Source organism: Nycticebus coucang, chromosome 4, assembly GCF_027406575.1.
Source record: "Nycticebus coucang isolate mNycCou1 chromosome 4, mNycCou1.pri, whole genome shotgun sequence".
In the NCBI taxonomy this organism is placed as follows: Eukaryota; Metazoa; Chordata; class Mammalia; order Primates; family Lorisidae; genus Nycticebus; species Nycticebus coucang.
The window spans coordinates 79832917-79977095 of NC_069783.1; the positions used below are offsets into that span (position 1 = coordinate 79832917).

At 34.9% G+C, this 144179-nt stretch overlaps 1 protein-coding gene across 1 annotated transcript; it reads left to right on the forward strand.

Moving 5' to 3' along the window:
- Positions 1-120493: 120493 nt before the first annotated feature.
- Positions 120494-122499, forward strand: LOC128584602 (importin subunit alpha-1-like). The gene has a single exon (XM_053589641.1). It carries the CDS (start codon positions 120629-120631, stop codon positions 122216-122218), a length of 1590 nt encoding a protein of 529 aa, XP_053445616.1. The 5' UTR covers positions 120494-120628; the 3' UTR covers positions 122219-122499.
- Positions 122500-144179: the final 21680 nt, after the last annotated feature.

Here is a 144179-nt window from a genome sequence, read left to right on the forward strand (position 1 = left end):
ATTTGTTTTGTCTTGCCCAAGTAAAGGATGAAATAAGGCAAATTTTACATTGACCCAAGTGTGTGGTTTATGTGCATGGAAATCAATGGAGTTGTAAGTGGACAAGGGGATTGAGGTTGCTTCTAAATTTGAATTTAAAATTATAGACTAATGATCTATACTTAATAAACAAAGATACCAAGAAAGAAGGGTTTCTATGCTGAAAGCAAAGGAAAGAAATTTAGGCACTGTATGAAAAGTAATAAGTGGGTTAGAATAAAGGAAGTAAGAGGGCTTCAATGTAAAGACTAGTCAGAACACAGGATTTTTGTGGAAAACAAGGAATGACTGAGCTTGAGCTTAAAAGACTACTGTCAAAAGTGTGATATGAAAATTACATACTGCAGAAGATTAGTGATTTCAGGTAATAACAAGATCCAGGGTATTTTTTGTTTATAGAATGAAGTAACAAGAGTTGAGAATGTTAAAAAAACTGATAGACTATAATCTTGAATAGGTAACCTCGAAGAGTATTGAAATAATTATGGGAATAGGGCAGGAGTAGACATTAAAAAAAAAAAAAACTAAACTAAACTGTGTGATGTCACTGAATTCAATGACTATATGGGAGTGACCAACTGGGTTGGTAGATGATAATGAGAAGTCACAGTCGGTGATATAGGTGGAAAAACATTAACTTTCAGGATACCTCCCACCCTCAGGATTTTGAAAGTAGAAATTGCTGACTCATGTTCTGAACAAGTGGTATAGGGGGAATGGGCAGTATTCTATTAAAATGATGGCTTACTAGAGACATCAGTCACTAGATCATCTCAAAACAAAGAGTTTTAGGTGAAAAAAAAAATCATGGCTCATGTATAATTGTGAGGGAAAAATGCCAGAACTAAATTGAGATTCCAAAGGAAGAATCTGTGAAGCAGAAGAAGAAGGAGCCAGATATTAGTGGTGACCACACCCTGAGAAACTTGGAGTCCTGTGGTGAGGTAAGAGGGGGTTTAATTTCTCCAACTCCGGTAACCAATAGGCTCCTAAGACACTGGAGAACTTCTTTACCCTCGTGAACCCCAAAGTTAGTGCTGCCATGAGCCAAAAGCTTCTTGAAAATAAATCCCCAGGCTGCTAGCCCCCTCAGCGTGCTTCCACACCACAGACCCAAGCCAAGATGGCAGGCGCCACACGGTGTCTCCACCATTGTGTGTCTTTCTCCTCCCCAGTGAACTTCAGCCCTTCCGTTTTTGTGTCAGTTGTTCCCACAAAAACATTTCCTAATTCTGGCCCAGACTGTAGGGATCACAGGGGTCAATGGGTCTTAGAGATTCTGGGTGATTTGAGACCTTGGATGCTCTGGTTGGGCTGTCTTCCAGGGAGAGGTAAAAAGATAACCAGAGTGTTAACTCTCCTCTATTCGGACATCTTTCTTCCACCTCTCTTCCCCAACTCAGTGCTACCAAGCATCATGGGTTTCCCAAGGAACAATTGAACCAAGACAGTCAGAAACATCTTCTTCCTCTCTATTGGTGGGCTTCCACAAAAGGTATGGCTCACATCTTTCCTCTTAAAAGACCTACAGTAGGGGCGGCGCCTGTGGCTCAGTAGGTAAGGCGACGGCCCCATATACCGAGGGTGGTGGGTTCAAACACGGCCCGGCCAAACTGCAACCAAAAAAATAGCCAGGCGTTGTGGCGGGCGCCTGTAGTCCCAGCTGCTCGGGAGGCTGAGGCAAGAGAATCGCTTAAGCCCAGGAGTTGGAGGTGGCTGTGAGCTGTGTGATGCCACGCACTCTACCCAGGGCCATAAAGTGAGACTCTGTCTCTACAAAAAAAAAAAAAAAAAAAAAAAAGACCTACAGTAGCCAAGGGGTGCTTGGACTGGGAAATCCCTCTCCACTATCCCTCCCCAGTGCTGCTTGTCTGGCTACTGTAGCAAAGCACGGAATACACTGAAGTGGAGGGACATTAAACTTATTTGAGCACTCCATGTGCAACTTAGGACCAGCATGCTTCTTTCTGGCATGCTTACCATGGGATTAAATTTGGTGGACCCAGGGACAGGCCTGCAAGCCAAATCCCATACCATTAGGATGTGATTATCCTTGGAGGCACAGAGGGGAGATATGTGAAGTAACTTCAGAAAATAAGGCACTCATGCCAGAACTGACAGGGTGCAGTGGGACTGAGCTGCAGTGTACTTGCAGAGCACACCTCTTCCTAATAGGAAAGTCAGGCTATTGGCCCAATTCTGGATAAAAAAGCCTTCAGCTGACAATGACCTTGCTGGTGAGCTAAGCTAGTGTGAGCTCCTGCATGTGACCAAACACAGGAATGAGAACCTTGGAACAGGGTGGAAGAGAGAAGAGCAAAACCTGCTCCTGAAAGCTAGATTGTGAATCCTTGATGGCACCTCTACTGTGAGCAGAGTTTCTGGCTTGGCAGGGCCACTTTACCCATCCCTGTTTTCTTTAGCTTGGAAGCAGACCCTTCATCCCTGCTAGCATAGCTCTTGTGTCTGGCTTTGTGAAGACTAAAGACAGGCTCAGCTGTCCCAACCGCACTCCTCTGCCTAACTCTTCTGGGAGAATAAGGTGTCCCCTGAGAGCTCCAGGGCCCTGCCAAATACCTGGGGACTTTGAATGTTCCTCTTGAGGAACTAGAGTTGGTCACAGTTCAAAAAAAAAAAAAAAAACACTACAATTGGCCCTTTATGGTAAGTACCACTTACTGTTAGAGAGGACAACTTGTACAGTCAATTATAGCATTTACTGCCTAAATCATCCAAAAAGTTGGATCTTTTAAAAGATGAATGAAATTGATAGACCACTTGCTTGAATAACCAGTAGTAAAAGTGAAAGGACCCAAATAAGCCCTATCAGAAGTGAAAAAGGAGATATTACAACTGACACTATAGAAATACAAAATATTATCTAGGAAAATATTAATCTATGAAAATTAATTTTCATTAATATGAAAATATTATCTGTGGAAATCTCTAAGCACATAAAATAGAAAATAGAGGAAATGGGCAAATTCCTGGAAAAACACCACTTCCCAAGACTCAGGAAGAAATAGAACTTCTGAAAAGACCAATAATAAGCATCCAGAAAGAGGAGTGACAACCTCCACTGACCCCCCCAAAAGTTGTAGAACAGATGGAGTCATAGCAGAATTCTACTAGACCTGCAAGGGAGAAGCCATGACCTGTAATGCCTAAATTATTCTGCAATATCAAGAAGGGATAAATCCTCCCCAACTTATTCTATGGAGCCAGTATTATCTTAATACCAAAGCCAGGAAATGATACAACAAAAAAGGAAAACTACAGACCATTATCTACTATGAATATAGCTGCAAAAATTCTCAATAAAATATTATCAAAACAAATTCACCAGTGCATCAAAAGAAGAATCCACACAATAACCAAATGGGCTTTATCCTGCGTGGTTCATCATACATAAACCAATAAACGTGATTCACCACAGAAAAGCAAAGATCATCTGATCATCTCAATAGATGCAGAAGAAGCATTAAGCAAAATCCAGCACCCTTTCATGATAAAAACTAGTAATAAGCTAGGCACTCCAGAAACATTTCTCAGAATTGTAAAGGCCACATATAACAAAATGACGCCAACATCACACTAAATGGGGATAAGTAGAAAGCATTCTCCCTATAAATTGGACCAAGAGAAGGGTGCCTAGTGTCATCACTTCTATTTAACATAGTGTTGGAAATAATAGAGCAGACATAGTGCTGGAAATAATAGAGCAATCAGCATTTATTTCAGAGAAAGAAATAAAGGTATCCAAATTGGGAAAGAGCAGGTGAGAATGTTACTTTTCACTGATGATATGTTCTTGTACTTAGAAAATCCCAAAGACTTCATTAAGAGATTCCTATAATTGAGAAATAAATTTAGCAAAGTCTTGGGTTACAAAATCAATGTACACATAACAATCAAGCAGAGAGTCAAACCAAAGACTATATACTAATAACAATCAAGCAGATAATCAAACCAAAGACTCAATACCCTTCACAATAGCTACAAAGAAAATAAAATACTTGGGACTATATAAATATACACATGTGTGTGTGTATCTAAAGAGGTTAAATATCTCAATCAAGAGAACTATGGAACACTGATGAAAGAAATCACACATGACACAAACAAATGGAAAAATATATCATGCTCATCAAGTGGTGGAGTCAACATTTTTAAAAAAATACCATACTACCCAAAGTGATTTACATACTGATTCATTACAATTCTCATAACAATACCAATATCGTATCTTACAGATCTAGAAAAAAATAATTATGTGCTTCATATGGAATCAACAAGGAGCGTCAATCACCAAAGCAATCTTAAGTAAAAGGAACAAATCTGGAGACAATACATTACCAGACTTCAAACTATTCTACAAGTCTATTATAACCCAAACAGCATGGTATTGATACAAAAATAGAGACATAGACCAAAGGAACAGGGCAGAGATCCCAAATAAAATGGCAAAACACATTAACTGAAAGATTTTGAAAGAAGATAGGCAAATAGCTAACAAACATATGAAAAAAAATGCTCATCACTGATCATCAGAAAAATGCAAATTAAAACCACAATGAGATATGTCCTTACCCCTGTCAGAATTTTAAAGAACAATAGATGCTATTATAGAATGAAAGGAACAGATATACACTGTTGGTCGGACTGCAAATAAATACAGCTTCTATGGAAAACACTGTGGAGCTTCCTCAAAGAACGGAAAGTAGACCTACCATTTGACCCAACAATCCCACTACCGAGCATCTACCCAAAGGAAAAGAAGTCAAATGTTTATTGCAGCACAGTTCACAATAGCAGTGATGTGGAATTAACCTATGTACCCCTCAATTCATAAGTAGAAACAAAATGTAACACACACCATGAAGCGCTACTCAAGCCTCAAAATAAATGAATTCATGTCTTTTGTAGCAATTTGGATAGAACTAGAGACAATTATCCCAAGTGAAGTATCTCAAGAATGGAAAACCAAATACAACATCTACTCTGTAATGATTTGGAACAATTGATGAGCCCACGTGTACAGGCAGAAGTAAAAATTATTGAGCATCATCAGGGAGGGGGTTAAAAATCTATGTAACAAATACAATGAACACTATTCATAGACATGTGATGCCCTGACTTAAGCATTATAAAGGATATCCATGTAACAAAAACATTTGTAGTCCCTTTATATTTTTAAATAAAAATAAGTAAGATGACTGTGTAAAGCTAATTTTCAGTTAAGAAAAAATTGTAAAGGGAAAAAAAATCTATAAAACAGTTTTAAAGTTTATGAAGATTCTTGTGTTATAGGACAGAGGTCCTAAGAGCAAGGGTGGCAAAAGACAGTTAGGACATGGGGAAAGGAAGTACTGAAGGGTCTGTAGATGAAGATATGGCAGAAGACATAATGATAGTGTTTTGAATTTGATGGAAAAATGGAAGCTTTCTGATAAACATTTATCTTCCAAACTCTGAATAAAACCCTTGTATATTTACTCAGTGTTGTCAAAATTTAAGGTCTTTGTAAGATCAAGATTATGGTGATAGTAACCTCTACTAAATATCTACACATTAGCTGAATTAAATTTTTTATATTTATAAAATGACAACACCTTGTCCTCTGTCAACTTTACTATTCAACATAGTGCTGGAAGTTCTAGCCAATACGATTACGCAAGACAAGGAAATAAAGGTAATCCAAATGGGAGCAGAGGAGGTCAAACTCTCCCTCCTTGCTGACGACATGATCTTATACTTAGAGAACCCCAAAGACTCAACCACAAGACTCCTAGAAGTCATCAAAAAATACAGTAATGTTTCAGGGTATAAAATCAATGTCCACAAGTCAGTAGCCAATAACAGTCAAGATGAGAAGCTAATTAAGGACACAACTCCCTTCACCATAGTTTCAAAGAAAATGAAATACCTAGGAATATACCTAATGAAGGAGGTGAAGGACCTCTATAAAGAAAACTATGAAATCCTCAGAAAGGAAATAGCAGAGGACATTAACAAATGGAAGAACATACCATGCTCATGGATGGGAAGAATCAACATTGTTAAAATGTCTATACTTCCCAAAGCAATCTACCTATTCAATGCCATTCCTATCAAAATACCAACCTCGTACTTTCAAGATTTGGAGAAAATGATTCTGCGTTTTGTATGGAACCGGAAAAAACCCCGTATAGCTAAGGCAGTTCTTAGTAATAAAAATAAAGCTGGGGGCATCAGCATACCAGATTTTAGTCTGTACTACAAAGCCATAGTGCTCAAGACAGCACGGTACTGGCACAAAAACAGAGACATAGACACTTGGAATCAAATTGAAAACTAAGAAATGAAACTAACATCTTACAACCACCTAATCTTTGATAAACCAAACAAGAACATACCTTGGGGGAAAGTCTCCCTATTCAATAAATGGTGTTGGGAGAACTGGATGTCTACATGTAAAAGACTGAAACTGGACCCACACCTTTCCCCACTCACAAAAATTGATTCAAGATGGATAAAGGACTTAAACTTAAGGCATGAAACAATAAAAATCCTCCAAGAAAGCATAGGAAAAACACTGGAAGATATTGGCCTGGGGAAAGACTTCATGAAGAAGACTGCCATGGCAATTGCAACAACAACAAAAATAAACAAATGGGACTTCATTAAACTGAAAAGCTTCTGTACAGCTAAGGAGACAATAACCAAAGCAAAGAGACAACCTACACAATGGGAAAGGATATTTGCATATTTTCAATCACACAAAAGCTTGATAACTAGGATCTATAGAGAACTCAAATTAATCCACATGAAAAAGCCAACAATCCCATATATCAATGGGCAAGAGACATGAATAAGTAGAATGTAAATGTTTTGGCACAGTAACTGAGATAACGCCGGAAAGGCTATGTTAACCACTGTGATAAAAATGTGTCAGATGGTTTATGAAGCGAGTGTATGATGCCCCATGATCATATCAATGTATACAGTTATGATTTAATAAAAAAAATAAATAAATAAAAAATAAAAAAATAAAACCTTCTCTAAAGATGACAGACGAATGGCTAACAAACACATGAAAAAATGTTCATCATCTCTTTATATTAGAGAAATGCAAATCAAAACAACCCTGAGATATCACCTAACCCCAGTGAGAATAGCTCACATCACAAAATCTCAAAACTGCAGATGCTGGCGTGGATGTGGAGAGAAGGGAACACTTTTACACTGCTGGTGGGACTGCAAACTAGTACAACCTTTCTGGAAGGAAGTATGGAGAAACCTCAAAGCACTCAAGCTAGACCTCCCATTTGATCCTGTAATCCCATTACTGGGCATCTACCCAGAAGGAAAAAAATCCTTTTATCATAAGGACACTTATACTAGACTGTTTATTGCAGCTCAATTTACAATCGCCAAAATGTGGAAACAGCCTAAATGCCCACCAACCCAGGAATGGATTAACAAGCTGTGGTACATGTACACCATGGGATATTATTCAGCTATTAAAAAAAATGGAGACTTCACATCCTTCGTATTAACCTGGATGGAAGTGGAAGACATTTTTCTTAGTAAAGCATCACAAGAATGGAGAAGCATGAATCCTATGTACTCAATTTTGATATGAGGACAATTAATGACAATTAAGGTTATAGGGGGGGCTTGGTGTGTGTCACACTTTATGGGGGCAAGACATGATTGCAAGAGGGACTTTACCTAACAATTGCAATCAGTGTAACCTGGCTTATTGTACCCTCACTGAATCCCCAACAATAAAAAAAAAAAAAAAGAAACAAAAAATGCAACACCTTAATCTAATACTTAGAATGCTTTCTATTAAGCTAAACAGAGCTAAAAACAGGTAACACTTTAGCCATTTGCTATATTTCTCTATCATCTATTTATATGCAGTTACCTATCTAGGTGATTCTGTTTTGCCAGATGTAATTAATAATACATTCAATTTAAAAGTACACTACTTTGTTACTTTTTAAAAAGTTTGTCCTTACATTTTATATTTAAAATGTTTTTTCTAGACATTTTTGTAAGTTATTCATTTATTGTTCATTAGCCTTTTCAATTAATTAATTATTCGTATGTTCTCTTTTTTATTTTAGTGTTTGTTTACCCTGGGAATTACAAAATGCATATTTTATTTATTTAAGGCTAATATAAATTTGTTCTTTATTCATTTTTTTCAAAAATAAGAATTAGGTTTCTTATTTCCTACCTGCCCTGTGTTTCACGATTGCCAGGTATTTTAATTCTCTAATTACTTTTTGGTTTTATACTTTCAATATCATATCAGATGTAGTCACATGTATACCTCTACCCTGTACCTCTAATTTTATTATCTTAAGTCATCTCTAAGTTTATTACCTGAAGTCAACTTTCACTTAGAGTACATTTTTGGTATGAGGCATGTGTGTGTGTGTCTGTAGACTCAGCACTAAAATTTCCTATTTGTTCAACTGAAAAGACTTTTTAAGAAACCTTCATTTTGAAGGTTTGCTTTTTTTGTCTCAAAATAAAGATTGATTTTGTTTTCCACATTTGTGCTGAAATTTTGGTAGTGAAGCTTTTTCTTATTATTTTAGAGATCAGACTTTTCTTTCCTTTGGCTGTTCAGAATATATTGTGATTTTTTTACATTTATCTTATTTCAGCACATTGTACTTCTTAAATCTGTGCCTTTATGTATTTCCTTGGTTTGAAAAATTCTCTTTCCCTTTCTATTCTATTATCAACCTTACTCTTGGTATCATATTTATCCATTCCAATTATATGTATGTTAGACTTTTCACTTTATCTCTACTTTTGTATTTTCTTTTTATTTTCTATTGTTTCTAATTGGCAGTCTTCAGTCAACATATTGTCTCTATCATTCAGTCCACTAATTTTCTTCAACTATGTTTAATATGTTGGGGCTCTCATTTACTGAGTTAATTTCAACCATCTTTTCTTTTTTCTTTTTTTTCATGAAATCATAGCTGTGTACATTGATATAATCATGGGGCATCATTCACTAGCTTCACAGACTGTTTACCAAGTTTCACATATACCCTTGTAAGATGCACCGCTGGTGTGGTGGGTAAAGGGAAGGGGATTGGTGGGATTCAACCATCTTTTCTTTTTTAAAGTATTATAAATGGGCTTCTTTCTGTTTTAATTTACCAGGGATCTTCTTTCCTAGAAAGTCCTGTACTCCTGTGATGGTCCTCAAGTTCCATAAATCTAAGGAGAGTCCCACTTCATTTCTGTAATTATCAGTGCTAGCTTTCCCCTCTCTTAAGTTTCTTCACATTTCAACCACTTTTAAATGGCTCCAGAGAAAATAAGCATTAGCAGGTGGCTTCGTTTCTCTGAATTGTTTACTTTTTTCAGGTCTTGACGCTGCAAGTCCTTTTTTCTTTAATGATTTAGTGATGCATTCAAATATTAGATTTTCTAGTTTTCACCAGGAAAGTTGGTTCAAAATAAGATAGTCGTCACTGGTAGAGGCAGAGTTTCCTTCCTCTGCAATATTTTTTGCAATAAATGACACTACATTGAACCTGTTACTATAAAATAGAAAAATTAAGAATTATGTTTATATTTATTTCACTCTCTTCTTTATTTCTCTAATATATTAATTAATCCTATAAGGTGATCTCCTGGATATGCTTCAACTCTATACCTTCCTCTCTCAACATCCCCAAGACCATTGGCTAACACTCTGAATTCCTCAGCTAGATAAAAAACAAACAAACAACAACCCTTCTCAATGATTTCCCTGTCTTATTTTTTGCTTTTTTTATTTTATTTTCACCCTGCCATTCAGAATGTTTGTATTAAATTCATTTCTCGTGATGTGGCTCTTCTACTTACATTTCTTTAAATTATCCTCATAAAATTCAAGAAGAAAAACAAGTATTTAGCATAACATACAGTGTTCTCCATGAACTGAAAGGTGTTGCACTGAGCCACATCACTCTGTATGTTTCTTCCACACTCAACTATTTTAATTTCCTGAAAACAGGAATTTCCAATCCAAAATCAGGTACTACATTTAGTTTTTATGGTATGATAATGTCATCTAATTTGGAACAGTTTCTCAGGATTTTCTTATCTTTAATAACTTTGCCTTTTTTAAGAATACAGGATCTAGGTATATTTGTGTTTATGTGGGTATGTCTATAATTATCTCATCATGATTATATTCAAGTTATACATTTTTTTAAAAAAATGTCACATTCTGGCAAGTGGAATTTTATACACATTTTGAAGGATGGAAAACAGAAGGAGTGTGGCACAGAGGACCCTTAGAAATAGGAATTGAGATGAAGATTTTTAATCTTAATTTAAGTCTTTTACCACTCACTATGAATGTTATGAATGGCTTATTTATGACCTTATTTTTTTTGTATGAATGTGAAATTATTAGCAATATGATATAGCTAAATGGAATATTGGAATCATGCTTCCAGAAAATAGATGTATATGTTATAGCTAGAACTGGTTCTCTAAAGAAAATTTTCAGCAGTAGTGCTTGGTTAACTATGGATATAGGGAACCTCTAGTTTCCCAGAAATTTGGTTTTCATCTTTACAGTATTTTTTCTTGTTGATAGAGAAAAATGAAGAACATTTGTCTTTGGAGTAAAAAGACTACGAGCTAATCATCAATACCTAAAAATGTGAGTGTTTTAAATGTGATAGTCATAATACCTTTCATTACTGGATAATGTAGAATAAAAGGAGCATAAAATGGTCGCATTCTTGTAGACCATCCCTTTATCTCATAGGAAAAATAAATCCAGAGAGAGGGTGATTTTTCCAAATTCATAGAGCTAAGAAGTGGTGGAGTTTAATCTCTTGTCCAGGATTCTCAATTTATTGTCCATCTGACAGGTTCCTAAAGGCCTCCAAGAAAATGAATGTGGAAATCATCTTCCTGTGTACCCCCTTAATGCAACTTCCATGCTGGTAGAGCGAGCCTTTCACAGTTAGGGCCCAGCCTTCGAATGGTAGTTTGGCAGCACAATGGCACACACCAGGAAAGATGTGCAACTGCTTTATTGAACTCACTGTAGCCTCATTTGTCCTGACCTCTAAGCATTTACTTATCATAAAGTTTCCTTTCATATCAGTGCCAATTTTCAAGGGCCATAGACTGCAGAGAAATCATTTTTTCATGTGATTCCCCAAATATGAACTCAACAATACTTTTATCAACCATGTTTCTAATCCATTAGCAATATCGACTTTGCCATGAAATGAGAGTAATTCAATTTCAGATTATGCTATAAAGCTGAAATTATTATAGCTTTCCCTGCTGGTTTTACAGTAGTTAAAGCTATGTCAGGGTTTTCATGGTGAAGCTTTATATTTCTAAGTTTCATAATCAAACATAAAAAGAAAAAGGAAGAAAAGAACCATTGAATGGCTTTTGCATTGGCCCTTTGAGAAATCCATGTCAGGCCTTTTCTTCAAAGAGATCCTCAGTGATGGGCAAGTCCTTCTGCTTAATAACTTTCGTTATTATATTGGCTTTGGATACCATTGACAACATTTTTCTCATGCCAGAGAAGGGCCCATTCTTGGCTTTGCTGTCTTAGCTCAGGTATAGAGCAGTGTGTATTGCTGTATGCAGAGGCCTGGTGCAAGTCACCCTCTCTTATTAGCTGTCTGACTAATAAGGGCACTTAACCTTATTAGGGCTTCACATTATCTGACTTAAAAAAATGAGAGAAAATGTATTGCAGCTGCCCCAAATTAGGGGACTGGACCTTTGGAAATCCTTTCTAATACTAATATCTGAGTTTAAGATAATATGAACAGACAGTTAATGTAAGGGATCATTAGGAGTAGGAAAGAGTTTGCTCCTTCTACTTGAAACAAATCAGACACAGACCATTTTCCCAAAATATCCGATAGTAGGGGTCAAACGGTCTATAAAACCAGTGTATGGTGCCCCATGATCACATTAATGTACACAGCTATGATTTAATAATAAAAAAATAAAAAATAAATAAAATATATTTATTTAAATTCTCTAACAAATTGGAAATGAAAATGGTTGGCTAGTAATCACATGACATGTGCATTTGAAAGGCAGATGTTTATTAAATATATTTGATTGTCTACATATAGGCAGCAGTCATAAATGAAATTAATGGTCATTGATAGAAGCTCTCTGAAGTCAGAGAGAATAGTGAACAGAGAAAGAAGTAGAAGGCAGATTTGAATAAATTAGGAATTTCTGTATAATTCTGCTCAGGTTTGCTAGTCTTTATTCATTTCTATTAAGTTCAATCTCACATAAATTTAAGCCTCTTCTGAGGCAAGGAAATGTTTTGACATTATGCTGGGTTTAAATAAATAAGATGTCTTTTGTGCATTCTGGAAACTTACAACTTGATATGGAGGAAGCTGAGTAAGTTCTTCATAAAAGTAATAGTTTCTGTGTCTTCTATTTACTAGGTGCCTGACGTGAAGTTACGTAATTTATATTCAACCACTAAATAATCACAAAAATCCCACGAGGGAGTTATCGTATTCATTTCACAGACAATAAAATGGAAGTTAGTAGAGGAGAAAGCCTCATCAAGGTCACCTGTGAGTGACAAAATTTGGTTTTAGGATCCAGCTTTAGAAAAGCCTGTAGTCACAAACTCTATTTTATGTAATCTCTGAAAATGTATGGCAGAAAGAGAAATCATTTAAGCAACGTCTTTCCTACAAAGATAGACTGAAAAATTAATCTATTGGTGAAGAAGAGAAAAGCATTCTAGAAGAGGACCCTCTAAAACTCAGCATTTCATGAGACTAAAGGGTAACATCCAATTGGTCTCTAGGCCCTGCAGTTTCTATTTCAAACATCTCTCATCTACTCATTTCTCTCTATCTTCAGAAACCCTACATTTCTCTAAGTCACTCTCATGTTTCTTATGAATTGCTGGGTCAGGATCATAGAAACCTTTCATACTCCATCCCATCTTCAGGAAGTCCAGGTTCAGAAACTGATACTGAGTTGTTCAGTCGCAAAAAACTAATTAGAAGTCTTCACAACACCATGGCTGGCTGATTCCTATTCTCAATTAACTGAGAATATTAGATGAAAGGTGTACCCACTTAAAAGAGATGAACCCTCGGGGAAGTTCTCAGTTAAATTATCACTGACAGTACTGGCCACTTTCCACTCTTCTAACTTCAGCCAGGATGCTTTCCTTGAATTCCTCAGACAGGTAATGTTTCTTCCTGCTTTAGGACTGTGAAACAGGCTTTTTTCTCTTTTCATTTTCCTTGTATATTTGGTCCCTGTATGTAGCTAGTTCCTACTCTTTCTTCAGATTTCTGCTTAATAGTATTTTCTTTGGTAAGTCTTTCCTGATGTAGGCATAGCAAACTTGTGCTATTAGATAATCACAGAGTATTTTGTACTTCTGCTTGGTAACAATCATCACATAATCATTATTGATTCCTTTATTCAATCACAAAATACTTTGAATATTTATTATGACATGAACTATTCTTGATGTTAGATAATTTGCCTAATCTATGAAAAAAGACAAAAATATGTATTCATATATACATGTGTATACATCTGTATACTAGTATTTTATGCATGTATCTGAATAATGATAAGTGTATGGAAAATAAAAAGAACTTCAAAAGGTTTTATATCAATAGTGGAGAATCAAGGAAAGTGGCTTAAACCCAGGTTGCAGTGTTAAATAAACCTATGTGACTAGAATGGAGTGAACCATGAAAAATATAATGTTGATTTATAACATAAATTAAGTAGGGCCCTCCAGTACTTCTATATTTATTACGTGGAAAGAGGGGCCATTGGTAGGGTTTCAAAAGAGTAGCATGTTATAATATCAATACTTGTGCTTAAATAGGTCTATTTTGTAGCCATTGAAGTGGACCCCAGAAAGTCCAGAGCAGGTGCAAGGTGTGTTATAAAGCTGTGACGGCATCCAGATGAGAGGGGATGGTGTCCAACACTACACGGGCTGTACTGGGTAGGGAGGGGAATGAACAGGTAGTGTAACTGTAATACTATATCGAGGACACACAGAGAACTGATTTATTTTTGACAGATCAAATATAGGATGTAAATAAAGGGAAGTAGTAAAGAACAACTCCAGGCTTTATTGATTTGAGCAAATTGGGGAACAAATTTGGGAAGACTGTGGAAGCAAGACAGGAAGAGGATTCTTGCAAAGTCTATTACTCAGTGGCCTCTATAGTGGGAAGCAGCTGTGTGGTTTTTAAATACACACAAATGTGGTCTACATGGCTTTAATATAGGCTTTAATTATACCTTTTAGGAAATGCCACTAAATATATTCTTTACAACAACCCCACAGTTATTTGTGATTCAACCATTTTATACTCACTGTTCATGCAAAGGGTGCTATGAAATATGGTAGGAATTTAAAATATTTGATCAATAGGTGAATTGATGAGGCAGATAAGGAGAGAGGTAGTATATTTCATTATGTGTATGCACCATTATAAACATAATAAAGAGTAATCAAGATATAATTTATGGGGATATAGTTTAATGGTAAAATTTATGATATCAGAATAGATACACTATCAGCATACATTTCCTTCATGTATAATTAAGATCAGCAGGAAGCTTCTGGAGTGAGAGTCGTGGAATAACATCCTCATTATAAGCCAGGCACACTGCACATACTTTTTTGTTTTGTTTTGGTTACTTTGCCTTTGGATATGTTTTAGATCATCTCTTTATATCCTTTATCCTCCTTCATAGTAAATACCTTTTTTTTTTTTTAATTTTCTGATTGGGAATCTGTGAAACAAGGAAATTAAGTAAATTCCCATTTTACAAAACTACAAAGTGATAGAACTATAATTTGTATGTAAAGTTGATCCTTTGATCGTGGCCACCTGGAAACAGTACAGAGCAGTGGCTCTCAACCTGTGGGTCATGACCCCTTTTTAACAATGAAAATACACTGAGCCATTAGGAAGGTTGAGAACCACTCTCCTATGCTTAGAGCCACCAAAGCATAAGGAGAACTTTGCAACTTAACAGCTTTGGGTAAGCTATTCCATTGTAATCATACCCCATTCACTTGTGTTGAGAAATATCTCTCTTTAGTTTAGCTATCTCCTTTCCTTCTCTGGACACCTAAATTTTGGCCAACTATAGTCCCACTCTCTGAATAAAGCTTGTCTAACTTTCAGTACTTTTCTTCCCAGGCCTCCAATAACATCTTGAGAAGTAAACCATTCAGCTCTAGATTACCTACATTTGCATTATTTCTTTTACACACTAGCACAATTTGGAGCTTGATTTGTTGATTATGGATTCACTAATTCACCTCTGCATACCACTTAGTTGAAAGGGAAGCCTTTGGATTCATAATTTAAGTCAAAGAGAATTATACGGGTATAGGATTTGGATCTAATATTCCATGCTAGCAAGCAGTCATATGCAATGTCTATGAGATTACTTTATAGGCCTTTATAATATTTGAGTTTACATTATCTCAAACTCAGAAAATTATAGAACACTAGAAATCTTGACATATTGTAATATCTTATTAAATTTAGTTTTAAAATTTTAATGTTTCCAAATTAAGCAGCTAGAATGAGTAATCTTTATCAGGAAGAAAATCTGGAATGATTATTTGGGGATGAAGCTGAATGTTTTATTTCACTTCCAAAGAAATATATGAGGACTTGGACCTAAGAATAAGAATAGGAAACTAGAGGTTTGGGGATGAGGGAAGAAAAACTACCTATTAGGAGCAATGTACACTAATCATTGATGAATATACTAAAAACCTAGTCCTTGCCACAGTGCAGTTCATCCATGTAACCAAAAACTGCTCTAGCACCTAAATCTGTCAAAATAAATGTGTGTGTATATATATAAAACTTAAAAATATTATTACTCGAGGGCCTTCGTTTTTAGCTTCTACTTATGTCCTCTCCTGTGGAAAAATGATGCATTCTATAATAAATATGCATAAGAGCTGAATTTTCACACATAAGTGATTTTTCTATTTCATCAAAGTGTTTTCTCAAGCACCAAAAAATTCCTAACATTTTAATAAATTCGTATGGAATGTATTATATATTTATTTGTGTATAAGAGGAAGAGAACATAATAAAATATATACTTTTCAGTTTAAAACCAAAGTAAATGCTCCAAGTTCACGTACAGAGAGCAGTTGGCCAGCGTGAGTTGTCATGTCCTCAGCCATAGAATTCATGGTGAATTTCAGGCAGCTTCTTTGAACCATGAAAACCCTTTTCTTTGGTTTGAAGACCAAGGTAGGGAAAAAAAAATAGCAAGAGTTGTAACAGATAGGGGTCTCATTATCTGAAAAATGCTTTGAAGATTTCCAGTTATCTAGTTACCTAACTCACAGAGTGAAATTCTGAGATCATGAAACATAGGAGAGAAAGACTTGATCTTAGCATGAGACAAGAAAGTGATAGGAAGATGTCTGTTCATGACTGGATATGCGCAGCCTGGACTTGAGAGATGGAGCCATTGAGACAAAGGATTTCTGGAGATCACTACAAGCAAGAAGGTTGGGGAACCTGAAAGAAGGCATTGAAAGTCATGAGATACAAACTTCCTTTACAGTTACCCAGTTACCCAAAGTGCAAAGCCTATACTTTGGCACTTGTGTTCAAACTCAGTGACTGAGCTTTGTTTACCATTTTGTGAGAACTCCAGAAATAACTGTGTAAACTGTAGTCTTGCCCAAACCACAAAGTGGCGGTTCCAATTCATAGCAGCAACGTACAGATGCCCGTACCATATGCTACCATTCTGAATATCTTTCAAATATAAGCAGGGATGCCATTTCTCAGGGAAGAGAGGGGGTAAATTATTAGGTAAATTGATTGGAATTAATATCTACCTGATTAAGTCAGAACCTAATCTACTTTTGACATTCTCATTTTTGGTTCTTTTCAAAAGCCAATTAACTTATACAAATGATTAGCGTTTGCTAGTCTCTCATTTTAGAGCCTGCAATTTTTTTCTCACCACTGCCTTCTCTTTCATTTTCATGACTGTAATCCAAATATTACAAAGAGATTAGCCAGTTTAGAGTCTGAAAATTGCATGTACTAGCTGTCATTAATTACATGTTCAGAAGTCAAAACGGCATCCTTAAGACAGGCAAGTGGGAGGGACCAAAAGCAAAAGCAGCTGCTGACCCCGGCAGCATAAGGTGCTGCTTACTGCCTCTGCACACTTCCCACTGGATTTCCCAGTAATAAGCAAATAAACAAGCAACATGGCAGTAAAATTATGCTTCTTCGTGAAAAGACCCAAGAAAGTAGGGCTTCCCATGTACTAGGAAATGGACTTGATTTTTTCTGAAAGCCTTGAAAAAGACTTCATCATCTTTTTGTCTCTCACTTCCACACCGGCGCCAAGCCCACCATATCCACACAATAAATGAAAGAACAAATAGCAATGTTGTGTACTTCCTATAAAGCTACTATGGGAGCATGAGATTCTTAAAATTTCTCACAGAACAGTTTCCTGTTCGAAGTTAAATCCATAGCCTGCAATTTATTTTTCTACTAGGATGTCAGATTGGAGACCCAGAGCAAAACTGCCAGTTGAAAAAGCTAGACTACCAGAAGCAGAAACTCCCAGGTATGGTGTATTTAGTAACTCTCAGAAGAAAGTAAAGGACAAAGTCAGCTCTCAGACTGTGGTTTTATTTTTAGGTTTCTTTATTTACTTTTTTAATTTTTATTAAATCATAACTGTATATATTTATGGGGTAGAATATGATGGCTTGATATACAATGTGGAATGCTTAAATCAAACTGATTAACATAGCAATCACCTCACTTATTTGTTATGGTAAGACATAATATACTCTTAGTTGTTTTGAAATGAACCCTTGTTTTGCACACATTAGGTGAAATTTTGCCAATACCTTCCCTCCACCACCACCACCACCTTCCCTGTCTCTCCTCTCCCCTCCTTTCTGGACTGTATTTGTGTTTTATCATTCATATAAATATGTAAGTGATTATATACTGGTTTCATAACAGTATTGAGTACATTGGATATCTCCCCTTCCCCCACCCCCCCACAATTCTTGAGATACTTTACTAGGAAGGATAACTTCTAGCTCCATCCAGGTAAACATAAAAGATGTAAAGTCTCCATCTTTTTATGGCTGAATAGTATTCCACAGTGTTATATATATTACAATTTGTTAATCCTTTCATGGGTTGATGGGCATTTGGGCTGCTTCCATGATTTGGCAATTATGAATTGGGCTACAATAAACATTCTGGTGCACATGTCTTTGTTTTTTTTTCATCTGGGTAGATACCTAGTAATAGAATTACAGGATCAAATGGTAGGTCAACTTTTAGTTCCTTGAGAATTCTCCACACTTCTTTCCACAAGGGCTATATTAGTTTTTCAGTCCCACCAACAGTGGAGAAGTGTTCCCTTCTCTCTACATCCACACCAACATCTGCAGTTCAGGGATTTTGTGATGTAAGCTAATCTTACTGGAGTTAGGTGATATCTCAAAGAGGTTTTGATTTGCATTTCTCTGATGATTAAAGATAATGAGCATTTTTTTCTTGTGTTTGTTGACCATTCACCTGTTATCTTCAGAGAGTTTCTGTTAAAGTCTCTTGCCCCAAAAGAAATGGGGTTGTTTGTTCTTTTCTCATTGATTAGAGCTCTCTGTAGATATTAGTTTACCGTGATCCCCAAACCAGGAAAGGACCCAGCAAAGAAAGAAAACTATAGACCAATATCATTAATGAATATCGATGCAGAAATATTCAAGAAGATCCTAGCAAGCAGAATTCAACAGCACATCAAAAAAGTATTTTTTTTTAATTTATTCTTTCTCAAGTGCATGAGGCATGAGGTACAAAAGATAAATTTCCAAATTTGCCAAGGTAAAAATTCTAGAAGACTTTGGGAAAACAACAAAAAAAACCCCTAAGAAACCAAAGAATGTATCCCTTGACCTTTGCACACAGTGGAAGAGAAAAACAACCTCTCCTGAGAATTCCTTCAGGAAGCCTGTATCCATATGTTTTCAGTCTGAATTCTTGCTACACTGTTGTTTAAGAAACCTTGGTTATTTTGAGACTTTTGCCCTGACACAAAGTACAAACTTATAGGACTGAAGTAGAAAAATAGCAGTTTATGTACATAGTGTCACAAAACTATGAGAGATGTGCCCTGAACCGGTTTTTCAATTTATCCATTCTGTTCTGTATATACAGCTCACATAGCCCCTGAACGCTGGATGACTGACCACGTAGAAGCTCATCATTGGTTGGACCAAGAATGGACATCTGACTTCAGGTGAGTGAAAAATATTTCTTCTAGTGGGAATTTGTGTTTAGACTATGAAGATTCTGGTTGGTTTTTACAGGCATTGGAACTAGAAGATCACACAGGACTAGAACTAAAGATACTTCATAGAAGCATATCTGAAATGTAGAGAAATGCACAGGGAAAATGCATATGTAAGAAATAAAAAAACCCAGAGGAGATGTAACTAAATGTTCATGTCCTACACTTAGTCCCTCTTGACAACCTTATATCCTTCAAGTAAATTCCTCTTTATTAATAAAGCAAGTTTGGGTGGGTTTCTAAATCTTGAAACTAAATAATCCCAACTGCATCTGCACTTTAATATTAATTAAGGTCAGGACTTTTAATTTACAAAGGGAAACTGTGAGCCAAATGGATAAAGGTCTTCCGAGGCAAAATGTATATTCTGTCTCCACTCTCTGATACTACTTCTTGGCTCTGGTTACTTAGCAGATTGAGATGAAGTTGTGGATTCATTCTTCCTCTACCTCTGGTAAAGCTATCGAGAGCTCGTTTTCTGATGAAAATTAAATAAACTACTTGTTTATATGATCAGCAAAGATTGCCTGAGAAATGTATTTTCTATAGCAGATTTGTGAAGAAAGCAAAAGCAGAATGTTGAAAACTTAAAATACACGGACTAACCAGAAGTATGTTCCTAGTCATTGACTGATAACTCTGTTACCATTTATGGTTACCAGGCTGCACCTCAGTGAACCCATAACAACTCATCTCACCTATCCTTACTTGGATAACGTGAATGGATAGTTCTGACAACAAGGAACAAAATACAGTCTGTTGGCTGTATTGTTTCTGTGTCAGGATCCAGGCAAAAATTTTTGACCTCAGCAGACACAGTGCCATAAAAAAGGTAATGATCACTCCTTCAGACAAAGAAGTACCAACCTCAGGCAGCTCAATTGTACATACTTACATATTTTAGCCATATAATCACCTTAATTCATTTGATTATTACATAATATATTTCTGTTCTGAATTGATCAAGTATGTACTGAAGCGATCTTTTTTTTTATTTTGTACATACACACATACAAAATCTAGTGAATAATATGCATGTTCCTGTCATGAGAGTATGCTTTCCTTGGTAGATTTTTGGAATTTAGATTTGAGAGAATCTAAAAGCCAAGAATCTATAAGGCTTCAATAGAAAATGAAATTATAACATTTTTTACCATGATTAACACCACCACTGATAGTAATAGAGGAATTATTCTCAGGAAGACTTGGATGACACATTTATTCCATTACTCAACAAACATTAAGTGTTACCTTTTCCCTAAACCCAAACTGGAAAGAAAATCTTTACATGTGTTTTTCATTTCAATACACATTAATTGAGCACATATCCTGCACCAGACAATGTTTGAGATGCTCAGGAAATATCAGTAAAGAAAAGAGAAAGGAGGCCCTTACTCTCAGGGAACTTAAAGAGCGCAGTTTATGTCATCCATCTGTTGAATTCCTTCTTTGGCTTCCCATCAGATTTATGATGAAGTCTAAACATCATCTAAGGTCTAAATGTGCATGTTTTTTTTTTATTATTAAACTCAATGCTCTGTCCTTGTCATTCCTAGGTGAGCTGAACCTGTGTCATTGTCTTTGCACTTCACTTCCCTTGGAACATCCCTTGCTTACGTCTTTTGTGTTTAAGTTATATATTTTCATTGATATATAACAGTTGTACATATTATAGGTTACATGTGATATATTGGCACATGTATCCAGTGTGTAATGATCAAGACAGGGTAATTGGGATATCTCTCACATTTATTTTTTCTTTTTGTTAGGAACATACCACTTCTTCTCTTTTAGCTATTTTGAAATATCCATGCAGTAAAATATGAAGTTTAGTCTCCCTGCAGTGGTATCAATGCCAGAACTCATTCCTTCTATCTAGCTCTATTTTTGTACTCACTACCCTACTTCTCATCACTCCCTTCTCTCTAAGCCAGTGGTTCTCAACCTTCCTAATGCCATGATGTATTTTCATTTTTACAAAGGGGTCGTGGCCCACAGTTTGAGAACTGCTGCCCTAAGCCTTCCCAACCTCTAGTAATGACCATTCTACAATCTACCTCCACGAGCTCCACTTTTTTAGCCCCACATCTATCACATGTGAGCATTCTCACCAACAGCAGGCGAGCATCCCCCTTTCTTCTCATCCTCACCAGGATCCATTGCTTTGTCTTTTTGGTAATGGCCTTTTTAAATGGGGAGAGATGGTCCCTCACTGTGGTTTGGTTTGCATTTCCCTGATAATTAGCAATGTTAAGCATGTTTTCGTACATCTATTAGACATTGTCTTCTTTGAGAAATGTTTGTTCAGGTCTTGTGCTCATTTTTTAAATCATTTTTTAATTTATTGAGTTGAGCTTCTTATATATTCTGGTTATTAATCCCTTATTCAGTGGGTAGTTTAACAATATTATATTTCATTCTATCGGTTGTCTATTTATTGTTTCTTTTGCTGTACAAAAATGTTTTAGCTTGATGTCATTCTATTTTTCTATTTTTGGTTTTGTTGCCTGTGCTTTTGAATTCTTACTCAAAAAATCTGTGTCCAGGCCAATATCCTGTAGTGCTTTGCCATTGTTTTCTTTTGGTATTTTTGTAGTTTCATGTCTTATATTTAAGCCTTTTGCCAACATCAAGTCAATTTTTGTATATGGTGAAAAATAGGAATCTAGTTTTTTCACATGGATATCTGGTATTGCCAGCCACATTTTCTAAAGAGACTGTTTTTTCCTCAAGGCATGTTCTTGGTACCTTCATCAGAATGAGCTGGCATAAATCCATGCACTTATTTATAGCTTCTCTATTCTTTTTTATTGGTTTATGATCTGTTCTGATGCCAGTACTATGCTGTTTTATAATTGCTTTGTAGTGTAATTTGAAGTCAGGTAATACAATGCACTCTGTGAGTTAGGTAACTGGGTAACTGGAATCTTCAAAGTATTCTTTAGACAACGACTCCTACCTATTACAGATGGTACAATGTTCTCAGCTTTGTTCTTTTAGCTTAAAATTTTGCAGTTTTTGGCCGGGGCCAGCTTTGAACCCACCACCTCCAGAATATGGGGCTGGCACCCTACTCTTTGAGCCACAGGCGCTGCTCGGATTTCATTTTTTTATCTTGCCCAATTGCTAAGGATAAAGCTTCCAGAACGATGTTGAATAAAAGTGTTGGAAGTGGACATCCCTGTCGTGTTCCTGATCTTATGAGAAAGGCTTTCAGTTTTCCCCCATTCAGTGTGATACTGTGTGTGAGTTTGTCATACATGGACTTTTGAGGTGTGTTCCTTCTGTACCCAGTTTGTTGAGTTTTTAGTTACGAATCTATACCCAATTTGTTGAGTTTTTAATTATGAAGGAATGTTGAATTTTACCAAATGTTTTTCAGCATCTATATGGTTTTGTCTTTGGCTCTGATATGATGATGTATCATGTTTATTGATTTGCATTTGTTGAACCATATTTTCATCCCTGGTGTAAATCCTACTGGAACATGGTCAATTACCTCCTCAATGTGTTGTTGAATTCAGTTTGCTAGTATTTTGTTCGGGATTTTACAGATGGGTTCATCAAGAATTTTAGCATATATATATATATATATGCTAAATATATATATAAATAGCATATATATGCTAAATATATATTTATCCTTATATGGATTTTTATATGCTAAATAGATATATAAATAGCATATATATGCTAAAATATATATATATATATAAATATATATATATTAATCCTTATATGGATTTACTATCAGAATAATGCTGGCCTTATAAGAATGAGTTTGGAAATATTCACTCCTCTTCTATTTATTGGAGTAGTTTGAATATAATTGGTATTTATTTTCTTTAAATGTGTGGTAGAAATTTAACAGTGAATTTATTAAATCCTAGGATTTTCTTTGATAGGAGATTTCTTATTGCTGTTTTACTCTTATTACTCATTATTGATTTTTTCAGGTTTTCTATTTAATTATCATTCAGTCTTGGAAGGTTGTATAGGTCCAGGAATTTATCCATTTCATCTAGGATGTCCAAGTTGTTGGTATATAAGTTGTTCATTCATAATATTCTCTAGTGATATTTTCATATTTCTTGGTATCAGTTAAAATGTTTTCTATTTGTAATGTCTGATTTCATTTATTTACATCATCTCACCTCTTCTTAATTAGTCTAGCTAAAGATTTGTGTTTTTTATATTTAAAAAAATAATTATGTTAATCTTTTATGGGTTTTAAATTTTAATTTACTTTATGTCTGTTCTGATATTTATTATTTCTTTCCTCTACTAATTTTAAATTTGGTTTGTTCTTGCTTTTGTAGTTCCTTGAGATACCTTTTAAAAGTTTACTGGAAATCTTTCTATTCTTTTGATGTGATCATTTATTGTCGTAAACTTCCTCTTAATACTTTTTTGACTGTATGTCATAGGTTTGGGTATGTTTTAATACTATTTTCATTTGTTTCAATAAAGTTTTAAATTTTCTTCTAAATGTATTTGTTGCTTTTTTTCTTTTCTTTTTTTTTTTTTTTTGAGACGGAGTCTCACTATGTCACTCTGGGTAGAGTGCGTGGCATCACAGCTCTCAGCAACCTCAAAATCCTGGGACTGCAGGTTCCTGTCAGAATGCCCAGCTATTTTTTTTGTTGCAGTTGTCATTGTAGTTTTAGCTGGCCTAGGCCACGTTTTAAGCCGCCAGCCTTGGTGTATGTGGCTGGCAGCCTACCCACTGAGGTACAGGCACCACCTCTTTTAAATTTCTTTATTGATACATTGGTCATTATGAATTATATGGTTTAATTTATGTGTATTTGTGTAGTTTCCAAAGTACCTCTTGTTACTGATTTTCATTATTTATTTATTTATTTATTTATTTTTTGAACCCGCCACCTCCGGCATATGGGGCTGGAACCATACTCCTTTGAGCCACAGGAGCTGCCCAATTTTAATTTTTATTAGCTGCCCTGATTTTTATTTTTATTTTAATATGGTCAAAAGATACTTAGTATAATTTTTTAATTTATTGAGACTTGTTTTATGTCGTAACATATGATCTACCCTGAAGAATGTTCCACGTGCTGATAAGAAGAATGTGTTTATTCAGTAACAGTTGGGTGAAATATTTTATAAATATCTATTGGATTAATTTAATATAAAATCTAGTTTAAGTCTGGTCTTCATTTTTTTTTCTGCCTGGAAGATCTGTTCATTGTTGAAAATGGAGTGTTAAAGTCTCCTAATTTATTATATTATAGGCTATTTCTCCCCTAGATGTACTAATAATTGCTTTATTTATTTGGGTGCTGCAGGGCTGGGTGCATATATGTATACTATTATTTTGTTGTCAGTGGTGGTGATTTTTGCTTTTTATTTCAATATCTTTAGAATACACAAGCAGTTTTTGGTTATATGGATGTGTTATACACTGGTGAAGTCTAGGCTTTTAGTGTGTACATCACAAAAATAGTATACGCTGTACCAATGAAGTAATATTTCACCCTTCATCCCTCTCTCACCTTTCCCCTTCTGAGTGTCCAGTGTCTTTATGTCCCTGTGTATGACCATCCACATCCATAGCTCAGATTCCACTTATTTGTGAGATCATGCAGTATTTGGTTTTCTTTTCTGAATTGCTTCACCTATGACAATGGTCTCCAGTTCAATGCAAGTTAATCCAATTTTCTGTAAAAGACATGATTTCATTTATTTTTATAGATGAGTAGTGTTCCATATGTCTGTGTGTATGTAGGCACACACACACACACAGGGATTGAGTCTACAGCTTTATAACTGAATTGTGCTGTAATAAATATGCAGGTGCAGTTGTCTTTTTGTATAATTACTTCTGTTCTTCTGTAGATGCCCAGTAGTGAGATTGCTAGATAAAATGATAGATCTACTTTTACTTCATTAAAAGCTCCATAATGTTTAATGTGTATAAGTATCCTCTTTTCACCACATATATGGCAATAACTATTTTTTGACTTTTTAATAATGGCCTTCTGACTAAGGTCAAGTGGTATTTAATTTGCATTTCCCTGAAGATTAGTAATTTTGAGCATTTTAAAAAGTGTTTCTTCATAGCTCTTCTTTTGAAAAATGTTTGTTAATTTCTCTGGCTTATGTTTTGAGGGGATTATTTGCTTTTTTTTTTTTTTTTGCTTATTTGTTTTTAATTCCTCATGCATTCTAGATATTAGCCTTTTGTCAGATGTCTAGTTTGGAAATACTTTCTCACAGTCTGTAGGTGGTCTATTTATTCTGTTGATTATTTCTTTTGCTGTACAAATAGTATATAGTTTGTCTCATTTATTTTTTGTATTGCATTTGCTTTTGGGGGTCTCAGTCATAAATTCTTTGCCTAGGCCAATGTCAAGAATAGTTTTTCCTAGAATTTTTATGGTGTGGGCTTTTGCATTTATCTTTAATCTTTAATCTTTAATCCATCTTGAGTTAACTTTTATTTATGTCATGTCTTCTTGCTGAATTGACCCCATTATTATATAATAACTTTCCTTATCTCTTTAAGTTTCTAACTTAAAGCATATTTTATCTGAGTATAGTTACTCCTTTTTGAGATTTTCTTTTTCACAGAATAAGTTTTTGCATCCCTTCTCTTTCAGTCTGTTTCTTTGTAGATGAAGAGAGTTTCTTGTAGGCAGGATATAGTTGTTTTATCCATTCAGCCACTCTATGTCTTTTAATTAGAGCATTTATTCTATTTACATTCAATGCTATTATTGGTAGACGATGACTTTCTGTTGCTTTTTTTTTTTTTTTTTAGTTGTTTTGTAATTCCTTGCTTTCTCTGCCTTCCTCTGTGGTTGAGTTATGTTCTGTGGAATTATGTTACTTTTTATTTTTAATGTATTATAGATTTTTGTTCTTTGGTTTTTATAAGGCTTACAAAACATTAAATAAATAACAAAAAACTGTTTACAATAAATTCTTTCTTCCCCTACATCTTAAATTTTGATGTCACAATTACATTTTTATTCTGCTATTTCTTAACACATTTTTGTAGTTATTATTTTAACGATTTAATCTTTCAGACTTCTTACTAATGATACAAGTAAGTGGTTTACACATCACAATTTCAGTATGAACATACCACTCATGTTAATGTCCTATTCTTTCCATTGAATAATTCCCTCTAACAATTTTCCTATGGCTTTTGTTTGTACTGAAAACCCTTTGTTTTTCCTTTGTTCTGAGTTAGAGCTTTTCTAGATATAGTATTGCCTGTGGTAGTTAATTCTGCAAGCATTCTTGGGATAATCCTGTGCATATGAGTTTGGAATAAAGATTTGGGCATTGATAATGGTGGTAAAGTGAGATGAATCTAAAATTTTTCTTTGAAAAGGAATCATAGTATTTTCACATTATCAAACAGTTATGAAATAAGAAAGACAAAACTGAAAGAAGGCTATATCTTATATTGAAGTCTTACAAATAAAACAATATCACATATGTACATGAAGTATAAAATTATTTTTTTCCCTAGCTACTTATTAAGGTAGTTTGTCAGGTTTTATAATCTTTCAAAAATATGACAGCTTAGCTTTCAGAGTGATAAGTAAAATAGCAAAACTTCTAAAGTTCTTTGTATTCAGTCTCTCAAGAGAGTTCTTTCTTCTGCTTTAACAATGAACTGACCAATTGGCATGTGCTGATGTAGCCATCAACAATGGTAGAGACCAAAACACTTAAACTGCTCTCAGGATTGCCTCTGGTATGGGAAGTATGACCATTAGACTTTAACACCCTTAAATGCACAGAGGGCAAAAGCAGTGTACCCAACAGAAGGTACAAAACAGAATTCAAAGTAAATCCAAGTAAAGAGGAAAAGAATGGTAAAGAATTTGAGTAAAAAGGAAAAGAATGAACACTCAGAACATACAGCTCCCAGAAAAAAAATAAAACTTCTGGAGGAGAAAGATGGCATATGAATAAATGACAATAATAATGAAGATGGTGACAATGATATTGCAATAACAATAACAACAATCAGATCCCTTCTTTCCAGCTGATGAAATTAAAAAAAAAATTAAAAAAACTCAATGAAATAATATTTTTTAAAATCTTCCAATATATTTAACAAAACAGTGATAAATGACTGAGCCAATACCTGGGAGAGACCTAATCTCAGAACTATGCCAAGTCATGGAGATACTTTTCCTTAAGGTCATTTGATAATCTAGGAAATAAAGCTGAGAGTCTGCTTTGCACTTTTGGTAGGCAAATGGGACTTGTGGGTTAAAAGTCAGAGTACATGTCCCTACAAGTGTGAGAATCTGGAAAAATATTCAGTCCATAAAGGACCACTAAAAAATTTAAAGGAACTGAAAGAAAACTAGCCCCAACATGACTTCATGTCATGAGTTTCATGTCATTTATATAACCAGGAAAAACCTCAAGAACTAAAATAAAACTGAAATAACCTTTCATTATGTGTGCCCTTGGGCACCTAGAAAAAACAAGGGCAAGTAAAATTATCTAATATTTGAAATATTTTCTCAGATTATCTTTTATACTTACCAGCTAATACACAACAAAACATAATCAAATACATGTATAAAGATGAAGACAATATGAATAAGTACCAACAGAAATAAGAAGACAACAGACTCATGGATACAAGAACTATTTGAATTATCAAACACATATATCAAAATCAGACAAGCTATATTTACTGTAAATATTCATAAAGATATAAGCAGATAGTCAAAATTGTTTTGGAAAACTTGCTTATGTGATTTTAAAAATACAAATAAAAGTTAAAGAATAAATTGTTCATAAATAAAAACTCTATGAATTAGTTTAATAGCATATTAGACACTGAAGGGTGAAAACACAAGACTTTAGCAAACTCTTAAATAATTTTAAAATTAGTGTGAGTTTTATGATAATTATTATGATACATTCCCTTTAAGTTAGGGGAATAGATAGCAATGGAAACATAGCATAGAAATAAAGAACACGACAAATAAATTTAAAGAACAAAAATAAAATTGTTAAGATTAAAAGAGAAGAGAATAATGCTGTCATTATTTAAAGATGATATACTCAATTATATAGAAAATCCAATTGAATCCACAGATAAACTAAAATAATTCAATGGAGTCTTCAGCACAAAATCAATCTATGAAACTAAGTGCTCTTCTGTGCCGGCTATAATCAAAGAGAAAGAATAATGGAAAAGAAATATGTTCACATGTAAAGTAAAACCTCTTAGAATACAATGTTGACTGGATTAAAATAGGATTATAGTAGTAGATTTTAATATATTTTATTTTCAAAATAAGCTCTAGAAAAAAGTGCTTCCAATATTAAAATAATATAAATAATTTGAAAAATTAGTAGTAATATACAGAACATCTAATACTCAAAATAGATAACACACATTTTAGAAAATATATCCATAGAACATGAACAAAAATACAATAAAATTTTTAAAAAAGACTAATGAGATTCTCCCTACTCCCAAGATCACAGAGTAGGAGGTTTCCAGCAAACCTCAATCATTTGGAAACAGAAAAATAGTATGTAGAGATTTCACACTGTGACCTTTTCTCCAAGAAGGAACATGGAAATTCAATATTAAAGCAAAAGAAAACTTTTGATATTGGGAACAAGGTGGGCATCAGGCTTTAGTGTGGGGTTTTGGAAAACTGTGAGTGTATCACATTAGAAGAGGAGTAAGTGTCTCCATGGTAAATATTTATCCCCAGCGGGGAACTGGTTAGTTCAGCCCACAGTGAAGTTCCCTGACCCTACCAAGCCCTGGATCTGAGTTGGGGAATGGTTGGGAGACTGTGAGAAGGAATGGCACTGGGAAGTGTCTCACATTTGCTCCTAGACCTGGGTTCCAATAGGAGGAGGAAATTTTTGATTTTTGTTTATAGAGGGCTGCACAGGAGCCTATTAGCTAGCAGGGTTCACAGTTACCAGTTTGTAAAATCTCAGGCTGGGGAATCGTGATCTGGTCTATGTTGAGGGAGGGGTCACCACCCAAAACTGAGAGATGAGTGTGACATAGACCCCAGTTACAGGGAATGGAGTCAGGAAACATCCCTTTGAGGGATCAGAGCAGGAGGCGACTTACCAGATGGCTGTGGTTCAGGACCAAGCAGTGAGTTTCATAGCCTGGTGCAGTTTTGCAGACAGAGTCTACTACGTTTGACCTGACTCCTAATTTGCTGCCAAGATAAGCCAGCAGAGGGAGCCCCTATAGGGTCTGAAGCCTGAAAGCAAAGTGAGTCCCATAACACCTGCTAGTCTATGGAGCCAGAGCTACCCTTCTCACCTGTGTTGGGTCTTTGTCATGGCAGCAGCTGCTCCGCTCCTCAATGGAGCAATTCTCTGGGGGGTCTGATGATTGCTCTCCTGACCCCTGCTGAGGCCAGTGGTTATACCTATCTTTGGGGTTCCCAAATGTGGCATTACCCAGCCTGGCCATCCCTACCCTCAAAGGTAGATCATGGGATGTGTGCCACTAAGTATTCTATGACCCAGCCCACTGCCTGGTACACACAAGTGGTTCTACTGGTAACAAAAGACAAGCATAAACCCTACTGCTTAGGGTTATATAGCTGGCTGTGACCTGTAAGAGCCACCTACTGGCATAGAGGTGGACCTGCACAGTCCTTTATAGTATCTGCAGGTGCATAAGACTATATACAAAGAAACCAAATTTATGATTCATTGGTATTTCTAAGAAGAAAATCTAAATGTTTGGAAAACCTATTTAAGGAAATAATGAAAACGTTCCTACCCTTGCAAGACAACTAGGCATTCATATCTAAGAGGCCCAGTGAACAATAGGAAAATACATTGTACAATGGGATTCACCACAATATATATTTATCAGATGGTAATGCCAATGTGAAAGAAAAATTCCTAAAACAGCAAGAGAAAAGCTGTACCCATAAAGGAAACTCCATTAGACTGGCAGTGGAGTTTCCAGTAGAAACCTTACAAGCATGAAGAGATTGGGACCCTAGTTTAAGAGTTTTTAAAGAAAAATTATGTTGATTCAGAACTTTGTATTCCATGAGAATAAGCATCACAAATGAAGCAGAAATAGTCTTTCCTAGACGAGCAAATACTGAGGAAATTTGTTACCACTAGACCTGTACTACAAGAAAGATCAAAGATTTCTAAGCATGAAACAAAAATGAAACTATCATAAAAGTATACAAAAATCACAGATCATAGAGGGTAATTAAACCAAGAGGAAGAGAAAAATAATCAAAATCAATATGACAGAAATTTATCAAGCTGTTTGTCAGTTATAAAAAAATAACTAGATAACAACATTATGACAGAAACAAAACCTCAGATATCAGTATTAACTTTGAATGTAAATGGATTAAATGTTCTACTTAAAAAGTGTAAATGGGCAAAGTAGATTTTTAAACATGAACCAACTATGTGTTGTTTACAAGAAAATCACCTTACTTGTAAAGACAGTTATATGCTGAAGGTAAAAGGGTGGAAAAAGATATTCCATGTAAATGGAAACAAAATCAAGAAGAAATAGCTATACTTATATCAGTCAAAAGAGACTTCAAATTAAAAACAGTAAAAAAGGAAGACAAAGAACATGATTATATAATCATATAGGTATCAATTAAACAAGAGGATATAACAATCCTAAATATAGATGCAGTCAACATCAGAGCACCCAGTTTCATAAGACAAATTTACTTGACCTGAAGAAAGGAATAGATAGCAATAGTAGCAGGGGCATTCAATACCCCACTCACAGCACTAGACAGATAATCAAGGCACACAAGACTCAAATTGGCTTAACACACACTTATAGATTGCTTCATGCAACAACTGTAAAATATAAATTATTCTCATTAGTACATGGAGCATTCTGCAAGATAGGCCACATGTTATTTCCTAAAACAAGTCTCAACAAATTTTTTTTTAAACTGAACTCATATCAAGTATGATTTTACACCATAGCAAAATAAAACTAAAGATAAATACCAAGAGAAACTGTTGAAACTATACAAACACAAGAAAATTAAACAACATGTTCCTGAATGATCTTTGGGACAATGAAAATTAAGACTTTTGAAACAGATGAAAATGGAAACGCAGCATACAAAAAACCTCTAGGACAGATGAAAAATATTTCCAAAAGGGAAATTTATAGCATTAAATGCCTACATCATAAAGAATGTATGAAAATGTGTCAAACGGTTTATGAAGCTAGTGTGTGATGCCCCATGATCCTATCAATGTACAGAGCTATGATTTAATAAAAAAAAAAAGAGAAAAAAAGAATGTATAGTAAAAATTCTTATATCTTTATCACCTCCAGTTTCTAGAGGTCTCAGTGGACACTGCTCTGGGACGGACATTGACAGTAAATAATATCACATGGTAATAAATGGTAAGACAGAGATTGAAATACAGTTAGGTTCCTGAGTCTATGATCTTAGTCAATGTACAATACTTCCAATTTTTAAAACCACACATCACGGGGCAGTGCCTGTGGCTCAGTGAGTAGGGCGCCAGCCCCATATACCAGAGGTGGCGGGTTCAAACCCGGCCCCAGCCAAAAAACAACTGCAAAAAAACAAACAACAACAAAAAAACACATCATGGCTCTTTCAGGTAATTCTAGGTACAACTTAATTTGAATTTGGATATATGAAATATTTGCATTTAGATATATGAAATATTTGTGGAGAAGTAAAGGGATCATGGAAGAAATACAGCTAGATTTTGAATAGTGGCTAGAATCCAGATGGACAAAGGAAAATGCAAATGTATCTTTCTACAGCCTGTGAATCAATAAGAGATGGAAAAATAAGTTGAGTCATTAGAGTGACTCTCAAGGTAAAAGTCAGCCTTTACTTTCTGGTTGAGTATGTTAGGTACTCACTAGAATGCACTGAATGAAGCACTCAAAAGTTTCAAACTATTTCAAGCTTTGCATATATACACACACAAACATACACACACACACACGCATGCAAGAGAATTAGAGAGAGCAAAGTGGGTAGATAAAAGAGGAATAGACAAAAGAGAGGGAGAGAGAAACATTGGGTGTATAAGAAGAGATTGAATCATAGAAAAGATACTACCCCAGGATGCTCAAATCTTCAAATTGAATCTGATGAGGTAAATCTTAGTTTCCTAATTTCACATTTGAGAAAATTAAATTGGAAAATATCAAATGATTTGTATAAGACTTCAAAACTGAAAAGCAATAGAACTCAATGCAAATCTAAGAACCAGTGAGTCTGAATCATTTTCTATATTCTGCTGAAGTGAGAAGGGTGTGGAATAGATATAAGCTTTATTTTAATCTGAAAAATATAGCAATGCATGCAAATTACACCCTACACAATTATAGATCAATAATACTGACGAAAATTATTTTTGTTAATTATTAAATACATTTTAGAAAATGTATATTGTCATGATGACAGAAAGATACAAAATAGAAAGGATATTAGAGATGATACCTTAGTATGAGGAAGATATGAGTCTATAAAAATTATCATGAAGGGTGAAGTTCTGGAAAGATGATGGAGTAGAAAACACCAGGAATTTGTTTCCCCACCTAGATAAAAATGGTAGACTATTTTCGAACTGTGGAGTCTATTGAAGGCTTACAAAGACCAGGGAATGGCTTGGAAGGAAAGCTGCAGATAATTTTGATCAATTTCAGCTTTTAGAACAGTCACAGCTACATATCCCTCACTGCCATGGCAAACAGCTGTGCATGTGTACACATAGCTACCAGGAGCCAGAGCGAGCTAAAAGGGCCCTGGCCTAAAAATATTAAAGGTCTGTGTTGTGATCCCAGTTGCTCCTTCTGAACAAAGAGATGAAAAGACGTAATAGACATTGTTTTATTTCCCTTATTGCAAACCTCTCCCACTCAAGCTATAGTGACACCGTAGACATAAATTTTAAAAGCTAGTACCACTTTCCACAATCCCTCATTTTTCTTTTATTTCACTTTCTTCATATTTCTCCTGTTGGTAGACAAACAGTAAAGACTAGAATATTCAAGAAACTGTGTGTATGGGAAAAACTAGAAAGTGGTCTTGCCTATGCAGGGAAAGACAGAGGCTCAAGAAAAGACCTAAAAAACCCTTAACTTTATATCTCAGGGGTAAGCTTGGCTCTAGCACAGTGTACAAAAGTAAAAAAATAAACAATAAACAAACATTTAAAGCAACAAACTGAAATAATAGCAAAGACCAATAAATATTGTGGAAGCATAGCAAATTTGAATTCCACTAATCACATTATTAGATTTGAATGTCTGATTTTAAACAAACAAACAAAAAAACCCCACAATATACGTAAACAAAAAGGAAAATATGGCCTATTCAAATGGAAAAAATACCAATAAATTGACAGAAAATGTCCAAAAAAGAACTGATAGCAAATCTATCAGATGATGACTTTAAAGCATTTGCCTTAAAGATGCTCAAAAAACTAAAATGAGATGTGGAGAAATGTAGAAAACAAAGTAAATGAGGCATCAATAATAGAAAAAATATTTAAAATTAAAAATTCTGAAGCTGAATAGTATAATAACTAAAATAAAAAAATTATCTAGAACAATTCAAATGTTTATTTGAGCAGATTGAAAAAGAATTAGGAAACTTGAAGATAGGATGATGGAAATTATTGAATCTGAGAAATATGAAAAAAAAGGATTGACGGTAAAGGAATATAGCTTAAGTGATCTGTGGGATAGCACCAAGTTGTGCAATACATATATTTTTTTGTTCCATGAGGAGAAAAGAGAGAAAAGAAGCAGAGAGAATATTTGAAAAAAAAAAAAATGGCTGAAAATCCTCATTTGATGAAAAATAAGATTACACTCAAGAATCTCAATGAACCCCAAGAGGGACTTAAAGAGATACTCACCAAGACATTATAATCAGACTTTCCAAAGTCAAAGGCAAATAGAAAATCAAGAGAAAGGAAAAAATAAGGAAATAAAGGATATATACAGAACACTCTATGAAATAAAAGCAGCTTACACATTCATCTCTAGTTCACATGGGATGTTTTACAGGATAGACCATATGTTAGGCCACAAATTAGTTCTCAATAGATTTAAAAGGTAAATATAATGTAAGGTATCTTTCTTTTTTATTATTATTAAATCATAGCTTAATATAATAAATTGCATAGCATAAATTAATGCAATCATGGGGTACCATACACTGGTTTTATAAACAGTTTGACACATTTTCATCACACTGGTTAACATAGTCTTCCTGGCATTTTCTTAGTTATTGCATTAAGACATTTATTTTCTACATTTACTAAGTTTCACATGTACCCTTGTAAGATGCACCACATGTGTAATCCCATCAATTACCCTCCCTCCACTCATCCTCCCCCTCCTTCCCCTCCCTCTCGCCCTTCCCCATATTCTTAAGTTACAACTGGGTTATAGCTTTCATATGAAAGCCATAAATTAGTTTCATAGTAGGGCTGAGTACATTGGATACTTTTTCTTCCATTCTTGAGATACTTTACTAAGAAGAATATGTTCCAGCTCCATCCATGTAAACATGAAAGAGGTAAAGTCTCCATCTTTCTTTAAGGCTGCATAATATTCCATGGTGTACATATACCACAATTTATTAATCCATTCATGGATCGATGGGCACTTGGGCTTTTTCCATGACTTAGCAATTATGAATTGGGCTGCAATAAACATTCTGGTACAGATGTCTTTGTTATATTGTGATTTTTGGTCTTCTGGGTATATACCTAGTAGAGGAATTATAGGATTAAATGGCAGATCTATTTTTAGATCTCTAAGTGTTCTCCATACATCTTTCCAAAAGGAATGTATTAATTTGCATTCCCACCAGCAGTGTAGAAGTGTTCCCTTTTTTGCACATCCATGCCAACAACTGTAAATAAAGCAAGAAGACACCCCTCAGAATGGGAGAACATATTTGCAGGTTATGTCTCTGACAAAAGTTTAATAACCAGAATCCACAGAGAACTCAAATGTATAAGCAAGAAAAGAACAAGTGATCCCATTGCAGGCTGGGCAAGGGACTTGAAGAGAAACTTCTCTGAAGAAGATAGGCGCACGGCCTACAGACATATGAAAAAATGCTCATCATCTTTAATCATTAGAGAAATGCAAATCAAAACTACCTTGAGATACTATCTAACTCCAGTAAGATTAGCCCTAATCACAAAATCCCTAATAACAAAATCCCAAGACCAGAGATGTTGGCGTAAGGTATCTTTCTGATCACAACAGGATGAGATTAGATATCAATAATAGCAGTAAACCAGGCACTGTGGCTCACGCCTATAATCCTAGCATTCTGGGAAGCATAGGCTGGTGGGATTGCCTGTGCTCACAGGTTCAAGACCAGCCTGAGCAAGTGTGAGACTGCTGTCTCTAAAAAATAGCCTGGCATTGTGGTGCATGCCTGTAGTCCCAGCTACTTGGGATGCTGAGACAAAAGAATTGCTTGAGCCCAAGAGTTTGAGGTTGCTGTCTAACACTGTGGCACACAGTGAGACTCTGTTTCTAACAAAAACAAAAAACAGAAAAAAAAAGAAGAAGAAAGAAAAGAAAATATAAGTAAACTAGAAAGTTCACAAATCTTTGGAAATGAAACAAAATATTCTTAACCAAACAGTGCATCAAAGCGGAAAACAAAAGAACTTAGAAAATGCATAGGGAAATACAAAAACATATACTGTAAAAGCTAAGGGAAAAGTTTTTATGTATAAATGCTTACATTCAAATGTAAATCCTAATTTTACAATTGAAGGAAGTAGGAACAAAAAAACCCTAAATTTAAGGCTATCAGAAAGAAGGAAAAAAAATAAAGATTAGAACAGAAATCAATGAATAGATAATAAAAAACAAATCAATGACAATAAAAGCTACTTATATGAAAAGAACTACAAAACTAAAACTTTTAGCTAAAAGGACTAAGACAAAGAGAAAATTCACATTGGTATAACAATAAAAGTGATGACATCATTACAGATTCTATAGAAAAAGTATTGAGAGTAATAACAACTGAATGCCAAGAAGTTAGATAACGTAGATGACCTGAACCAATTTCCATAAACACCACATACCAACACTAAATAATAAAGAAATAGAAAATGTGAATAGATATTAACTAGTAGAGAGATTGAGTCAGTAATAAAAAATGTCTCAACAAAGAAAGACAGATGGCTACACCTGATGGCTACTCTTAAATTCTAGCAAACATTTAATGAAGTTTTAGTACCAATTATTCTTAAAATTTGCCCCCCCAAAATGAAGAGCATGAAATGCCTTCTAACTCATTCAGTGAGGCCCAAATTATCCTGGTATAAAAGCCAGACAAAAACACTCTAAGAAAAGGAAACTGCAGACCAATATTTCTTATAATCATGGGCAAAACTAGCAAACCAAATCTGGCAGCACATTAAAAGGTTATACACTATGACCAAGTGGGATTTATTCCTAGAATACAAAGATGTTACAATGCATTAAAATCAATCAATGTAATAAACTGCATTTAACACAAGGAAGAAAAAACATGATCAACTCAATTGACCTAGAAAAAAAGTATTTGACAACCTATTTTGATAAAATTGCTCAACAAACTAAGAATAGATATAATAAAAATCATATATAAAAAGCTTACAGCAAACATCATAGTCAGTTGTGAAAATCAGGAAGTTTTTCCTATGAAATCAGGAATAAAGTAGGAATACCCATTCTCCCCACTTCTGTTGAATGTAGTACTGAAAATTCTAACCAGAGAATTTAGAAAAACAAATAAATAAAATCATCCCAAATGGAAATGAAGTCTGCTAATGACCTGTTAGCCATTGTATAATCTATGATTTTATATGTAGAAAGCATTAGAGATTCCATAAAAATTTTCAGAACTAGTTAATGAATTTAGCAAAGAAATTGGATACAAAGTCAAAATACACAAATCTGTTGAATTTCTTTCTCTTCTCTCTCTCTCTCTCTCTCTCTCTCTCTCTCTCTCTCTCTCTCTCTCTCTCTCTCTCTCTCTCTCTCTCTCTCTCTCTCTCCTCCCTCCCTCCCCTTTCTTGGCAGTCTTTCTCTGTTGCCCTGGGTTGAGTGCCATGCAGCATCATGGCTCACAGCAACATCAAATTTTTGTACTCAAGAGAATCTCTGGTCTCAGCTTCCTGAACAGCAGGGACTATGGTGTCCACCACAACCCTCACCCAGCTATTTTGTCTATTTTAGTAGACACGGTCTTCCTCTTGCTCAGGCTTGTCTTGAACTCCTGATCTTAAGTAATCCATGTGCCTCAGTTTTTCAGAGTGCTAGGATTACAGGCCTGAGTTACCACACCTGGCCAGAAATCTGTTGAATTTCTATACACTAAAAATGAACAACATGGAAAGGGTATCACAAAAAAATTCCATTTATAATAGTATAAAAAAGAATAAAATACTTTAAAATACTTGACTTAACCAAGGAGATGAGAGACATGTACAATGAAAATTGTAAGTCAAAGACGAAAAAAACTAAATGGGAAAAAATTCTATGCTCATGCTGAAAGACTTAATAGAGAGGTGACAAAAAAAAAATGTATACTCTTTTTAAGAAAGGAACAACTATTTAAATTGTAATACTCAATTGACACTAATATTTGTTATCTTGTATCTCTTGTAATTGCAGAAGTCAAATGTGACTATTACAATTTTAATAGTTTTTTTCTTTTCATAAAATGTGTATACATTTTTGAGGGCACCATCTCGTATTGTTAAAATATAAGTAGTACCCAAATGATCTACAGATTCAGTGTAATTCCTATCAAAATCCTTTTGACACTTTTTTCAGAAATAGAAAAATATCCTAAAAGTTAAATGGAAACTCAAGGGACTCCACTATTGCCAAAATAATCTTTTTTTTTCTTTTATTGTTAAATCATAGCTGTGTACATTAGTGCAATCAAGGGGTACAATGTGCTGGTTTCATATACAATCTGAAATATTCTCATCAAACTGTTCAATGTAGCCTTCATGGCATTTTCTTAGTTACTGTATGTAGGCATTTGTATTCTGCATTTAGTAAGTTTCGCCTGTACCCATTCTAAGATGCACCGTAGATGAGGCCACCCATTACCCTCCCTCCACCATAACCTCCCCCCTCCCTTCCCCTTCCTTGGCTCTTTCCTCATAGTCTTGTGCTATAGTTGGGTTATAGCTGTCATGTGAAAGCTATAATTTAATTTAGTAGGGCTGAGTACATTGGATACTTTTTCTTCCATTCCTGAGATACTTTACTAAGAAGAATATGTTCCAGCTCCATCCATGTAAACATGAAAGAGGTAAAGTCTCCATCTTTCTTTAAGGCTGCATAATATTCCATGGTATACATGTACCACTATTTGCTAGTCCATTCGTGAGTTGATGGGCACTTGGGCTTCTTCCAAGACATAGCAATTACGAATTGGGCTGCAATAAACATTCTGGTACAGATGTCTTTGTCATATTATGATTTTTGGTCTTCTGGGTATAAACCTAGTAAAGGAATTATAGGATCGAATGGCAGGTCTATTTTTAGGTCTCTAAGTATTCTCCAAACATCCTTCCAGAAGGAACATAATAGTGTGCATTCCCACCAGCAGTGTAGAAGTGTGCCCTGTTCTCCACATCCATGCCAGCATCTCTGGTTTTGGGATTTTGTTATGTGGGCTACTCTTAATGGGGTTAGGTGATATCTCAAAGTAGTTTTGATTTGCATTTCTCTGATGATTAAGGATGATGAGCTTTTTTTCATGTGTTTGTAGATTGTGCATCTGTCTTCTTTGGAGAAGTTTCTCTTCAAGTCCCTGGCCCACCCTGAGATGGGGATCACGTGTTCTTTTCTTGCTAATATGTTTGAGTTCTCTGTGGATTCTGGTTATTAGACCTTTATCGGAGGTATAACCTGCAAATATTTTCTCCCATTCTGAGGGTTGTCTGCTTGCTTTACTTACTATGTCCTTGGCTGTGCAGAAGCTTTTTAGTTTGACCAGGTCCTAGTAGTGTATTTTTGATACTGCTTCTATTGCCTAGGGAGTCCTCCTCATAAAATATTCACCCAGGCTGATTCCTTCAGGAGTTTTCCCTGCACTTTCTTCAAGTATTTTTATAGTTTCATGTCTTACATTTAAATATTAAATCTTTTATCCAGTGAGAGTCTATCTTAGTTAATGGTGAAAGGTATGGGTCCAGTATCAGTCTTCTACAGGTTGCCAGCCAGTTTACCCAGCACCATTTCTTAAATAGGGAATCTTTTCCCCACTGAATGTTTTTAATTGGCTTGTCAAAGATCAAATAATGGTAAGGAGCTGGATTCATCTCTTGGTTCTCTATTCTGTTCTAGACATCTATTTCTCTGTTTTTGTGCCACTAGCTGCTGTTTTGATCACTATCAATTTATAGTACAGTCTCAGGTCTGGAAGCGTGATTCCTCCTGCGGTGTTTTTATTGCTGAGTAATGTTTTAGCTATTTGAGGTTTTTCTGATTCCATAAAAATGAAGTATTATTTTTTCAAGATCTTTAAAATATGACAATGGAACTTTAATAGGAATTGCATTAAAATTATATATTGCTTTCGGTAGTATAGACATTTTAACAATGTTGATTCTTCCCAGCCATGAGCATGGTATGTTTTTCCATTTGTTAACATTTTCATCTATTTCTTTTCTTAGAGTTTCATAGTTCTCTTTATAGAGATCTTTCATGTCCTTTGTTAGATAAATTCCCAAATATTTCATCTTCTTTGGCACTACTGTGAATGGAATAGAGTCCTTGACTGTTTTTTCAGCTTGACAATTGTTGGTATATATAAAGGCTACTGATTTATGGATGTATTTTGTAACCTGAGATGCTGTTTTATTCCTTGATCACTTCTAAAAGTTTTGTAGTAGAATCCCTAGTGTTTTCAAGATATACAATCATATCATCTGCAAAGAGTCAAAGTTTGATCTCTTCTGACCCTATGTGGATACCCTTGATTGCCTTTTCTTCCCTAATTGCAATGGCTAAAACTTCCATTACAATGTTAAAGAGCAATGGAGACAATGGGCAACCTTGCCTGGTTCCTGATCTAAGTGGAAATCATTTCAATTTAACTCCACTCAATACGATATTGGCTGTGGGTTTGCTGTAGATGGCCTCTATTAGTTTAAGAAATGTCCCTTCTATACCAATTTTCTTAAGTGTTCTGATCATGAAGGTATGCTGGATATTATCAGAAGCTTTTTCTGCATCAATTGAAAGAATCATATGGTCCCTTTTTTTTAGTTTGTTTATGTGCTGAATTACATTTATAGATTTACGTATATTGAACCAGCCTTGAGACCCTGGGATAAATCCCACTTGGTCGTGGTGTATAATTTTTTTGATGTGTTGTTGGATTCTGTTTGTTAGGATCTTATTGAGTATTTTAGCATCAATATTCATTAGTGATATTGGTCTATAATTTTCTTTTCTTGTTGGGTCTTTCCCTGGTTTGGGGATCAAGGTGATGTTTGCTTCATAGAATGTGTTGGGTAATGTTGCTTCTTTTTCTATATTTTGGAAGAGGTTTAGTAGTATAGGTACTAGTTCTTCTTTAAAGATTTGGTAGAATTCTGACATAAAGCCATCTGATCCTGGACTTTTCTTTTTAGGGAGATTTTCTATAGTTGATGCTATTTCAGAACTTGATATAGGCTTGTTGAACATTTCCACTTCATTCTGGCTAAGTCTTGGTAGGTGGTATACTTCTAGGTATTGGTTGATTTCTTTCAGATTTTCATATTTCTGAGAGTAAAGTTTCTTATAGTATTCGTTAATGATTACTTGAATTTCTGAGGGGTCTGTTGTTAGTTCATTGTTACCATTTCTGATTGATGAAATTAGAGATTTTACTCTTTTTTTCCCGGTTAGGTTGGCCAAAGGTTTATCTATTTTGCTGATCTTTTCAAAAAACCAACTTTGGGATTTATTTATCTGTTGTATAATTCTTTTGTTTTCAATTTCATTTAATTCTGCTCTGATTTGGGTTATTTCTTTTCTTCTGCTGGGTTTGGGGTTGGAGTGTTCTTCCTTCTCCAGTTGCTTGAGATGTCCCATTAAGTTATTGACTTCCTTTCTTTCCGTTTTCTTCAGGAAGGTGTGCAGTGCTATAAATTTCCCTCTTAGGACTGCCTTTGCAGTACCCAGAGGTTCTGGTAATTCATGTTTTGATTGTTGTTTTGTTCCAAAAATTTGGTGATTTCCTTCTTAATCTCATCTATAACCCATCTATCCTTCAACATAAGGTTGTTTAGCTTCCATTTTTTTGTATGGGTATGCAGGTTCCTGTACTTTAATGAGATTCACATGTTGAAGAAATTTTCCATAATTAAACCAGCTCTCCAGGATATTCTCAGACCTATCCTCCTTAAAGACCAGCATAATCCTCCACCAAAAACGTAAACCCACCCAGAAAATTTTGATCAAATTCCAACTTCCAAAGTTTCAGAAGGATTAAAAATGTCCACTGGACTCTCAAAAGGTTTATCAATATTCTCAATTAATGTGAATGGTTTAAATTGTCCTCTAAGGAGGCATAGGTTGGCTGACTGGATACAAAAACTCAAGCCAGATATTTGCTGCATACAAGAATCACATCTTACATTAAAAGACAAATTTAGACTCAAGGTAAGGGATGGTCATCTATACTCCAGGCAAATGGAAAGCAGAAAAAAACAGGCATTGCAATCCTATTCGCAGATGCAATAGGCTTTAAACCAACTGAAATAAGGAAGGATAAGGATGGACACTTCATATTTGTTAAAGGTAATACTCAATATGATGAAATTTCAATCATTAATATTCATGAACCCAACCAGAATGCACCTCAATTTATAAGAGAATCTCTAACAGACTTGAGCAACTTGATTTCTTCCAGTTCCATAGTAGTTGGAGATTTTAACACCCCTTTAGCAGTGCTGGATAGATCCACCAAAAAGAAGCTAAGCAAAGAAATTTTAGATTTAAACTTAACCATTCAACATCTGGACTTAACAGACATCTACAGAACATTTCATCCCAACAAAACTGAATACACATTCTTCTCATCAGCCCACAGAACATACTCCAAAATTGACCACATCCTAGGCCACAAATCTAACCTCAGCAAATTTAAAAAAATAGAAACTATTCCTTGCATCTTCTCAGGCCAAAATAATCTTGAGAAAAAAACAAACAAACCTGGAGGACTCAGACTTTCACAAGGTCAGATAAAAAGTCCAGGAACTCATCCCAGAAAAAGTGCTCCATACCTTATTGCTGAATATCACTATGGTCATCTTCAAGGAATTCTGGGAAACTATGCTCCAACACCAGTGCCCAGTCCACCCTTCAAAGCAATTTTGTAACTTTTTCTGGGTGGTGGTAAGAACTCTCATCATATGATGTCTGATAATAAAATTTACAAACTTATCCTAGAAAATGTGCTATATACCTATATACCATGAGTCCAATTTATCTATTTTTACTGAATATCACTACAGTCCTTTTCAAAGTAATTTCCCTGGCTATCTGGTGAACATAGCGATATTTAACAATGAGGTATGTAGCATGTTTTCTAGGGCAAGTTTACACACTGAAGCGTCACTATATATGACCACAGCTCTGATGGTTCTTTCAAAAAAAGTATTCCAAAACTGTTTTGAAAGGTGTACTAGGCTCTGGCTTCAGTGCAGAGCTTCCCAAGGTGATTGGAGTGATATTCAGCAATTAGGTATGTAGCGCTTGTTAATTATCTGACCTTATATATTACAAATCAAGGGTAGTCAAAACATGGTGACACTGGAATAAAGACAGACATATAGACCAATAGAACATAATTGATAGCCTTGAAATAAACCCTTGCAAATATGGTCAAATGATTTTTTTCATAGTGTGCCAAAATCATTTGAAGGGAAAAATATAGTATTTTCAAAAATTATGTTGGAAAAACTAGATTTTCACATATAAAAGGATGAAGTAGCACAATATACAAAAACTTACATAACACAATATACACAAATTAAGTAAAAAATGAATCAAAGCCCTAATTATATGGCCTAAAACTATAAAACTCATTAGAAATTGTAGGGGGAAAGTTTCATGGCATCAGATTTAATAATGATTTCTTAGATAAAACACCAAAGACAGGCAAAAGAAAAAATAGATAAATTGGACTCATGGAAATTTAAAAATTTGTGCTTTGAAAGACAGTATTAGGAGGGTAATAAGGATTGAAAGAAAATATTTGCAACCACATATCTGATAAAAAGTTAACGCTGATAAAAAGTTAATGTCCAGAATATATTGATATCTCCTGAAGGTCAACAACAAAAACCCAAACAACCTGATTCAAAAATGGGTAAAAATGTCTGGAATAGACATTTCTCCAAAGGAGGTATACAAAGGAAAAATATGAAAAGATGTTCAATATCACAAGTCAAAACTATAATAATATACCACTCCAATTAGGACAATTACTATTAAATAAAAAATAAAAGACCATGTTTCTTCAAGGATGTGAAGAAACTGGAACCCTTGTACACTGGTAGTGGGAATATAAAATGATATAGTTGCTATGGAGACTAGCATGGAGGATCCTTGAAAATATATATAATTACTATATATTATCCAAAAATTTACTTCTAGGTATATAACCAAAAGAATTGAGGGCAAGGACTTGAAAAGATACAGTATTAGTACATCCACATTCATAGCAGCATTATTCACAGTAGTGAAAATGTGGAAGCAATTCAAATGTTGATTAACAGACAAATGGGTTAAATAGGGTATGTGCATACCAGAGGATGTTATTCATTCTCAGAAAGGAAAGATATTCTGACATATGCTACATGGATGGACCTTAAAGACATTATGTTAAGTGAAACAAGCCAACACCAGAAGACAAGCACAGCAGACCCTCGAGCAATGCAAAGGTTAGTTAGGGGTGCTGATCTCCACCCTGTTGAAAATCCAGGTATAACTTTTGACTCCCTCAAAATTTAAATACTAATAGCTTCTTATTGACTGGCAGCTTTACTGACAGCATGAACAGTAGTTTAATGCATACTTTGAATAATACAGATATTATAATATATACTGTATGCTGTAGTAAAGTAAGCTAAAGAAAGGAACAATTTATTAAGAAAATCATAAGGAAGAGATCATAAACACTATTCATTACGTGGAAGCGGTTCATTATAAAGTCCTTCATTCTCATTGTCTTCATGCTGGCTGCAGAGGAGGAAGAGACAGGATTGGTCTTGCTGTCTCAGGCGTGGCAGTGGCTGAACAAAACTATCTTATATGTGAATTCACACAGTTTAAACCTGTGTTGTGTAAGGGCCCACTGTACTGGAGGATTCCACTTATATGACACATCTGAAATAGTCAGATTTATAGAAACTGAGTATAATAGTGGCTAAGGGCAAAAATTAGGGAAAAATCAGTTGCTGTTCCATAATAGCATAAATCAGTGTCTGTTTTCAGGATTAATAAGCTCTGTGATCTGCTGCACAAGATTTTGACTTTAACTAACAATACTGGATTTTGCTTTTAAACAATTGTTAAGAGGAGCTCATTTTTCTTATAATGATAAAAAGAAATAAATCAGATAGATTGTCTTTTGCTAACTGTACTGAATCTCTTTAAAGAGGATGATGTGCAGGAACAAGAAGACCTAATGCATATGTGATGGTTGCAGTTTAAGGTCCTCCAAGGTTGCTACTCGCAAGGCTGCCTCCTCTGAGTTCCTGTGGTGCTTATATGTGTGTGGCCCATTTTGAAACTCTGCTAATCTCACCTTCTAAGTAAAGGTAAAGAGTTCTTTAAAGTGAATGCAGCTCCTTAATAAAAATAGAAATCTGACTATGTGTGAAACAGGATAAGGAGAGCTTACAATAACTTATGATCACAGGGTGAACCTTATGGCCAAGGTGCAGAGTTTCAAAGAGTAAATTTACATACTTTGCAACTTTGAATGGTATGCATAGATACTGATATAAGTTTAATAGTGATGAATGATTCAAATCATTATTTATTCTGGATATCTAAGGGTTTTGTTTTTTTTTTTTTACTTTTTCTTGCTTACCTTTTATAAAATTAATAATGACCATTATTTTTATAAAATAACCTTAAAATGTGAATGAATACTGATAGATTTAGTTATAGAGATATTATAATACAGTTTACGTATGTGTGTGTATTTATGAATATATAAAATAAGAAAATCACTTTCTAATAATTCAGAAAACAAACTACTGAAATATATAGGAGGTTTTACTGGGAACAAAGTTCTACATTCAGCAATTTAAAATGAGTGAAAAAATGTTTGACTCAGAGGAAGCAAATTATCTTAATGTAATGACATTAAACCATTAAAATAGATTACATTGTATAAACTAGATTAAAATTTAAATCTAACATAAAACAACAAAAAAATTAAGTTGTAAAAGGGGATATAGTAAAATCAATATTGCTCTTTTAGAGTGGAAGTAAACCATTACGGTACCAGGACAAAAACTTCAACTAAAATTCCTTCAAAATGCTAGTGTTTAATTACTGATGAATTGCAAGAGTATGATACTCTTAGTTCTTGGATTTTCCCAGCCAATTTGTGAAGTGGATCAATGAGAAAAATATCTCTATGTCAATGACTAGTCAATATACATAAATGTAAATCAAATTATCAAGACAAAAAATATGTAGCTAAACTATTCCAATCTGGAAAGAAGTGTAGCTGGTTAGATAGCCTACTGTCTTCCACTGGAAACTTGATTCTTACTCTGGATAGGCCCCAACTTCATTTTAGCCTGGTGTTTGTAAAAACAAATTATTTATTGATTTATTTATTGAACGATTGGTATTTTCCTCAAGTTAAGGTATTTGTTTATTTATTTATTTAATTTTAATAGATTTGGGGCATACAAGTTGAATTCTGTTGCATATATATAGTACAGTAGTGAAGTCTAGGCTTTTAGAATATCCCTCACCAGAGTAGTAAACATTTTACCTCACAGGTAATATTTTATCCCTTACTCCCCTCCCCTGAATCCCCTTATGAGTCTCCATTGTCTATTATACCACTCTCTGTGTTGTATATATATATTATGGAATATTAATCAGTCATAAAAAATGGAGACTTTACCTCTTTTTTATTAACCTGGATGGAGTTGAAGAATACTCTTCTTAGTAAAGTATCACAAGAATGGAAAAGCAAGTATCCCATGTACTCAATACTAATATGGAACCAACAAACAACTACTCCCCCACATGAGAGAAAAATACAAATTCTAATGGGGGAGGGAGAGAAGGGGAAGAGGGACAGAGGGAGAGACATTGGTAAACTCTCAACTAATGGGCAAAAGGTAAGGGTACACCCAGCACCACCACCCCTGGGTGAAGGGCTCAGTTATGACTAGAACTTTCTCTAACAAATGCAAACAATGTAGCCTAATAATTTGTATCATTATATTAATCTGAAAGAAGTTACAAAAAAAAGAAAATTAAAATCACAATGAGATACCTTGTTACTCCAATTAGAATGACCATTACTAAAAAGTCAAAAACAACAAATATTGGCATGGTTGCAGTGGAAAGAAAACACTTATACATTGTTGGTGGGAATATAAGTTACTGAAAACTCTGTAGGGGATCAAAGACATTTCTCAAAGGTGTAAATGTATCAATAGATTTACTGTTTGATCCTACAATCCTACTACTAGGAAATGAAATTATATCAAAAAGACACCTGTATCACATGTTTATCACAGTATAATTCACAATCACAAAAGGATATAATCACCCTAAACGCCCATCAACTGATGAGTGGATAAAGAAAATGTGGTGTGTACACATAGCGATAAGGAAGAATGAAATGATGTCCTTTGCAGCAACATGGATGGAATGGGAGGCCATCATCCTAAGTGAAGTAACTCAGGAACAGAAAAAGGAATGCCATATGCTTCCACTTATAAGTGAGAAGATAAACTATGGCTATATGAAGCAAATGATTTACACTTTAAAAAGTGAATGGCTCAATTTGAGAACGTTTTTTAAAAGTGGAAGTTGAGTTTTCTGAATCTATAAACTGAGATTCAGGGGACTTCAAACTTAGGAACATTAGATGTCCATGATATCTTCCTGATATGTTCTCTCATCCACCATGAGTAAGAATATAACTTAAATGTTCATTTCTTTGGTATAGTTGTTACTCTCCGTGTCCACTTCTAACTGAGCTAGAACATAGATTTGTAGCCAGATAAAATTATCAGGTTAACTATAAGTGTTTGGTCATTATTTGTTTATATATAGAAAGGATAAATGCAATGGTTAAAGTTTAGATGGGTGGCTATTATGAATTAGCACTGTGCCATGGGGATGGGAGTTTTGTGTTCAAGTCCTGTCCTTACAGATCAACAGCTAGGCAACTCTAGACTAGCCAACCTTCCCTATACTTCACTGTTCTTCCTGGAAATGGGGGAAGATGCTGATAATCATAGCACTAACAATTGTAATAGCTCTGCTATCAAGCTTACCATGAAGTTTATGAAATAATATTTGTTGGACAGGAGCAATGTAGAACACTTATAATCCCAGAATTTCAAGAGGCCAAGACAATAGGATTGCTAAAATCCAGGAATTTGAGACCACCCTGGGCAATAGAGTGAGACCTTGTCTCTAAAAAAGAAACCCAACCAAACAACCAAACAAACCAAAACTGCTTATCACAGTGATAAAATGAACAAAATAAACTTAGCACCTAGCTATTTCACCAGCTCATGTCAAGTATTAAAATGTGTATGTAGCTTAATAAACTACTCTTTGTTGTAGGCTGCTTCAAATAAAAACGATTTGCCCATATAATAAGACATACTAACCACATCTTTAGTAACTCAGGGTATCACTCAATGAGAAATTTAGGATGTCCAAATACTTGAAAATAAGTCTGTAAACATCTTGTAAATTTAATCTGTTAATACTAAAATGACTTTTCATGGCATGATAATAAACCATTCAATTTATTTCTGAGCAGTGATAACTGAAAATTTGGTTGCAAATGATAAGCAGCATCAAGTGACAGAGACATTCTAATGAGTTCTGCCAGGCAATGTACAATTCAGGAGGGGCATTTGAGTCTCATACCCTGGTCATTTTTGAGCCTGACTTACAGTTACTATTTGCCATGGGGGACCTTAGATTCATTTGATTCAGGCCCATGACCAATTTGTATAAGATAATTGGCATTGACCTCTGGCCACTGTTTCAATGATGTTTTGTTCAATTCCCTACGAAAAAGAAATCTGCCTTTGAATTTTCACTTCTTAGAATCATAAAATTGCTTCCAAAAAAAGAAAGAAAGAATCAGCAGTCTCAAAGACCTGAGACAGACCTTATGCATAAACAACCAGATAAACCTCTACATGGCACATTTTCAAAGATTTCATAATCAGATCTTCTCAATTATTCCTGCCATGTGTTTTAGTAAAGAAAAAGGCTGGGGCCAAAAAAGAAAGAACACGTAAGACTTTGGTTCTGCTACAACTGCACTGATATAGTTCATACACTGTACACAAATGGATTAAAGTGAAGCTATTCCATTCAGGAATAGCCTGAGCCTTGGCTACTTAGCCTCAAGACCACAATAGTAGTGAGCCCTAAGGCACCACCACCACAAAACTGTTTTCCTAATCAACTTATGTTACTGGGCTAAACCAAAAAATCTCTGATTCTCTTTTATTCTAACATTTGATGATTTTAGTATTTTTTGAGTGGAAAAGAATATTAAGGTCATCTAAATCTATTTTAAAGACATGTATTTTAAATATAAAGATGGAGATTATTAATTGATTTTGAACTAAGTGGTCATTATAGTCCCTTAGAAGCTTTAAAAATAAACTGATACCATAAACAATACCTCAGGAAGTTTTGATTCAGTGAGTCTGGTTTAACCAGAATGTTTTAAAACTTACCAAAAGAGTCTAAAAATCTGCAAAATTTGAAAACAAACAAAAAAAAGTGAGAATTATTTCTTCCATTTTGAGCATTAAAAGATACTAAAGTATAAAATGATTATCTGCTTGACTAATGAAAAGGTTGGAGAAGAGAAACTTTTTGAGAAAGTTTTATTAAAACTCAGGTGGGCAAATAAATGACTAAATAAATAAATAATAAATATTTGCTAGTAGAAAGGAAAGGAAAATATAAAATCTTCACAAAAACTGGAATGAATTCCACTCCTTGTTTTTTAAAAAAGCTCAGTTGTAGCAATGGGTTAGAGTGATGAAGTCTAAAAGCCTCTGGTGACTATTTTCATAAGGGATGGGATTTTGCACCAGAATAGCCACAGGAAAATGTTGGCAGCACTATTCATTCATTCATTTATGTATTCATAATTTAAAAAATAATGTCCAACCGTTAGTCTATATGAATTTTATTTCTAAGTTGGGAACCAAAAGAGACTCTCAGGAAAAATGCTATGTAAAATGGTGAGCAGGTATTTCATCTTAATTCATAAATTAGGCCTGAAATAATATATTTAGCCTAAGAAATACTTTACATTTTGTCTAATTTTTGTTGTCACACAGTACATAGGAAAGCTGCCATTTGGAAAAGGTCAATGAGTTATCAAGTCAAAAAACTAATTAATGATGAGTTAGAATTTGAAACTTGGTCTCCATGTTTCCCAAGTTCAGGCTTTTAATCTGTTATATTTCATAATTTAGTAGTGTTTTCAAGAATATGTAAGAAATGAATTTTCCCTCCAATTTGTTATAATTTGCATACACTATGGTATGTAAACAAATAAAATGTTACAAGCCCAAGAACCACTCAAAAGGTCTTCATAGATACATTCACCTCACTATAGTACCAGCTCTGCCCATAGAAATATGAAACACTGGGAAGAGGGAAAATTCATGCCATTTTATATTTTAATGCCTGATACTTTGATTTCAGATACTTTTTACTTTGATATGTTGTTTTATGTGACAATAGTGACTGACACTCATTCCTGGTATAGATTTGCAAGTTTTGTAAAACTACTGATTGTAGTTTGTTTGGGGGGCCCTATTTTTAGCTCTCATTGATCCCTGTGTATAGTATGGATGTTACCTGCACACAATACTGCTGTGTGTCCTGTTAACAGATGATGAATTGTATTACATGAGTTTTTAGAATCTTTCAATTTTGTCTACAAGGAATACTATTAATGGATTGACAAAAATTTCAGGCTTTTTTAATTTTTCATTTTTTGTTTACGTTTACTTTGCATTAACTTTTCTTTTCAGGAAAAAAACTGTAAAAAGCCTATACTGATACATCATTTAGGCCCTAAATTTTAAAAAGTCTCTTCTAGAGTTAAGTGTAGCTGGTCTCCTGGTATTGGGTCTGAGTCTACAAGTTTAAATATGAAAATTATTCTAAATATTCTACAAAGAGTAGAGAGGGAAAATAATACATCACTGCTATTTCTAGAACAAAATACCCCTATCACCTAATGGAATGAAATTTTGGAAGAATAAACCAACCATTTATCATTTATTTCCTTATTTAGTCATTTAAAAATTTATATTGAGAATTATGATTTAAGTTCAATTTTGAGAACTCATGAATTCCCATATCACATGGGACAGATATATATATATATATATTATTTAAATAAATACACAAAGCTGGACATGGTGGCTCATGCATGTAGTCTCAGCTGAGAAGACTAAGACAGGAGAATCTCTTGAGCCCAAGAGCTTGAGGCTTCAGTGAACTATGATTATACCACTCTACTCTAGTCTGGGGAACAGAATGAGACCTCATTTCTAAGAAAAGAAAAGTAAAAACACACACAGAGCGATGTAAATGATAATGTTCTCCAAAAACAAGTAGGAAAGAGTAGCGTAGTACAACAACTTCAAGTACAACAAATAATAAGGAATTTAACATAGTTGAGAATTCTTCCCAAGCTTTTTCTATTATCTACAAAGTATAAAAAGTGTGAGCAGAGTTTTGGAAAAGAGATGTCAATCATTCTTCCTTCCTTTTCATTTTTCTTCCTCCCTTTCACCTTCTCTCTCTCATCCTCTTTCTTCCTTTTCTTGGAAATATATAAGAGTTCAGGAAAAGGAATCTCACTGCATTTCAACATGTGCTGTATTTCCAAACCAACACTCAAAGTGAAATTTATATCCATAAATACATTTAGTATTAAATAAGAAACAAACAAGTACATGAATGTCAGAAAAAATATTAAAGGAAAAATGCAGATCCAAGAGAATTTGAAACATAGTAGTATGAAACCAAGATAGAATCTTATGAAAATAAAAAAGTAATGCAATTGAGAAATGAATGATTATTTCTGCTTTCTGCAGGGTGGGGGACAGATTTTCCCAAAATATGATATTAAAAATACATCTACTTGAATAAATCAAAATAAGGTAGGGGGGATCTCTTAGGGTCCAAAATGTAAGAAGCAGCTGAAATTAGACTGGTTACTTGATTCGTAAAACTAAGTTATGCTGGAGCATCTGCTATTATGTATAGTACCAGATATTACAGAACCCATAGGAAAAGCCAAACAAAAGACTTTGACCCCTACAAAGTGGGGAAGGTAGAATTGAGTTTCATTCCATAAAGCTGGTATTTTGAAGACATGTTAACTAAAGAAAGAGCTCAAAAGTATATACATGCTAATAAATCATATTAACAGGGAAAATGTCTGACTCCATGATAAATCTGGGAGAAAAAAATCTGTATTTTCAGAAATTACAATCATATAGCTACTATAATTTAAATTTGTGATTTAGTTTTATGCCCACTTCATAATAGATATCTGCCAAATTTACTAACACCTAGAAATTCCTAGAAGAATTAAATCCAAAACTTATTTCAGAAGAAATTCTCCTCAAATTAGGGGCCCCAGGATTTCTGTGATCAAGATCAGACAAATCAAAAACTATAAAATATATGAAGAAAAAAGCAGCTGAAACAAGGCATATTAGAAGAAATCCCTCAAGGAGTCACATATTGAAATTATGTCATAGAAAAGAATTAAAAATAGTGATGAAAATATTAGATAGCCACATGCAGAAGAATTAAACAGGACCCCTATCTATCACCATTACAAAAATTAATTCAAGATTATCAGAAGACTTAAATGTAAAGCCCAAAGCCATAAGAATTCTAAATGAAAATGTAGGAAAAGCTATTCCAGATATTGGTCAAGGCAAAGATTTATGGCTAAGACCCCTGAGGCAATTACAGCAACAACAAAAAATTAATAAATGAGATTTGAGCAAATTAAAAGTCTTCTGCACAATAAAGGAAATCAACTGAGGAAACAGACAACTTACAGAATAGGAGAAAATATTTGCAAACTACACATCTAATAAAGTTCTAATGTCCATAATGTACAAGGAACTCAAACAAATCAGCAAGAGAAAAAAAAAAAACTGTTAAAAAAGTGGACATAAGGCATGAACAGAAGCTTTCCAAAAGAAGAAAGACAAATGTCCAACAAACATGAAAAAAAATACACGGTGTCATTAATCATGAAGAAAATACAAATTAAAAGCACAATTAAATGTCATTTTACCCCTGTCAGAATAACTCTTATTAAAAAGTCCAAAAACAATAGATGCTGGTGTGGATGCAGAGAGAAAGGAATGCTTACATGCCATTGGCAGGACTACAAATGAGTACAATCTCTATGGAAAACAGTATGGAGATTTCTCAGAGAACTAAAAGTAGACCTACCATTCAATCCAACAATCCCACTTCTGGGTATCTACCAAAAGGAAAAGTCATTTTGTCAAAAAAAACCCACCTACATTTGAATGTTTGTTGCAGCACAATTCATAATTGCAAAAATGTGGAATCAACCCAAGTGCCCATCAATTTTTGAGTGGATTAAGCAATAAAAAAGAATGAGTTAATGTTGTACCAATTTGGATACAACTGGAGACTATTATCCTAAGTGAATTATCTCGAGAATAGAATAACAAATACCTTATATACTCTGTAATAGATGGGTACACACGTGCATAAAAAGAAGTAAAAATTGTCAAAAATCACAGGAGGGGGACAAGAAAGGAGGTGTCACTATTCTAGGAGCACTATTCTAGGTGCTGAATGAACAAGATTCAGGTGCTGGGTACAATTATAACCCTGAGAAAGCATTATTAAAACTATCCACATAACAAAACTATTTGTACCCCCTTAATATTTTGAAATTTAAAAGAATTAATTTTTTTAAAGAGTTAACATACCAGGCTTGAGAATGCCATCTTTATTTCTTTTTTATTATTTTTTTAATTTTTTTTATTAAATCATAGCTGTGTACGTTAATGCGATCATGGGGCACCATACACTGGTTTTATAGACCATTTGACACATTTTCATCACACTGGTTAACATAGCCTTCCTGGCATTTCCTTAGTTATTGTGTTAGGACATTTACATTCTACATTTACTAAGTTTCACATATACCCTTGTAAGATGCACCGCAGGTGTAATCCCACCAATCACCCTCCCTCCGCCCACCTCCCCTCTCCCTCCCCTCTCTTTCCCTATTCCCCCTATTCTTAGGTTATAACTGGAGCTGGAACATATTCTTCTTAGTAAAGTGTCTCAAGAATGGAAGAAAAAGTATCCAATGTACTCAGCCCTACTATGAAACTAATTTATGGCTTTCACATGAGAATGCCATCTTTACAAAGACATGCTTGCAAGGTGGATCCTTTGCTGGATGCCTACTTTGATTTCAGAAGGGTTCCCACAACTCCCTAATAATAATGGCTCACTGGGCCTAAATTGTTTGCTGATAAGAATGTAGAGATTTTAATTACTATGGGGAAAATTTTTTGGCACTGTCTCTTCATGTTAAAAATTCACAAGTCCTATGAGAGACATGTCCACTTTACTTTCAGCAAATCGTTTCAGGTGTTTAACTTTGCAAAGTTCTTATACATGTCCAGAAGGAGATATATTTAAGACTGTGTATGGCATCGTTGCTTGTGTTAGTTAATAATTGGAAAGTACCTAAAAATTCACTCAGAGAATATTGGGCAATATAATATAGTCATATAATGAAAATATATATGTATGCCAAAAATATCAAAGAGATACAATTGAGTGGAAAAATGTATAATCATACGTATTTTATACTACTTTAATATATAGATTAACCAAACACAAAAAAAATTCATTTTTTTTTTTTAGAAAATCAAGGAAAGTTCAGGCACAGAGAAAGACAAGAAACATTTATTCTCAAAGTTCTGAATTTTTGTTACTTCTGCTGGGAAGTAGGGCAAAGAATACCATTTATGTGAACAATTTAGGGATTAACAGACATACTCAATTTCACTGGTAATGTTTTTTTTTTCCTTAATGTTTATAGTGGTTAAATAGTTCTTTTTTCTTTTATTAAAGCAATTTTTTTGTCTATCCTAAATAATGGAATTAACACAAACAACTAAAAGTAGACCTACCATTTGATCCAGGATTTCCATTACTGGGTATTTATTGAAAGGGAAAAAAGGCATTTTTTATTTATTTATTTTTTTGATCTCATTGAATTTTATGACTAAAAGTTGTAAATACGTCATATTATTACCATTCTACATTTTAACAAATTTAGCACTTTGATATGAAATCCATAATATGAAAATTACAAGATGAAAAGATTTTTAGGCCAGGCATGGTGGCTCACGCCAGCAATCCCAGCACTCTGGGAGGCCAAGGCAGGTGGACTGCTTGAGCTCAGGAGTTTGAGAACAGCCCGAGCAAGAGAGAGACCCCCTCTCCGCCAAAAACAGAAAAACTGGCTGGGTGTCCTGTTGGGCACCTGTAGTCCCAGGTACTCAGGTGGCTGAGGCAAGAAGATCTCTCGAACTCAAGAGTTTGAGGTTGCTGTGAGCCATGATGACACCGCAGCACTCTACCAGGGTAACAGAGTGAGACTCTGTCTCAAAAAAAAAAAAGAAAGAAAGAAACAGATGAAAGGCTTTTCATTTATTTGGGGGTTATTCTGTGCCTCGAGCTGTTCCACACACCCTCCAGGTCGCACCTGTGTCTCTATTTCCTCCCCTCGTCTACATTCTAGTTCCTGGTGTCCATGTATCTTACAAGGGCATATGTGAAACTTGGTAAATGCGGAATATCAGTGTCTTGGCACAGTAACTGAGAGAATGCCAGGAAGGCTATGTTAACCAGTGTGATGAAAGTGTGTCAAACGGTCTGTGAAGCTAGCGAATGATACCCCATGATCATATCAACGTACACAGATATGATTTAATAAAAAAAAGTCAAAAAAAGTCATTTTATAAAAAAGACATTTTCACTCAAATGTTTTTAGCAGCACAATTCACAGTCACAAAGATGTGGAGACAACCTAAATGCTTATTAATGCATTAATCAATTCATAAAATGTGGTATATGTGTACTATGGAGTTACTAGTCAGCCATTAAAAAGGTGCATTAATACCCTTTGTAACAACCTGAATGGGAACTGGAGACCATTCTTCTAAGTGAAGAATCAAAAGAGAAGAAAAACAAACGCCTCTTGTGCTCACTATTAAATTGTAACTAATTGGTAAACACTAATGTGCATTTATAGTAGTAACAAATGAATGCAAACCAAGCCAGTGTGTGTGGGGGGAAAGATGGGTAAATTCACTCTTAAAAGATAAAAACACACTATCTTAGTGATAGGCACACATAACTTTGACTCAAATGGTACAAAAGCAATTCATGTAACCAAAGCATTGTACTCCTGTAACACTGAGACATTTTTAAACATTTCTTATAACAAGTGGTTAAGAAAATAATTGCATTTGTGACTAGAACTCAACAGTCAATGTGGATTCTTATCGAAGTTGAAGAAAATTAGAGAAGGATAATAGAAGGATACTTGCTGAGATTTAATAATTAGTGGATTTTTAGATAATACTATTAAAATATTGTTTATAAAAATACATTACATTTTATAGTAATCTTGTATCTATGTATATTTATATACAAAATATAAAGGTAAATATAACATAAATATGCAAATATGTGTAACTTTGTATACATATATACTTTTACATATATTTATATATGCCTTTCTTAGAAAAATATACATCATAGAATTTCAACAATTTTATAAGTACCTCTAAATAAATCTTAAAAAAAACATTGTTGTGACATTTTTGGATGAAATCATTAGGTTTTATGCAAAGACATTTTTAGGAAAACTTAAGTACATGGAGTGATATAAACATCTCATTGGTATGAAACATGATTTTAAAGATTTAATGCTCTTCAATGTGTAAATTGAATGCAAGCTTTTATGAATCTTGACAAATTGATTGGAAAATTAATATGCATATAGGAACACAAGGCCAAAAAAGCCAAAGTACTATTGATGAAGAACAATATGGCTATCCTTGCCTTGATAAACATAAAGTATAGTAATATTTACATGGGATTTATGCTCTGGTTTGGGTCTTTCTCCTTCTGGGGATCTCTCACTGAGAGGAGTTCCACTTTAAATGTCCAGCTCTTTACTCTCCTGAGGTACAAGTCTCACACCAGAAGCCAGGAAAGCTGTAAGTTTTGGTCTCCATTCCTGTGGAAAGCCTCAGACTTATAATTCTTACCTGTTGCATTTGCAAGGTTTTGTATGATTGTACAATAACCCCTTCTTTAAGTTTTGCCTGTGCTTTTCATTGCTTTTCAATGATCTATGTTTGTGTGTGTATATACATATATATGTGTGTGTGTGTGTATAGGTGTATATTTCACACTTCTAAAGTATGCATATGTATGTGTGTTTATATATTATATATATGTATATTGACTGTCATATATTTAGTCTTTGTTTAAAAACAAAAGATAATTTCTTTAGGGCTCAGGACTAAATGTGGAAGAACTCCAGTTTTAGCCTCTCATTTTCCAAGGAATTACTTAAATTCTAATAACTTGGTAATTACTGCATTAAAATTTCCATGTACAAACAAACACACATGCATTCCAGATATTAAGTAGCTCTGGGAAATACTATACTTTTTCCCAAATTTTATCTTAGTTTTTAATTATTTCAGATATATGTAAAAAAGCACAAAATATAATAAATATTTGCATAGCTTAAACATTGTCAATGGAGTAGCAACTCCCCAGTACCCCACCCTAATTACATTCTTTTCCTTTAACCCCAAGGAAAAGATACTCACTAACCTGGACTTGATGTTTGTGAGTGTCATGCATCTCTTTAGACCTCTACACATGTGTATATATTCTAGTATCTTGCTTCAATTAACTTTTTTCTTTTTGTCCAACATGATACAGATAATATTATTGCATTCTGATACATAAACCTATCATTTATTTTCCACAGTATATAGTATTCTATAAACTATACCACATGTACCTTGATTTATTATTCCATTTTCCTTGGATGTATATTCATATTTTTCACACTTATAAACAGTCCTGCTATGTACATTCTTGAATGTGTTTTCTTATTCACTTATGTAACAATATTCCTAGGTAATTACCTACCAGAGAAGTTGTATTTTCAACCTCAATAGATATTTCTGAGTGTCCCAAAATGGTCATAACTGTGTAGATTCCAATAAGTATGGTATAGTGTTCTGTTTCTCTACATCCTTGCCAACATTTTTCAGTGTGAAGCTGTTTTATTTTTGTAGCCTGAAAGAAAAGTGATTTTGATTTCAGTTGCATTTTCATGATTACCACAAAAGCTGAGACAATTTTTGTATGTCAAATTACTTCATTTTTCTTCTTCTGTGAATGCCTCTTCATGCTTCCATATATTACTTCATCTTTTTTCTTCTAAAAGAAATTTTTTTATTGTGCTGAAACAGATAACATATTTACTCCAGTAACAAATTTATAAGTGTATAGTATTATGTAAGCATGTGAAGTATTGTGTATATAATTGTACACAGTATTCAGTATATAAATACCATTGCATATAAAAAACAATATTTACAACAATCTCTAGACCTTAATAATCTTGCATAACTAGCACTTGATATTAATTGAATATCAGGCCTCATGTTTAAGTCTCTAATACATTTTGAAGTGAATTTATTGCACGATATAAGATAAACATTAATTTTCATTTCATTCTTTTGCATGTGGATATTGAGTATTCCCATCCCCATTTTTTGAAGACGGTGTCCTTTCTCACTGTGAATTCTTGGCATCTTTATTGTAGATTAGTTGACCTCACATGTATGGGATTAGACGTAGCATTTGAGCAATCTTTTCTGTTTCTTTGGTCTGTATACTCTTTTCATGTCAATTCTATACTGTTTTACTCTTTTCATGTCAATTCTATACTGTTTTGGTTACTATAGCTTTATAATATTTTAAAATCATGAATTGTGATGCCTTTATCTTGTTCTTTCACAAGATTATTATTTATCCTTGGGGTTCTTTGCTATTCCATATAAACTTTAGGATTGCTTTTTCTTTTTCTGTAACAAAAGTCATTGAGATTTAGATAAAGATTACATTGAGACATTGAGTCTGTCTATTGCTTTAATCAGTATGGACTTTTGAAAATTATTAAGCCTTCTAATCCATGACCATGAAATGTCTTTCTGTTAACTCATGTCCTTACTTTCTTTCATCAATAATTTGTAGTTTTCGGTGTAAAAGCATTTCCCCCACTACATTAAATGTATTCCTAATCATTCTATTATTTTTGATGGTATTGTAAATGAAAGTGTTTTCTTAATTTTCTTTTTAGATAGTTTGTTGATAGTGTATTTGAACACTACTGACTTTTCTGTATGTTACTTTTTTATCCTGCAACTTTACTAAGTTAATTGAATAATTCTACAGTTTTTCTATGGATTCTTTAGGGATTTTGACATATAAGATCAGGTTATCTACAGGGGAAATTTAACTCCTTTCTTTTATATTTGGATGTTTTTCATTGTTTTTCTTGCCTAATTGCTCTGGCTAGGATGTCTAGTGCTATGTTGAACTAAAGTGACATATGTGGGCATCCTTGTATTGTTCCTGATCTTAGGGATACAATTTCAAATTTTCACATTAAGTATAATATCAACTTGATGTGAGCTTGTCATGTATGGCCTTTATTATGTTGAAGTTCATTTCTTTTATACCTAATTTGGTGAGAGTTTTTCCAGGAAAGAATGTTGGATTTTGTCAAATCTGTGTTGTTTTATTTGTATCTTTGAGATGATTGTATAGTTTTACCCTTTCTTTCTGTTAATATGGTATATCACATTTATTGATTTGCATATGTTGAGACATCTTCACATCTGAGGGATAAATCCTATTTGATCCTGAGGAACAGTTCTTTCAATGTGTTATTGAATTCAGTTTTCTTGAATATTTTTAAAATACTAATTGTTCATGGTTATTAATTTATTCAAAAGTATTTGCAATTTCTGTGTTTACCATCACTACATTCTGGTTAATTCTTTTTCTGCTAAGGTATTCACTTCTGTTGTTCTTTTAGGAAGAATTAACTTAAACAGAATTCCTCTCCAAGTATCTCTTAGCCATCCTACTTTACATTTTTAAGGGTTTTTTTTTTTTTTTTTTGTATTTTCTGGCTAGGGCTGGGTTTGAACTCGCCACCTCTGGCATATGGGACTGGTGCCCTACCCCTTTGAGCCACAGGCGCTGCCCCTACTTTACATTTTTATATTACCTTCTGAGTTTTTGAAATTGTTTCATTGATTGTAAGATATTCTTTTACTTTTTCACATTTTAACATTTTTTACATTAAGATGAGTTTTATAATTGACGAAAAATTAGCATTAGGTCATAACTTATTAGGCAATTATCTCAGAGGTAAGTTAAAATAACTTAGCTATGGAGGTTGCATGGGGTGCGACGGGCTTGCATTAGCTGTATATCTGATTTATAATGAGTTAGCATTTGAGGACTTTCTCTGTATCAGGCATTATTTTTAAAGTTTGACCCATATATCTTTGTACTAGCTCAAAGTTCAAATGTGTGGCAAGTAAGCAATGTTTGCGATTCAAAAACAAACTAACTCCATAGCCTAATAATTTTAAGAACCATATGATAATTTGAGTTTGTGAGTCTACTTCCAAACTTGTAGAATCCCTATTCCTTAGTTTTCCAAACTCCTTTATTATAAGCATCATCTAGAATGCTTAATATGAATTCTAACCCAAGCCCTTGACTAAGCATCACTGAGAAAGAATCTTCAGAAAAAGGAATGTGTATGCTGGGCTTAACAAATATTCCTAGGTAATCTATGTCTTAAAAACAGAGATAAGAAAATACTGCCTTGCCCCAAGTATTTTGGGATAGGTCCTTTAACAACTACTCATCACCAAAGATAGTCTCAATATCCAAGCTACATTGGCCTATTGCTCCTTGTGTTGGGATGTGACAGGAGTTTTTAATATGTATTAGTCAATTGTCTCCCTGAGTTCTAAGTCTAAGCCTACTTTGTAAGCTTGTCTTTTACCACTAGTGAGAGATATTTTCAGTTCCACATTTGAGGGTGCATCAGAACCCAAAGTAACTAATTTGTCACTCAGATCACTGATAAAGAATGATGACCGCCAGGATGGAACAAAGAATACTACTTCTTAAGCTGCTTAGGTTCTCTGTTTCTGAATTTAGAGGTATCTATATGTCATTTTTCTCTCTCTCTCTCTCTCTGTGTGTGTGTGTGTGTGTGTGTGTGTACATATGTGCATTTCAGGAGCCTGTGGCTCAAGACACAAAGTCAATTTTATATTTTAGAAGTTAGTATCTAATGGACAATAATAATGGAGGAAAGACCCACAGCTCATTGAATTTTATTCTGTACAAGGGAATCATTTTTATTTTAGTGCATTTATTAAATGAATGTGTGATAGTTTCTACATTGATAGTCCCATGCAGTACCTAGGGCTAAATGTCATTAATCTGAAAGTCTCTACCAGGTGGACCTCAGCTAAACTTTTAGGTTAAAATCAAATCAGTGTGGATGAAATCAAGTTAAGAGTTTGATCTGAACTTGATGTCAAGCAAGATTCTCTCAATTTGGCAGAAAAATTGTGCCTTCAAGAGCCAAATTTATTTTCAAGCTTTTTTTTTTCTTTTCCCTTTTAACTCTATTTTCCTAAAGTCAAAATGAATCAAATTTAGAAGTATATTATTTTCATCTGATAATTTCAACTGACAGATTGTGTTTTCAAAATCCGATTCTAATTTATTAGATCTGAAAAGTTAAAGAGCTTGTAGGGAAAAAAAAATGATTAAATGGAAAAGATTATTATTTGTTGAGAAGAATAAAGAACAATTTGGGGAGAGTGCTGTAGTTTTCAGTATGTCTGGGGAATAAGAAAAAAAAAGAAAAAATGGCTTATTAATTGAGTCAAGGGCACCAAACTGCTCTGATATTTCAAGGTCTCAGCTAACCTATATACAAAATTAAGTTTAAGTTGATAGACAATATGATCTCCTTTTTACTAATGTTTAGAAACAAATTAGAAAAATGGATATATAAAATATAAAAGTAGATTAAAATATGTGTCCTTTCCTTTATATAAAGAACACAATTGTTTATCACATGAGGATAAATAAACTCTAAGTTCGTGAGAAAATTTAAGGTTGTGAATTTGAGTTCTCTATCAAGAAAGCTTATGATCTGAATTAAGGTAATTGAAGAAAGATTCATCACTATTGTATCTTTAATTTGTTTATATAATTTCTCTTACTTTAATTACATTATATTTTTATATATGTCTCTACTAAAATAACCAATAGTTAATTTCCTTATATTTTTCTTAACTTTTCTTTCTTAAAATATACCAAATTACTTAGGTTACCTTTTTGACTAACCCTATTATGTTAATTATTAATAAATGTCAAATATACCAATAATTCTTATTTTGTTCTTTTGATTCGATACTGTTTCACTTAGCTCCAATAATGACAACTTTAAGACATACAGGGATAAGTTTTGGTTTTAAATAGTGCATGACACGAGGGGGAGAAGAGCAAGATGGCGGCCGAGTAATAGCTTCCTTGCATCTGGGCACTGTGAGTTTGGGGAGATAGGACTCCAGGCATTTCTCGCTGGTGGGATCTGCCTATCATCACCCCTGTGAGGATACAGGGAGTCAGCGAGAGACTTCTGGACCCCAAGAGGAGGACTAAAACAGTGGAAAACCAGCAAGTGGTCTCGTGCATTCAATCAGTCTAAACCCGCCCGCAACTGTAAGTTCAGTAGCAGCGAGACTACAAACCGGAAAGGCCTTACCTGTGAACTGTTTTGGTGTCTTTGGACATGGCACTCAGTTGAACTGCCTTGGGGAGAGCCTGAGGGGGAGTGTGGAGAACTTTGGCCCTTTGGCCGTTGTCTAGGGCCCCAGTCTGAGCCGCTGAGCCAGACGGAGCTAATAGTGTTTGGCTGTTGGCCACAGGGAGCCATTGTGAGTGATCTGCCCCAGAAAGCTCTGCCCTCAGGGTCACAGAGCTAGAATCAGGTGGGAGCTGGTAACCTGGCGACTGAGTAGCCTAAGGGTGGGGTCTGAGCCACCTTGCAGCCCTAACCCTCAGGGGCAGAGTGAGACCGGTTTTGGCACACTGGGTAAGTGGTAGCAAGAAGACAATGGTTATCTACCTTTAATCTACTTAAACAGAACAATTTCCAGCCCAGAATTCTGTACCCTGCTAAGCTAAGCTTCAAAATTGACAGAGAAATCAAATCATTTTCGAATATACAAACATTGAGGAAATTCGCCACAACAAGACCAGCTCTACAGGAAATACTTCAACCTGTTCTGCACTCTGACCACCACAATGGATCAGCAGCAATGTAAGAACTCAGAAATTAAAGGACAGAACCTAACCTCCACACTGATGCAAAAGATAAAACTAAGCAATGGACTTTTACAAAATAAGATGAATAGAATACTACCACACTTATCAATTATGTCAATAAGTGTTAATGGCTTAAATTCCCCACTGAAGAGACATAATTGGCTGACTAGATTAAAAACACAAGCCATCCATTTGCTGTCTGCAAGAAACACACCTGGCTTCAAAAGACAAATTAAAGCTCCAAGTTAAGGGTTGGAAGACAATTTTTCAGGCAAATGGAATTCAGAAGAATAGAGGAGTTGCAATCTGACTTTCAGATACATGTGGATTTAAAGCAACTAAAGTCAAAAAAGACAAAGATGGTCAAGGGAAAAATACAACAAGATGTTTCAATTCTAAATATTTATGCACCCAATTTAAATGCTCCCAGATTCTTGAAACAGACCTTACTCAGTCTGAGCAATATGATATCTGATAATACCATAATAATGGGACTTTAACACTCCTCTTACAGAGCTGGACAGATCCTCTAAACAGAAATTAAACAAAGACATAAGAGATTTAAAGGAAACCCTAGAACAACTGTGCTTGATAGACGCATATAGAACACTCCATCCCAAAGATAAAGAATATACATTCTTCTCATCACCCTGTGGAACATTCTCCAAAATTGATCATATCCTGGGACATAAAACAAATATCAACAGAATCAAAAGAATTGACATTTTACCTTGTATCTTCTCAGACCATAAGGCACTAAAGGTGGAACTCAACTCTAACAAAAATGCTCGACCCCACACAAAGGCATGGAAATTAAACAATCTTCTGTTGAATAACAGATGGGTGAAGGAAGAAATAAAACAGGAAATCATTAACTTCCTTGAGCATAACAACAATGAAGACACAAGCTACCAAAACCTGTGGGATACTGCAAAAGCAGTTTAGAGAGGAAAATCATCGCTTTAGATCATTACATTCGAAAAACAGAAAGAGAGCGCATCAACAATCTCACAAGAGATCTTATGGAATTGGAAAAAGAAGAACAATCTAAGCCTAAACTCAGTAGAAGAAAAGAAATCTCCAAAATCAAATCAGAGATCAATGAAATTGAAAACAAAAGAATCATTCAGAAAATTAATGAAACAAGGAGTTGGTTTTTTGAAAAAATAAATTAAATAGATAAACCATTGGCCAGACTAATGAGAAATAGAAAAGTAAAATCTCTAGTAACCTCAATCAGAAATGATAAAGGGGCAATAACAACTGATCCCACAGAGATACAAGAGATCATCTCTGAATACTACCAGAAACTCTATGCCCAGAAATTTGACAATGTGAAGGAAATGGATCAATATTTGGAATCATACCCTCTCCCTAGACTTAGCCAGGAAGAAATAGACCTCCTGAACAGACCAATTTCAAGCACTGAGATCAAAGCAACAATAAAAAATCTTCCAACCAAAAAGTGCCCTGGTCCAGATGGCTTCACACCAGAATTCTATCAAACCTTCAAGGAAGAGCTTATTCCTGTACTGCAGAAATTATTCCAAAAAATTGAGGAAGAAGGAATCTTCCTCAACACATTCTATGAAACAAACATCACCCTGATACCAAAACCAGGAAAAGATCCAAACAAAAAGGAGAATTTCAGACCAATCTCACTCATGAATATAGATGCAAAAATTCTCAACAAAATCCTAGCCAATAGATTACAGCTTATCATCAAAAAAGTCATTCATCACGGTCAAGTAGGCTTCATCCCAGGGATGCAAGGCTGGTTTAACATACACAAGTCCATAAACGTTATCCACCATATTAACAGAGGCAAAAATAAAGATCACATGATCCTCTCAATAGATGCAGAAAAAGCATTTGATAAAATCCAGCATCCTTTTCTAATTAGAACACTGAAGAGTATAGGCATAGGTGGCACATTTCTAAAACTGATGGAAGCTGTCTATGACAAACCCACAGCTAATATTTTACTGAATGGAGTAAAACTGGAAGCTTTTCCTCTTAGAACTGGAACCAGACAAGGTTGTCCTCTGTCACCTTTACTATTCAACGTAGTGCTGGAAGTTCTATCCAATACAATTAGGCAAGACAAGGAAATAAAGGGAATCCAAATGGGAGCAGAGGAGGTCAAACTCTCCCTCTTTGCTGACGACATGATCTTATACTTAGAGAACCCCAAAGACTGAACCACAAGACTCCTAGAAGTCATGAAAAAATACAGTAATGTTTCAGGATATAAAATCAATGTCCACAAGTCAGTAGCCTTTGTATACACCAATAACAGTCAAGATGAGAAGCTAATTAAGGACACAACTCCCTTCACCATAGTTTCAAAGAAAATGAAATACCTAGGAATATACCTAATGAAGGAGGTGAAGGACCTCTATAAAGAAAATTATGAAATCCTCAGAAAGGAAATAGCAGAGGATATTAACAAATGGAAGAACATACCATGCTCATGGAAGGGAAGAATCAACATTGTTAAAATGTCTATACTTCCCAAAGCAATCTACCTATTCAATGCCATTCCTATCGAAATACCAACCTCGTACTTTCAAGATTTGGAGAAAATGATTCTGCGTTTTGTATGGAACCGGAAAAAACCCTATATAGCTAAGGCAGTTCTTAGTAATAAAAATAAAGCTGGGGGCATCAGCATACCAGATTTTAGTCTGTACTACAAAGCCATAGTGCTCAAGACAGCATGGTACTGGCACAAAATCAGAGACATGGACACTTGGAATCGAATTGAAAACTAAGAAATGAAACTAGCAACTTACAACCACCTAATCTTCAATAAACCAAACAAGAACATACCTTGAGGGAAAGACTCCCTATTCAATAAATGGTGTTGGGAGAACTGGATGTCTACATGTAAAAGACTGAAACTGGACCCACACCTTTCCCCACTCACAGAAATTGAGTCAAGATGGATAAAGGACTTAAATTTAAGGCAAGAAACAATAAAAGTCCTCCAAGAAAGCATAGGAAAAACACTGGAAGATATTGGCCTGGGGAACGACTTCATGAAGAAGACTGCCATGGCAATTGCAACAACAACAAAAATAAACAAATGGGACTTCATTAAACTGAAAAGCTTCTGTACAGCTAAAGAGACAATAACCAAAGCAAACAGACAACCTACACAATGGGAAAGGATATTTGCATATTTTCAATCAGACAAAAGCTTGATAACTAGGCTCTATAGAGAACTCAAATTAATCCACATGAAAAAAGCCAACAATCCCATATATCAATGGGCAAGAGACATGAATAGAACCTTCTCTAAAGATGACAGACGAATGGCTGACAAACACATGAAAAAATGTTCATCATCTCTATATATTAGAGAAATGCAAATCAAAACAACCCTGAGATATCATCTAACCCCAGTGAGAATGGCCCACATCACAAAATCTCAAAACTACAGATGCTGGCATGGATGTGGAGAGAAGGGAACACTTTTACACTGGTGGTGGGATTGCAAAGTAGTACAACCTTTCTGGAAGGAAGTATGGAGAAACCTCAAAGCACTCAAGCTAGACCTCCCATTTGATCCTGCAATCCCATTATTGGGCATCTACCCAGAAGGAAAAAAATCCTTTTATCATAAGGACACTTGTACTAAACTGTTTATTGCAGCTCAATTTACAATCGCCAAAATGTGGAAACAGCCTAAATGCCCACCAACCCAGGAATGGATTAACAAGCTGTGGTGTATGTATACCATGGAATACTATTCAGCTATTAAAAAAAATGGAGACTTTACATCCTTCGTTTTAACCTGGATGGAAGTGGAAGACATTATTCTTAGTAAAGCATCACGAGAATGGAGAAGCATGAATCCTATGTACTCAATTTTGATCTGAGGACAATTAATGACAATTAAGGTTATGGGGGGGGATGCAGAAAGAGGGATGGAGGGGGGGTGCGGCCTTGGTGTGTGTCAAACTTTATGGGGGCAAGACATGATTGCAAGAGGGACTTTACCTAACAATTCAATCAGTGTAACCTGGTTTATTGTACCCTCAATGCATCACCAAGAATAAAAAAAAAAAGAAAAGAATATAGTGCATGACACAAACAGCCTCTAGCCAAGGCAGTAAAACTAATCATATGTGATTTGTATATTATACTTCTGACTTGGCCCAGGACATTCTCCTGAATTGAATGCTGTGACTATGCTGCACAGACTATCAACCCCCAGTGATTATTAGCCATCCTATTCTGTGTTCACCACCAAATAATGACTAAGTATTATTTCTAGTGATATCCACTAACATTCTTTCCAGTAAAAGTGGTAATGCTTTTGTGAGCACAACTGTGGCAATTTTTTATGCATTCCTTTATTATACTTGGTAGAAGATATATGTGTATTTTCTTAGATAGTCATAGCTTGTTTCCTTCTTTTAAATAAATTTTTCCAACTAACTTCAAAACATTCTTTAATGGTACATTCATATTAGGTTAAGCAAACTATAAAGTTAGAGAGCACATGTCCCAAATCACTCTCTCTCTCTCTCTCTGATTTTGAGAGGAGGGGAACAAATTGGGTCCAGTCACTCTCAGGTTTCATAATTTGCTATAATAACTCATAGAACTCATTGTGTACTATTATACTCACAGTTATGGTTTATCATATGTAAAAGACATAGATTAAAATCAGCTAAGGAAAAAAGAGTTTAGGCAAAGCCCAGGAGAACAACTGAAATCAGAATGCTACCATACTCTTCTTGTGGGATGAAGCTATGTTACTCTTCCAACATTTATCTATGACAATATGCATGAGGAATCACCAACCAGGGAAACGCACCTGAGCCTTGGTATTCAGAGATTTTGTTGGAATTCCATTATGTAGTTAGTTAGGATTGATTGCTTAAATGGTTGAGCTCAGCCTTTGTTGGGATTTTTGCAGGGAATCCCATCCTGGTTTGGAAGCCAGTTGGGAAAAACAACCATGAAAATACATGAGTTTAACACAAAGTTGAAAGTGCCTAGAGAAAGCTTACATAAAGTTAGGCTGAATAAACTAAGAAAATGGAGCCTCTCTCTAGTCTCTTCCAAAGCCTTTTATTGATTTCTTTTTTTTAAAATTATTATTAAATCATAGCTGTGTACATTAATGCAATCATGGGGCACCATACACTGGTTTCATATACCATTTGACATATTTTCATTACCCTGGTTAACATAGCCTTCCTGGCATTTTCTTAGTTATTGTGTTAAGACAGTTATATTCTACATTTACTAAGTTTCACATGTACTCTTGTAAGATGCACAGTAGGTGTGATCCCACCAATCGCCCTCCCTCTGCCCATACTCCCCACTCCCCTCCCCTCCCTATCCCTTTTCCCCATATTCTTAGGTTATAACTGCGTTATAGCTTTCATATGAAAGCCATAAATTAGTTTCATAGTAAGGCTGAGTACATTGGACACTTTTTCTTCCATTCTTGAGGTACTTTACTGAGAAGAATATGTTCCAGCTCCATCCATGTAAACATGAAAGAGGTAAAGTCTCCATTTTCTTTAAGGCTGCATAATATTCCATGGTGTACATATACTAATGATTTCTAACAAAGGTGCATATGCAAAAGATAGGGTTGAAGGAATCTGAAGTTCTCAGGAAGACTGGATAGAAAAAAAGACTGGGTAAATGGTAGGGTTGGCGTATTTAAATGAAGGGGAGGGAGAAGCTAGTTCTATTCACACAGAGGAAGTAAAATCAGGTTTCCTAATCTTTCCTGGAAGGAGCATCCCTGATCAAAAAGTCCAAAATCCAAATTGCTCTAATTTAAAACTTTTGAGCACTGATGAGATATCGCCACTTTTTCCTTACGTTTCGATGTTCACAAACTTTTGTTTAATATACAAAATTGTTAAAAATACTGTATAAAAGTATCTTTAGGCTATGTGTATAGGGTGAATATGAACCATAAATAAATTTTATGTTTAGAGTTCAGTTTCTTCCCCAAGATATCTCATTATGTACATGAAAATATTCCAAAATTGTAAGAAAATAAAATCTGAAATCCAAAATACTTCTGTTCCCAAACATTTTGCATAAGAGCTACTAAACCTATAATTATATCAGCAACCTCTTCCCAACCTCATTCCAACTCCGCATCGTTGATCCCCCAGAAAAGTGGAGGAATATATGTCCTGGGGAGCCTCCCTTAGCCACCTCTCATGTTGACTGCTGGCTCATACCCATGAAGATGATTAAGCTAATCGTTCCTGCTTTAAAATCCTGTAATTTTAGAAAACAATTGTTCTTATTGCCCATTCCAGTTTTCTTAAAACGTTGCTCTGAAAATAAAACATGTGCCTTACTCTGAGGAAATGTGACTTATCTGTCCAAATTAGTAAATGTATTCTTTTCTGGTCCTTTTATAGTACTCTGAATAGTACTATAGCATTTGCATATACCACTTTATTTTCTAGAAAAATTATTACTAGTAGATTTAGCAGATTTGATATTTATATATAAAAGGACATTTCTGGCAGTCTGGAAAGCATAATTCTCAGGCATATGCTTTCTTATACTTAGGGCAACAAGTACAGACTCTTTTATTATTCATGCTTTGGTTTTCATTGCATTTAAACATTTTTATGTGCCGTTCTCACTTTGAGCCTGTGAAGATAACAGAGAATGAATCATTACATATACTCATAAATAGGAAAATAATGCTTAAAGAAGTTAGTTGATGCCTTTAAATTAATCCAGCCAGTCAATAAAGGTGAATCTTTAAAACTTAAGTTCATTGTTATTTTTTTCCATTCATAACATGGCCATATCTGAGGCAAGAATTGCCTGAAAAGAGATTCCAGAGCTTTCCTGAATGTTCATTCTGACTATATTTTACTGTAGTACAATTCTTGCTGATTAACAGTGTGCTACTTGGGATGGAGACAAGGGACCAGAGAGAAAATTTCAACATGAACCCTTGTGAATCCTGGCACGATTAAATGATTAAAGTAATTATCAGATAATTCACTTAAGAACAAGTCCCCATCTTAGAGCTTAATTATAAGAATAATACAAGCGCATATGAGTGTTTTCTGATGGGGGGTCTGAGTGTACATTGGGGGTCTGAGTGTGAAATGACACATTAAAGAATGCCAGAATAATATCTATTGTCTGTTTCATATTATAAAAATAGGACGAGCTGCAAAGATAGTGTAAGGAAAATAAATCTTGTATTTAAAGACAGTTCTAAATGTAATAAGCCTCAAGAAATGACAAAGAAGAATAAACAATTGAACAAAAAATCATCTATCATTGTCATTATCACCAAATATTTATTAAGCATTTCTTGCTTTACTAGCTTAGTATTGATATGTTTGGATATCTTGAAGAGTTTCAAGAGTCAACTTTATTTAAAATGAACACTTTAGTAAAGTATGATTAAAATCAAAAAGATATATATATTTAATGTATATAATTTTATAATTTTGGAGAGTGATCTGTGGAATGCATATCTGTGGAACCATCACCAGTCTATACCATAAACATATCTATCATCTCCTCCCCCTTTTTTTTTCTTTTTGCTCCTAAAGAACCATTTCTAAGGATCTGGCAATGCACTTTGTTCTTTGGGTTACATAAAAATATTTAGGTGTAAATTATGAGGTATTAGTTTTGCAGGTAGAAGGCAGAGTGCAGCAGAGGAATAGAATTCACATACCTGAAATACAAGGTACACATATTTATATAACCTATATATAACATACCAAAGAATGTATACACATTCAAGAAAGAAAAAAACTGCATTAAAATGGTAATGCTCAATATATACTGATAACATTTGTTATCTTGGTTATTGTATCTCTTGTAATTATGGAAGTCAAATGTGACTTGAGTATTACAATTTTAATACAGTTTTATTCCTTTCTTAAAATGTGTATACATTTTTTTGCACACTCTTTATACATAATTTTACCTGTGCTCTGAGGCATATAGTGTATTACCTAATGGATATGTTTTCTGCAGCAGATGAGAACAGAGAATATGACCTATTTTCAGAATAGAGTTCATAAATCTGGGCTTAGCAGATATGCATCATAGCATATTTAACTGCATGGTGTTTTAACACTTCATAATTGGTTGCCCTCACTTAACTATAAAATTATTTTATTTCAAAATCCAACTCTCTAGATTTTAGAGTATCCTCATTTAATTATGACAATGTAAAGTACTAGATTGGCACCTTTATCATAAATATTTGCAAGCTATAAAAGACAAAGTCAAATATAAATTAAAATTTACAAGACAATGAAGCTAAAAATATTCCTCATTGTCAGAAATAAAACGGTCCATAGAAAGTGACCCTGAAATAATAGGAGGGTATAATTAGCATAGAATAACATTAACACAGATGTTATACACTTTATCAAATACTTCTAAAACTTTTTTGGGCATACTTTTAGATATTTCTCAAATTTACTTTTTATATCAAAATATAAAGGGAGTAAAAAAATGTGTTTGGTTAAATGGAGCACTTTTGTAATGCTTGAATCATGGCTATCGGTGTGCCCATCACCCCAATAGTATTTGCTGTACCTAATATGTAGATTTTTCTCCCTCCCGCCTCCCCATACTCACCTGCTTGATTTCCATTGAGTTTTATTTTCCTCTGTGCATGTGTTCTCATCAGTAGTTCCAGGTTAATATTAAATACATGTCATGTTTCTTTTTCATTCTTGAGGTACTTCACTTAGGAAAATGTTTCTAGTTCCATCCAAATTGATGAAAAAGGAATGAATTTATCCAATTATGGCTAAATAGTACTCCATGCTGTAGATACACCACATGTTATAAATCCACTGTAAATTGATGGGCACTTGGATTGATGCCACATTTGTGCAACTGTGATTGTTGCTGCAATAAAAATTCAAGGCCAGTTGTCGTTTTGATAAAAATGACTTACTTTCCTTTGGTAGATACTCAATAGTGGGACTGTTGGATTGAATGATAGGTCCACTTTGAGTTCTTTTGAGATTCTCCATCCTGGTTTCATAGAAGTTGTACTGATTAGCAGTCCCGCCACAGGGTATATACTCTTCTTACTCTCTGCTTCCATGCCAGCATCTATTGTTTTGGGACATTTTTTAATAAAAGCCATTCTAATAGTGGTAAAGTAATATCTCACTGTGGTTTTAATTTTCATTTCCCAGCTAAGTAGTAACATTGAGCATTTTTCATATGTTTATTGACCATTTGTCTAACTTCTGTTGAAAAACTGTTTACGTCTTTTGCCCACTTATTCTTTTTCCTTGCTCATTTACTTGAGTTCTTATAGATTCTGGTTATTAGTTCTTTATTGGATGTATGTGTGTATATATATATATATATGTAAACTATATATAGTATTAGAAGTCCTAGTCAATGAAATATGGCATGAATATCATCAATGAATTATAAATGTAGTGGCTTGATGAAAAATACACAATATCATTTAAATGGTATTTCTGCCAGAAATTATCACACACAAGTTGGAAATTATCACACACAAGTTGATGATCATTCTCCAAAATAAATGACCTGCCATGAAACTATAAAAATACTAAAAGAAAGTGTAGGGAAAACCCTTGAATAAATAAGTCTGGGTGAGTATTTTATGAGGAGGACCCCCCGGACAATTGAAGCAGCTTCAAAAATACACTAGTGGGACCTGATCAAACTAAAAAGCTTCTGCACAGCCAAGAACACAGGAAGTAAAGCAAGTAGACAGCCCTCAGAATGGGAGAAGGTATTTGCAGGTTATGTCTCTGACAAAGGTTTAATAAACAGAATCCACAGAGAACTCAAGAAAAGAACAAGTGATCCCATCGCAAGCTGGGCAAGGGACTTGAAGAGAAACTTCTCTGAAGACAGGTACAGGGCCTACAGACATATGAAAAAATGCTCATCATCTTTAATCATCAGAGAAATGCAAATCAAAACTACTTTGAGATATCATCTAACTCCAGTAAGATTAGTTCATATCACAAAATCCCAAGACCAGAGATGTTGGTGTGGATGTGGAGAAAAGAGAACACTTCTACACTGCTGGTGGGAATGCAAATTAATACATTTCTTTTGGAAAGGTGTTTGGAGAACACTTAAGGATCTAAAAATAGACCTGCCATTCAATCCTATAATTCCTGTACTAGGTGTATACCCAGAAGACCAAAAATCACATTGTAACAAAGATATTTGTACCAGAATGTTTATTGCAGCCCAATTCATAATTGCTAAGTCATGGAAGAAGCCCAAGTGCCCATCGATCCACGAATGGATTAATAAATTGTGGTATATGTACACCATGGAATATTATGCAGCCTTAAAGAAAGATGGAGACTTTACCTCTTTCATGTTTACATGGATGGAGCTGGAACATATTCTTCTTAGTAAAGTATCTCAAGAATGGAAGAAAAAGTATCCAGTGTACTCAGCCCTACTATGAAACTAATTTTTGGCTTTTACATGAAAGCTATAACCCAGTTATAACCTAAGAATAGGGGGAAGGGGGAGAGGGTGGGGAGGGAGGGGAGAGGATGGGCAGAGGGAGGGTGATTGGTGGGATTACACCTGTGGTGCATCTTTCAAGAGCACATGTGAAACTTAGTAAATGTAGAATATAAATGTCTTAATACAATAACTAAGAAAATGCCAGGACGGCTATGTTAAGCAGTGTGACAAAAATGTATTAAACAGTCTATAAAACCAGTGTATGGTGCCCCATGATTGCATTAATGTACACAGCTATGATTTAATAATAAAAAAAATAAAAAAATAAATGTCCTGCCTTATTAAAAAATGTAAAAGTCAAGAAAAATATAATAAATTCTTATGAATATTTCTGGATTATGGGCATATAAATAATTTAAATGTCATGACTAATGCTGATTGGACTTTAAAGGAAAAATAAAGGACACAATTGTCATTATTTATGAAATTGGAATATGGATTTTGAACTTGATGACAGTAGTAGAACAGTGTTAAATTTCCTTATTTTGATACTATTCTAGGGTTTGTATATTATGATAATATTGTTTTTAGGAAATAACATAGTGGAAAGGAAAATAGTATGTATAAGTTATTTTTAAATAAATAAAAAATATTATCCATATATTTTCTGTTATATATGCATAAGATATGTAATACTATCAAAATTATACATAAAATAAAAATATATAAAAGATAAATTAATAAAGAAAGTTAGGCAAAATATAAACAACTGATGGATTTAGTTAATAGTTAATGGGCTTTCCTTTATCTCCTCTTGCAAATTTTTTTATATATTTAAAATTATATCAAACCAATTTTATTAAGTAAAAAATATATAATCAAAATGTATTCATAGATGACCACTGTTCCCATACGGTAATAGTTATCTTGTTTCTAGTAGCAACACATCCTTTTATATGGACAAAAGCTATAACATCATCACCTGACATCTTTCTAAAACCTTCAACTTGGTGTTAGTATTAAGTATATCTGACCTACTTTACACTTTCGATTTACCAGCCTTATACCAGAAGGCAGAGAGTTTGCAATAGATCTATTATTCTAAAGATTTCTATAGGATAAAATCCACAACATTCTGGTAAACATTTACCAGTGGCTCTGTGTGGGGTAAAAAGCTGACATTTGTAGAATTTGCTAATGTCCATCGTGTACATACTCCTTCTGTAACCACCATTAAGCTACCAAAGTGACATCACAAAACATAATGTTTGGAAAAGGTGCACAAATCAGATCTTGTGAGCTGGTATTAATCAGTTCCAGCATATCACCAGATGGAATTGTTAAATTAGTACTGATTTCTCAACAATCATCTAGGCTTACAGTAAGAGTAAGGGAGCCAGAGGGATTACATTTTCAGCACTTGGCAGAGGAATAAGTAAAACTTTGCTGGAAGAATTTGCAAGAAATGCTCTTGGTATATACATACATTCTCAGGAAAAGAGTCTCTAACAGCAATTTTATGGGAATTGAGACTATAGGCCTTCCAATTTGAAGCATACTTTGCCAATCAGTTGAAATCTTAAATTATTTTTCTAGCTTGCCATTTCAATATACTATTGTCTAATGTACGTTTCCTCTTATGCTTTGTTTTTTATAAAATTGATCTAATTCCTCTTAAACCATATGTAGGGTTTGAGATTATCTGTTTTGTGTTTATTAATTGTCTCCAGTCTTTAAAAAAACAAGGAATTACAGGCTAAGGCTCATCTGTTTGATGGTAGTTCTTAGTTGAAGGTGCTTAAAGAAACACAGAAGCTTGAGATAATTTTGTCATTTAATGTGAACATAAAAACATTTCCCCCCACCTTCTGAAGTTAATGAACCATTATCTAAAATACAATAAAATAAGCTTGCTTGAAAATATGATGGAATTCAGCAAAGACCTTGAGAATAATTGCTACACTGATGCAAATTTGCAATTGTAGTTGCATTTTTTATCATGTCTAGCTTCTATGGGTTCAGCTTCTAAACCAGATTAACTCTCTCACTGTTATTTATTGTGATATCTGAGTACACTGTGCTTGGTAAATTATTTAGTTCCTTTTCTCAGCCAAAACTATTTCCTTTTGTCTCATAAATTTTTGTTACAGACTTCTGTCTCAAAGTTTGTCACTTTCTATTATTACAGGGTTAAATAGTTCCATAATTTTGTCACAGATTATAAATGGTCTACCCTGTTAGTTGGGTAACAAATTAGCCTTCCACAATTTCTTGGATGCTAACAGAACACGTGAGGCTTGTGAGTCAGCACAAAGAGGCTTTATACTCACAGCACACAATGCATCTTGGCTTCATGTTTACCATGGTACCTTCTGCCCATAAGCCCCATGGGAGTGAAACAGTGTGAGACAGTCTAAAACTTCACCTGTAGTGGCTCTGCCTCGCAGCTGGAGAGTCCAGAAAGTAGGGAGCCTCAATCTTTTATACTGGGCTTGAAACAATCCTTCCTAAACTTTGCTCCTTACAAAGCTGTCCATTGTAGTAAAACCATCCTTGAAAAGAAGCCCAGAAAGTTGTCTCAGTGTCTCAGCTAACAAGAAATGCAGAAATGAGAGCTCCATAGTGTGTTTTCTCCCAGCACCTTATGGTACAAAATTTCTAATCAGACTATTATTATAGGAATGAAAAAGACATGATTGATTAATAATTTAAGGTATTTTACCCTAGTAAGTGTAAAATTTACCCCAAAGAATTTAATGCATTTGTCAATTATTGGTCATTCACACTTTGATGTGTGAACATTTACTATATATAATTCAAAGTTAAAGTATAATAATTAATGGCTTTGATATGAAGGAATAACAAATCTTACCCATAATAAACACCAATAATTGATGAGTACCGGCCCCTAGAAAATGGCTAGACTTACTCTTTGTTAGAATGGAGGAAAGGGATGATTAGAAGTCAAATTACATATGGGTTCCAGACAAGCTTGCCACACACTGTTACCATTTTGATTTCAAACCACATCATTCCTACTTTGACATGAGTCTATGCATTAAAGGCATTAAGAGTGACAACACTTATCTTACATCCTAATGCAAATAGATCAATTCATTTTCTTTCTGATTGACCTTTATCTGATTTTTAAACAATTTTTGCTCTTAATGTCTCTCCATTATCAAAAAGTATTTCTATTTTCTTTATTATTCATTTCCAGGTCAATTTCTCATTTACTATCTCCTCTGTTCTTTCCCCCCACTGATCTAAGGTAAAATTTTACCAGTGTATATTGAGGTGTGCATCTCTTCCATTTCCTTGCTGTGTTGTATAACAAATTACTAGAACAAAATTAATCCCTTAAAACAACACTTGTTACTTCACAGTTCTGTGGGTCAGAAGTCTGGACATGGCAAAGCTAGATTGATGGGTTGTCTGCTCATTTTCTGCTGATGCTGAAATTGAGGTGTGGACTGAGCAGAGTTCTCATCTGTATGCTTTGGAGGAATTCTCTTCCAAGTTCGTCAGATTCTTGGCAGAATTCAGTTTTTTATGGATTGTGGGGATGAGGTCCCCACTTACTTTCTGGCTGCCAGTCAGAGATCCATCACAGCTTTAGGAGGCCAATCCCAATCAGGAGATTCTGATGTTGAATCTTCTTCACTAGGAAAAGTACTCACCCTTCACTAGATTTCTATGGCTGTTTAATGAATTATAAAACACATTCCCACTTAAAATAAGATCCAATTATTAGCCCAAAGTTCTATGTGTCAGCAGTCAGGCAGGCACGGATAAGTCCTCTGCTCGGGGCATCCTCAGGGTGAAATCAAGATAGTGGCCTGAATGAATTCTCATCTCAGGAACCCCTCCCCTCCGTGGGGAACATGTTCCCGAGCTGACACTTGTTTTTGACTAAAGTCTGTTCCTTTTGGTTACTGGACTGAACTGCTCATTCTTTGCTTATTGTACTCCTGGGTCACACTCAGTTTGCAGAAGCTGCTCTCAGGTCCGTGGCAATTTCTATCATCAATGTTTACTCCAGGCTTGCTGGAGAGCATCTCTTTGACTTTCTCTTTTGCGGCCAACCCAAGAAAACACACTACTTTTAAATAGCTTGGCTAATTAGGTCAATTCCACTCAGAACATATCCTTTTTGCCATATAATCTAACATAATCATGAATGGAACGCAATTGTATTTAATCTTTTTTTTTTTTTTTTTTTTTTTGTGGTTTTCGGCCAGGGCTATATTTAATCTTATTCACAAGTTTTACCCATACTCAGAGGGGAGAAAGTTGTCATAGAGTAAGGGTTACTTTAAAATTCTACCTACCACCAGGATAATCTGGTTAGTCCAGTCACACTTAGGATAATCTCCTTTTAAAAAGTCAATTTTGCCAAGTTATGTAAGACAATCATGGGTATGGTATACCACTATATTCATGTGCTTCTATACTCACTTGGAGGGATGGTGGAAGCATATTGCTTATTGGGATTCATCTTAGAATTCTGCTGTTATATGCTTGTTGTATAAGGAATTTGTAAACTTTTATCTCAATCAATATTTAACATGAGACATCTGGAATTTTACTTCTAAACCTAAAGATCAAAAGAAAGTCGTTATTTTAATATTATGTTATCAAGTTATTTTACATCTTCAGTAGCCAAGATTGTCTCCTATTTTACATGGAACAGTGACTCAAAGAGGAATCCTTATTATACAGGTTGTCTATACAGTTTATACACGTTAGACAGGTGTCTAACAGCAAACAGTTTCGTTCCTAGTTTGTTGCCAATTACCAAGTAGAAAATATATTACTACTCTTAAAAATTTAGGGGGGTGGGGCCTTGGTGTGTGTCACACTTTATGGGGGCAAGACATGATTGCAAGAGGGACTTTACCTAACAATTGCAATCAGTGTAACCTGGCTTATTGTACCCTCAATGAATCCCCAACGATAAAAAAAAAAAAGAAAAAAAATTTATATTATTTTACAGAAAAGAAAAATGAATAGACCAGAATTAAATATTGGTATGAGAAAGTTTAATGACTCAATAGAGGACATTTGGTGTATTATTAACTAGAAATTTAATTGAACTGACAACATTTTCTGTAGGAAGCCTATTAGTTATGTATCGCTGAATAACAATGTTACCACAATCTCAGAAGATTAAAACAATGTGAGTTTAAAAGTCTGCAGATTAGAAGTTTGGTCAATACTCAACTGAGTCCTCTGGTTAGGGTCTCAGAGCTCTGTTATCAGAGAGTTCCTGAGATATATTCTCAAGTGGAGGCTCAGTTTGGAAAGGATCCACTTCTAAGCTCACTCATGTTACTGGCAGAATTCATTTTTTTTTTTTTTTATGAAGGTGAAACTAGGGGCCACAGCTTATTGCTGACTATTAGCTAAGTAATATTTTTATCTCTGTTGACTTTCTACGACATGGACACTTACTATGACTAGCCAGTAAGGTGCCTCTAACACAAGTGTATCCTAGCAAAATGGCATCTTACCTAAAGTAATGGAATCACGAGAGACAGGGCATCATCTTTGCCATATTCTGTTAGAAGTAAATTACAGGTCCTCCCCACACCTCAGGGCCTTACAATATACAAAGGCATTAATATCAGGATCCTGGGGAGCCGTGGGCTCTTTAGAGTGTGTCTGTTACTGGAGGACAAAGACTGGAGAGGTCACAATATTTTGATTTCTGGGATGAAAAGAATTATTATGGGCCTTGAATAATAGGTAAAGACTGGAAAGCTGGATTTGGAGGAACTGTTATTATTTTAAGCCCTGCTGTACAAGGTGATGCCATTGATACTAGCTGTAGAATATAGTACCGTAGCAACTACTTCAAATAAATGACCCAGTTCTGCGATGATAGGAAATTCAAGATCAGATTAGTTATGTGCGTGAGCTGGTGCCCTAAAAGTCTGTCCAGTAAATGACTCATACTTCTTCTTGTCCAAAATATCAGGCAAATCACCCAGACTGTTAAACATAAACCCAAACCAGCTTAAACACAAAGGGCTATTAACATAACTAATGAAATTCATACGTAGTTTAAGGAGGTTCACAGTGTTTCAGTGGTAAAACTAACATCATGGGGCACTAATCTCATTTGCCTTTTAAAAATTTGCTGTCTTTAACTGTTACTCCTTGGTAATTTCTTTACTTAGGAGAGAAAAGACCATTTCCATGTTTCTAGGCCCTCATTACACCAAATGCAAAAGCATATCACTCTCCCAGAGCCCAGACTTTCCTGAAAAATCGCCATGATTCCCTGTATAGCTTACATATGCCCCTCTGTACCTATCTCCTCATGTTATTGGCTAGAGAGCTACAAGTGACTAGCCTTCATTGTGTGCTTTCTCCGTGGTCAGATTGCTTTGCATATGATCAGTAAACTCAAAGGCTGAGAGAAAATAAATAAATCCACCATACAAAAAAAGAACAAAAGAAAAAGAAAAAAATGACAGCTATTCCACAAATCTAATAGATCTCAAAGTTGTAATAAAAAGTCATTGCAGTAGTTGTACAGTTTCATATTTGCCCATATATTTTGCTTACAAAACAAGTTTAATTTTGAATTTAATAAAAAAATATTTGACTTAATAATAGGAATACACAGTAGTAAATTGTATGTGTAATGGTAAAGTATATAATGTGTCTTAAAAATGTTTGTCACATTTCATAGGTTATGTTTAATTGGTAATTTAAGAATTTTTATTGAACTTAAAAACGTTTGTCAGGTTTCAAAATGACATTAGATACAATTCCATATGATGACACAGAGAACAGCAATGGATGGACATCTGCATGGAACAATCCATCCCACCTTGAAATTCTTATCCTTAACTGTGTTACTCTCTGAAGTGTTAAAACAGGAATTTCCAGGATTCTCTCGTCTAGAGCAAATCTCCCACACATTATTGTTTGTTTTATCTTACAATTTCTAGAAGAAATCCTGCAGGATTTCATATTTCAGTATGACTAAAGAACAAACATTTTTTAAATATGAGGAGCATACCACAGTGAGCCAACATGTTCAATGAACTAATAAATGAGATTTCATAGCGATAATAGCTTTGCAAAAGAATGACATACTTAATATTGTAGCCATGGAGTACATGTTTATTTCCAAGCACAACTGAATATACTGAATGATGATCAAAGAATCAGTATATAATATTATTTCATTTTTGCTTTAATTTTTTGGTATCTGTATAACCATTACCAGAACATTTTTCACTTTATGTAAAGTATGACTTCTTTTTTGTTCCTGCCATAAATATTCTAATTAAATCCAGATGAATTCAAGGGATTAAAGCAGCGGTTCTCAACCTGTGGGTCGCAACCCACAGGAACTGTATTAAAGGGCCATGGCATTAGGAAGGTTGAGAATCACTGAATTAAAGTATGATGTCCTGGCATATTGAACACTTAAGTTAAAGATACTTAAAAAACAGCATGTGCAAGAAGATCACTTTGACCTTTATGCTACTTCTTAAAAGCAGAGGATAAAATTCCCATAAGAAAGCCTCCCTCCTTATACTCAGAAGACACAATATCTTTATCCTCAAGGACAAGAAATTGAAACCAAGAGAATTCTGTATAGACTTTGATAAAAACGTTTATATTTTAAGGATCTCCCCATAATTTAGTCTCATTTTTCCAATTTACTATGCTTTGCCCAATCCAGCATAGAAGTAACTGATTCTAACTGCTCTTTTGTAGGGGAGGGGTCTTCATTTCATCATGAGGGCATCCAGGCCACTTACAACTTACTTTTCTTTCACGAATCCATCATTTATCAATTTATTTCTCAAACCTACCTGAAATTCTAAGAGGACGAAAGGGAGTTTTTCCATCTCCACACAGTCATGATGATTTCATTGTATTATATGCCAGGGACTATGTTGAAATCCATCCAGATTGTTATACGCTGGGTAGCGACACCATACCTCCTGATTTGCCAGAGACATTCTAATTTTATGCATTTTGAAAATTACTAAAAATTCTTCCTTTTACCTAAATGTTCTGGGTATTATTATATGAGGTCTGGCAATTAAGTTTGAGAACTCATCCTAGAAATGGTGCTATATCCCCCATTGCTAAATATCACTGTTGTCCTTCCCCCTGAGAAGCTATGCACTGACGCCAGTGCCTAGTCCACCCTTCGAAGCAATTTTGGAACTTTTTTCTGGAATAACCAACAGAGCTATTGTTGTATGAGGTCGGAAAATTAAGTTTAGGAACTTGCCGTGGCATGTTTATGTTGGCAGCACTGTATAAAAACAACTCAGTAAGGTTTCATAACCTTTGTATATCAGCATCTCATAGCTGTGTTCGATGTGCAGCAGTGTCTTGTGGAGTGATGTTCATTATTGTTGCATCAGGCAATGACAGCTCTGATGGTCATTACATAAAGAGTTCCAAAGTTGCTTTGAAGGGTGCACTAGTTGCTGACATTGATGCATAGTTTCCCAAGGGAGGACGTCAAAGGTAACCATAGTGATATTCGCAATGAGGTATGTAGCATTTTTTCTAGGATGAGTTCTCAAAATTAATTGTCAGATCTCATAATTCATAAGATCTCCTTGGATCTGTAAATTTTGCATATGTGCCAAGAATGCCAATGGATTATTTTTAATTCCAAATATTATAAAGTTTTATCTCTATTTCCTAAGAATACTTAACAACATCTACCATACTGTTGGCACAACAACAACAGTTGTTTTCCTTTTATCTTTCTTCAAGAATAGTACACATCCCTGGTGGATGCTTCTGTGGTTTATCAAATATCAGATGGCTATACAGTGGGGGAAAGAATCCCTATTAAATAAATGATGCTGGGAGAACTGGGTAACCACATGTAAAAGACTCAAACTTTACCTACACTTCTTACTACTCACAAAAATTGATTCAAAATGGATAAAATATTTAAATCTAAGGCAGGAAATTATTAAAATCCTAGAAGAAAGTGTGGGAAAAAACTCTTGAGGATATCAGCCTGGGGAAAGATTTTATGAAGAAGACTTCTGTGGCAATTGCAACAACAACACAAATTAACAAATGGGACTTAATTAAACTGAAAAGCTTCTACACAGCTAAGGACACAACAATGAAAGCAAATAGACAACCTTCAGAATGGCAAAAGATATTTGCATATTATGAATTGGAGATAGGCTTTGATAACAAGGATCTGTAGAGAACTCAAATTAATCAGCAAAAAAAAAAAGAGATAATCTTCCCATCTATTATGGGGCAAGAGACATGAACAGAGCCTTTTCTGAGGAAGACAGATGAATGGCTGAAAATATATGGAAAAATGCACATCATTTTTAACCATCAGAGAAATGCAAATCAAAACCACCCTTAGATATCACTGAACCCCAGTAAGATTACCCTATATCACAAAATCCCAAAGTTGCAGATGTTGGTGTGGATGTGGAGAGAATGGAACACTTTTACATTGTTGGTGAGACTGCAAACTAATACAACCTTTTTGGAAAGAATTATGGAGAATCCTCAAAACTCAATTCAGATCTCCCATTTGACCCTGAAATCCCACTACTGGGCATCTACCCAGAAAAAAAAAATTATCATAAGGACATTTGCACTGGATTGTTCATTGCAGCCCAATTTATAATCACCAAGATGTGGAAGCAAACTAAATGCCCATCAACACAAGAATGTACTAACAAACTGAATGTATACCATGGAATACTATTCAGCCATAAAAAAGATGGTGACTTTACATCTTTTGTATTAATCTGGATGGAAATTAAACACATTCAGTACCCAGTGTACTGAATACTAATATGAAGCCAATAAATGATCTAATTCATAACCACATAGGAGGAAAAGCTCATTTCAATTCAAGTTGGGGAGAGAGAGAATAAGAGGGGATAGAGGGAGGGGGTTTGGGGTGCTCCCAGTTAATGGGCACGATGCAATGGACACACCTTTTGGGCTCAGGACATAGCTACAAGAGGTACTCTATCTAACAAATTCAAATATTATGACTTGGTTGTTTTTACTTTCACATTAATCTGAAATTTTAAAAAAACTTAAAAAAGAATAGTGCATAAACTGCCTAATGACTATACATATTTGGTATGTCTCTGTTTTGAAGACTGAGTAGGTAAGTAGCTAATCTGCCACTGATCCGCGGTAATTCTAGTCTGTATCCAATCACAGGATGTTAAAGCCATAATAATGAGTATGGCCAGGATAAGAGGACAATGCCTTTGCAACTTGTTCCTAATGAACTAGTCAGTATTCCAAAACTCACTTGGGAGGACTCTATACCAGTATACTAGTTTATCTATAGTAATCATTGAAAGAATATAGATTTATAATTGATGTTTCCTATACAAAAGGCTTGGTTTTGGTTCTGTGACCAATGGGGTATAAAAGATTCCTCAGTAAAAATTTGACATAGCTTCCCTAAGACCAAGATATACACATGCCTATGGTGGTTCATGATCTAAAGAAGAAATAAATCTGCTGTGGCTAGAAAGAACTTTGAAACCTGAACCTGAAATGTACCTGAGTGTTCTTTCTCCTAATATATTGAGTCCTTTGTCTTTATTAAAGCCTTAATTAGGTATACTATGCTGGGCTACTAGGAGTCTTATCTATTATTTGGGTGCTGTGTAATTGCTGCAATAATAGTAGCCATTGATAATTATTGCCTAAATTCATTACATTGTTGGACATTAAGTAGGATGTTATTTTAAAAGTTTTATTTTCATTTATTTGTTTTTAATTTCAAAATATTTAGGGATATGAGTTTCTTTTCTTTCTTTTTGATTCATAGATGAATTGTATAGTGGCAAAGTTAGAGGTTTCAGTGTACCTGTCACTTGAATAGTATTTATTGTACCCTCTAGTAGTTAATTTTTGATCTCTCACCCTCTTCCCACGCTCTTCCCACCCTCTTCTCTTCTTTCTCCAAAGTCCATTAAAACTACTCTACATGAGCAAGTATACCCATCATTCAGTTCCCACTGTTAGTACATGTGGCATTTGTTTTTCCATTCCTGAGATACTTCACTTAGAACAATGACTTCCAGTTCAGCCAAATTGCTGCAAAGGACAATAACATATCTTATTTACCTACTGGATGATATAATTGTATAATTATGATTGTCTCTTTATTCTTCAGTTACCATAAAGGATCACTGGTAATAAAAGATAAATGTTTGACATTTTTCCTTTATTTACCAATTTTCCTATTATGAATTGTTTCTCTAGAATCTTCTACCAATTCTATGTAGATGTGTGCTTAAATTTTAAATATTTGAAGATATTTAGTCAATTTCAAGGACTATTCTTACCAATGTTTAAAATGCCTTGCTTCAAATAATTAGATCCGCTTGCTTCTCCAGTGGATCTTCTTCAGGTTGATAGTGTTTGATATAACATAGGGTGTCCCAAACATCGCCCACAAAGTGGCCGCACATAAGGAAAATGGGAAATTAGAGCTAAATGTATCTTTATTTACAAAATATTCATTATAAAATTTTACAAAGAGGAGGCCAACAGATAAAGAATAGTTTGTAAATATCTTATAAAATTTGATAATGAACACTTAGCTATAATTTCCTATTTTCTTTATGTAGGTGACTTTAGAGACAACATTTGAGACACCCTGCAGTTACTCTGATGTCTACACAACAAGATATTGTTCATTGGTACATTTCCCTCCTCAATGGATTCAGTCATATCACTAAGGAACCTGGTTCTTTTTGTCAAAAAAAAAAAAAAGTTTAAATATTTACCATTTTGAAAAGGTACTTTAGGAAAAAGAATATACTTACCCAAAACCTGTTTGCCTCAGATACTAGTATGGGTGGCACAAGTAATAATGACATTGTTAACACCATTGTTATAACTACTGATAATAGTAGATGCTTTGTGGATGCAGCATTAAAAATGCTATTACTCATGTATGAGATGAAAATTTATACTATAGAACACAATTAGAACCAATTAAAAAGGTTAAAGATGGGCAGCGCCTGTGGCTCAGTCAGTAAGGCGCTGGCCCCATATACCGAGGGTGGCAGGTTCAAACCCGGCCCTGGCCAAACTGCAACCAAAAAAAAAATAGCCAGGCGTTGTGGTGGGCGCCTGTAGTCCCAGCTACTCAGGAGGCTGAGGCAAGAGAATCACTTAAGCCCAGGAGTTGGAGGTTGCTGTGAGCTGTGTGAGGCCACGGCACTCTACCGAGGGCCATAAAGTGAGACTCTGTCTCTACAAAAAAAAAAGGTTAAAGCTATGTTGTATTGGAAGCACACCCTATACTAACAGGCGATAGCATTAATACATAATCCAGGTTGAAGCTCTCAGTTTTCCTCATGTTTTATTCCATGAAATGAGACTTGATAACTTAAAAAAAAAAAAAAAAAACTAAAAAGATGAATTGGTTGGTGAATTACAAGGGGAAAAAAAGTCATGTTTAAGCACCTTTAAATATTATAATTGTCAAATAAAAAATACTAAATAATTATTTATAAAATTCTTAAACAAATTAAAACATATTAGCAATTAAGGAAGAAAGATATTATTGGTATTTTCCTTCAGAAAATAAAAGTAAAAAGAATAGTTGGTAACTCATTCTATTAGGTCTTCATTATCTTAACATCAAAACAAGATAAAGACACACCAAGAAAGAAAAAAACAGAAGCCAAAATGTCTCATGAACAGTAATGCCAATATACTCAACAAAATATTACAATTTGAATATAACCATACATATAAAAAGAATTATATACCATGAATAAGTGGAATTTATTTTAGTATTTAAGACTGGCTCTATATTCTAATATCAAACAATTTATTTTAACACATCAACAGCTAAAGAAGAAAATTTATGTAGTCATATCTATTATTGTATAAAAGTAATTTAACAATATTCAAGAGTAATTCATTATTAAAAACTATCAGCAAATTAGTAATAGTGATCTTCCTCTCATCTTCATCTTGATAAATAGAACCTACAAAATAATGTTAGCTAATTTCAAGCTTATTAAGAAATTAGATGCTTTTGTACAAAGATTAGGAAAAAGGTATGGATGTTCCCTCTCACTTCCAATTCAATATTTACTAAAGGTTCTAGCTAATGTAATGAGAAAAGGAAATAAGACACTTACAGATTAGAAAGAAGGAAAGAAAATGGTGTTTGTGAATGACTTTATTATATATCTAGAAAATCCCAAAGAATCAATAAAAAGTCCTGAAACTAATAAATGATTATAGTAAAGTTGTAGAATATAAGGTTACTATGCAAAAGGCAATTGTTTACCTATACTACAATAGTAAACAATTGGGATTTGAAATTAAAATTACAATGTCATTTATATTATCACACAAATGATGACATACTTGGTTATGATTCTTACAAAATATATGGATATGTGCATATTCTATATGAGGAAAACTATAAAGCTCTTATAGATCAAAAAATATCTAAATAAATGGAGAGGTTTTCCATATTCATTCATAGGAATATTGTTAAAATGTCTGTCAGTTCTTATATCTATAAATTCAATGTAATCCCAGACAAAATCAAAGTAAGATGTTTTATTGATACTAATCAATTGAGTCCAAAGTTTATATGGAAGGCAAAACATCCAGGATAGCCAACACACTAATGAAAAAAAAAAAAGTCTCCAGAGAATTGATTCTACTCAACATCTACATTTATTATAAAGAAGCAATCATCAAGAGAGTGTTGTATTGGTGAAAGAATAGACAAATAGATTAATGGAACAGATTAGAGTGTCAAGAAATAGATGGACAGTGATATAGTCAAATGTTTTTTAGCAAAATTATAAATGCAATTCAATGTGGAAGTAATAGTCTCTTTAACAAGTGATACTCATTTATCTTAAACGTGGGCTATGTATATTGACACTGACATCCTTCCCAAGAGCAGAGTATGAAAAATGGTAGGAGAGTGACGGGGTGGGGGATAGACGAGATACCTGTAAAACCCTTCTCAGGCAGGGGATTAGGGTTGACATCAACAGTCAGAAGGCATGTGGGCAAAATGTATGCTTGGTGTGATGCACCATACATATAACAGAATATTACTGTATCATTTTCAGAATGTCTTATAATTAGTCATACATTATATAGACTTCTCAGTTGGCATTTATTAATCAGCAAATACATTTAAAGTGTGCCCATGTCTCTTCAAGGCTGGATTTTTTTTTTTTTTACCATGAAGTAATATTCTGTTATATGTATGTTCTCGTAAAAATGCATTACCTTGGGCGGCGCCTGTGGCTCAGTTGGTAAGGCGCCGGCCCCATATACCGAGGGTGACGGGTTCAAACCCGGCCCCGGCCAAACTGCAACCAAAAAAAAATAACCGGGCGTTGTGGCAGGCGCCTGTAGTCCCAGCTACTCAGGAGGCTGAGGCAAGAGAATCGCTTAAGCCCAGGAGGAGGTTGCTGTGAGCTGTGTGATGCCATGGCACTCTACCAAGGGCGATAAAGTGAGACTCTGTCTCTACAAAAAAAAAAAAAAAAAAAAAAAATGCATTACCTTAGTCCAATATGAGAAAACCATCAGACAAATCACAATTTGAGGGACATTTTACCAAATACTTGGCTAGTACTCCTTAGACTTTCAAAGTCATCAAAAGCAAGAAAAGACTAAGAGAGTGTCACAGCTATGAGGAGTCTATGTATAGATACAGGACTATTAAATCAACCTGTGCATTAGATTAAAACACAAACTATAAAGTGAGTGTCCATGAGTTAATGCTGATACAAATGAATGACTGAATGCTTAAACAAATGGGGGGAATTAGGAAAAATTTCCTATGCAGAGGAAAGTACAAGTATACTAGGTTAATTAAAATGTGAATAATGGGGGAAACCAGAGGTGGGCATTTGGTAATTCTATACTCCTTTCTGTAAGTTTTTCTGTAAATGTAAGATTGTTCTGAAAGAAAACTAGTTTATTAAAAATATGTATTAGTAATAAAAAATATTATCAAACTTACACAAGAAAAATAACCTAATGACCTTGTCATTGAAAACTTTTCCTATTGAAATTAAAAAATCGTAAAAATGGTTTAAACACCCAGTGAACTCATAGTGAAGAGAAGATTATTAAATAGGAAGATAGCCCTGAAAATTTCAACTAGACAGAGATATAGAAAATGGCTTTTAAAAGAATATTGGCTATGTAGAATAAAAAAATAAGAGTATTTTACATCAGTTGTCTAGTAATAAATTACCTTTAACTTTGGTGACTCAAAACAACACACATTTATTATCTTTCAGTGTTGGTGGGTCAGGAGGCTGGGCGAGGATGACAGTGCATGGGTTCTTTCACAGGCTGAAGTCAACTTGTCAGCTGATGTCTCAAGATGTGACTAGGAGGTAGGAAGGATTCACTTTCAAACTGGCTTATTTCTTGGCAGGATTGTTAGAATAAGGGTTTCAGTCTCTCACCATCCGTTCAGAGGCTTCTCTTAACTCCTCGTCATCGATTCTCTCTAATGAGACCACTGCTTCATCAAAGCCTACAAGTGAGAAAGCCATAGATACAGTCTTCTGCTACAGTAAAAGTCACAGTCTTTTCTAACCTCATCACACAAGAAACACCCCATCACTTTTATTGCATTCTCTTGTATCTCTTGCTTGATTAGAAACAAGTAACATAAAGTTAAGTCCTCACTTAATACCATTGACAGATTCTTGTAAACTATAATTTAAGTGAAATCAATAAAGGAAACCAATTTTGCATAGGCTTATTGATATAACTAAGAGTTGAGTGCCTATGCCATATTTCTGGTCACAAAAAATGTCACCCAACTCCTAAATAAATACCTCAAACACTTCTAATTTTAAATGTTGAAATAAATACCAGATATACATGCATTTTAAAAGATTAATATAACAAGTAAGATAATTATTGACCTGTTTATTCCAGTTCTGGGTCAGTGTGCAAGGAGGGAAACTGTCCTGAGCAAAATGCCATCCCACAGCAGGATGCATTCCCTCACAATCATTGTGAGTCAGACTGGGGCATTTTAGACAAGCCAGTGAACCCAGCGAGCACAGATTAGGATGGATTAGGATGCAGGATAAAACTAGAGTGCCTGCAGAAACCCAGCAGACATGAGGAGAACTTGAAAACTTCACACAGATTGTAGCCCCAGCTGGGACTGATTTTTTTTTTTTTTCCTCATCCATGTTATAACTAAACAACATTGAACAAAATGGTATTATTTGAGGTCCTAATGTACTTTGTATTAGTATAAGTCCAAACTTTAGAGGAATACAGAAGCACTTAAAAACCAGGAGATGGTAAGTCGGCTTGTTACATAGGAACGTATATAGATACATTCAGAGAATCAGAAAGAGGGAATATTGCGAATGAGAATGAGGAGGACTAATACTCTAAGTATTTATGAATGCATCTTTTGTTCAGAGTAAATTAATTACATGAATCCATATAGTAAAGAAACATAGTATGCAACAAATAAGATTAATACACTGAAAAACACATCACAAAAGACACAAAGTTAAAAAAACTATTAAAATCACCAAAGAAAAGGAAAATAACTTTTATTTAAAAAAAAGATTTTTTAAAAAATCTACTAAATAGAAGAAATAATATTTATGTTAACTGTAGATTTTCATCAGCCATATCAGAAATCAGAAAAAAGTAAAATAATATATTCAAAAATATGATGGACAGATGTGGTGGCTCACACCTATAAGCATAGCACTCTGGGAGGCCAAGGCAGATGGATTGCCTGAGCTCACAGGTTCAAGACCAGACTAAGCCACAGTGAGATCTCCTCTCTAAAAATAGATGGGTGTTGTTCGGGCTCTTGCAGTCCCACCTACTTGGGAGGCTGAGACAAGAGAATCACATGAGCCCAAGAGTTTGAGGTTTTTGTGAGCTGTGACATCCTGGGACTCTACTGGGGGCAACAAAGTGAGACTTTGTCTCAAAAATGTGTATATATATGACATAATATCTTTAAATAATGAAATAATATATTCAAAAATGTAGACAAAATTTCAACTTTTATTGCTGAAAAAATGATAATTTGTTGAAGGAATTTCTAAGATTCTCACTCTCAACAAAAATATAAGGTTGCAAGAGATATAGAAAATGTACTAATACTAATAATAGAGCTTGAATTATAATACTACAATATAAAGATAAATAATGTTTGACAAGAGCATGCAACTCAGGAAGAAATTAATCAATGAAAAAAATTCCTTTAGGTCTATACATCACTTGAGAAAAGAGTCATGATAAACTTTAGATTTTGTTGCAAATATATGTATAAATTTAAAGTAACTATTAAAAATAATGGAAATATTTCACTTTCTATTTCTGAGTTCTTTCACTTAAAATAATGGCTTCCAGTTCCATTCATGTTGTTGAAAAAGACACTATTTCATTCTTTTTTTGGTTGAATACTATTCCATTGTGTGTGGGGGTGCACACATATGTATCTTTCACAAGAATAGACATTGGAGAGTCGGAAGTGTGGGAAGTGTGTGGGGTGAGAAATCGCTTAATAGGTACAATGTACCTTGAACAGATGATGTCTTCTTTAAAAGCCCAGAGTTCGCTACTGTGTAATATATCCATCTAATAAAACTGCATTTGTTTCCCTTAAATTAATTCAAATTTTAAAAAATAATGGGAATAGAGATAAAATGTTATAATAATTAAACAAAAGAACACTAAGAGAAAGTTATGTTTGGAAAAATAATGTTTAAATAATCATTAATTACAAGAAAAGAAAATGGATTTAATTTGCCAGAATTAGAAATTTGCCAAAATAGAAATTTTGGATTTCATATAAAAAAATCAGTTAAGATTTTAAGAAGAGGCATTTAAAAGACTAACATATTGAAATGATAAGAACAAAAATATTTTTTATAGAAGGTTTTCCAATAAATTATAGTCAAAATGAAGCTGGCACAACTATAGTACCTTTAGTCAAATTTTAGTTTAATATTAGAAGGATTCTTTTAGAACTAAAGATTTTTATTTCATACTGAATCAAATACAAGTCATCAGTAAGATATTAGAATTTTAAACTTATATGTTTCTGATAAAAAATCTTTATATTAATAAATTAGAAACATACAAATTTATGGAGGACATGATGAGAGAATTTTTTTTCAGTGATTTTTATACAGACATTTGTCAAGAGAGAATTAACATAGGTGTCTATTACTCATTCATCAAAACAGTAAACATAAAATATGTGTGCATATACATATATATGAGATAGTCAATATATGTGGAGAATTATAAGCTTGGTATAATTCACACAGAGAAAACCCTGAATACAGGGGTTTTATACTCTCTGGCTTATAGAGTAACATTTAATTTAAAATATTTGTATCTTTCTGGGCACAGTGGCTCACACCTATAATCCTACCACTCTGGGAGGTAGAGATGGGTGGATTTCTTGAGTTCAGGTGTTCAAAACCAGCCTGAACCCCATGAGACTCCATCTCTAAAAATAGCCAGGCGTTGTGGCAGACACCTGTGGTACCCAGCTACTTGGGAGGCTGAGGCAAGAAATCACATGAGCCCAAGAGTTTGACATTGCTGTGACCTATGATGTCACAGCACTCTATGGAGGGTGACAAAGTGAGACTCTTATCTCAGAAAAAATATGTGTGTCTGTGTGTATGTATTTGAATCCTCTAAACCTCTGAAGACACAGCACATTATCATACTATGTAGGAATAATATAATAATACCTGTGATACCTGAAAGTCTACTACCTGGAAAAAACTGATAATTTTCCACCAGTATCCATTTTCTTTCTTTCTTTAAAAAAGTCTTATTATATAAATGTAGAAAAGGAGATGAATGTACTGTGAAAAAGTAGAGTATGGCAGTGTGGTTAAGTTCTTGTCAGTGAATATTAAATGGAAACAATGTGTGCAACATTTACATTATCTCATTAGAAGTGATTGCTTACTTTTCCTTTGTACTCTTTTCTACTTCCCAAGTGTGCTGGTCAACCAGTCTAATCATCCAATCTAGGAAACATGGAAAGCAATGAGAGTGCAGAGTGCAACAGCAAAACATACAAAGGGAACCTGTAGAGCTTCGTGCCAGGTGAAATGAGCCAGAGACAGAACAACAAATATCGCATCATTTCATGTAATTGTGGGATCTAAACAAATGAAACTCATAGAAGTAAGTAGAGAGTAGAACAATAGTTAACCAAAGGCAGGGGGTGAGTTAACGGAGGGAGGAAATGGGGGGTTGTTGGTCAAAGGACATGAAGTTTCTGATAGACTTGAGAAACAAGTTTTGAGGGCTATTGTATACCAGGTTGCCTTAAATGTCAGATTGGCTTTTTCAGTATTATATTTTTTATTTATTCTTGAACATACTTATGAGAATAAGTTTGAAGTCTTTATCTACTAGTCCATATCTTGGTCATTTCGAGGTCAGTTTCAAACATTGCCTTATTCCATATATCTTATATTTTTTGTTTCTGTCTATAAGATATCATTTGACATCTTACATATGTCAAATACATAACAAAAAATAGAGAATGATAAGTTGTAGACATTGTTGATTCTGCTATCTTTCTATGAAGAGTGAATTTTGTAACTTTGTAGCGGTTGTTTAATCTTTCCGCTTTTGGGGTTTGCATACTTCAGGAAATTCTTCCCCATGGATGTATATATTTTTTCAGTGAAGTTTATACAGACATTTGGGGCTCTCTGTTCTGTACCTCTTTCTCGTCCAAGATGTCAGTCTTTACTTTGCACATCTTCTGGAAGCTCCAACACTGTCCATGATTTTATAAAGCAGGTAGAGCAGCAAATATCCACGTGATTTCCTTCTACCTCAAACTGCATGGACTGGAGAGTACCTACTGGGGAAAAACCACAAAACACAATACCGACTCATTACACTGCTTCTCCTTCAGGCATCAATTTCCTTTAGGATTCTGCCTGCTGTTGGCAACTTTCCAGTAAATTAAGACTTATATTTGTAGGAGGATTAATCTGCTATGAATTTGTCTATCATTACATGGAGCAGAACTCTGCTACTGATAATATTTTGTTTACACATAGGTATTGGGTTCATAAGTTTCCCTTTTGTTATTATAACTTCTTATATATATTCTATACTTTATAATAAAACATATTTAGGTTTTTTAAATACAAGGAAGTCTCTTGAAGAGAATTTTGGAGTGGCATTGATTTTACTGTATTTATTTATTCATTTATTTATACCTATTTATTTTTGTCCATGGAATTATTATTTTTCTCTCAAGACACTCCCATTAGTAAGACATTTTAGTACAAGTTTTTGGAATATGTGTCATGTTTGAAACTAACTACAAATATTCGTTTCAAAGCCAAAAGCAAAGGTTTCATTTTTAGACTGGGGGGAATCCTGGCATGAGTATATCTTTCTCTAGAAGTCCAAAGCCCCCGAGAGCAGTTCCAATCCTTTTTAGGATATGTTATTAGCTTTGAAGCCTGGCCCTCATGTGTCAATGTGGGGTGTTAAAATGTTGTAGTTCTCTTGTATTTCACTTGGAGGGTGGGTGAGGAAATAATAGCAGTAAGATAAAAATGTAGGAGTGGGATTGATGGACTCTAATTTAGTATTCAGCCTTTTAAATAAGCCCTTATTACAACTACCATTCTCCCTCCCCTCTACCAGCAACCATTTTTATAATTCTGATAAGCAGGTCCTGAGACGCTCTTCCCTCTACTGCAACTGTCATTTGTGCGTACTGACTTTTGGCTTCCTGAACCTGTTTCTATCTATTTATCCATAAATAGGCAGAAATTTCCCAGCCACATAGAGCTATATCCTGTCTCGTTTGTTTTTATGTGTTTGTTTTATTGCCATCTTATAAGTTCTTCAGAGCAAAAAGAAATAGACATGTGGGTTTTGTTAGCCACCTTGATCTCATTACCTCTTGCCCATCACTTTATTGTTTTAAATTGATATCATGGTCCATAAAAATGTTGACCTTTTGAATCAAAAATTTTCAAATAAAGCCCTCTGTTCAATCCTCTACAGTTGATTTTTTAAATCCAAATAAAAATATTTTATATATAATCCAGTTAGATTATATTTCATGACTCTCTTGTTAACCTTTTAAAGTGTTCTTGACTCTATTTTGTCATTTGAAATATCACAGCTCCCTCCTGCCAGCGTGCCATCTGGGATGGCATATGGTGGTTTAACTTCTACAGCATGATTTGAAAAGGATCATTGCATCACTGTCAGCCTGAATCCTAACTTAAATAACTAACCTGAGGCCCCTTTCCAGGTGCAGAGGCAAATTGTTTTTTGGGGGGTTTTGTGAATTGTTTCCTTAATTCAACTAGAGTTATTTGCTCAAAAGAAAAGAAAGTCATATTTAAGAAAAAATGCCTGGTATTTCTAAATGCGTTACCTCTTTAAAACTTCAAAAAGGTAAGGCTATGATATTTTTCTGACAGTATGGATGGAAACAGGGACATGAAAGAAAGTGGTTTAAATTGTTGGATTACATAGCCAGAAATTGGGAAGAGAGGGACTTGAACTCATATCTCTTTCTACTGCTGTACACTTTCATTTTGTTGTAACGAATCAGTAGAGCTCATCAATTCCAATTCTTCTTCTATCCTGATCCTCGACTTAAGATTGCAAGAAGTAGCTCAACCTGCCTTCAATTATTTTTTTCAGAAAGAATTGTATTTGTGACAATTCTCAACCCACAAGATTTCTGGAGTTTAGGAGTTGTTTTTCTTTACTTTATTTCATTTCATTTTATTTTACTTATTTTATTTTTTTTAGAGACAGGTTCTTGCTCTGTCACTCAGGTTGGAGTGCAGTGGTACAGTCAGCCTTGAACTCATGTTTTCAAATGATCCTCCTTCCTCAGCCTCCTGAATAGGTGGGAATATCGGCACAAACCACCATGCCTATCTACTTTTGTTAATTTATTTTTTGTAGAAGCAGAGACTTATCATATTGCTCAGGCTCGTCTCCAACTCCTGGCCTCAAGTGATCCTCCTGCCTCAGCCTAGCAAAGTGCTAGGATTATAGGCATGAGCTATCATACCTACCTGGAGCTGTTTATTTTAGTTCATAATTTTCTCTGACATTCTTTTATTGGGGAAAAAAAAAAGTCACTGTTACGACCTCCAGCGTTTAATCTGTATTCCAACCAGTGAGAAGGAAAGTGCCAAAACTGAACAAAGTTTTTAATAGTTTACTATGATTTCTTTATAGAATCTTTCACGGTGACGTTCACTGCTGATTAGAACTATGTCAAGTGCTCATCCATGAATACAAGAGAGATGAGGAACTGTTGTTTTTAATACCATTTGATTCACATTCCCATGTTTTATCTCATCATAAAGGCAATTATTCTGATTATCAAAGGAAAAACTAAACTCTAAAATATTTTTTAAAAATTGATTCTGAGCCAATATGAGTGATCATGGCTGAGAGGAAACACAAGAAGTCTTGTGAAATTGGTCCCACCAAGGTCACACTATAATTTTGTTCAATACATTTGAGGGAGGTAGAAGTTATGGACAAAGTCATAAATCAATACATGAAGGTTATACCGGTGGGATATCTTGAAGCAGAGACAAGTCATTGGTGAATGTAGAGATTCTTACTTAGCAGTTACTAAAAGAAGCAAGATTTTGTCTAAAACACAAAATCAGCAAAAAGGTTGTATACATTTTAATTTTAACACATATTAGTCAAGGTAAGGACTCTGCTAATCATTATGTGATGCTATCCCAGAGTCAGGTTGCAAAACAAATCACAATACACTTGGTCAGAGTGACTTGTTCATCAAAACCGATGGTCTTGACTAGGGAGGAATTTGAAGCAAAGAGTAGTGGTGAGAATTTATTCTTCATAATATTATTTAGTATGTGTTTATTTTGGTGTAGCTCACTCAAAAATTTGTAGTATTATTAAGGATACACATACATGGGTCACTTCAAAAGTTTTGAAATACACAAAAATCGAGAAATGTAAAATCCAAACAGATGGAAATACATGAAACCCTCTCAGCAACACCAATAAGCCAAGCAAGTTGAAACTTGCACAAGTGAATGAAAGAGGACACTATCAACTTTGTTTCTTGCAAGTGAAATAATGCACCATAACACAGTCTGTCTTAAGACATTCATAGTGACCTATGTATTTTGATTGAAACAAGTCATGTGCCTTTATTCTGTTTTTTACTTTGAAATATTTTGTTTTAGAAACCTATTTTCCAATGTATACATGTAGTCCAGTACTATACTCATTGCCTATGACTCCATAATGTTCATCCAGTGTATGTTGTATTCAAAATCCCCCATCCTAATAGTAGAATTGAACATGTAGACATCCTTGTACATGTACGCTTATGGACCCCTGTAGGAAGATACATACATATGAATCACAGAATACTTAGTTGACCAACTATTACTCTTCAGAAGAGTGGCAGCAATATGCATTTCTAAACTGCATAAATTTCCCTATAATCCATATCACTGCCACCAGTTCATTTTATAAAGTTTCTAAATTATACATTTTTAACAGGCATATGAAATAGACTATTTCAAGAGTACTGTCCCTGTTAACATTTATTATGTGCTCTTCTTTATATGCTATTTTGTCTCTATTATTATTTTTTCTATATTTGAATCTTTCAACTTCTATTCGCCTTTGTTTTTCAGTAACATTCTTTCTCTTTATTTATAGAAGATATTTATATTTTCAATGTGATTTCCATGTCAAATTTAGAAACATAAATTTAAACCCTGGTACTACTTTTAATATGCTACCTTCATTGAATGAATGTACTTAATTTTAACTACCACAACAATGATAATGACACAGACTACCTCCTGTACTAACAGAGAGGGTTCTTGATCTCTGGTCAGGAAGGAATGGAAGGAGGGTTATAAAATATAGAGGAAAATTCAGACACATCTAGGCAGAAACAGACTGATTGATTGAAAGCAGAGTACACTGTCAAGGAAAGACAAGAGAGTGGACTGATCTAAGAAGGAATAGGGCCACCTCAGGGTTAGGGTGTGTGCTTTTATGTCGTTTTAATGCTATGCTAAACTGGGAACAAAATATTCATGACCTTTCAGGAAACAGATAAAGAGTTCTTGGAACTGAGGATCCTTCCCCTATTCAGACCTTATTGAATAATTTCCAGGAGTTGCCTAACATTTATAATCATCAGAGCACTGGAGGGCATGTTTTTTTTTTTTACCGTGTTAAGGAGGGTGGTTCATTTATGGACACTGTGATCTCAACTGTATGCATGCCCCAATTAAAGGAATTCCACTTTTTATCTTAGCTAAATATACTATGGCTAAAGTAAAATAACTAAAGAGTCCCTATTAGTTACATTTATCTTAGCTAAGCATATTCACATGTTTGTTACTTTCCTATCCTGTTGGCTATCTCCTTCTGACCCCTGCTGTAACTGCCTGCATGGTATCTGACTCCTGTCTCAGTAATGCTATCAAACATTTCCTTTTATTTTGCTTTCAATTTTATTTTGAGTTTTTATTTAAAAAGTCTTTCTCTACGTTTGCTATATCCAGTGACTAGAGTCCCTTGCACTCATTGTACTTGTCCCTTAATCTGTCTACAAAGCACAACACTGCAATATCTAGTTCCATCATCAAGTCTTATTCTGAATTTGATTCTGTGTTCCTCTCGTTAGAAATCTTGTGATTATATTGGATTGACCTGATAACCCAGGATAATCTCCCTTTTTTTTTTTAAACAGAGTCTCACTTTGCTGCCCTTGGTAGACTGCCATAGTGTCACAGCTCATAGCAACCTCAAACTCTTGGGCTAAAGTGATCCTCTTGCCTCAGCCTCCCCAGTAGTTTAGATTACACGTGCCTGCCACAATGCCCAGCTACTTTTAGAGACAGGGTCTTACTCTTGCTCAAGCTGGTCTTGAATTCCTGAGCTCAGGCAATCCACCTACCTTGGCCTCCCAGACTGCTAAGATTACAGGCATAAGCCACCATGCCTGGCCCAATCTCCCAATTTTTAAGTCCTCAATTAATTACATCTGCAAAGTCTCTTTCACAATGTAAATCATCATATTTATAAGTTCCACATATTAGAACATGGATATCTTCTAAGGGTCATTGTTCAGCCTAACACACATTCAAAACAAAATAATACAGGAAGATATACAATTCAATGCCTCATCATAAAAAAGCTAAATTTCATATTTTAATTTCACAGAGTAGACTTCCAGAAAAGAAATAGTATTAGAAAAGAGAAAGATATTTCTAAAATAAAATAATAATTTTAAAAAATTACCTTATCTAAATGTATACACACATAGACCAATTCCAAACACATGAAACATGTACTAACCAGACAGAAATGGGAAAGGCAAATTAGAAATTATACTGGAGATTTAAATATTTATTTCTTAGTAATTGACATTATAATTAAGCAAATTAAAACTAATAAGGTAATTTAAGTATACAATTAATTTACATTTATAATTATTTTAAATTAAGTTATTACTTTTAATTACAATTAAAATTAATAGGAAAAAGTAGATTTGAATCCTAATATCCACCAACTCAATGTAGTCAATATTTATAGAACACTATACCCAAAATAGACACGTATAAAAGATCAACACCATGGGAAAGATTCGTTAAGGAATTTTATATTTGGCAATGTAAATTTAAATATGTACTTCTGATACAAAAATTGAAATAAAGTACAATTCATAATTGCAAGAATGTGGGAACAACCCAAGTTCCCATCAACATATAAATGGACTAATAAAATACAGTATATCTGTAACACATACTCAGAATACTAGTTAGCCATAAAAAAGATGGATGGTGACCTGATATCTTTCATAACAACTTGAATGGAATTGAAGACCATTCTAAGTGAGGTCTTGTAAGAATGAACAAATATCACATGTACTCAATACTAATTGGAACTAGTTAATCAACATTTATTTGCTCACAGGGAAACAAAACTCAAGGAAATACAGGTGTAGGCGAGGGGAAAAAAGTGATGGATAAATTCCCACCCAACAGGTACTTTGAACAGGCTGATTACACACCTATAACTTTGACTTAAAATTTACAAAAGCAAACCATTGCAACAAAAACATATGTACCCGACAATACACTGAAATAAACTTAAAGAACAAGGAAAAACATATTTTCTGTCACAATGCTAACACAGTGATTAGAAAGAAATTTATAGCTTTAAGTACCTTTATTAGGAGAAAAGGCAAGGAATATAAGCAACTATTTAAAGTAGAAAAGCAAAGAATATAGCAATGATCTAAACTAGAAAAAGAAAGTACAATTATAACCAAAGTAAATATAACTAAGAGAATTATAAAGATAAAAATAGAAATTTTAAAAAATAGAAAATATATCATAGAGGGAATCAATGGTTCAAAAGCTGACCTTTTTAAAAATATCAATAAAATTGATGGATCTTTAACCAGACTGACCAAAGGAAAAGAGAGAAAATATACAACTCATTGGGGGGCGCCTGTGGCTCAAGGAGTAGGGTGCCAGTCCCATATACCAGAGGTGGTGGGTTCAAACCTAGCCCTGGCCAAAAACCAAAAAAAAAAAAAAAAAAGAAAATATACAACTCATGAATATTAAGAATAAAGAAGAGACATCACTACTAGCCTTACAAATACTGCACTGATCATAAATGAATATAATTAAAACAATAAGTTCATATGTTTGATAAAATTATATCAAATGAACAGCTTTCTTCAAAATCACAACTTCAAAGCTTTCTCAGGAAGAAATGGATAAGCTGAATAGTCTCGTATGCATTAAAAAATTACATTTAAAGTTAAAAAATAAAAAAATTCAAAATCAGACAATTTCACTGTGAAATTTTTTTAAAATTTAATTTTTTTAAATTTAAAATAATTATGCTACTCTTTTCAGTAAAATAGAGGAGCAAGGAAAACTATTAATTCATTTTATGAGAGAGTTCCCTGAATCTAAAACCAAAGAAAGTACAAGGAAGAAGTTTCCCTTTGTTCTTCCTAAATAAAATCTCTCTTTGTTACCCTAAAAAAAAACTGATAATCCAACATGAGCATGTGTAGTTAACTTCAGGAGTAGATATTAATCCACGTCACTTACTATCACATTCTCATTAGCATGGCTAAAATGAAAGGTTGACCATTCCAAATGTTATTAACAATGTAAAATCACTTTAAAAAATGTTTTCACAGTGTGTCATTAAATTAAATATCACTATGTGATTAGGTAATTCCATTGTTACATATTTAAACAAGATAAAAAAGGGCAATATGTCCACATAAGAGTTTAGGAGAATTTATTTAAAAAAAAGTGAATGTGTATTAGCCCTTTCAGTTTCCACTTCCCCATGTAAGGAGCCTGGATGTTACCACTCCATCCTAGCCACAAGTAAAAATCTGGAAAAATGAAAAATTCAACATTTCTTAGATCCATAAGCAATAGGAAAGCTGAGCACAGTGGCTCATGCCTATAATCCCAGCATTTTGGAGGGCCAAGATAGAAGGATTGCTTGAGGCCAGGAGTTCATCTGAACAAGACAATTTTTTTTTTTTTTTTTTTTTTTGTAGAGACAGAGTCTCACTTTATGGCCCTCGGTAGAGTGCCGTGGCCTCACACAGCTCACAGCAACCTCCAACTCCTGGGCTTAAGGCGATTCTCTTGCCTCAGCCTCCCGAGTAGCTGGGACTACAGGCGCCCGCCACAACGCCCGGCTATTTTTTGGTTGCAGTTTGGCCGGGGCGGAGTTTGAACCCGCCACCCTTGGTATATGGAGCCGGCGCCTTACCGACTGAGCCACAGGCGCTGCCCTGAACAAGACAATTAAACCCCATCTTTACAAATAATGACAATAGAGTTTATCAACCCAATGCTGGAGTAAAGCTGTCTAGATTCAAATCCCAGCTTTGTTCTTGACTAGTCATTCAACGCTGGGGATCTTGGGTATCTTTCTTATATTCTCTGGGCCTTAGTCTTTTCATCTGTCAAACATCACTGAGGATATAAAATAAAGTAGTGTAGGCAAAGCATTTGGTCCAGCGTCTGGTGTAGAGTAACACTATAAGGCTATTACTATTCTTGTCTTTGAAGGCCAAGAGTATATGACATTATACAAATTTCTTTGAAACTGACATTCAGCATTTTTCATTACTCTTTGATCATACTTGTGGCAACAAAAATGAAAGGTATTTATTTCCATAAATTTTCAAATTACAGTGATAATTCTAAAAGTGAATAATATCATAGTTTATTAGGATAGCATAGTTTTAAATATTCTTATCACTGAGTGATTAGACAACTCTGAATCTGGTGACTCAATATAGTTGTTTAATTCAAAAATATGTTCACGTCAATCAAGATACCATGTGCTTTACTTTTAAAATATTGCAATATCAAAGCCAAATATGTAACTGTTAGATCCTTGTTCTCACTTTACCAACTCATCTCCCAATGTGATCATAGATTTGTAATTATTAAAACTAACCAAGGCTGAGTAGTCTGAAAGCAAAATAAATTACTCTGTTCACATTCTTCTTAGTAAAGTTGTCACAAGAATAGAGAAGCAAGAATCCAATGTACTTCATTCTAATATGAAGCCAGTAGATGATCTAAAACATGCCCACATAAGAGAAAAACTCAATTCCAAGGTGAGGGACAGGGGAATTAAGGAGCAGGAAGAGGGGAGAAGGGAGGATGATGGGGGCCACGGTATATGGCACACCCCTTGGGGGGTGGGACACAATTATAAGAGGGATTTTATCTAACAAATGCAAACAGTCTATTCTAATTCTTTGTACTCTCAATGAACCTGAAACAATTTTAAAAAAAGTAGATCACATTTAGCAGAACAAGATCAAAAAATTTTAGTATGAGAAATATCAAAACTTAATATTTAAAATAAATTAATTTATAAATCTTAAAAAATTTACCCAGGCATGGTGGCACACAACTGTGAGAGGCTGAGTCAAGGAGCTCCCTTGAGCCCAGGAGTTCAGGGTTATGGGGAACTGTGGTTGTACCATTGCACTCCAGCCTGAGTAGCAGAATAAAACTCTGTCTCTTGAAAAACAAAACAAACCAAAAAAGCACATGAGGTCAAGTCAAACTATTCTCCCCAGATGAAGTGTTGCAGTATGCAGGAGTGTACAGAGAATCTCAACAAGTCAGAGCTGCAGAGCAGAAACACGAGAACCAGGGTCTTGGGTAGGAAAACATGCTCTGTAATAAATGACAAACTAGTGGCTAGGGGTGAAGGAGTCTGACAGCTGAAAACTCAGGGCAGGGAACGATATAATTTTCTGAGTTTTACCTTCAGCAGCTTGTCCAGGTTCTCGTAGTAAACACCAAAGAAATAGTCCCTCATACTGCTGGCAGGGGAAAAGAAATTAACCATTTAGAAATATGCCTGATTAGATTGTTCTTAATAAGACCTGCTCTCCAGAGAAACGAGTTAACCAGTGAGTAAACTTGTTGGTTTCTCAGAGCCTAAATTATCTGGGGAAAGAGAAATACTAAATTATAGTGAGCTGGAGTCTTCCATGTGGGGGAAGAGAAATATCTAACTCATCCCACTTTAGTTATTCTTTTTAACCTAAAAGGGGATAAAAAGACTTAGGAACATTTGTGAAGTTCACAGTCTGGAGACCTAAGTTCATTAAGGGAATAATATATAATCTAGGACTGTGGGATGCTTCCACTCCCCCCACACCTAACCAACATATTAGATTATGTAAAAGTCCCATTGCAGAAATTCTTTTTTACCCAAAACATTATATCCAGCTATGAAGAAATAAATTGCAAAGCATACTAAAAGGCAAACACACAGTTTGAGGATACAGCAGGAGCATCATAGCCAGTCATGGCAGGAATTTAAGAATTATTTGATAGAACCTTTAAAACAACTATGATTAATACAGTAAGGGTTCCAATGAATAAAGTAGTAATCATGCAAAAACACATGACCAGAGAGATAGGAAGGTTAAAAAGAAACACAAAGAAATGCTAGACATCAAAAACATAAAAGTGGAAATGAACACTGCCTTTCATAGACTTATTAACAGGCTACATATAGCTAAGGAAAGACTTCCTCTAAGCTTGAGAAGTCTCCAAAGCTGAGAAGTATAGGGAAAAAGAATAGAAACAAGCAAATCAACAAACAAAACATCCAAAAAACAGAACAGAATATTTAAAAATTGTGTAATTAGATATTACAGCTAGAAAAGTTGTAACATACAGATAATAGCAACATCAGAAGAACTAAAAGGAGAAAAACAGAAGACATAGTTGAAACAATAATGACTGAGAATCTCCCCAACTGATCTCAGTTACCAAATGACAGAAAAAGAATCTCAGAGATCACAAGCAGAATACGTGCCTAAAGAATCATCCTTAGTCACATCATTTTCAAGGTACGGAAATGCAAAGATAAGAAAAAAATCCCATAAGAAGTTGGTGGGGCAGGAGCAACTTACCTACAGAGGAGCGAAGATGATAATTAAGCCTACCTCCTCAGCAAGTAAGAAGAGACTATTTAAAGTGTTGAGAGAAAAAATTATACATGTTGTAAAATTATTCTACAAAAGTGAATAGGAAATAAACTTTCTCAAACAAATTTTTTTTCTAACAAAGCTGCCCTTTAAGATATATTAAAAGAAGCTCATTAGAGAGAAGGAAAGTAATACACATCAGAAACCTGGTTCTACACAATGAAAAGAATATCAAAGAAGTCATGAGTAAACCCATTTTTCACCTTATTCTTAATTTATCTAAGCGATAAGATTTTTGTGAAAGTAATATATATGATTGTGTATGTTTGTGTATATATATCTGTGGGTTTTGTGTATATATACAGGCATAAATGTGGCATACTCACTTATGCTTACAAATAAAGAAAATGAATGACAGCAAGGGTACAAAGCATAGGAGGAAGGAATTAGGGTTATATTGGTATAAGGTACTCACATTCTTAAATTATCTCTGAAGTGATACAATGTTATCTGAAAGTAGGGTTGGTTTAATTGAACATGTATATTGCAAACTCTAGGACTAACAGACACAAGAATAACAGATACACCCAAGAAAGGAGGAGAGAAAATGGAGTATATAAAATGCTCAATTAAAAACGAGTCCCCAAAAAGAATGGAAGACAAAAGCAGAAACAAAAACAAAATCAAATAGTAATTGTGCTCATTGGCATTTATCCAAAAGTGTACAAAACTGTGTCCATACAAATACCTTCACACCGACACTTACAGAAGCTGTATCCACAATTACAAAACTTGAAAACAACCAAAATGTTCTTCAGTAGGTAAATGGATAAACTGTCGTACATGTAGACAATGTAACATTTTTGGCCCTCAAAACAAAGGTGCTCTCAAACCATGAAAAGATATGGAGGAAACTGAAATACATATGTTATGCATTTGTCTAAACTCTAGAACGTACTACTCCAAGAGTGAACTCGAATGTAAATTATGACCTTTGTGAGCAGGTTCAACGTAGGTTCATCAAGGGTAACAAATGCAGCGCTTTGCTGGATAGAAAGGGCTATAAATGCATTGAGTCAAGGGATAGTTGAGATATTTCTGTATCTTCCTATAAATTTTTCTGCAAACCTAAAACTGCTCTCAAAACTGAATGTTCCTTAAGGAAAAGATTGAGACGTTAGGTTTCTGTATGTGACATAACAAATTATCACAAACTTATTTACTTTGAACCTATTATCTTAAAAGTTATAATTTATTAATTTACAGTTTTAGAAGTCATAAGCTCCATCTCAGTTTTACTAGGCTAAAATCAAGATGTTTGTGGCCTGAATTTTTGTGGGGAATCCACATCCTTGACATTTCCGGGTGTCATAGGCTGCCCATATTCCGTGAGTCATGACTCCTTTCTCCATCTGAAGAGCCAGCAATAGAGCATCTTCCCTTCCTGCCATTATTGCTTTCCTCCTAATATCTGTCTTTCTAACTTAGATGAGTCTGCCCCACTTCTGTAGTACCCTTAGTATTGCATTGGGTCTGCTCAGATAAATCCAGGGTAATATTTTCACCTCAACATTGCTAATTTAATTTGAGCTGCAAAATTTCTTTTACCATGTAATGTAATAATGTAATAACAGGCTTCAGAATTTAAGACTTAATCATGTTGGGCTGTGGAGAATTATTCATATGACTACATTTACATTATTTCTTCCCAGTAAAAATGAGTTTCTTTAAATAGGAAGACGAGAATATTGAATAGCACTTAAGCAACTAACAATCACTAAAATGATATATAATCCTAGAGAAATGTTATTAAACTTACTCTTTATTCACATCTAATTTTTTAGTAAATCTATATGGAACATAAATAAGGTGTGCTGTGCGCCATGAGAGTGGCCTCCGGTTCTCACTCGTTCAAACACTATCACAAATTCATGACAATTATGTAACCAGGGGGATAATTTTCAACTATTCTAATTCTTTTAAAAGAGAATATTTGGAAATTTTAGTAAGTTGTAATCAGGGAATAACTTGTTTTAAAGATGACAAGAACTTTTCACGTTTTCTTTCTATGACATTGGAATTCCTAAATGTGTCACTCTTCCTTTACCAGCTATTTCTGTACAATCTCTACATTTTGAGTCATCTATAACTTGCATGTTAAAATGAAACAGAAATATAGAACTAATATTTAAACTAAACTTTAGAAGGCTTTAATTTGACTACTAAAATTAATTTATATTCTCCATTTGTGTAAATCATATAGTATCTCTGATTTTCAGTTTCCTCAATTGTAAAATTAAGATAATGATATATTTGTGTCTATCTTATCATATTTAAAAGCATCAATATATGATTATAATTGATAAATTACCAAATGCGCTATACATGCAAATTGTTACTGATACAAAAATATACAAAAATTAGTTTTCAGGCACATTCATATGGCTGGGGAAAAATGTATATTCATAAAAACCTCCTGAGGGGATATTTGCTACTTTCTTCATTCACCAAATAATACATATTAATAATAATTTATTTTATAGAATTTATATAACTGAAAAAGATGTGTAGTCTCTCTCACTTTTTCTCCTTTATTAGAGGAACCCACTTCCAACTTCCTTTTTTTTTTTTTTAGAGAGACCGAGTTTCACTTTGTCGCCCTTGGTAGAGTGCTGTGGTGTCCCAGCTTACAGCAACCTCCAGCTCTTGGGCTTAGGTGATTCTCTTGCTTCAGCCTCCCAAGTAGCTGGGACTACAGGTGCCTGCCACAACTCCCGGCTATATTTTTGTTGCAGTTTGGCTGGGGCCAGGTTCAAACCTAACACCTTCAGGTATACGGGGCCAGTATACACCGAGCCACAGGCACTGCCCCACTTCCAACTCTCTTTAGAAGTGCTCTAAGTTTTCTCTTCTTTCTAAATAAAATTTCTCTAAGTTACACTGGGAAAAACAATTTATAACACACGTGCTTTTCATGAAAAAAAAGTCAACCAAATAATATATAAATCACAGCACATCTGCATGACAAAAAACTGTAGACTTTTAAAATACTTAGTATCAAAATTATTACCATTATACATATGGTCAAACAATAAGATATATGAAGCTACTGTAAAAAGTTTGGTCCCAAATTTGTTACAAGCATACACATAAGCAAGCTACATTAAACTGTTCAAAGTTCTTACTCCTGTGTGTTCTACATTGTTTTTAAGTTTTATTCATATTTCAAGCGTATATAATTTGCTGTAACTTTAAATACAGAGGGAGGAAACAGATCCTTTAAAAATGGTTTTTATATCGTTTTGTCTTTTATATTTCATTGCCTTTAGTGACTTGGGAAAGTCACTAAACAAATTGGCTGCTACAATGTTTCACAATCAGAAAAATAAAAAAACCGCAAGGGAAAGAAACAATCTGATTAATAAAATTTACACATTACAGTATTCAAATTTCCAGTTTTTAACAATGAAAAATTACAAAATATGAAGAAAACCTAAGAGAACGTGGACATTCAAGACAAAGATCTAGGCCAGGCACAGTGGCTCATGCCTGTAATCCTAGCACTCTGGGAGAACAAGGCAGGTGGATTCCCTGAGCTCACAGTTTCCAGACCAGCCTAAGCAAGAGCAAGACCCTGCCTCTAAAAACAGCCGGGTGTTATGGGGGGGCGCCTGTAGTCCTAGCTACTTGGGAGGCTGAGGCAAAAAGGATCACTTGAACCAAAGATCTTGAGGTTGCTGTGAGTTATGATGCCAAAAGAACGCTAAAACTTTATAGCAATAATTTTTGTAGGCTTTTAAAGTTTGGTATTAATATGAACTACCCTGTATCTGGCATGTACAATGTATTCCCCTATATAATGTACACCCACATTTTGGGCCTAAAGTTTTAGGAAAATCATTTGTTTTTTTTAATTCAAATTTATTTGTTTATATTATGTATTTGTTTTTTTGTATTGTAAAGGAATTTTAGCATTTATTTTTTAACACATGGTACAAGAAATTTTATGTAATAATTACAAAACACAAGAACGGATACAAGATACAAGAAGGTTTGTGTACTTGTAACAACTCTATGACATTTATACATCATAGAAAGCCAAGAGCTCTTCATCACTGTCAATATAGAGGTGTTGTCTTCTTCAATTTCTCTTACTACTAGTGTTTTCTGAAGAATAACTTTCCTTATCCTGGAATCGTTTCTTGCAACAATGGTCTTGTTTCAAAGATGGTAATAGTTAGGACAACAGTGAAATATGTTTTATTAGCCACAATAGTTGCTCCTTACACATCCATGTTTTTCTTGGATGGCACATCAAATGTGAATGGGACCTCATTGGTGTTGGTGACTTGGGACAGGCAGTGGTTTTCAAACTTCCTAATGCTGCTGTCCTTTAATACAGGTCCTGTGATTCACGACCCACAGGTTGAGAACCACTGGTTAAAGCTTTAAGTCATTCAAAGATAGATAACATAAGGAATTTCCAAAACTTAATTCTCATAGGTTGCTGGAAGTTTGGGGGCAAGTTTTGCTCATGCACTTATGCTCAAAACTTCTCTCTTTGTAAACTTAAAGCACATTAGGTGTCCCTGAAAAATCATCAGTTTTTTTCTCATGCAATTCCTTGACTCCTTTCTTATATTTTGCTCCAAAAAGAGATCCCAGTTTGATGGTACTGCAGAATCCAGGTCTTCTCCTCCTGCTCCACTCCTAGCACTTTGGAGGTTCCCTTGCATTGTCTTCTTCTGTGTCGGCATATGAAAAAGCTTTTCTTCCTGTTGCCATCACAATCCAATGACATTCTCCATGAGAGGAGTTGCAGAGTTTCTCCCAGCAGCTCTTTTGCTATGCTCGCTAGCATATTTAATAACTGTTAGCTCAAAGTATGGAAACCATGTTGACATTTCCATAATTTATCTAAAAATATCAGCTCGATCACTAGCTCTTGCCTACGGTGTATGAAGTGAAATACATTATTCTTTGCTGGCCCAAATCCTTTCATTGCAAGTTCATCTTAACATTGCAAGTTCATCTTAAGTTCGACAAAGCTGATTATTGTATTTTAGGGTTTTATTTTGCATGTGGATATCATTATTTTTTTCTAGAGAACACTTTTAAAGAATAAGCATAAATAAAATTATTTAAAACATTTATATAGATACAGAATTAGTACTACCCATGTATAATGTATATCCGTATTTTTCCTTCAAAAATTTAGACAAAAATGTATGCATATACACAACAAAGTAGGGTAGATTGCATTAATTTAGAATGTTATATATAATCTCCATGGTAAGCAAAAATAATGTATCTAAAAAATGTACAGTAAAAAATATGAAAAGAATGGAAAATGGTTCCCTATGAAAAATCAACCAAACACAAAAGAAGGCAGTAATTAAGGAAATGAGAGGCAAAAAATGTATAAGGCATATAGGAAACAAATATCTAAATGACATTAGTACATTATTTGGTTATGTTTATCAGTAGTTACTTTTGATGTGAATAAATTAAACTTTCTCAATAAAAGTCAGGAATTGACAGAATAAAATAAAAAAATTAAAAAATACAAAACCCACAAACTCATATGATGTCAAGAAGACACTCAACTTAATTCCAAAGACACAAAAGTAATTTTAAAGTCAAAGGATGACAAAAGATATTTCACATGAGTAGTGATCACAAGAGATTGGGGATGTTATACTAATATTATGAAATATAGACTACATCAAAACTGTCATGAGAGAAAGGACAATGAGGTTCAACACATCAAGAAGATATAAATTATAAATATATATACACAAAACAGAGCCATAAATACATGAAAAATACATTCAGAGGATTGAAGGCAGAAAAGGCAATTCTATAATAACAGTTGGAAACTTCAATATACTAATGTTTTTTTTTTCATTTCAAAATATTAAAGAGGGTATAAATGTTGTTGATACTTATATAGCTTTTATAAACTTAAGTCAGAGCTATTAGTGTTTCTGTTCATCACCTGAATAGCATCATTATACTTGTTAGGTAGGTTTTATCCATCCCCCCTTGATTTCCAATGTCTTTTACCACTTTCTGTGCCCAAATGTTCCCATTGATTAGGTCCAGATTATTAGCAAGTACATGTGGTGTTGAGTGATAGACTTGATATGTGGGGTGCTGTTCTGTTCTTCCTGTTGCGCAGTTCCTTACTGCTTTGTTTTCCTTCTTGCACTATTGTTTTATATGAGCTGTGAGCTTCAGCTTTGGGGAGATTTTACATAGGGGGTATTTATTGTGCTCATCCGTGTATAATGCAGTTCTGAACATTTTCCGCAGGGTAGGTCCGGTTGTGACAAACTCCCTCAGAGTTTGCTTGTCTGGAAAGTAGCATCTAAAATAATGAAATATGTAAGAATCAATTTAGCCCAGAAGTGAAAGAATTGTATGCTGAAAACAACATTAATAAATGTAATTCCTTGAAAGTTCCAAATCACTGACACAGGTGTCCACCAAAACTAACCTGATTGTCAAATGTAAATCTTCTGTTTCTTCATTTTTATGTTAGCCCTTGAATTTGCCATGGAAAATGTGAATATGCACTTGAATTTACATTGTCTCCCATCCAAGTACTAACCAGGCCTGACCCTGCTTAGCTTCCGAGATCAGACGAGATCGGGCACATTCAGGGTGGTAGGGCCGTAGACAAATTTACATAGTTTATTTGTAAGTTTGGTAAAATTTTATCAGTCCAATCTCAATTACTACCTCTGTTATATAATAACCCTTTAAATTTTAAAAATAATTTCTTTAGTACAGTGGTAGTCACTTAGGTGGTGCTGTTGATTATTAAACACTATGACAAACTTTTGGTTCTTGAGGTTCACTGGGGTTGGGTTGGAGTAATTATCTCTATGTTTACTGAGGAAGTTTACAGGTATAAAATGATGTCTTACTGTTGTTTCCTTCAATCACAACATAGGTTAAGGGTAATAGTTGAATTAGAGCTTAGATCTGCTGAATCTGAATTAAGTATTCCTACCACTATATTCCACAGCACTCTTACCAAATATTCTTATGAATGTCTGTTTATTCAGCAGCCTCCATTAGCCAGCACACGTTTTTTAGGGTTGTAAGAGGACAGACACCAAGATCTATATTACAGATGATTTGGTCTCAGTTCATTTTAACATGAGAATAGCTTGACTATTCCAGCTATCCCTTCTCAGCATCAATCATGCATGATGTTACTGTGACTGACTCTTACTTCATTTGCATGGTCCAAATGTTCAGCTCCACTCTGACTTCCAGTCCAAATCATTATCCCACAGGAATTGGTTGAAGCTGTAGCAACCCTAGACTCTAAGAGAGTTGGTCTAGGCATTAGCTCTGAGTGCTGCTGAGACCAGCATTGTATGCCTTGGGCCCCGATCCATCAATTTCCTACACATGCTCCTTAATTGGATTTCTCACTCCTTGCCTGCTGTCCATTCCTCACCCTGGGGCTGCACACTATAACAAGGAAGCAGTTGTTCATGAAATATTATTTCAGTTTTCTACAAATTCCTTTGCTCTACCCTAGTCTTTTCCCAGAAAATTATATAACCTTTATCTGATTGATAAACTCTAGAAGTCCTGTAATAAGAACAAAGCATTCCTTACATAATAAGTAACAAATCATGAGTTAATGAAAGACCCAACATGTTAGTAGAACTTGATTATGAAGCATTCTTTTTAAGCAAACGGTAGCGTGATTTGAATCATTAGCTCCATCGAGGGCACAGTTTCTATTCTGTAAAATTCAGGAGTTGGAGCAGATGATAAATATTCTTAAAGTCTGGTAGATTTCACAATGTTTCTCTCTTAAAAGATTAACTGAATGAGATAGGGCAAGTATTTTTTGTTTTTCACTTACCTCCTGATTTTGTGTTTCCTAAAGCTTCAATTCATAACTGGAAAAGCACAGTGTAGACTTGGAAAAGTAACCTAAGCTTCCTATGCCTACTTTTCTTTATATGTGAGATAAGAATAATAGTAGCATTTACTGCATACGGTTGTTTTAAGTAGTAAATTGTTTATACTTACATTATAACTAGATGTTTTTTAGAATGATATCTAGAACCTAGTAAGAACTATGGAAGTGTCAATAATTATTATTATGAACCATATGTATACTTCCTGGGATACTTTCTACCCTAGTGGCTGCCACTTGTCTCTCTCTATGTATTATGTGTGTGTTTGTGTCTGAGAAATTCACTAGATACAAATAGAAAAAATATATACTTTTCACTAACTTATTTGAGAATAGACTCATCAACCTGACCAAATGAAGAAACATTGAGACCTATTCAAAATCAATATGAATGTCAACACACTTAGACAGATGGGCAGCCTGCCTTGTGAGATTCACAATGAACAAATCAATGAAACCTATTAGAAGGCAGTTAAAAATAATAAATTACGAAGAACTAAATAGTACTTCTGCAATGGTTTGTCTCTGAGGCCTTCAATGGAAGGTGTCAGACTTGGAAACCACCGAAATATTTCCTGCATAATTTAAGATAAGGCAAAATAGTAATTTTTGAAAGGTCAAAATGTGTCTGTATGAACAAAGTGTCTTGGTCAATTTGCATGTAAATGTACTCCTCTGTAAATTGACCAGGGATTACAACTCGAAGACTTGTTCCTCTCTGTCAGTATAGTTACCCTGTGCTCCAGCTCCCATTTATAGTCACAAGTAAGGAAATATTAGACCAGAAGATCCAAATCATCAATACTACAGATACACAAGCAACACAGAAAGTTGTCCTCAGCTACTAGTAGTGAAAAACAAAACGAAACAAAAAAAAAACTACTATGGCAGCACCTATGGCTCAAAGAAGTAGGGCGCCAGCCCCATATACTGGAGGTGATGGGTTCAAACCCAGCCCCAGCCAAAAGCTGCAAAAAAAAAAAAAATAAAAAACCTATTATTTTATTTTAGCATTATTTCCTGTAGCTGTTCACCCCTGATTATTTTCTCACATTATTTATTGTTATTATGCTTATAGTAAAGGATCTATCTGAGCCTGGGGTAAATGGGGACTTGCTATACTTTATCTAATTGGAAAAGCCCTAAATAGTCACTTATATTTAACTGATTAAAACCTTCAGGGAAAGTTGCATTTCAACAAGGGATATGCCTTACGACACAGAGATCAAACTACAGTGTTATAGGTGAGGCAAAACAGTGAGAAAATGAAAGATAAATTAGGGCTATAGAAGTCTGGCCACTTTTCCTCAAATCATATATTTTATTCAGGTAGCACTCCCCCCCCCATTTCAAGGCTAGAGTCACCCTGGATTTGGACAAAAATGCTGTCAATCTGTTCCTTGCCTTCTGGAATTTTAAATCCAATTAAACCATCTGTTGGTGCCCTGGAGCACACTCACCTACAAGTTTCTCAGCTAATGAGTTGCTCCGTGGTTTGAGTAAAAGAGTTTCTCCACAAGGACCAGGCCTTTTCCAGCTAAAATGCCTGTAAGAAATTTCTAGAAAAGAGAGAAGTACATGAATATGTGTTTTTTTATGCAGTAAATGAGTCAGTGTCAAATGAGTGTGTGAAAAGTGGATATTATCACTTCAACAACTGGATGTTCTCTTCATGACTTCTCTAAATTTACCACTCTCTAGAGAGAAATTAACTTAGCCCAGAAATAATGTCCTCCATTTCACTGGAGAAACTGGCTTCTCTGACAGTCGTCACTAAATGTATATTCTTAGTAAAGCATCACAAGAATGGAGAAGCATGAATCCTATGTACTCAATCTTGATATGAGGACAATTAATGACAATTAAGGTTATGGGGGGGGAAGCAGAAAGAGGGATGGAGGGAGGGGGGTGGGGCCTTAGTGTGTGTTACACTTCATGGGGGCAAGACATGATTGCAAGAGGGACTTTACCTAACAATTGCAATCAGTGTAACTGGCTTATTGTACCCTCAACGAATCTCCAACAATAAAAAAAAAAAAAAATGGTCAGACTCTGCTAACTGGTAAAAATTTACCCAAGATCCTCCATAGGAACAAAGTGTGTGATAGAGAAATCTTTTCCTCTTGTTTTGTATGTGTGAAGAACCTGTAAATAGCTGCTATTAAATATGTATATGTGTCACTAATATATTACTGGGAGAAATTATGAGGGGGAAAAGAGAACAAGGTGTAGAGAGACAAAAAAACAGCATGGAAAGAGAAAGAGAAACAAAGGTGATGGGGAAATACAATAGATAGGGCAGGTAGATGTTAAAAAAACTAAGTAGAAGAAATAAGGAAAAGGCTACAAGAAATGAATTTCCCCTTTATCAAATTACTAATTGAAGCTTTTATTAACCTAGTAGTTTTAATATATTTGTTCAGAAAACATTTATCTTACATTTAGCCTTAATTAACACTGCAATTCAAACCGTATTTACGAGTATACCCTCCTAACACACGATAGTAGATTATTTTTAGAAACATATTTTATAAACTATTTAGACATATATTCTTTATGCTAAGACTAATGATATTTGATAATCAGTTAATAGCATTCATGATTCACTATTGCAATACTGAGAGAAAAACTGATGAAAGAAAAATTTTCTGCATCAGTCTAGATATTGACATTTCTATAGATTCAAGTTGACAAATAAGTTTATTCTTGTATGGTTGCACTCAGTAATAGATAGTGATGGCTTGGGTGCTGAGTTAGGAAGGATATTGATGTCAAGGGCAGGCACAGCACAAACAAGTGTCAAGTCTTCCATGGACACGGAGAAGAAATTGTGTCACACATCCCAGATATTTATGAACTACACTGCTTAGTAGAGTAGCCACTAACAGGTGGCTATTGCATACTTGAAATAGGGCTAGTCTACATTGAGCTGAGGTATATAATGTAAAATACTCATTGGACATTAGAGACTTAGTATGTAAAGTATTTTGGTAAATTTTTATATCAATTTCAGTTTAAATAATTTTTACAAATGGAACTCCTAGAAAATTTTGAGCTAGGCATGTGGGTCATGTTATATTTATATTTTACAAGGCTGTTTGAGAGCATCAACTCAAATGATAGTTGCTGATCATGAATCAAAAACATATTAAGCCAATATTCTTTCAATTTTTACATGAATCCTATACTACAATACAAATACACTGTTGACTTTTTTGGTGATAAGAAAACCTGAGTATAGAATAGAAAAACAAAACAAGTAAAACAAAAAACAAAAACTTAGTAAAACAACATTTACTAAGCATTTATAATATCCTAGGAAGTATATGTTATAATCCCATTGTACAGATAAGGAAAATGAGGCATAGCGTCCTTAAGGAATTGATCAAAGTCGCCAGTCTGGCAAGAAGTGACATTGTGGTTTAAATCTTTATAGTCTGATTTAACTACTGTTTTATACTCTCTGCCTTAGGCTCATAAAATATGTAATGTGTTTAAGATTATAATAGACTGTCTTACCGTTATTTGATCTTTGACAAGCCAATTAAAAACATTCAGTGAGGAAAAGATTCCCTATTTAACAAATGGTACTGGGTAAACTGGCTGGCGACCTGTAGAAGATTGAAACCGGACCCACACCTTTCACCATTAACTAAGATAGACTCTCACTGGATAAAAGATTTAAACTTAAGACATGAAACTATAAAAATACTTGAAGAAAGTGCAGGGAAAACTCTTAAAAGAATCAGCCTGGGTGAATATTTTATGAGGAGGACTCCCCAGGCAATTGAAGCAGTATCAAAAATACACTACTGGGACCTGATCAAACTAAAAAGCTTCTGCACAGCCAAGAACATAGTGAGTAAAGCAAGCAGACAGCCCTCAGAATGGGAGAAAATATTTGCAGGTTATACCTCTGATAAAGGTCTAATAACCAGAATCCACAGAGAACTCTAACGTATTAACAAGAAAAGAACATGTGACCCCATCTCAGGGTGGGCAAGGGACTTGAAGAGAAACTTCTCTAAAGAAGACCGACACACAATCTACAAACACATGAAAAAAAGCTCATCATCCTTAACCATCAGAGAAATGCAAATAAAAACTACTCTGAGATATCACCTAACCCCAGTAAGAGTAGCCCACATAACAAAATCCCAAAACCAAAAATGTTGGCATGGATATGGAGGAAAGGGCACACTTCTACACTGCTGGTGGGAATGCCCACTAGTATGTTCCTTCTGGAAGGATGTTTGGAGAATACTTAGAGACCTAAAAATAGACCTGCCATTCGATCCTATAATTCCTTTACTAGGTTTATACCCAGAAGACCAAAAGTCACAATATAACACAGATATCTGTACCAGAATGTTTATTGCAGCCCAATTCATAATTGCTAAGTCATGGAAGAAGCGCAAGTGCCCATTGACCCACGAATGGACTAGCAAATTGTGGTACATGTATACCATGGAATACTATGCAGCCTTAAAGAAAGATGGAGACTTTACCTCTTTCATGTTTACATGGATGGAGCTGGAACATATTCTTCTTAGCAAAGTATCTCAGGAATGGATGAAAAAGTATCCAATGTACTCAGCCCTACTATGAAGCTAAATTATAGCTTTCACATGAAGACTATAACCCAAATATACCACAAGACTATGGGGAAAGGGCCAAGAAAGGGGAAGGGAGGGGGGAGGTTTTGGTGGAGGGAGGGTAATGGGTGGGGCCACATCTATGGTGCATCTTAGAATGGGTACAGGCGATTGCACTAATGTACACAGCTATGATTTAACAATAAAAAAATACAAATAAATAAAAAAATAAAAAAGGGAAATAAAAAAATAAATTTACCATTAAAAGGAAAAAAAAAGATTATAATAGACTCTAGAGAATCCTTAATTAAACACTTCAAAATTGGCATGACTCAGGTAAATCGTGAGTCACTTTTTGTGGTATATGATGTGTAAAAACTTCAGGACATCATGTTAATGATTATTTCTCAAAGGATATGCACTTTCTTGGTGGAATTCCTAACAATCCTAGGTACCTATATCCTTGCGTTCATTTTTTACTTATGAGCAGAAGAAAGGTAGGTGTTGAGAACTGCTGTGAAGAAAAACAACAGAAGTGCATCTCACTAATGATTCCTGCTGAGTGACGGCCTCTGTGTTTATTATTACTAACTGAAAGTGTCAATGACACAGTTTGTATCTTATTTGTTGTAATTTATGCTATAGTCCAAAGAATGAAAGCCTTTTTTGATTTTAACCTTTTCCCCTAAAGTTAACCCTAACGTTTACCCTATGCTGTGGTCTAAACATTTATGTGCCCCCAACATCTATACATTGAAATATACTCCCCAACGTGATGGTGTTGAGAGGTAGGCCTTTGGGAGGTGATTAGGCCACGGGGAAACCTTCATGGAAAGGATTAGTGCCTGTTTTGGAAAAATTCTCAAAGTGTGGCTTTCTCACCACAATAATCATCAACAGGGAAGTCTTCTATGACCAAAGGTCGGGGGGATTTCTCTCCACCAACAAACAAGATCTTGGTTCTGGGAGCAGCACCTGTGGCTCAGTGAGTAGGGCGCGGGCCCCATATACTGAGGGTGGCAGGTTCAAACCCAGCCTCAGCCAAACTGCAACAAAAAAATAGCTGGGCGTTGTGGTGGGCGCTTGTAGACCCAGCTGCTCTGGAGGCTGAGGCAAGAGAATCACGTAAGCCCAAGAGCTGGAGGTTGCTGTGTGAGCCGTGTGACGCCACTGCACTCTACCGAGGGCAGTAAAGTGAGACTCTGTCTCTACAAAAAAAAAATCTTGGTTCTGCAGTAGACACAAGCTTGGTGTCTCTAATTCATTTCTGACACTATCTGCCCAGACATAGAATTAGATCCTACAGGATGAAAGCTCAGTCCCTTTGACTGACACCTCCTTCCCACTAGTTGCAAGCTGGGCATCCAGAACTTCTGACCAGCTGGCTTCAAGTTGGGGTTCCTACAACCCCCTCTTTGAGTTCAATTAGTTTTATAGTGTGGCTCTTAGAAGCATTTACTTATGTTTACCAGTTTGTTCACAAAAAATATTTTAAAAGAGATAGATGATGATAGATAGATAGATAGATGAACAGATATACAGGATGAGGTGATGTCTGAATGGGCTCCGAGAGCATGAGCTCTGTCCCTGTGGAGTTGAGGTGCACCGTTGTTCTGACATGTAGACAAGTTCTTGTTTACCCTCCTGTCTGACTCCACGTGCTCAGCTCTAAGTTCTCTTAACCCTATGCCCTTGGATGTTTATGGAGGTTTCATTTCACAGGCATGAATAATCAAAACACTGGGCATAAGTGATCAACTTGACTTTCAGCTCCTCTCACTTCTATGCAAATTGGGAAGGTGTGGGACTGAAAACTCCAATCTTCTAATCTTGCCTTTGTCTTTCTAGGGACCAGCCTCATCCTAAAACTGTCAGTCAACTTTAGTATATGAAAAGACTATACTTTGCAGATTCTAAGGGTTTTAGGAGTTGTATGTCAAGAAACAGGGATAAAGACCAAATATACACTTTGCAGCCTTGCAGTGCCCTCATAAAAGAAACTGCAGAGTGACTTTGCTCCTTCATCACGTGAGGGTGCAGTGAGTAGGCAATATGGCGGAGGAATGGGCCTTCACCAGACTCTACATATACCAGCTTTTTGATCTTGGACTTTCTAGCCTTCAGAGCCCTATGGGGGGAAAAATGTTGTTTATAAGCCACCTAGTCTATGATATTTTTGTTATAGCAACCTGAAAGGACTGAAACACCCTTTAAACATATCTCACTAAACATAATCTCTTGATAAGTAAATTAAAGGTTTGCATGGAGCTAGCCTTCAGAATAATATGAAATATATTAAAATTACCATGTTTGAGAATGGCATCTATTTTGGATGAAAAGTGATGAGATCAGAGTTCAGCTAATGAAATAGATTAACTTTCTAGTTTATTTCAATGTGAAAAATTACCCTGACATTTTCTCCCCCTCACCACACTCACACAGTCTCTGGTCATTGCAGTTTGGGTGTCCTTCTTCCTTATCCTTGCCTTGGACTTGTTATGATATGGTGAACATATGAAGAGAAACAACTAGTCAGTCAGTTTTAGATAATCATACATCTGTGTCAAAGTGACAATGGTTTAAAACCTGTAGTAAATAGTGTCACATTCACTCTATTCACATTGATATAATTATGTGGAAGTCAACCAGAGTTATCTTTTCAAATTGCTTATTTGTCCCAGAATTATTCACTATAATAAAATATCCAGTATGAAGTTATATTATCCGTCTCAAAGCAAATCTTCTCATTCACATGTTAATTTGCGGTAAAAGAGGAAGGATACAGAGTCTTACCTCCCAGGTGAGGCTCCATGGTGGTTCTGGGGGCTTGGACACTCATGGTCTCCTAGGAAGCAGCTGGGGCCATGAGCGTAGATTAGATGCAGCACTAGATTCTCTTTACAGCAGTATCTAGACCCTCCTTTCTGAGCATTAGGAGAGTTGGTGGGTATCACTGTAGTAGGAGTAAATGTCTAGTGCTTAGAAAGTTCAGGGACTTTATACTCAGAAAACTCAAATGTGTTGGTCTTAAATTAAACCAGTGCCCTGTTGACTATGTTATCACAGCAATCTGTCAGTTTTACCTCTATGCAAATCACACAGCTCTATCACATTGATCTTGACCACTCCAAATAAGTGGCTGTTGTGGATGGTATTGATAAGGTGCTGTGCTGGGCACAACTTGTCACAAAAACACTCTGACATGTATGAGAGGTTATTAAATCCCACTCACAAGCCCTGTTCTAGTTTATTGTTTTTTCTCTTCTCCTTGTCTTTTTGCCATTTCTGCCTTTTCTTTTTCTCCCTTATTTTTTATAGATCTCAACATAATCTTTGAATCTTTTGCCATACTTCAAAAGTCTCTAAATTTTCTTATACCAACTTCTTTGACTCTAAGTGACCATCACTTAAATTATCCCTGAAAAACTGTAAGCCAAATCAAAATAAAAACAAATAATAAAGCCTGCTAAAGTTCTGATCCCAGTGGATTGTTTAAAACTCATGTATTTTGAAAATGTAGAGATGGCTCCATGTCTTATTGATACCAGTTTTCCTCAATTGTCATTACTAAAGACATTTTTGTATATTTTTGATCTTAAAGATGTTCACATTAATAATTGTCCACAGTGACACCGTGTTCTGCCTGAGCTGCAGTGGACGTTTCCAGGGCGGCCGACCCAGATCTTCTGAGTCCTGCACCACCTCCTGTGGAAGCCTGAGCTAGCTGTGCAGCTATCTCCCTTTGTCTCATAACCATGTCCACCAATGAGAATGCTAATTCACCAGCTGCCCGACTTAACAGGTTCAAGAACAAGGGAAAAGACAGTACAGAAATGAGGCGACGCCGAATAGAAGTTAATGTGGAGTTGAGGAAAGCTAAGAAAGATGACCAGATGCTGAAAAGGAGAAATGTAAGCTCTTTTCCTGATGATGCTACTTCTCCACTGCAGGAAAACCGAAACAACCAGGGTACTGTAAATTGGTCTGTGGATGACATTGTCAAAGGTATAAACAGCACCAATATGGAAAACCAGCTCCAAGCTACTCAGGCTGCCAGGAAACTACTTTCTAGAGAAAAACAGCCTCCCATCGACAATATAATCCGAGCTGGTTTGATCCCAAAATTTGTGTCCTTCTTGGGTAGAACTGATTGTAGTCCCATTCAGTTTGAATCTGCATGGGCACTAACTAACATTGCTTCTGGGACATCAGAACAGACTAAGGCTGTGGTAGATGGAGGTGCTATTCCAGCATTCATTTCTCTGTTGGCATCTCCCCATGCTCATATCAGTGAACAAGCTGTGTGGGCTCTAGGAAATATTGCAGGTGATGGTTCAGTTTTCCGAGACTTGGTTATTAAGTATGGTGCAGTTGACCCACTGTTGGCTCTTCTAGCTATTCCTGATATGTCATCTTTATCATGTGGTTACTTACGTAATCTTACCTGGACACTTTCAAACCTTTGTCGCAACAAGAATCCTGCACCCCCATTAGATGCTGTGGAACAGATTCTTCCTACTTTAGTGCGTCTCCTGCATCATGATGATCCAGAGGTATTAGCAGATACTTGCTGGGCTATTTCTTACCTTACTGATGGTCCAAACGAACGGATTGAAATGGTTGTGAAAACAGGAGTTGTGCCCCAACTTGTGAAGCTTTTGGGAGCTACTGAATTGCCAATTGTGACTCCCGCACTAAGAGCCATAGGGAATATTGTCACTGGGACAGATGAACTGACTCAGGTTGTAATTGATGCAGGAGCACTTACTGTCTTTCCCAGCCTGCTGACCAACCCCAAAACTAACATCCAAAAGGAAGCTACATGGACAATGTCAAACATCACAGCTGGCCGTCAGGACCAGATACAGCAAGTTGTGAATCATGGACTAGTCCCATTACCTGTTGGTGTTCTCTCTAAGGCAGACTTTAAGGCACAGAAGGAAGCTGTATGGGCTGTGACCAACTATACAAGTGGTGGAACAGTTGAACAGATTGTATACCTTGTTCATTGTGGCATAATAGAACCATTGATGAACCTCTTAACTGCAAAAGATACCAAAATTATTCTGGTTATTCTGGATGCCATTTCAAATATCTTTCAGGCTGCTGAAAAACTAGGTGAAACTGAGAAACTTAGTATAATGATTGAAGAATGTGGAGGTTTGGACAAAATTGAAGCTCTACAAAACCATGAAAATGAGTCTGTGTACAAGGCTTCATTAAACTTGATTGAGAAGTATTTCTCTGTAGAGGAAGAGGAGGATCAAAATGTAGTACCAGAAACTACCTCTGAAGGCTATACGTTCCAAGTTCAGGATGGGACTCCTGGGACTTTTAACTTTTAGATTGTATAGCTGAGGCACAAAGTTGTTGTGTACTGCGTTTGGTATAAGTTTGTCTTAACTATTTCTCTACTACGAACTCTTTTTAAACGTGGTTTGTTATTGTAGCACTTTTTACAACAAAACTATACTTGAACAGTTCCAAACTGTACATACATACTGTCTGGAGCCTATCCTCTGAAAGGGTTTCTTATTTCTATGTGGAATTTCATATCTTGCAGTGTCCTGTAAATAAAGATTAAAGTCTACCCTTTTCTTTACTTAAAAAAAAAAAAAAAAAAAAAAAATAATTGTCCACAGTATATAGACTGCTTGAGAGTTCTACTGTAGGAGAACCAATTATCTTCTCTGTGAAACTAAACTATACTTAGATACTGTTTGATTCTTAACAGGGTTTTCAAGAGGAGTTTACTAGGCTAGAGCTGACATTTGTCTACATTGCATAGTTTGGAGGATATAAGGAAAGATTCCGTCACCAAAAATAAATGGATAAAGAAAAATACCATTCAGGAATCACACCATCAGTAATTTCTATACTTTTATTAAATATTACCCTTTGTGGACTCTTATTTTGAACTAAGAAGATAATCATTTCTCAATTGGCATACGTTCATTGTCTTCCTCAGAATAAGAAGATTCTAAACTGTATGAAAGTACTGTTGCATAGCAGGGGAGAAAAGAAATAGAATCCTTGTTGGGAACCAAAAAGAAGTTCTAGATCATTAGATACAGATCTCCCCATTTTGCAGACAAGGCAAATAAGGACGGGAAAAGAGGTGGTCTGTACTACCTCATATATATGTACCCTCATATATATGTACCCTGCCACATACTCAGCATACATGGCGTTCTTGGGTAAATCTCCAGGATGGTCCAAAATGGAAATTAGTATAATGCCATGGTTGTCTACTTCCCCTGTACCCTCCAAGGCCAGTATTCAAAAATGTCTTCCTAAAATATTAAATTATAACTATCTGAGAAAAATACATTAATTTAACTTTTTTCTGCATTATAATTTCCATTGGTCAGGTACTTCTATTTCCCTTTGAATGGAAGTGATTTATTCGTAAACTATGACTACCACCATCTGCTACTTTTCTTTTCCAGTAACCTATTTTTATCTTCAAAGTACCCTGGCCTTATATTCAACACCTTGGTAAATATAAAGCAGCCTCTTCTCTGTTGGCTACAACGCTACCACCTTATTCCCTAGCACCTAAAGAACTGTTGTGCCTGTTTTTATTACCTTTCATCTTTGCTGAAAATGAGAGACTAGGAGGGGAGACAAGAGAATGACTCTATCATAGGCTGCACTTCAAAAGAGCCTTGATCATGAAAGGAGGTGAGGACCATGAAATTAACTTTCTCTTCATGCATACAATTAGCTTAGCATTAAGTAATTTACTCTGTAATTATTGTGAAATCCACTGGCCTCTAAAACTGGGTATACTCTTAAGATGAATTTAATTTGAGTTTCATTCCATTTAAAGAAAAACTATATTAAGTCCATACCAGGGATCAGATATATTGTAGGCTACAATGAAGAAAAAAATTCAGTGCCTTCTCTCAAAGACTTTGTGGCCTAGTCTGTGGTCCAAATATGCAAAAAAAAAAAAAAAAGAAATTAGTATAATATCTCATACATTGGAGGAAAAATATATTCTTTGAATTTTATGGAGAGTATAGAGTGAAGCAAGTTCTAAGAGGCAAGTATAAAATGCTTACAAATCCAGAGGAGGAAGTTAAACAGAGTGAACATATTTCTGTGTTTTCATTTTAATTCATTTAAGTTCCTTCTGACTTACACACTGCCCTCTCCCTTTTCCATCAACATACACACGAATCCTCATTCTATGAACAGGACTATATTGACTGCTCTACCACACATCATTTCTCTTCTCAAATTTTATGAATTCATTTTTACAACCCATCAAGTGACCAATTTTAGTACAAATGAAATGCAACTGGTTATTTAGATGAACTGACCTTTTCCTCCCAGAGCTATGTGGTTTATATTTTCTTTCTACTTTTTCATTTTATTTTATTTTATTTTCTATTTTCTTTTTTTTTCATTTTGTAGAGACAAGTCTCATTTTGTTGCCCAGGTTGGTCTTGAACTCATGGCCTCAGCAAGCATTCTGCCTCAGTGGGACGTGTATGTATGTATGTGTGGAGGGGGTTATATTAGTCAGGAAGTCACCTGCCCTTCTGTAGAAAGTTGATGATAATTAAGATACTGTCTTCTCATGACATTTATATTCTTATTCTTTCTACCTACAGAAATAAAATTTGGATTACACTTATTTGTAGCATGTGTGGTAAGCTATAAAAGGCTAATCAGAGTTTGCAAACTTGTTCTCACTTCCTGGGTATGAAACTCTACAAACATACAGTACAAAGGTTACATGAGAAAAATATCAAGGATGGGAGTGAACACAGCTTCAACAATGGCACTCTAGCCCCCTGCAGATGTGCAATCACATTTTGTGTTCAGTGAAGCCCTGGCAGAATGAGAAACTTACCAGTGTGAAGGAACAAAGAAACCACAAGCCTCTCTCTTTACCACAATTAGTAGGAATAGGAGAGGGGAATCTACTTTTCCCCTCTAAGATAATTTCTAAAGCTGTCACACCATGAAAACAGATGTTTCTGCTGAGAATCAAGGACAATTGAAAAAATGTTCAAGGGAGATTCACGCCTTCTAAACCCTTTATCTATATTGAGAGTGAAGGTATAAAATTGTTGAAAGTTGGAGAGGTGAAGTGGACTTACTCTGCCCTTTACCTGAAACTTAGGGAAAGGGAGCTATAAGCAGCCATCTGTATGAATATGTATTTGAACCTTTCAAGGAAACTGCAGCAATATATATATGAGGATATTTTTCTGAGGAATGCATAAAAGCAGCAGACACACACACACACACACACACGTGCATACACCCACAGCCAGCCAGTGAGTGCTAGTTTAAATATCTGTGAAATTCATAGATAGACTTCGAAGTTTATAGTCATAGTTGGCAAGATGTGGAAGGAAAAGTGGGTGAGAAAAGTTGACTACTTGATCCTTTGCTAATTCTCTTTAGCATTAGATTTTACCTAGGTCAATGAAGACGTTTGAACTCTACAGCAAGTTGTAATTTCAGATTATTCTGAGAAGACATATATTCATTGAACTGAGACAATGGCTTCTGTCTTTTAGTGACCAATATAGCTGCATTACCTTAAGTGTGAGCATTTTTTTAAATTTTCATCCAGGGAATGAAGAAAACCAAATACCCATAGTGTCTACCAATGGATAGAAGAAAACCATCTGGCATTGCTTATGATTATTTGTCATAAATTGAGCAGCTTAAGTGTGACAGTTGCATGTTCATTACTGCATCATGAAGCTGACACCAGCTGCCCACAGTGTATCACACCCAGTATGACTGATTTATTGAAGCATCTTAACTTCTCACAGTTAAATAAGAAACCATTTCATTTTTCCACTACTTGGCAGTTCTCCTACATACCCCCCTTTCCTTTGATTGATCTTTTGCTAATTTTTTGACTAGAGTCCATATCAATCACTTGAACTTATTCAAACTATGTCATTTCATTATGAAAATCCAGTCCTTTTCGTTTTTGAATTTCATTTAAAACACTTCTTAACTTCCCCATATCGCAGACTAGACCTAGCTGTGGTTTCAGCAGCTTTAGGTAAGTAGATCTGGGTTCCTATGTTGGACCTGAGCTTACCCCAAGTAGTTAGGTTATCTTGGTGTTTGTCCTGTAGTAGCGAACCTGCAGATGACTCTCTCCTATAGAGGTCTGCAAACCTGTAATCGGTTTCAATAATGAGCAGGTTTGATTTGCTGGTCTCAGTATCACAGACTCGTTTATAAATCTAAGTTATTTTCCTTCAATCCTGTCTCAAGTCACATTTAATATCTTCCATGTGGCAGGCAGTGTGTTGGCTGTTTTGCACAATAAGAGTGCTAACCAATGTCCTTTAAGGTCTCTGAGAGCCTTTCTCTCTGAATAAATAGGGTTTTATTCTCCTGGTTTTTTTCCTCCCTCCTTCCTTCCCTCTTTTATTCTTTTTTCATTTTTTTGCATGAGGAAACTGGACAAAAGGAGTGTGTGCTTTCCCTTCTTCTGTTTCCTTTTTAGACTTCTTCATTTTTAAGTATGATAATAGTTGTATATTTCCATAGGATATGTGATGTTTTGCTTCAAGCATGCAATGTGTAATAATCAAATCAGGGTAATCGGGGTATCCATTATATCTTGCATTTATCATGTCTTTGTAATAGGAATATTCTAATTCTACTCTTTAGTTATTTAAAAGTATGATATGTGTAAGTTATTGTCAACTCTAGTCACTTTGTTGTACTATCAAATATTGTTCACTCTAATTATTATACTATATTTTTGCACCCACTAATCACCCTTAACTTATCCCCTCCTCTCTGCTACCCTTCCCAACCTCTGGTAAGTGACGTTCTATTCTCTGCCTCCATAACATCAATTGTGTTTAATATTTAGCTCCCACATAAGGAGTGAGAACATGTGAAATTTGTTTTTGCTTAGTTTATTTTACTTAACTTAACATTCTCTAATTCCATCCATGTTGTTGCAAATGACAGAATTTCATTTGTTTTGTGACTAAATAATATTCCATTTTGTGTAGGTACATTTTCTTTATTCACTCATTCATTTATGGACATGTAGGTGGATGCCAAATCTTGGCTATTGTGAATAGGGCTGCAATAAACATGGGAGTACGGATACATTTTTGATACACTGATTTCCTTTCCTCTGGATATTTATCCAGCAGAGGGATTGCTGGATCATATGGTAGTTCTATGTTTAATTTTTTAGGAACCTCCATACTATTTTCTATAGTGGTTGCATTAATTTACATTTCCACCAACAGTATAAAAGGGTTCCTTTTTCTCTACATTCACTTTTCTCTCATGACATGATCTTGACTTGAGAAAATCCAAAAGACTCAACCAAAATACTCCTGGGATTGAAAAATAAATTGAGCAAAGTCTCAGATTACAAAATCAATGTACATAAATTGATAGCATTTCCACATACTGAGGATAGTCCAATTGAGAGTCAAATCAAAGACTTTGGAACCAGAAAAGAGCTTGAATAGCAAAGGCAATCTTAAGGAAAAAATATAAATCTGAAGGCATCACATTACCAGACTTCAAAGCTCTAGTAACCAAAACACCATGGTATTGATTAAAAACAAACAAACAAAAAAACAGAAACATAGACCAATGGAAAAGAACAAGAACCCAGATACTAAACCCATCTACCTAAAACCAATTGAACTTTAATAGAGCATATAACAAGAAATACCAAAGAAAAGAAACCCTATTCAATAAATGGTATGGGAAAACTGGATAGCCAGACTCAAAAGAATAAAACAGGACACATATCTCTCACCACTCACAAAAATTAATTCAAGGCCAATAAAGACTTAAATGTCAGGCATGAAACCATAAAAATTCTGGAATAAAATTCAGGAAAAACTCTTCTGGCAATCTGCCTAGGCAAAGAATTCATGACCAAGACCCAAAGGCAATCACAGCAATGACAAATATAAACAAGGGAAACTTTATTAAATTAAAAAGCTCTACCTAGCAAAGGAAATTACCAACAGAGCAAATAGACAACCTACAGAATGAGAGAAAATATTTGCAAATTACACATCTAATAAAGCAACACTATCCAGAATCTAAAAAATTTAAACAAATCAACAAGAAGAAAAACAATCTCATTAAAAAGTGGGCAATTAGCATGAACATGAGCTCATTAAAAGAAGATAGACAGAAGGCCAACAAATATAAAGAACAATGTCCAGCATCACAAATCATCAGGAAAATATAGACTAAATTCACAGTGAGATATCACCTTACCTTTTGAATGTTTTTTATTACAAATTCCAAGAAAAATGCATGCTGCTCTGGTTGCAGAGAGAAAGGAATACTTACACACTGCTAGTAGGACTGCAAATTAGTCCAACCTCTATGGGAAACAGTATAAGGATTCCTCAGAGAGTTATTAATAAAAGCAGACCTACCATTTGACCCTAAATCCCACTACTAGGTATCTACCCAAAGGAAAGGAAGTCATTGTATTAAAAAGAAACCTATATTTGAATATTTATTGCCCTAGGCTTTACAGTCACAAAGATGTGGAGTCAGCCCATCAATTCACCAGTTGATTAACAAAATGTGGTACATGTGTACCACGGAGTACTACTCAACCATCAAAAGAAATGAATTAATGTCTTTTTGCAACAATTGGGATGGAACTGGTTTCCTTTATCCTAAGTACCTCAATAATGGAAAAATGGGTTCATGTGGGTCATACATCTTATAGACTCTGCTGCTATGAATTCATCCTCTCTGGATCTTTTTTGTTGTTTGGGGGAGATTTTTTTATTACTATTTCAATCTCACTGCTTATTATTTGTCTGTTCTATTTCTTCCTGGTTGAACCTTGACAAGTTGTGTGTTTCCAAGAATTTGTTCATTTCTTCTATGTTTTCTAGGTTATATACATAGAGATTTTCACAAATCATAGATTGAAAACATTTCTATGATACGAGTTGTAATATTTCCTTTTCTATTTCTGATTGAGTTTATTTAGGTCCTTTCTCCTTTATTTCAGGCCAATGTAGCAAGAGGTCTATTGATTTTGTCTTCTCAACTTTTGGATGAATTGTACAATCAAAACAAAAAATATAATCCTTTGTATTGTTCATTTTTTCTTATTTGTTTGCTTTCCATTATATTTTGTTCTGTTTTGAGCTCTTTTATTTATTTTCTTCTGTTGGATTTGGGTTTAGCTTTTTCTTCCCTTTCCAGTTCTTTGAGTTGGAACATTAAACTGTAAATTTATAATCTCCTTGTCTTTTTGATGTGAACATTAAAGGATATGAATTTCCCCCTTAGGAATGCTTTTACTGAATCCCATAGATTTTGATAGCTTATATCCCCTTTGTTGCTCATTTGAGGAATCATTTTTGACCTAATTCAGCAGTTCAGCAGTATATTGTTTAATTTCCATGATTTTGTATATAGAGTTGAATGTTTCTATTGTTATGAATTCTAGTTTTTTTTTTCCACTGTGGTCTGGGTCTGATTTTGATTTTTTTTTCTGAATTTGTTGAGATATGTTTTGTGGCCTATAATATGGGCAATCTTGGATTATAGTCCCATGTGCTGATGAGAAGAATGTATATTCAGTAGTTTGGGGTTGAATGTTCTTTAAGAATCTGGTTTCTTTTCTTACTATTCACTTATATGCTTTTCTTTGAAATACTCCTGCTAGCATTACTTTTAAGACAGGTTGTTGATAAATTCCTCAGCTTTTGTTTTTATTTCAATTTTATTTCTCCTTCATGTTTAAAAAATATTTTTGTGGGATATAATATTTTATGATTAATATCTTCTTTCTCCAGTACTTCAAGTATGTCATGCACTCTCTCCTGGTTTGTAGGTTTTCACTGAGAAGTCTGCTGCCAGACATATTGGAGCTCCTTTCCATGTTTTATATCTCTTTCTCTCTTTTCTGTTGTCTTGCTTTCCTCAAGACCTTTTCTTTATCTGTGACCTTTGGGAACTTGATTATTAAGTGCCTTGAAGTAGTCTTGTTTGGGCTAAATCTACTTGCTTTTCTATGATCTTCTTGTGCCTGACTATTCATATCTTTCTCTAGGATTGAAACATTCTATTATTTTTCTTTAAATAAACTTTCTACTCTTCTTTTTAAGGCAATTACCTCTTACATTTGCCATTTTGAGGCTATTTTCTAGATTTTGTACTCATGTTTTCTTTTTTTTCTTTTCTCTCACATAGTTTTTTTTTCCCAAATAGCCTGTCTTTTGCCTAATTTTTACTCCTCTTTACCAATTCTATTAAGAGACTCTACTCCATTTTTCAGTTTGTCAGTTTAATTTTTTGCCTTTATAATTTCTGCTTTTTTTTGTTAATCAAATTATTTTAATCTTTTTGTTAATTTTTTCTCATGGTCTCTGACCTCCTCTTTTTTGTTTTCAATTTCATTGAGATTTTCAAAACAAATATTTTAAATTATTTTCAGAAAGATTATGTATCTCTGTCACCCCAGGCTTTGTCACTGTGCCTTGTTCAGTTCATTTAATGAGGTCATGTTTCACTAACTGTTCTTGATGTTTATGGATGTCTGTTGAAGAGTTATTTACTTATGTTAATCTTCATGGTCTGAGCTTGTTGAGACCTCTTGTTCTTGTGAAGGCTTTCTAGGTATTCAAAAGGAATTGACTCTTTGTTCACTCATATCTGCACTGTGTACTCTCTACCCCAGTATGTGACTCTTGCAGATTCCTGGCAGTACTGCCTTGGTGGACTTGGGTATAATAAGGGAGAATTTCCAGGACTACCAGGAAATGTCTTTCATTCTCTTTCCTCACTCTCTGTGCTGCTGGAGTTGGTAGAGGAGTGATTTAGGCACTCCCTTTGGCCAACAAATCTAGGACTGTGCCAGATCATACATGAAGCCAGGCCACTCTCACCCAAAATAACTACTGCCTGGTTATCTCTGATGTTTACTCAATGAACTGGGTCTGTCCTTTCAGGGCAGAAGGTTATTTTCTGTCCCACAGTAGTTTTAGAAATGCCATCCAGAAAAGAACGGCCTGGAATCAGAGTCTTCAATAGCCTGCTTGGTGCTTTATTTTTGCTCTGATTGAACTGGGACCCAAGTTGCAAGATAAAGTCCTTTGTGCTTTTCCTTCTCCTTTCCACAGGTGGGAGAAAACCCTGAATAGCACTGACTGGAGTTGGGGGAATGTGACACAGGTGCTCACTTGGCCACTGTTGTCACTGGGTCATACGCACTCCAAGTCCACTGACTCAGAGCCATCACAGCTAAAGACTTGCCTAAGAACTTCAGACTTGGTGGCCTGACTGACTTTCAAATTTATTCTGGGCCCTAGGCAGTTTTTGTCAACAAATAGTGGAGCTACCCAAACTCAGGTTTCTACTACTGTGGTGGAGAATTTCCTATTGGTTGGACTGGTTTAAATGCTCCCCTTTGGTGACCAGCAGAATTTTGCCCTGTACTATATTCTTCTGTGACAGAATGGCCCTGTGTTCCAATGCAAAGTCCCATAATTACTTCACTCTCCCTCCCCAGGCATGATTCTCTCTTTACCTGTTGCTAGGACAGTACTGCCAAAGAATGGGGGAGGCAGGGCACAGGCAATGTAAGACTATCTTTGCTATCTTCTTTAGTGCCTCTTTTCTTGATATAATGTTAAAACCGGGTACTGTGATTGCTCACCTAATTTTTGGTTTTTCTGAAAGTGCTTTCTTGTATGAATAGTTGTTGAATGTGGTGTTTCTGCAGAGGGAAGATTACTGGAGGGGTCTATTTGGTCATCGTCCTCAAAACATTTTTCTGTTCCTTTTCTGACAATTCAAAATAGAGTGCTATCTTGTTTTCAGAGATCCCCACCCACCCAATTACTAGATTCTCTACATACAATATCACTTTGTCAACAAAATTACCAGGATTTCTGGACCGATGACAGGCCTTTTCCCCCCAAAATGTGTTTTTGACAGGTCTTTTTTCCCCATAATGGAAAAATCTTTGCATTAAGTCCTCTGTATGAAAGCATATGTTTGTGTTTTTGATTTGGTTTTCCTTTAATCTTCAATTATTTGCATATATTTACCCTTCTTTCCAGGCTATTTTAGGGTAAAATAAATTTATGGTATAGAATAACACGTAACCTTGATGACAACTTCCAGAGGTAGTGAATTTGACTTTATCCTAATTTGACCATAAGAAGGGTAGATAATTTTAATCTACTTCTTATCCTCTTTGAATTATGATAAAAATAAATAATCTTCAATAAAACAAAGAATAGAGGGAAAACAGAAGAAGGAACAATGGAGAGGTGGCATATTTTTAATGTGGAAGTAAGTTAATACTGCTCTTTATTCTCTCACCTTGGTTAACAAAGCCATCAAATTATCGGTTTGTCCAGATACAGGGAAATGTGAGGACACTAAACAAAATAAATTTTTGGTCTCAGCCTTTATCTCTCATTTGCATCTATGTGCTCTCCAAAAACTTTTTCTTGAATTTGATTGTGTTATATAGGGAATTGGTCGGTACATCCCTTCATTTTACCCTGTAATCTACCCATAAGATATAAAATGAAATAATAATATAATTTGGCAATTCAAAAGTAAATAAATTTGTATATGAATTATTAAAGTTTGGTTATGTCAGTTTTGCTTCATATTCCTATTATTCTAATTATTTAGTTTAATTTGGATAATCCAAACTTTAATAAAAAATTTCTTGCCTTATTTTCTATAAATTCAAGTCAGTAAGCATATCCTGAGTATAAAACATAGCCTATGTTCTAAATTATACCAGATTTTTATTTTTATTTTTTTTTGAGACAGAGTCTCAAGCTGTCATCCTGGGTAGAATGCCGTAGTGTCACAGCTCACAGCAACCTCAAACTCTTGGACTTAAGCAATTATTTTGCCTCAGTCTCCCAAGTAGCTGGGACTACAGGCACTCACCACAATGCCCAGCTATTTTTTGGTTGTACTTATCATTGTTATTTGGCAGGCCCAGGCTGGATTCAAACCCGCCAGCTCTGGTGTATGTGGCTGGCACCTTAGCCACTGAGCTACAGGAATCAAGCCTAAATTCTACCAGATTTTTATTTGCCTCTAACAAGGGAGAGCTCAGAGTTTATTTTATTTTTTTTCTGAAGGATAATGATTTATTTTTTGTTTTAGGATTAAAAATATACTTGCTCATTACTTTTAAAAGAAAATTTTAAAAGTAATAAAAATTAATATTCTGGGAGGTGCCTGTGGCTCAAGGAGTGGGGTATCAGCCCATAGGCTGGAGATGGTGAGTTCAAACGCGGCCCCAGCCAAAAGCTGCAAAAAAAAAAAATTAATATTCTTAGTGTCATGAGTCAAAGCATACATAATGTTTCTATTATGCATAAATAAATGCATAGATAGATAGATATAATAACCTATTGAAATAATTAAACATATACCAAATACAGATTGTTTTAAAGTGTTAAATTAATTTTAGTTTACTTTTATAGAAGAAATAGAGAAAAAGAAACCTAACTGATGAACTTCAGGTAAATTTTTCTTCTAAAGTTCTATTGTCTGAAAAATTATCTTCCAACCCTTAACTTTGACTTTTAATTTATCTTTTGAGGCTAGGTGTGTTTCCTGCAGATAGGAAATGGATGGCTTGTGTTTTTTAATGCAGTCAGCCAATTTATGCTCTTCAGTGGGGAATTCAAGCCATTAACATTTATTGAGATAATTGATAAGTGTGGTAGTGTTCTATTCATCTTATTTGGTGAAAGTCCATTGCTTAGTTTTGTCTTTTTCATTGTTGTGGAAGCTAGGTTCTGTCCTTTAATCTGTGTGTGCTTTCTTTGCTGGCAGTCCATTGTGATGGTCAGTGTATAGTATTATACAGGTTGAAGTATTTCCTATAGAGCTGGTCTTGTTGTGGCAAATTTCCTCAATGTTTGTATATCAGTAAAAGATTTCATTTCTCCATCAATTGTAAAGCTTAACTTAGTGGGATGTAGAATTCTGGGCTGGAGGTTGTTCTGCTTAAGTAGATTAAAGTTAGTTGACCATTGTCTTCTGGCTTGAAAATTTTCATTAGAGAAATCTGTGGTCACCCTGATGGGTCAATTGCCCCTGTAGGTCAATTGGTTCTTACTCCTGGCAGCTTGCAAAAATCTTTTCTTTTGTTTTGACTTTGGAAAGGTTCATTACAATGTGTCTTGGGGAAGCTCTATTAGGGTTGAGGCAACCTGGGGTCCAATATCCTTCTGAAAGGATTGTGTCAGAATCTTTGATGATATTTGAGAAATTTTCATTTATAATATTCTCTAGTATGGATTCCATTCCTCTAGGGCATTCTTCTTCTCTCCCCTTCTGGGATACCTATAATTCATATGCTTGAACACTTCATAAAGTCTCATAATTCTATAAGAATTCTCATGATTCTAGTTTTGGATTTCCTTTTGGTTATTTTCCACTGTCTCAGCAATTTCCTTCAATTTTTTTTTTGTTGTTGTTGTTGTTTTCCACTTTCTCAGAAATTTCCTTCATTGTTTTTATCATCTATATTCTAAATTCCCCTTCTGTCATTTCTAACATTTCGTTATAGGTGGAATCCTCTGCAGTAGCTACCTCACAGTCCCTTAGCGGGGTTGCTCTGGACTTTTTTTGCCAGGATTTTTCTGCTGATTCTTCCTCATGAGTGTTTTCTTTTATCTGTTTCCTTGCCCTAATTTTTCCTTCACTTCTCTTTCTCTTTAAGTTACTGTGCCTCTGGCCTGAGGTTTTGATGAGTCCTTTTGGTACAGGACCAGAAAGATGAGAAGATTGAAGAACAAGAAGGGGAAAAAAAATTTAAAAAGAAAGAAAAAAGAGAAAGGAGATGGGGTGACTAAAAGGGAATATTGACAAAAAGAAGAGAGGTACAGAAAGAGGGAGACAGGAGTAATACAGATGTATAGTAGAGTACTTTGACCCAACCTTAGGGTGCTGGGTTGGGTGGTTTCCTGGAAGTCAGCAGCTCTTTGCCAGCCTATTCAGACGTAATACCCCACCTCCACAAAACAGCCCACAGGTAAGGCCTTTCCTGTTTGCAATCTCGCTGTTGCTATAGTTATAGCTGCGGGCAGCCTCTAACCAAACAATGTACCTAACACTTGCCAGTTCTCCACTGCTTTTGTCTTCCTCATGGGGTCCAGAATTCTCTCCCTGTGTCCCCAAAGGGATGTTTCTGGGTGATACCACCAGTCAGTGATGCCTGGGTCTTCTCTCCCTCATCTCACAGTGCCCAGTTGCAAAGAAGCTGTTACTCAGCTGCCATCTTGCTCCCCTCTACTTCTTTACAGGACATATCTTCCTTTACATGAAGGGAGTAAGCTAAATCAGTAGTACAAAGAGTTGTGCCAGACTCTAAAGTTCTATTGTATGCTAAAACATATTCCTAAAGTTAAGAAAAATAATACCGAAAATATTAAATATGTATGTCAATTTTAGGTAGAATTAATCTGTTCCCCTCATATACCCTATGTGATAACATTTCCTCAATTATGTATATTTTTTAATTCCTGGAACCTGTGAATATATTATGTATGAGCAATTATAAAATTAAAATTACAAATCAGCTGAGTTTAAAATAGGAAAATTAGCTGGGATTATCCAAAAGTAATGCCAGGGTGGTTAAAAGTTGAAAAAAAGGCAGAAGAAGAGACAGAGTGATGGCAGCATAAGAACTTGGTCTGGATGCTGCTTACTTGGAACATAAGATTTCCGTTTCTGATATATTCTTCATGGTTAGCTTGGGGTAATGTATTTCTGGAAGGAAGGCAACAGAGGTAAGTACCATTTTCAATGCATTATATATAATATATAAAACATATAATGTGTAGATTCATTCATGACTATTAATTGATGCATCTCGATCACCTGATTGACCAGATTTTCCTCACTAAGGTAGGATTTGTTAGAGTTCTTCATTGTAAAGTTACTATTTCTTTTGCTTTTTCTATACTGTCCTCTTTGGAAGGAATTGACTATGCACAGTCTACACTTAAGGACTTACAGGTTATGCTCCACCTCCACATACATAAATTATATGTAATACTTCTACCTGGAAAATTTGTCTATTGTTGGCCATTTTCTTATTTATTCAAGAATTTATTTATAGACATTTATATTTTTTCTGTGGGTCTTATTTTACATTATTCTATTGCTCAAATTATCCTACCGTTGGCTAATGGGAGCTCTTTCAGTTGGCTCTTGTGTTCCTTTGACATACTTGCATCAGTGTGTGTGTGTGTGTGTGTTAGCACTTGCTTGCTGGCTGGCACTATAAGATATGACAGGCTCATTTTGCATATTACGTATCTAAGTACTAGATTCAACCATTGTACCATGAGCCATAGTTCTTTTTTGTTTTTTTCAATAGAATGAAAACGTAGGACCTCAACTCTGTGTGTGCTCATTGCTACTGAGATCTCATTGATTCTGTATACCCTAAGTAAGATAGAAAGGAGATACTTTTGTGTATACCAAATCTTGTGTATGTGTGTATATCTATAAATATATAGATGTGTGCCAGTATGTGTGCCCCTGATTGTGTATAAACAAAATTTGTACTGATGTCTCCAACTTTAATATAGCACCACACAGAAAATTTTGGCCCTCTTACCTTTGCTTATTTTGTAATCTCCTACTCTAACATTTTGAAACCTAGATCTCATAATCCCATACATTTTCTCAGTGCTGAATTCCAGTTACATGTGTAGTGTTTCATATTGTCGTGTTTATTCATTTCTACTCCAATGGATAATACCTTTGCCAGCTACAGTACAGTTCTTGTGTGTAGACCCTTTTGCCTCTAGCATTTAGCCTAGGTATATTTCCAGAATTGCTTAGATGAGTAATTTTTTTCCACTTCCTTCAGTGAGGTTATTTCACATATTTATCAAGCAGTTTGAAGGCCGCCGTGGATTGTCTGAGGCCAGGTGAATTTTTACCAAGTTTGTGTTACTTTCTTTTCATGACGATATGCCTGATACAAATTTTCTCAAGTTTCCAGTTCAGTATTTGAACAACAATGTATTTCACTGGGGATTTTTCTGTATTTTTACTTGTAATCTCACCAAAATTCAGCTTTGTTTTCCTCTTTAATTCAAGGAAATTTAACTTGATTATTATGTAACATGTGTCTCACCTTCAATTTGCCACAAAGTATTTATTAAATTTTAGGTATTAACTAATGTTACTAAAATACTTATCATCTTTCATTTAAAGAACATTGTTTCATAGCATTAATTGATAAATTTAACATCTCTAATTTTTGTCCTCCTCATGGTTGTGTCCTCATGATTGTCCATTCGTATATGTACATACATATTACTTTTTGGCTTTTTCTATGGTTTGAATGTTATTGTCCTCTCCAAAATTCACACATGCAACAGCATTGGGAGTTAGGGCCCAATGGGAGACGTTTAGCTGATGAGGCCGGTGCCCTCACGAATCGATTGATGCCTTGATTTAAAAGGGCTCACAGGAATGGGTTTTCTCTTTTCTGCTCTTCTGCTATGTGAGGACATAGCATGACATCCCTACTGGGTGCAGTGTTTAAGGCACCAAGGAACCTGGGCTTTCATCTGCTAGCACAGGCGTCCTCAAACTTTTTAAACAGGGGGCCAATTCATTGTCCCTCAGACCGTTGGAGGGCCGGACTATAGTTAAAAAAACAAACAAACAAAAAACTATGAACAAATTCCTATGCACACTGCACATATCTTATTTTGAAGTAAAAAAACAAAACAAGAACAAATACAATCACACTGCCTCATGTGGCCTACAGACCGCAATTTGAGGACCCCTGGAGCACCTTTCTCTTGGATTTCCCATCCTCTAGAACTGTGAGGAATAAATTTCTGTTCTTTATTATCTAATCTCAGGTATTTTGTGATGCAGAGTAAGACAGATATATTCTGTGCCAAGGTGTTAACCCTCTGGCACGATGACTTAGTAGAAATGTCTGTTATTTTAATTAACCAATGATGAGAATTTTAGCAGTATTGTTTGTGGAATCATTTGCATATTTTCAATAACTTTATATGATAACTATGAGGATCTCATAGCTCTATAGATTTGCCAAATAGAACTAAAAGTTTACAAGTTCTGGAGATGAGGTCAAATGTTTTATGTTTCACATTCCTAGACATCGATTGCCCACTTGGCATAATCTCATCTGCCACTCACGGTTCTACTATAAGAATGTATGCTACTGTTCCTAGAGAGGAATGTATTTATACTATAGTTAAGGTCATTGCTTATATCATTAAATGAAGTTGGGGTGATGTCCCAAGTAGTAAGGTGCTCATATGGAATAACTATTGTTGATGTCTCATGTCAGCAAAATAAATATGTGGAAATCCTACCTAAAAGGGCCAAAAATAAAGGGACTATCATCTACCAGAATATTTGAAGGTAGACTTTCCTGGTTATATACCATCTCCTACAGCAGGGTTTTTAAATCTTTTTTATCTCATGGCACACTTAAACATATAGTTAAACTTTTGCAGCACACTTAAATTACTTTGATCAAAAAAAAAAAAGAGTAAAGGCTGGGCACAGTGGCTCACATCTGTAATCCTAGCACTTTGGGAGGCCAAGACAAGTGGACTGCCTGAGCTCAGGAGTTCAAGAGCAGCTTGAGCAAGAGTGGGACCCTGTCTCCACTAAAAATACGGGGGAAAAAAACTAGCCAGGTGTTGTGGTGGGCACCTGTAGTCCCAGCTACTTGGGAGGCTGAGGCAAGAAGGTTACTTCAGCTCAAGAGTTTGATGTTGCTGTGAGCTGTGACACCATGGTACTCTGTTGAGGGTGACCCTGTGAGACTCTGCCCTCTACCTAAAAAAGAATATAAAAATAATATACTTACTGTGTTTTGCACTTCTTTTGAAAATAATTTAATTATCTTTAAAAATTTTCACAGTGCACTGGTTGAGAATCACTGTCCTATCCTGACACCATTAGTTTAACTGACTAAGGAATTTTTTGAAAAGCTACCATACAATTAGCAACTCTAATAATAATATTTCTATATAAATATTATTTATTCATATTATAGCTGTATTTTTATAAATTGATTTGAGTTTCCTAATCTGATTTGATGCTTAAAACTCTCTTAGAAAATAGAGTGACCCTTTCTCCCAGGTCTCCCTGGCCAACCTTCTCAATGCCGTTCCTAACTAATGACTCCTCTTCTTTCACTACTTTTTTCAAAATGTATTCTCATGACAACAGAGCATATCCAGGGATGTGTTTGGAAGACCTTCTGGAATGCTGGTCCCTGTGGTTTTCTGCTCTAGATACTTGTGCTCATTCTTCCTCCTCAACCTATTATGACCTAGAATCTCCATGTAAGCAATTTTCAGTCATACATACATACTGGAAAAAACACCTTATTCTAAAAAAGTACAATCTTGTGCAGAATACTAGTTCATAATTACTGAGCATTTCACATGTGCCAGTTTTCTGCACTGAGTATGTTTTATAACGACTTCTCCTGGCTTCCTGACCACTCTATATTGCTTGCTGGAATTGTACAATTTCTTTCTCATTAATTGAATTTAAGGCAGTATCTGTAATAAAAATGTAATACCATTTGGAGAGTCAACCTAGTACACGTTGGCAATCACTTAAACATTTCCCTGACACTATCTTGAAAACAGATGCAGCTTAGAGGATAGAGAAGAGAGTGCGAGTGCCCCTGGCTAGCCTGACTGGTCCATGAGCACTCTGCCCTCCAGCCTGTTAGGGGAAAGTCAGGATGATGTTAATGTATGCTTATTTAGCAGTGCCAGACTGCTCCTTCCTCTCCACAGTCTGTTCCAGCTGTAGCCCAATTAAATTCAACAGTTCACAGGTGTTCTGAGAAATGCTTTCAACATAAAACCCCAGTTGTCTTTAGGGCTCTCCACTTTTTTAGTGCTCTTTACATTTGAAATATTCTTCCAGCAAAACAAACAACATTCGCAAATGAAAAAATATAACAGATGATGATGGAGATGCTAAGTATAAAAATATTGTGAATTGCAAAAGGGAAGGTTCTTTTGGCACCTGCCGGAATCCCAATACATTCAACCTAAATATAAAGAGAAAGATTGTATTGATTGAAAAGAATGAGGGATAAGAGTGGGCCACTGTGGTGTGGTAAGTATGAGAAAGTAAAAAAGAAAACATAAGAATTTATAAACCATTATACATCTACATTTAAAGCATTAGCTCCTCTTTCCCATACTGCCTACATGTAAACACTTAGATTTTCTCTCTTTCTCTCTCTCCCTCTCCCCTCTCTCTCTCACATACACACTTACACTTCTATATCTGACCAATGAATGCACCAAGAACACAACCTCTCTGAGTATTATTTGCCTCAATCCAGAAGGAAAAAAAAGACCTGATGGCCAATGATTGTTCCTCCATTTACAATTACAAAGACATGAACCAGTTCATAAGAATTTTGAAATTATTGCAGATAACTAAGATCTGAATAACACGAAACATAAAAATAAATAAATAAATAAATAAATAATTTTTACATTGTAGAAATCTGTTTATTTTATATATATATATATATATATATCTCCAATATTGAAGAAATCTTTGGTAAGGTCTGAATTTGGAGGTTCATTGCTGTAGAGGAACTTATAAAATATAAATTTTTCAAGGATAAACCAGGAGCAAATCCATCCACCTATTAATTCATTCAACAAATACATACCGGATGGCTACTACGTTTCAGGCACTGGATGCTGGCAGCTGGGCTCTGATGATGAACAATACAGACTAAGATCTTTCCTGCCTTCAGGTACCTCAAGACAGGTGATAAACATTAAAAATATCAAATAGCTAAATAATCTAGTATGTTAAAAGATGATATGTACAATAGGAAAAAATTAAAGGAAAAGTCTAGCAGGGAGCAATGAATGTGGACTTCAAGGAAGGTGTAAGAGTAGAAAAGAAGTGACAAAAAGCAAACTTTTCAATAAGTCTATTTCACTTATCTCTGAAATGCTTATGCTTTGGGGGTGAATTTTGTATTGAGTATTACCTTTTATTATTTTCTGAAGTTAGAATAAGGAAACTACATGTTTCATTGGGTGATTTTATTAACTGTGTTAGTAATTAAACTTTCTTGAGCGCTTGTACTGTGCGAAATCACTTTATGTAAATCATTTCATAAATAGTCACAAAAGTCTATGAGGTAATTAAAACCAACCCATCAATTTGAAATATCAGAAAAATACGAGCAAGAGAAGCAGAATAATTCACCCAGTTCCACACAGAGCTAAGATTCAACCTGTGTCTTTAATCCCAAATCCATGCTATTAATCACTAGTTACATGAACATATTTTACTTATTAGGTACATGTGATAGGCCAGGAATTTTTTAAGCACTTTGGAAATATTAGTTGATTTTATTTCTTGAAAAAAATTCTATGTATAATTGAATATTTTCTAGAAATTTGTGGTAGGCTGAATTATAGCACCACAAGGCATACATGTGCTGATCTCCAAACCTGTGATTGTGTTACCTTCTATGGCAAGCAAATAGGACTTTGCAGAAGTGGTTAAGTTAAAGATCTCACAAACGAGAGTTTATCCTGAATTATCTGAGCTCACTGTAACCACAAGAGCCCTTAGAAGAAGACAGCAGCAGGGTCAGAGTTCAAAGACACCGTGAAGATAGAAACAGGTGTTACAGGGACATGGGACTGAGCCAGGGAGGCCTACTGTCTCTGGAAGCTGTGAAAGGCAAGGAGACAGATCCTTCCCTAGAGCTTCCAGAAAGAGCACAGCCTGGCCAACCCACTTTGAACTTCTGACCTTCATAACATTAGGAAAATAAATACACAATGTTTTAAGTTACCAATTTTGTGAGAATTTGTTACAGCCACCATAGGAAACTAATGTGGATGTTAGTACATAAACATAGGGTGCTGCTGTCACAAACATCTAAGCAGACACTTAGTATCACAACTGAGTTAAATTATGTCCTACAGTTTTGTGGAGAGCACAACTTAAAGCTGCATACTTGGAGAAACTTCCAAAGCAAAGCCTGACTTTTTTTTTTTTGTACCCTGCTTATAAGGGTTGAGCAGAACTAATCCCAAAATGTAAAATCTGAAACTTTTTGACCACCAGCGTGACACCACAACTGGAAAATATCACACATAAGTACTTAAAACAAACTTTGTTTTATGTACAAAATTATAGAAGTATTATATAAAATTATCTTCAGGCTATGTGTAAGGTACATATGAACATAAATAATTTTTTTTTGCTTCAAATTGGTTCCCAGGGTGGGGCTCAGTGGTTCACGCCTATAATTCTAGCACTCTGGGAGGCCGAGGTGGGTGGATTGCTTGAGCTCAGGAGTTCAACACCAGCCTGAGTGTGAGACCTGCGTCTCTGAAAATAGCCTAGTGTTGTGGCAGGAACGTGTAGTCCCCACTACTCAGAAGGCTGAGGCAAGAGAATTGCTTGATCCCAAGAGTTTGAGGTTTCTGTGAGCTATGATACCCCAGCACTCTACCGAGTGACGAAGTGAGACTCTGTCTCAAAAAAAAAAACAAAACAAAAAAATGGTTCCCATCTCCAAGATATCTCATTATGTATTCGCAAATATTTCCAATTCCAAAGAATCCAAAATCTGAAACACTTCTATCCCAAGCATTTCAAATAAGGGACGCTTAACCAGCAACACAATAGAAGGATAAAAAGAGATAAGTAGAGGAAAGAACTATTAAGCAAAAAAGAACCAGGGCCTAATGGTTTCAGAAATTATTCTTAGCCTGTTGATTCCAAAAGATTCTAAAATTAAGATATTCACTGTCAGAAAGCATGGTCTGGAGGTAAAAACGAAAACAAACATGAGTTTTCCTAGTTCCTTTGAAGGATCAAAATCATAAGACTTTGAGTTCTTTTTAAGTGAAAAGCATATACATTGTTCCTGAGTCAAGTCTCTAGTGAGTTGACTCTTGGGCTCAGTCACATGGAGCACTGTGAAAAATTAGTCTTGTGATCCATGGATGCCCTCTGCCATCTCAAAAGATGAGAGTAGAAATGAGATTATCTAGGAAAGACCTGTCTAGGAAACTCGTGTTACTTTTGAGTTAAAAAGAACTATCTTTACTCCAGTTTTCTTCTGTCATAATAAAGAAATAAGTAAACAAATAGCCTATCTTTTATATTCCACAATATAATATATAAATTGTAATATATAAATAGATAAATATGAAAATTATTAGATTGACAAAGATATTTAAGAAGAATATAGTCTTTTACAATCAGAAACACAAATTTAGTTATTTTTCTGTGATACATAATATGAGTGCATGTGTATTTAGTGTATAAAATATTAACTGTGTGAGATCGAGATCTGTGTATGTAAAGTGCCAACAATTACCCTATAAGTTCTTGTACAGTTAATCAACTGTCATGCTAGTGTCTTCTTAGAGGTAGAACGTGTCATAGTTATAGGGTTTTTTGCTTTTCTTAAATTCCAATTAATGTTGCTACTATTCTTTTCTCTTTTTGAAAAAAAAATCCTCTTTCATTAAATTATTTGTTTTCTAGTAGATTTACACTTGTCTGATGATTTTATAATTACTCTGACTTTTTATTTAAAAAAGACAACATCTTAGACTCATAGACATTTTAAGCATATGAAACCCAACTTGCTAAAAAGAGACAAATAATAAAATCATTAAGCTTTGTTTCCCATTTGAGATAAAAGCATTATTATTGCTTTAAGTGTACTAATTAAGCTGTTTTAGATCCTTAAGGAGTTGAAATCCGAATGATCTGATTTCAAAGTCTTTAGTTTTTTTGTGTTTTGGCCCATTTCTATATAATACAGAACAAATCATGTTAAGCTTCATCTGCTGCCTTGTACCTGATATGGACACTTTGCCACAACTACAATTTTGTTATTGTCACACATTGGTTACCCTTCCTATTTCCATCTCTTTCTGCTAATTTAACTGTGCTTGAAATATTCTCTACTTTCTCTTGTCTACTTCATATTCTTCAACACAATCATTTTCTGAAAACCATCTTTCTGAAATGACTCTCATATCTTTCAATATGCTATTTTAATCTGTACATGGAATATTCTTAGATATGTTGAGAAATCTAAATGGTGAATTATCATATTTTTTAATATGGCCTATAGTTCAAAATTTCCAGGAGTTACCTATATAATCTTCAAACAATACACTATATAGACAATCAACATATATAATAAGTAAAGCAATGAAATAAAGTGAAAAGAAAAAATAGCAGCTATAACTGTCAGAGCTAATT

Coding starts and splice junctions, on each gene's coding strand:
- LOC128584602 (XM_053589641.1), top strand. CDS start 120,629: ATGTCCACCAATGAGAATGCTAATTCACCAGCTGCCCGACTTAACAGG.